The sequence below is a fragment of the Carettochelys insculpta genome, chromosome 3 (assembly GCF_033958435.1).
Source record: "Carettochelys insculpta isolate YL-2023 chromosome 3, ASM3395843v1, whole genome shotgun sequence".
NCBI classification, from domain to species: Eukaryota; Metazoa; Chordata; order Testudines; family Carettochelyidae; genus Carettochelys; species Carettochelys insculpta.
Window position 1 is genome coordinate 34837435 of NC_134139.1, and position 144179 is coordinate 34981613.

General features: G+C 44.0%; 1 protein-coding gene and 1 non-coding gene across 2 annotated transcripts; one reads left to right on the plus strand and one right to left on the minus strand.

Annotated features, from left to right (window-relative positions):
* Window positions 1-7007: 7007 nt before the first annotated feature.
* HAAO (3-hydroxyanthranilate 3,4-dioxygenase) lies at window positions 7008-84676 on the minus strand. Its single transcript, XM_074988533.1, has 10 exons — window positions 84641-84676; window positions 65931-66009; window positions 42701-42784; window positions 41681-41787; window positions 38371-38460; window positions 37368-37411; window positions 13678-13823; window positions 12741-12809; window positions 11482-11564; window positions 7008-8561 (listed from the first exon to the last, which is right to left on the minus strand). The coding sequence occupies exons 2-10, from the start codon at window positions 65985-65987 to the stop codon at window positions 8483-8485; spliced, it is 759 nt and encodes a 252-aa protein (XP_074844634.1). The 5' UTR covers window positions 65988-66009; window positions 84641-84676; the 3' UTR covers window positions 7008-8482.
* Window positions 84677-84817: 141 nt separating this feature from the next.
* Window positions 84818-84911, plus strand: TRNAI-UAU (transfer RNA isoleucine (anticodon UAU)). The gene is made up of 2 exons: window positions 84818-84855; window positions 84876-84911. It is a non-coding gene; the product is annotated as a tRNA-Ile (tRNA).
* The last annotated feature ends 59268 nt before the right edge of the window (window positions 84912-144179 follow it).

Sequence of the window (144179 nt, forward strand, 5' to 3'; positions counted from 1 at the left end):
AAATGCCATCTGTAAAGGAATTTGGACCCTTTGTTGATGCTGCATTTCCTGATTGAGTTTTATTTGCCAGATCACCAGTTCAGTTTCTCAATGCACTTCTGTCTTGGGAATTTTTAGTATAAATAGTGCCAGATCTATTAATTGGAATGGTTTCAGTTTTTTTTTTTCTTTTTGTTGGGGCGGGAGAGAAGAGGGATTCCTCTTATCCTCTTGAAATGGTAGACTGAATCTTCAAGCTTTATATTAACATTGGCCAATTTTTAAATTGAGTCTGGCATTATTGGAGACTTCAAATCTATCCCCAAATTGTGAAATCTGAAGGATGAATATTGTACAAGAGCTCACACTACTGGAGGTGAAATGCACAGGCTTCATGTGCTTCATACTTTATATTGGCATGATAGACTTTCTGTCTTTAAAAAAAACACCTATTTTTAATCCAGCAATCAAACTGAGGCATCTTTTAAATGAATGCATTATTGCTCTTGATGAGAACTGTACAATTATAATCATCCTGTTTTATGCTGATATATTGAGGATATGCTCATTTTTTTCATTGCAACTCCACACCAGGAACTAGCTGCTTTTGAGTAATGGTAATAATACTTTGCATTAATATAGCATCTTTCTATAAGCACAGATCACCAGGTAATTGGGCAGGAACATGGTGAATGGTGCTCCCACACTTTTGACCTCACTTGCACTGTACATGGGAGGTTACACAACATAGAGGACACAATTTTATTCAGAAAGGCACCAGGGCTTATCCTAGTGGAATACCTGCCCTTATAGAATCAGGGCTGTGCTCCTCAGTTGTCACAGAATGGGGAACAGAGTCTGAGTCTTGACTGTGAGACTTTTTCTGCAATGAAAGACAACACTGCTTTGCAAAACCATAGCAAAAATCCTGTGCGATGGTGGGGTACGTGCACTTTTGACTAATTGTGAGCAAACAAGGAGAACATCAACCCTTCAACATCACCTTTTTGAAATCATTTTTGTGTTACTCTATTAGTGTTATAGCTTATTAGTGAATATAGATTACATGGCTTCTGGTCTTCTGCATCATGGTACAGGTAGCATTTTGAAATATGTGGGTTTTTTTACCCAAATTATTAAGTTTAAGTGCAGGAACTATGGAAGGTCATAGGATAGCAGTTAATGTTGACCAATACCAACTCAGAAACCAAACTCTCACAGGGTGTCCTTCTAGGAGTCATAAACCTAGATGAAGGGAGTTATTAGGAAGGAGGGGAGATCAGAAATATATTGGCTTACTTTGTTATTTCAGCATCTGATCCTCCAGGGGTGCTGAGCATTCCTGTCATGTGCTACATGTCCTCAACTCCCAGGGATGATGATAGATATTGAGAGTGCTTAGCACTTTGCAGGCTCAAGCACAATATGATGAATCCCTTTCTAACTTGTATCCTTTTCCAACTTAACTGTTTCAGGTTTCCACCAAAAATCCAATGAAATCAGTGGGAGCCCTGCTATTGATTCTGTGGATTTTGCAATGACTCTTTAGACATGCTGAATGTCTGACTGGATACAACAGTTTGTACCTCCACTAGCTATCTTTTTGTACCCTGCCTTTGCTTGATGTAGACTGTGCAATTTAATCTGCTCTCTAGATACTCCTTATAGGTCAGGTCAGTTCTGTGTTGGCTCTGTTTTACTGAATGTGACCAGCCCCTATTTTGAAGGTTGGACTGTTAAGAAATAGCTCCATCACAGTTGATATCTTCAATTAGAAATAAACCATGATTGACAATCTTAACAACTGGAGCTAATTTGAATTTGTTTCTTTAAATGCAGTCTAGATTGGTAGCCACAAAATAACCTGAAACATCCATGTAGGAAGCAGGGCTGAAAGCAACTTAAATTTCTTACAGGTACTGTAGTATTGAAGCTCCCTTTGTGTGTGTGTGTGGGGGGGGCACTTTGGGATGGATACAACACTACTTCTAAGAAATTTAAATGTGGGGGCTCAGGGCAGGAGATTGGAGGGTTTCAGGGAAGGGGGAGATGATTTGAGGGGTGCAGGAGTAAGGGCAAGGAGTTGTAAGGTGTGGGGGTCTCAAGGCAGGAGCTGGTGAATGTAGGACTTATGGCAGAAGGCTGGGTGTGTGGGGTCTCTGGGCAGGGAGCTGGGGCTCAGGGCAGTGGTTGGGGGTGTCACCAGCATGCTGACCACTCACCTGTCTCTCCCCATGCTCTTGCTCTGTGCACAGGCTTGGGAGCCTGGGATAAGTTGTACTGTGGGGAAGCACAAGAATTTTTTGTCCCTTTTGTGCTGGGTTAGGTCTCTATGCACAAGCTGCACCATGCCTCAGGGTTTAGCTGGCCCTGCCCCCTAATGAAGATATACATGGCCTGTAGGCTGAGAGGTTGCTCTGAGGCCCAGAACCCCTGCGCTGAGCCACAGGTGGGATTCACAGAATCACAGCTTCATAGGGCTGGAAGGGACCTCAGGAGGTCATCTAGTCCAGCCCCCTGCTTCAAGCAGGATCAACCCCCACTAAGTCATACCAGCCAGGACCTTGTCCAGCTGTGACTTAAAAACCTCGAGGGATGGAGAATCCACAACCTCTCTAGGCAATGCACTCCACTGCTTCACCACCTGCCTGGTGAAGTAGTTTTTCCTAATATCCAACCTACACATCTCCCTCTTCAACTTCAGACCATTACTCCTTGTTCTGCCATCTGACACCACTGCAAACAGTTTCTCACTCTCCTCTTTAGAGCTCCTCTTCAATAAGTTGAAGGCTGCTATTAAATCACCCCTCAGTCTTCTCTTCTATAAACTAAACAAGCCCAAATCCCTCAGCCTATCCTCATAGGTCTTGTGCTCCAGCCCCTTAATCATTTTTGTTGCCCTCTGCTGAACCTGCTCCAGCAAATCCACATCTTTTTTATACTGGGGGGCCCAAAACTGTACACAATATTCCAGATGTGGCCTCACCAGTGCCAAATAGAGGGGAATAACTACTTCTCTAAATCTGCTTGAAATGCTCCTCCTAATGCACCCTAGTATGCCATTAGCCTTCTTGGCTACAAGGGCACACTGTTTACTCATATCCAGCCTTTCATCCACCATAACCCCTAGGTCCCTTTCCATTGTACTGCTGCTGAGCCAGTCAGTCCCCAGCCTGTAACAATGCTTGGGATTCTTCCATCCCCGGTGCAGGACTCTACACTTCTCCTTGTTGAACCGCATCAGATTTCTTTTGGCCAGTCCTCCAAATTATCCAGGTCACTCTGGATTCTCTCTCTACCCTCTAACGTATCTACCTCTCCCCCTAGTTTTGTGTCATCTGCAAACTTGCTGAGGGTGTAATTGAGTCCCTCATCCAGGTCACTAATAAACGTGTTGAATAACACTGGCCCCAGAACTGAGCCTTGCAGCACTCCGCTTGAAACCGACCAGCATCCAGGTAGTGAGCCATTGACCACAAGACCACGGGGGGAAGGCCCTGTGCCCTGCTGCCTGGTACACGCACAACTCTGCTTCCCAGCTGTCTTGAGGCCCTCTCTGATCACTGGGGGCGGGGGGGGGGGGCTCTCTATCTGGGATGAGTACTCCCAATAGCTGGGGAGAAGCATGATTCCTTCTGCCCCCATCCCAGGAGGTGTTGTAGAGGGATGTTTTCCCCAGGATTGTGGTCCATCTCCTGGGCTCAGCCGTGTGCAGTCCTGCCCACCACGGGAAGAAATCCTCCCATGGAATCAATGCTCTCCCCTGTGCATGCTGCCCCTGGCAGAGATTACTCAGGGCCAGAGGGGACTGAATGAACTAACCCTCAGCTAAGAGGAGCAGGTCTCAGGCACAGTGCTGAGAGAGTTCATTGAGAGGTTCCTCAGCCCAGCCCAGCTCAGCCTGTGCGTTGGGAGCAGTCTCAGGGCATCACTCTTTGTTAGAGCCCCAGTGAGGAGTCCAGGTGCAGTTCAGCTCTGCAGTTTTGCATTTCTACACAGTGCTTGTTAGTCTGACTGCACCTGTCCCCTGCTGGTCATGGCTGCAGTGCCTTACTCCATCTGGCCAGGCTGGAGCCTCAGTTTCCCTCCCAGCTCAGAGGGGAAGTCCTGTCCCTCACTCCCCAGGCAGCCAGCTGCCACCAGGACTGACATGCGGACATCTGGGTTGGTTCCTTGGGCCTTGTCTGGTGCCCCAATATCTCTGGGCTGCATCAACTTGCTCTTTGGAATGGACCTGCCAGGCTGCCCTTTCTTCCACCCTCTCCCCACCCAGGCTGGCAGCTCCTGTCTCTCCAGCATGGCTCAGGGTCAGTCTGCTCCCCTCTCTCTGGCATGGCTCAGGAGTCAGGGTGCCCTCCCCAGGCTTCAGTGAAGCATGTACACCAGCTGACACCAGCAGGGAGTGGTTTAGGCTCCTGTGGGGGACGGGATCCAGAGCTGAAGGAATGGGCAGCCTGTGCCCAGCGCTACCATGGCAACCTTTCCCCTGGATGGTGGCCGGCAACATCCAGAGACCCACCCCCAGCCAGCCACTCTCTTACCAGTGCACCGCCTCACTTTCACCTTCGGTAGGAAGCATGAGTGCTCGTGGACACACGACATTCTGTAGGAAGCTGTTAAAATTCATAGATAAATACATTTCTCTCTTAATTTGAATGTGAATGGGAAGCTTGTTTTCTATGCATCTGTTCCATAAAGTGAGTGTGGGTGGGGAGCTGAAAGCACAGCACAATGAGAATTTTTAACTATAAAACGGGAGGCAACTTCTTCCATTGTGCAACATTTAGCCCATGTCTACTTTGTCACTTATCTTGGTATAACTTGGGTTGCAAAGGGGTGTGAAATCTTCCCCACCCCCTCCAAGTGACGTAAGTGACAGTGACATAAGCATTGGCGCTATGTCAGTGGGAGATCATCTCCTGCCAACGTGTTCACCCTCACTAGTTGGGGGTGGTTTAATTATGCTGATGGGAGAACACTCTCCTCTTGGCACAGAGCAGCTACCTGAGCAATCTTACAGAGACTCAGCTACATTAGTATAGATGTGCCACTATAGCTGTGTCTACACGTGCACGCTACGTTGAAGTAGCGGCACTAACTTCGAAATAGCGCCCGTCACGGCTACATGCATCGGGCGCTATTTCGAAGTTAACTTCGACATTAGGCGGTGAGACGTCGAAGTCGCTAACCCCATGAGGGGATAGGAATAGCGCCCTACTTCGACATTCAACGTCGAAGTAGGGACCGTGTAGTTGTTGCGCGTCCCGCAACTTCGAAATAGCGGGGTCCGCCATGGCAGCCATCAGCTGAGGGGTTGAGAGACGCTCTCTCCACAGCCCCTGCGGGGCTCTATGGTCACCGTGGGCAGCAGCCCTTAGCCCAGGGCTTCTGGCTGCTGCTGCCGCAGCTGGGGATCCATGCTGCAGGCACAGGGTCTGCAACCAGTTGTCGGCTCTGTGTATCTTGTGTTGTTTAGTGCAACTGTGTCTGGGAGGGGCCCTTTAAGGGAGCGGCTTGCTGTTGAGTCTGCCCTGTGACCCTGTCTGCAGCTGTGCCTGGCACCCTTATTTCGATGTGTGCTACTTTGGCGTGTAGACGTTCCCTCGCAGCGCCTATTTCGATGTGGTGCTGTGCAACGTCGAAGTTGAACATCGACGTTGCGAGCCCTGGAGGACGTGTAGACGTTACTCATCGAAATAGCCTATTTCGATGTTGCTACATCGAAATAAGCTATTTCGATGTAGGCTTCACGTGTAGACGTAGCCTATGAGTATAGACACAGACATCGAAATAAGCTATTTCGATGTAGGCTTCACGTGTAGACGTAGCCTATGAGTATAGACACAGCCTAAGAGTAAAACCTATGTATCATGTGTGAATAAACAGCATTCTGAATGTGTAGTGGGCCACTGTGCTGAGTAGTCTGATTTCCTACCTTCTGGCAGGGCCTGCAACCTGATACTTAAGAACCCTGCAAGGCTAGTCCATTTTTTTTTGTTAAGGTCTAAATTTCTTGGTCAAGGTCTAGTCAGGACTAGTCTAGCCTCTAGACTCCAGAGAAAATATTATTACTGTTGTTGTTAATAATAAATAAAAAGATTTTGGGGTACATTCAAAAGCATCCAGTAATCAGAATTTGGACCCCAGGCTGCCTATTGACTACCTTTGCTTCAGATGAAGCAGTAAGAACCACCCATGCTTGTTGTTCGAGGGAGAGGACAAACGCACATCTCTCCCTGGAGATTTTCTTTCTGTGCCTGTTGCAATAGACTGGAAAGCATTAGTGAGTACCTGTGACTTCCTTACTGTGCTTAATCAAGACTTAATTGGATAACCGGTATAAAGAGCTCAGCTCCAGAGACTTCAATACCTTGTATCAGTAGAGGATCTGGTTTCATTGTTGTGAAGAAGAGCGATATCACTCCCTTACATACTTTTAAATACTATTCTGAAAACAAAATTTAAAACATCTCAATATCTAGAACAGTGCATAAGGGGCTTCATCTTTCTCCCATGCTTGAGCAGGCTCAAGTGTGTTTTATTGATTAAATTACTTTATTTGTTATTAACTACATAAACCCTCATCCTGCCAGGTGCTGAGCAGCCTCTGCTCCTGCTGAATTCAATGCACAACACCTTTCATATGAGACCATAATACTAATTCTGCTTTAAGACAGTGCCAAAATCTCCATTAACTTCAGAGTGAGCAGATGTTGTCTCTGACTCACTGAGATAGTCCTGCAGACACTTAGCCATGTGAATAACTTTAGTCACGTGAGTAATACCAGTGAATTTAATGGCAATATTATGTGGTTAAAATTACCCATGGGTGAGCACAGCAAAAATGGACCCTAATTGTCTAAAGTCAGTTATTTGCACTGGGTCTCCCAGTTTTGAGCGGGAGTTAGGTTTTGCTGTACTTTCTCATGGAAAAGCTTCTACAGTGTGCCCTTCACAGAAGTGAAGGATTAAAGTAATTTCATCTGACATCTTCTCCCTGAAGGAATGAATAATAATGTAAATGCGATATAACAGCTCAATTTAATAAACCCTGTAGGCGGTAGGCAGAAATACTGAAAATCTATAGGCAGGAACAGTCTGTTTTTAATTTAAATTATTAGTATAATTGCAAAAATTCAAGCTACAGTAATTTGAGACTTTCACAAACATATAATTATGAAGATTTAGTAACACCAGTTTTCTAATGTGTTTTTCAGTGTTTCAGTAGTGAAAAGATCCAACATGTAGGCCATGTAAAATCTTTGAGACCCAAGAGTAAACTAGGGAAAACCACTTGCCATGCCTCATGTTTCCGAAGTGAAAACTAAGTGGGAGATAGCTGGCGTATCCCTTTCAGGTTTTTGCAGAAATAGTCGGTCACCTTTAAATGAGGTTTTGGCATTTGGAGCACTACAACCAAGCCTGTATGTGTGCTTTATAGTCACATTTCCAAAATAGCAATACACAATCCTGTTTGCTGTATGAAGTATGACTCGATATGCAGAATTCCCTACCACATTTGCTCCAGTCAAGCTCTATCTGGCAGATCATCTTTATTATCTCTTTTAGTTTACTTGGAAACATGACTGTAAATGGTCAGCTACAGCTGCAATCTCTAAAGGGGAGGTAGGGGCGCAAAAGACCATCTCCTTTTTCTGCCCCAAAAAGGTGAGTGGAGACTTGGTGATGGCCCCATTTCCACTCATTGCAGCTGCATGTTTGGGAGTGTGTATGTAATCACTGCATATCTCTTACATGCACCAGTGAAATCACAAAGTGATTGTAACTTACAGATACAGTCTAGCTCTCTAATGTAGTCACAGTGGGCCACACCTATGGCTCACACTGGGGACCAGTTACTCACATGAGCTGTCCCACTGAAGTCAATAAGCCACTAGAAGAGACTCCTGTTTGGAGTTTCCTATGAATTTACTGTAATTGGGATTCACAGATTCTTCAGCTCCAAGGCCAGAAGGGACTCCTGTGACCATGCAGTCTGAGTTTCTGTGTAACACAGGTCATAGAACTCCACCAAATTCGTAGCACAAATCTTTTAGGAAAAAAACACTCATTCTTGACTGCAAAATTGCCAGTAATAGAGAACACACCACAATCCTTGACACTTGTTCCAATGGTTCAGTATTCTCACTGCTAGAAATAAGTCTTATTTCCAGGCTGAATTGGTCTAGCTTCAGCTTTCAAGATAAGTATATAAGTGTGTCAATTGGCTGCATTGCTTAAATCATTTTCACATTTCTTTTGGAATGATGAATGCTCTAAGTTTTTAACTACACAGCTCATTTGTGTCACTTTATCATGCAGCATACAGTGAGCAAGTTTCATGTTTAATCGAGCCTATTGCATGAAACTAAAATGTCATTGTAAACTTATTATTATTAGACATAACATTTAGTTTCTGAATAGCCCTCTCAGCAACATTTTTAAAATTATCTATGTGAGAGAACGTTTTTGATCACCAATATTTAGTTTATGTCCCCAGAAGTTAGATGTAGGGTCTCTTGCGTACTGGATCTTGAGCAATGTAAAGAGTAAGACATCCTTCTGCTCTCTTCCAGTGGTACCTTCAAAATACAGAGAGAGATCATATAACATAAATATTAGCAGAGTTGTAATACAGGGTGTAAGAACGGGGCCTACTCCTGATCACACTTATCCTGTCCCACCAACTCCAATGGAGTTACTCTTCCCAGGCACTGATACAAGAGAGGTGAGAAACAAGTGCAGGAAGCAAAACACAAACTGAACCAGATGAAATATTCAAGTAGGTAAATTCCTATTTTATTATAGGTGGGCTCAAATCAAAGGACTACATTCTGTTTTGTTACATGGGGGTAGCAGCAGGATATCTCCACGGACCACTGCATCTGCATTTGCAAGATCTGAACCAGGATTTCCTATATCTAAAAGTTCAGGAATGTTTGCATCTGATATTGTGGCTTAGAGTAATTTCTCTGTTATTTAATGTCTATTATTAATATGATCTGCTTGGGTGGACCTTTTCAACGAGGCTTACCTCAACTGGCTTCAGTTGGATTCTGAATGAACCCAGTCTCATTGATCAGATTGTAAGCTTAAGGACTAATTTAACACAAGTGGGTTCAAAAACCCCAGGAGGCTATGGTGGGAGGAGGAGGAGGTGGATGAAAAATCATGTGGTAAAAATCACGTTTACAGAGAATGGTTTGGACACAGCGCTGTATTGTTAGAACAAAATTAAAAGCTGTCACTTTAGATTTTGCTCTAATTTGACAGAATGATGCCAACAAAAGTCATGAAAATCTGCATAATGTAGGGTCAAGGAAGAGTGATTTCAAAGCTAGAATAAGCCCACGTTTGTAAAGAGATATAGAGGATCTAATAACACTTTTATATCTCAAATTTCTGTAAGTCTAAAAAATTATAGTTACCGTTAAAAAACCCCTAAATCTGCATGACACTAAAATAGTTTTTAGGTTGCAATATAAAGACAACAGAACAAGATCATAGAGTACTGGGAAAATATTTAATCAAATACATGGTATATGTCAAAGACTAGCAATATTCTATGTTGTTATAAAACAATGTAGAGGTGGAAGGGGATCCTCTGGCAGAGTATTTAGTTAAATACATAGATATAACATCTTATAGGGTTTGTCTCCACTAGCACCCTCCTTCGAATGAAGGATGGTAATTAGGGTGTTGGGAGTTTACTAATGAAGTGCTGAGGTGCATACGCAGCACTTCATTAAGCAAATTCCGCCCCCAGCGGCAACTTCAAAGTTTTACAAAAGCAACGAGGGGTCCTGTGGCAACTTACAGACTAACAGAAATGTATGAGCATAAGCTTTCGTGGGCAAAGACCCACTTCGTCAGGTGCCACAGGACCCCTCGTTGCTTTTGCAGATCCAGACTAACATGGCTACCCCTCTGATACTATTCAAAGTTTTAAACTTCAAAGCGCCGGCTCGTGTATAGCTGCGGCTCACCTGCCAGTACTTTGAAGTGCTGGGGCAACTTCAAAGTCCCTTTACTCTGCAAAATTTGAGTAAAAGGGACTTCGAAGTGCTGGCTCGTGTCTAGCTGTGGCTCACCCACTGGTACTTCGAAGTGCCGGACCAACTTCAAAAAACCAGCGGGTGAGCCGCAGCTAGACACGAGCCAGCACTTTGAAGTACCAGTGGGTGAGACGCAGCTAGACACGAGCCGGCACTTTGAAGTACCAGTGGGTGAGACGCAGCTAGACACGAGCCGGCACTTTGAAGTACCAGCGGGTGAGCCACAGCTAGACACAAGCCAGCACTACAAAGTACCAGCGGGTGAACCACAGCTGGACACGAGCTGGCACTTCGAAGTTTAAAACTTCGAAGTTGCTGCAGGGGGGAATTTGCTTAATGAAGTGCTGTATATGCAGCGCAGCACTTCATTTGGAAACTCCCAACACCCCACTTACCATCCTTCCTTCGAAGGAGGGTGGTAGTGTACACACAGCCGTAGTATTTTGGGTGGAAGTATCCAGCATGTTAATAAAGTTATAGATTTTTGACTTGTCACATAACACTGAACATGATTTGTGTACGTGTGTTTACATATTCTGCTGTTATACATCATATTGACTCTATATTAAACCCTATTTAACGATTATTAAAACCATTACTAAGCTTACTAGCTAAATGGCCTGACTTTACAGTTCTGTGCACAGTTAGGTGGCTTCATGTCTTCAGACAAGGTTTTTAGTGTTACGGAATGTTAGTGTAGTATATCCAATAGCAGAAATATTTTCTTGGGCTGGTGTTCCTCCACAGGAAGAAAAAAAGCCATCACTATAATTTTCTGATACCCATTGGCTTGGCTTGCATGCATTATTGTTTATTTTTTGAGGATGGTACTTTCTTTGCCAGGGTACTTGTGTCACTTTTCACAAGAATGGGCTGGAAGTGACATTTTTGCAACTAAAACTCTTTTCCATTCTCCACTGGAACCTCACCAACTCTCCTTTGTAGCCATGATCCCATTTCCGCCCCAAATAGTGCACACGGGAGAGAGCTATGTTCCTGAACTGGCATCTAGATAGGAGGTGTTAATACACACCAGTTAGATTGGGTGCCACACTCAGAAAGTCACCTTCACAGTGATATGGGCTCTGACTCCCCACCATTTTACTTGTTCACAGGCCAGGTTCTTTTGTATCCCAGTTCTCTTTTTTCCCCCCAATGTTTTTTCTTTCCCTGATTCAGTGCTCAAGAGGGGATCTAGGCTGATCTGTCAGTACCACCACATTTCCTCCCAAGCACAAGTTCGAGTAATCTTGCCTGAGCAGACACTGTGTTCACCGGGGCCATACACAGATGTGCCAGTTAACACATCCCCTGGTATGTTGTGAATGAGTCTATGTGGTAGACATTCTGTGTAGCTGCCCTTTCAAACAGACATGCTCATTGGTCTCGCGTATATCCCAGCATGGAACTGGGACTTCAGTTGCCAAAACCATTGTTCTGCACTCACTTAGACAGGGCAGGGATGAGCAGGCTGTCACCAGCACCTAGGCTCAGTGTTTTACCATCCATCGTGACAACAGATGTGCCTTCCTGGAAGACAAGAACAAGTTGTTAGCTTTTAATCCTTCATGTGTTGTCACTGGGAGAAAGAAAAAGGTACCACTTAATAAGAAGTAAATCATTGAAGGAAAATGTAAAATTTTCACAGAACTATAGCTTGAAAACTGCTCTGTGTTATGTGGCCTTTGTTAAAACCATAGCTGATCTTCTCTGTCTGACATTTAGTGGTAAGAAAACAACACTTCATAGTCCCTCAGGTTCCCGATAGCATATGAATTGCAGCCAACTGAATGGCCTGTTTGCTGATCATCAGTGCGCCTCCCTGAAAGTCACAGGACTACACTCCTGGAGTATTTCTCAAGCTACTTTCTTTTTAGATTTCTCAAACCCCTTGTGAGATTTGAAAAGCAGTTCACAATTCAGTGCAGCGCTGACAAGAATTATAGCTATGAGCCCATTTACACTGACATGGACTCATCACCTTCTTGTTAGGCCTTGAGACACCCTTGTCCTGCAAGCACTAATGGGTATCTTCTACCACCTGCAGTACTCACAAGTTCCCTTTGAGATGTTTTTGTTTGTTTAGAATGAGCTTTTGACGGTCAATCCCTGAGAATTTAAACAGAACAGGAACTGTTCCCTTCTCTGTTGGGCTGCAATCTTTTATTTTTGAGATCTGTTAGGTTAGTGCCTGGCCCAGTACCCCTGCTCTGAATTAAGGGTTGCTGAGCCATAAAATAGGTGCCTCTATTTCACTTTTCAGTGGACAAATTCTTACACAAACCTTAAGTATCACCTTCAGAGTCCTACCTGAGTCCTCCATGGAAAGGACAACAGTCTCTGTGCATAACTAGTGCAACTGCACTGTAGAGCCAGGGGAAGCACAGCAGAGAAAAGGGTCCTTTTTCTGTGTCTCTGGAGGGATACTGGAAGGAATCTAACCCTTCTCCAGGGTGTGGTGAAAGATACTAGTGACCCCCGACCATTCCGCAAAGGGAGAAGAGGAAGTAGGGTTATTTTACAAGCACTGATGAGTGACTGATGGTTTGCAAATGATTCTATGGCTCCTGGGCAATGGAATCTTGTTAGAGGAGTCACGTTATTTGTTTTTTTTCTTGACTGTGGCTAGGAAGCTCTTTTGCAGAATCATCTGTTCCAGACACAACTACAAACCTACACGTAGTCTGGAAGCACTATGTCACTTACCAGCTGCCATAGCCAGATATCTGCATTTTTCTTGCTTCCTTCACTTATCCCTTGTCCATAAACTACAACCTACAACATAAAAATGGGGAAAAAGGTTGTGAATTTTACCCCAGTGACTGATGTATATGTGAATCTTCCTACAACATGTAACACGTTATTTTTAGGAGAAGTGTTTGTCAAATGTGACATTATTTTACATACACTGTTGGAATGTAAATTACATTTGTTAATCCCTTGAAGATACCTACCAATAAAAGGGGAACTGATCACACCTGCCACTCCTTATGCTCCTGCATATCCTCACTTATCTGTTTCTTTTGCCTCCTCCCTCTCTCAGTTTTGCACTTTTATTCTTGATACCTCCTACGCTTGGAACAAACACCCTCTCTCTGCACCCTGGGGCAAATAGGATTTTTCTCAATGACTTCAAAGCACTGCAGGTAGATTCTTACTCTTTCAGTCTGAAATGATCTCTCTGACAGCACTTCCATGCCTTCTGTCATTGGGACTGTCTTTGGGTGTGATTCGAAGTAATCCAGAGATGCCATGCTCCTTCATACATGTTTGTAAAGTACTGTGTATGGTGCATAGCCCTCAAATGCAAACAATTTTATTTTCAAATGGGACTAGCATAGTTTGAATTGGTGACATGAAAGTCTTTTCCACTGTTGAGCCTTTGACTCAGTCAGTCCCATATCATCCTCTGTTCTACAACTGAAGTGAGAAATCTCATGATTCACAAATCAAAGTTGGCCTTGGGGCCAAGAATATTTGAAATTAAGGAGTTCCTATGGCATTTTGCTATTTACTAATTTTACTTAAAAGAACCCACGGTGTGATTATCAAGACAGATATGTCCAGGAGTAGTTGGGGCTTGACTATCATTTGTAGCTTTGAACAATTTTCCATGTCTCTTGAAGAAACTAAAAGCTCCTACCTCTGTCTCAAAATTGTCTGCAAACATGGTCAAGAATTTCTTCTGATTTATTTCTCCACAGTGATCATTTAGCCAGACTTGGAAGGAAAATGGATCCATGACTTCAGTGGCATTTAGTGGGAAAGGAGTGTCTTTCAGGAGATCATCTGCAAACAAAGCAGAAGGTTAATAATAGTGAAGTTCTCTTCCACTTGGTAGTTGATCTTTGCTAATACAGTAAACCCCCATGATGCATAATTTTGACTTGCATTAACGCAAGTTAAGCACAAGTCAAAATCCCCACTCCAGCCTCTGGAAGCCAGGTGGGGAAAGCTAGGGAGGAGCCACTCCTGGCTCTCTACCATTCTGGGAGCCAGGAAACTGATCAGCGCTGTTGCAGGAGCTGGGAAACTGACCAGTGCATCAGTGCTGGTCAGCTTCCTGGCTCCCACCAGCCAAGGGGAAATCAGAAGCCAGGCTGCTGTCTGGTTCCCAGCTTCCCTCCACTCTGGGAGCCAGGACAGTGACCAATGATGGTACGTTTCCCAGTGGGTGCAGCAGCTGATGCGCTGGTAAGTTTCCCAGCTCCTGCAAGCTGAAGGGAATGGGGAACCAGGTGTCAGCCTGGTTCCTAGCTCTCCTCATGACTTGTGTGAAATTTGAGTTACATGAGGGTGTGTAGGAGTGCAACCCTTGAGCAATTTGGGGGTCTACTGCAGTTCTAGATTTCTAAGCCAGTTGTAAACACAAATGTTGGCTAATCAGGATGGCAGTGGAAAGCAATGTGTGCCGTTATAGAATTTTAATTTTGTTTGATATTATGGGTAATATGCACATTTTTGTGCACTGATGGAACTGCACTTTCTATAATATGGCTGCTGAATTATCTTCCCCATATGCTTAATAACAAGACCAAGCAAAACCAGAGGCACATAGGCCTTATCCAAATCAGAGTTAGTAGCCTTCTTTCAATCTCTTTTTGAAAGTGGTTAGCAAAAACATATATACATGGTTTTACAACTGGGTGCAGAAATTATGTTATATAGATCTAACAGGGTGCAAAGCTTGTTATATAGTGTCTTCTAGCAGGTTACTCATTCCCTTCCCACACCAGTCCCTAAAACTAGTAAAATCATGCTGATAGGCTGATTTTCATCCCTATGACTTCAATGGAGTCACATCTTCTTTACCTGAGGATAAATAAGGCCTGTTTTTCACATATGCTGCAATGGAAAGCTCTTCATTTCCTCTCTGCTATGTGTTTTGTGGTATTAGGAAGTTCTCTTTGATCAGAGTGAAACAAATCAGTTATCCAAGTCTTAAATTTAATAAAGAATCTTTCTCACAGTATTCATGCAGTTGTAGTTGAAATTAATTTCCAGTAAATCTCCTTCATAAATAGCCTATTTTAAAACAGCTAGTGGGCTAAAATCAGCTTCAGTTTTGATAATGAGATTCAAGGTTTGCATCTTGTGTTACTGTTATTTGAAATTAACTTAAATCATTCAAAATTATTGGAGGGTTAGAAAAAATATTGCTGGACAGCAAAACTTAAAAAGCTCTTTTGATTAAGACTTATTTTGCTCAAGATTTATTTTTTAGTAAAAAACATCTTTTTGTGTCTTATGCAGTCCAGTTGCTGAAAAATTTTCTTTTTACAAAAACAAAACAAACAGGAAAAATCCAAGAAATGGGGTGACAATTACTTTCACAACTGTGGTAATTGTATAGCTACTACATTTCCTTCATTGAAACATGTACGGCTCGGGGCAGCTAAAAGACCCCCAGGTACAACCAGCACCTGAAAATCGTGAAGGTTGATAGCTCTGAAAGCTGTGACTGCCCAGGGAGACCCACCTCCCGCCCCTATGTACAGCATGCCTAGGCTTTATTTTGGGCTTGGATACTGATTTAGGCTTCCTCAGAAAGAGGACTCTAAGTAGACAAATGTGCTATGCTGAAACTTGAATGAATCATCAGTAATGGCTCGGGGCAGCTAAAGGACAGCAGAGTTTTGACAGCCACGAAAATCGTGACTGCTCAAAGAGTCCCTTTCAGGAATTTGAATCTGGATTTAGACCTCCTGTGAAAGAAGACCCTTATGTTTAAGCAGACATGGTTGCTACACTGAAACTTGAATGATGCATTGAAACAGTCAGGGGTCAGGGTGGATAAAAGACCCTTGCCTCCAGCCAGCCCTGAAAATCTTTATCGCCAAGGGAGGCATCCTCTGGGCAGCTAAAAGACCCCTGGCTATAGTCAGCCCACAAAAATCATGATCCTCACCACGGGCAAGCTGCCTGGCATCTTGTGCTGCACGTCCTTTTATTGGTTTGGGGTCAAGCCACCTGATTCAGCTAGGCACGAGAATGTTCTAGACTCTGTGGTGCCTCCGGGGGGGGAGGGAAGGGAGGCGATGTGGGGGTCAGGACAACATGTAAATGTCTGAAAAGAAGTTTCTCATTCTACCAGACAAGCACGACCCCCACCCAAAGCCTAGCTGACACGTGGTATAGGGGGCCAATGACTAGCGCCAGGCAGCGCAGAAAAATAGGCAGCTAGCAGGGGTATACACAGAAGCATAGATTCCACACCTGCACTACTATGATTTTTACTACTTAAAAGATTTTTAAGCCTCATGACCCTACAGCCACGGGCTTGCAGGTGCCGAATTGTATCGGTCTTCCTGTTGCCTAACCCCTCCACGTCTGAGAGCAGTGGAGATGGGAGATGCCAGAGTGGAGAACTGTGGGGCATTGTGGGGCACATACCAGACATCTGTGGAAGCTAATGAATTTGAATTAAAGATAAGGTGTATCCTCACTAGCCTTCATTTGGAATTTTAAATTCCAACTGAACACTATACCTGTCAGGTTACTATGATATTATGATATCGATATTTTGTTGATTTTAGTGCTCCATAAATCAAGCTAATGGAATTTACAGTCAGAACAGGCACTTGGAAAAATCGGGCTAACTGACTTAAAATCAAGTTTATCTCATAGAGTAGATGCAGCCCTAGTCTCAGTTATCCTTCAATTGCTTAACGGAAACTGACCTACTCCAAAACCTGCCATTTTCTTTTATAAACTCATTCAGTAAGCCTGATGGCTTTTGGCTGTTCAGTTTGAAAGTACCATCTCCTTTTATTTTACCTGTCTTCATAGTAAATAAATTTGTGTTTGTTCCTTGTCTCATAGTCCCAACAACACATCAAAACTTCAGGAAGTATCAAGAGACATATTTGCCTAGAGATTAGTTAAAATAAGAGAATAAACTATAAATAAACATATTTTGTCCTATGAAAAAAGTTACTAAATGGTTGTTAGGTTGCAAAGAAATGCCTATTTACATTGTCTGCATTCTGATGTGGGCTTTCATCAGTCTCTCCTGTTGAAGATCTTCCCCTGAGTATAAATAATTAAAACCCATTGGAGTAGGGTCATTGGATGCTGAGTCTCCTGCCTCAAGGATGAATACTCTAGCCACCATGCCATAGAGTAATTCTCATGTTTTGGCATTTGCTCTCTGGCTCAAATGACCCCTAAGCAGTTATCCACAATGCAACAACTTCAACAGTGACTGAGGGAACTTCTCTCCACTAGAGTATCCCATCAGAATGCCCTGGAAGGTGGATCACGGTTCAACTTTCCTCCTCATCAGCTGTTATGATGATGATGGCAGTGGACTGAGCCATTGATCGATGGATCTAATTTTACATGACATCACTGGTGAGCAACTAAGCCAATCCTTGACTGGCAAATCTGATCACAGATGTCACACAAAAATCCACCATTTGCAGGTGCTGTCCACTCTTTTTGGATCTTATGCTTTTCTTGTAATTTTTGGATACTTTGATTCTTGAAGTATCTTTTGCTGTCAGAACAATCTGAGCTCCATTTCCTCGTCACCAGGAGATATGCCTACTATTTCAAGTTGGCATACAACATATCTTTATAATACTTATACTGACTGCCAATAAAGCACTTTCCATGCACAAGCTGACTGTAGAAGACCATCTTTTGAATCTATTGTTATCCATCTTTATAATATGACCAATGCAGTAAAACTGTTTAATCATGAGCATTGCTTCCATGCTCATGGTATTACACATCTAAACGGCCTCTGTGTTTGGAATTTTGTCCTGCCAAATCTTCCCAAGGTAGCACATATAGAATTGATCAAGTTTCGAAAGGTGGTGGTGGCTTTGGCTAGTTGGGCAGTCACATCATCATCAATGTTTATATTGGAGGACAGTATGCTTCCAGTGTAGCAAAATTTGTCAACAGCCTTAAGGATAGTGTCAGTAGCAGTGATCACTGGAATACTGGGCTATTTCCAAACAGTCCAAGATATAACCTCTATCTTCTGGTGGGCCACAGTCAGTTCAAATCAGTGAGCAAAGGTAGCAAAATAATCGTAAAGCTTCACTATATCCTTGACTGAATGAGCCAACAATGCACAGTCATTAGCAAACAGGTAGTCACAGATGGTTGTGGTAAATACTTTGGTGCAAGCCTGAAGTTGTCAGAGGTTGAAAATGCTGTCGTCAGTTCAGAATTGTAAGGGACTACCCAATCTACAATCCTTGAAAGCAACTAACAGCATCATTGAAAAAATAGATGCTGAACAGGAGAGCAGCAAGGACACATCCTTAAATTGTACCATTTGATACTTGAGAAGGTACTGATGTCTCTCCATTGTCAAGGATGCAACCCAGCATACCATCATGAAAGGATAGCCAATTTGTCCAAGTACCTTCCAAACAATGTTCCCTCTAATTTGTTCCATCCAGATGTGGAATAAATTTTGTTATATACCCTAAGGCATGTGTGGATATGCAGCACCAGTAGAAACACATTCTGTCAGCTACAGGTGCTCTGCTAATCAGCTAAGCCTCATCTGAATGACTCCTGGGTAGCCAACGAAACTCACACTTTACAGGGAATAATGATTCCAAAACACATTTCTGTTGACTGTGCTGAATGCCTTTGGCATTGAGATCCTGATGCTGCTCTCTACATTTTTCTTGATTCTGCCTGGCTGTGAATATCATATCAACAATACCTCAACTGTCACAAAATCCACACTTGCTTGCGAGAATGATGCCATTTGCGAACACATGTAATGACAGCTAATTGTCGAGGATTTCAGCCAGGATCTTACCCGATGGTCATCACAGCATGCACTGTCATCTTTTCTCTTGTATATGTGTGCAACCCGGGCACCTTTGGAATCCTGTGGGATTTGCTTTTGCAGTGAATAAACACGTGAGACAGCACATCAACTGGTCACCACCAATTTTGTAAATCTTTGATGGGATCACATCACTGCCAAGTGCCTTTCCAGATTTCATCTTCTTGACAGCTCTCTGTACCCCATCAAGACCTGGCAGTATAAGCAGCTGTGAATCATTATCCCACTGAGGAATCTCTTCGAGAACACTGCTGTCAAATTTGATGACTGGTTTAATACATTGCAAGAAAGTTCAGCCCAGCGGTCAAGGATTTTAGCACTGTAATCAGAGTGCTGCCATCAGCAAAGTGCACTGGTGTAAAGCCAGCTATGCATGGTCCATAAACTGCCTTCAGCCCACCATAGAATGCTTTGAAGTTGTGTCTATTGGTTGCATCTTGAAGTTTAACTACTTTACATATCCACCTGTCCCATTTCATTTGACATAATTTGGCATGTGCCTTCTGCTTAGCTCAACTGTATGCTGATTTCCTGGATCTATGTTCTTAATCTTTGAGCCAAGCCAGGTGCGTCACCTGCAGCTCATCAAGAAGAGCTTGGGCATTCTTTGTCCTTCTTGTCAAACCAGTCCTTGTGTTTGCATATTTGCAAACAAAATACTCTGACAGCAGTTTTATAGGTTGTTTCCTTGATGTCAACCCAGTCCTCCTCCACATTGGTTGAATGCTCTGGACCTTCATTGTTGATGACTAAGGAGGCATCAAGAGTGAGTTGAAACAATGCTCATGTTTCAGGCATTTCAAGTTTACCTACATCCACCTTTTTCCTGCATATAGCAGAATGATATTTTGGCTGATAGAGATTCAAGGAAGTGACACTGCGTACCATGTAATGGTCAGACCAAGAACCAGTGCCGAGCACTCCACAGGGTGTCTTTGTTTTGTGATGAAACAGTCAGTCATATGCCCATGCTTACACTGAGGGTATATCCAAATTGCTTTGGGCTTATTTGCCTGTTAGAAGAACGTATGTGCAATGACAAGCCCATGCTGTGAACACGTTTGAAGATGGGTCCCAACTGAGTTCTCACTTCCAATACCTTGATGTTCAATCGTCTTTTGCCATGTCATAGAGTCCTGACCAACTCTAGTATTTAAATCAAGTATAGTTAGCTTGGAATTAAAGGGGCTAAGTTGACTTCATCCCTGGCCCCACGCCACTCCTGGAAACGACTGACACATTGCTGTGGCCCTTACGGTGGATCAGGAGGACAGGAGATCTAATTGCTCTGCCCCCGCCCCCAGCACCAACTCCTTAGCTCTCACTAGCTGGCAGTGGGGAAAGGCAGCCAATGGGAGTTGCGGGGGCAGTGACCACAGGGAATGGGCAGCATGGAATCATGTGGCCACCCCCAGAAGCTACTGGGGCATATCAGTCACTTCTAGGCATGGTGTGGGGCCATGGCAGGCAAGTAGCCTGCCTTAGCTCTGATGCACTGCCATCTGGGGTGGGACAAGGATAGTTGGGATCATGTGATTAGACAATGGCAACCCTATGCAAGGAGAAGAACTCCCACCACCATCTGGTTTGTGTTTACCTACAGAGATCACTGTCTGCAGGAAGCAATGTTGGTGCACTTGCTGGCACTGTTCATGTCTCAGTCTAAGCCTTGCGCTCATGAGAGGAGGGCTGATGGCATGTGGCTGGGATTCAAGCTGGAGAACTAGCGACATTCTGATAGCAGAGCCAACTCCTGCTTGTCTTGGATGCCCCTCAGCCTGGCCTAGGCAATAATATAAATAGCAAGCTCCAACCTCTGTGAACTGGCTGGTACCAGAGATGCATGTTTCACTGAAGGCTGTGACATCGATGTTATAACCTTCAAGCTCTCTACCAATAATTGCTGACCTGCATTCATGTTGGTCATTGCTGTCAAGAAGTGTATGAACATTCTAGGATACAAATCACAGTTTCTGTTTAGTTGTTGAGTTTCTGTTGAGACCACAAAACTGGCTATCCACTTGTTTGCAATTAACCGACAGGAGTCAGCTGGAGCAAGCGGTGTTTAGGGATTGTTTTCTCTCCTTCTCTTCTTTCAAAGATGACAGCATTGTCCATAAATAGAGCTGTTTTGTTACCTGGGCAGGATACAAGATCTGGTGTTGTCCCAGTTCAGCAGACAGATGATCACCACATGCGGGCTGCCTAAGTGCAGGTGTGTAGCTAGATGCTTCCAGTGATATCTTCCAACTGCAACTGTCACATGACCATTGCCGCAGGCTTTTCATCCACAATAGGCAAATCTTTAGCATCCAGAGATGTACCTCCACACGTGAATGGATTTAAGTGAGGCCAGCTTGCGAGTTCCAACCTCCATATCTTTCTCTTCTCATCCTGACCATTGAACACAGGCATAAGACCTGCAGCCTGCACACTAGAGGCAGTGAGCACAGGTTTGGAATCAGAGCTGCCATCTCCTAGACAGATGTGCCTAAAAAGGCCCAGAAAGCTCTGTTTGAAATCAGAGTTTCCCTGTTCCGAGGTGCGGTCGGCCCGGGGCACCTAAGTCCATATTTTTTGGCACAGCCCCTCAGAATCACTCCATGGAGGGGGTTCCTCAATCCACCAACCTGAGAATTTGCCTCAGCTTCATATCATCCCAGCATGAGATTATCAGCTGTAGGGGGAACTTGAACCAGGGGTAAAGTATATCCATCCAATCCACTGGCTGAATGCTCATCTGCTCTTGGTTTGAGAATTGCTCAAGCCTTAGGTGAGGACAGGTGTCCAGATGCCAACAGTGATGCCTAGTGCACACACCCGGCAGCAGGACCCCAAGTACCTAAGAAACTATTGATGGTAAAAGTGTAGGTGCCAAGTAAGTTTAGGTACCTACAGAGTTCAGCAGGAGTTTTGTGAACCACAGTAGAGCCCAGACTTGGGCTTCTAGACCCACATTTTAAGCACCTAAGTTCTTTGTGAATCTAGACTTCCCCTCCTGAAAGTCAAATTATCCCCCATCTCAGACCAGAATTAACTGAAAGAATAGGTTAAGAGCCACTGCAAGGGAGGGTGCAGGGGGCACATAGGCTGCAGCACCACAAACTGAGCCTCTTAGGGCCTAAAACAGCCCCTCCTAACCACAGTCCATTCCCTCCACTTGCCTTGGAACAGGGTGGGGAAGTAATTTTGCTGCAGGTCTATATCAGCCATAATTTATGGCATCCTGTTCACCACCACATTGGAGCCCACCAGTGGGACATGAGCATGAATAAGGTTGGAAATATGGCCTCCAAAATGAAGGAGTAGCAAATGCTGGGCTCTAATTTAGGATATCTCAGCTCCTGGACCCACAGATAGACTCCATTTTTTTGCTTCTTGCTTAGAAACAGAAACCAGATGGTGGTGGGGGTTCTTCTCCTTGCATAGGGTTGCCATTGTCTAATCACATGATCCCAAATATCCTTGTCCGACCCCAGGTGGCAGTGCATCAGAGCTAAGGCAGGCTACTTGCCTGCCATGGCCTCACACTACGCCTAGAAGTGACTGATATGCCCCAGTAGCCTCTGGGGGTGGCCACATGATTCCATGCTGCCCATTCCCTGTGGTCAGTGCCCCCACACCTCCCATTGGCTGCCTTTCCCCACTGCCAGCTAATGAAAGCTGAGGAGTTGGTGCTGGGGGGGTGGGGCAGTGCAAGTAGATCTCCTCCCCCCGATCCATCCTAAGGGCCACAGCAATGTGTCAGTTGCTTCCAGGAGTGGCATGGGGCCAGGCACAGAGTCATCTTAGCCCCATTGCACCACTCATCTTTTAGCAGCCAAAAAAATCTCCCAGATTAGCTGCAGTATCCTCTGGGAGATAGAGACCAATTTGGGGCAGGACAAGGAGGATTCACATCTGATTCGAACCCCAAAAGACCCCAGTTTCTCTTGGTTAAACTATCTCTATATTCAGCTCAAACTCCTGAACTATTGCCACTATTCATCCAGTCCAAGAGCACTGAATTCCCTTTTAAGCCTCTCGCGAGGACCTTTAACTACTGGAAACTCACTGCCAAGTAATGTCCCAAGAGAAGCTGAACTTGCTGATCCATCTCGGTCTTCTCCTCCCTCTTCACCATGGATTGTGAAACCAACGTTCAGGTTTCCCACACGAAAGAGAACAGTATTACTAAGCCACTTGTTGGGCTCCAGAAAGCTTTTTCCAATTAAATAGCACCATATGGTTCTGTGACAGTGGAAATAACTCAGCAATCTAAGTAGTGCTCAATAAAGTAGATTATTACTGTTAACCAAATGAAGCATTTAAAAATCAATTAGAACACTAATTGCACTAAGAACCAAGGTGGAATGCATTTAAATTCTCTCAGCTGTTATGTGTAGATATGACCTATAAAATATTTGGCATACATTCCTCGCCAAAAGTCTCTGTTAAGATGCAGCTGAAATTGAGAATCCGTAACTATAACGTAAGGGTGAAGAACCTTACATGCATTTGGCAGTTACCCCAGAAACAAGCATTATGAATCTAAGAAATTCAAAGTTAAAGGAAATCCAGACCGATTCAGGTATGAAAATGGACACGGAAGGTACTCTGACAATCTCTACTCCAACCTGCAGTGACACCACGCAATGGCTATACAAATAGAATTAATTCTTAATAGGGTTTGTGGTCCTATCTTAAAGTAAACTGATTTGCTGTCATATTTTTTTCTTCCTGCACGCTCACCTCTCTACTGCAGGCTAGGTTGACATGTCTCAGGTTTGTTGTTATTTGCATTCGTAAACTGATGTTTTTCTATGTATTTTTGTGGGGTTATTTTATATATTTATTCTTTGCTTTGCCTGTTGATGGGGCAGGGCAAAAGGGCAGTTGTGCCTGGGCCCCTTTGAAACACCATGTCAGTGCTGCTCCAGCTGTACACAGCTAGCAGGCAGTCAGGTGTATGGGCAGTGCAGTGGTCTGGGTGGTGCTGAGGGCTGACTGACCTTGGCCTTTCCCCTTCCACTCTTGGCCCCACCCCTTCAGGGGTGCAGAGCTGAGTCTGCCTCCTACCTTGCCCCAGGGCCGGCAGTGGCTCTTGGTGTCACTGACCTGGGAATACTTACAACTCAGACTAGGCTTGGGCCTCTGGATTCTGTAACCTGGCAAAACACTTGCCTGGTTATAAGGTTCATTACAAAAAGCTGTCCATGCAGCTGACTCAGAGAATCCAGTTAGGCCAGTCACAATGGGTGCATCTGTTAGAGATTTCAGTGGGTGATGCGTTTGTGTGCACCAGAGCTGAATTTGGTTCTTGTGTTCCTTTAGCTTAAGAACAGAGACTTGCAAATTCAGACAGGTTACACCCAGATGGTCTGCATGGCCAGGTTAGTCAAACTATTCCTCAAAACTAAGTCATGCTTTAAGAGACACTGGGGGAAAAATCGATTTATCCTTCAAACTGCTGGAGTAGTATTGTTTTCACACTCCTTGTATAGTACTTTTATATTGCCCACAAATAACTTTTGTTTCACTCTGTTACAGGTGTTACCAAGGAAGGGAACTCTCAAATATACACACTTTGATAAAATACATAACCCAAAACTTCATAAACTATTAAACCAGCTACATGCACAATCTCCCATAACATTTGGTTAAAAAGGTTTATGAGAGAGAATACTGTTCAGGTGAGTCTATGCTGTTCTTTTAGAAGGCACAGTCTAGCAGGCATAATTTTAAGCCACCTTTGCACTCTTCTGTCTAAGTAAGGGCAAGCTTTGGGCTACAATACTCTCCAGAAACTCAACATATCTGCGTGCTTTGTCTCCCAAAATGATGTCTTCTGGGCCAGGGCTTGAGGGGGAAGGTTAGACAATAGCCTTATGGTTGTCTTGTCTGTGCTTGCATCACAATGATTCTCCTGCAGTTGCAGCAGAGATTGTTATGCCTCTCTGGCTTTTCTACCTAGCAAAAAGGGGCTGGAGAGGTGATGGGGAATCACATGCTTTTACTTTAGACATTGTATCTTTATTAGTTTCTTGTTCTAGTTTGCATTCATTTCCTTCCACCTCTTATTAACAAAGCTGTTTAGATGACAGCTATAATGCCGTAACTTTGCATACATTAAAGTTTAATTGTTTCTGCTAACAATGATTGTTCTAAGATTCTCTGTCCAGAGATATAAGCCAAACTCCCCATGTGCAAGCATATCTCCCATAAGTACTATTATCTCTAAGTAATGTATATAACTTGAGACAGCTAAATTTTAATTGATGCAATCAAATGCTATTCTAGACCGATTATTTTACTGGCATTGTCAGTTAAATAACTAGGGTAATGTTTCCAAAGTGGGCTGACAACTTAAAATAACTGTTCTGATCATCAGAAGTGCTTGAGTGTTCAGTTCCCAAAGCCTAAATTAAAAAAAAAATCCCTTTTCAGAACAGCACTTGAGCATGTGTTTAACTTTAAATCAGTGCAATGGACTTTTAAGCACATTACTGTCCTGACTTGGGGTAGATATAAATAGATGCTTAGTGATTTTCTGTAACCAAGCCTCAGTGAACAGTGAGAGTTGTAGGTGCACAATATCTCTGGAAATCAAACCTCTTCATCATGAGCCTAAATATGGCTTCAGGTGTCTAATTTAAACCAGTCAAGTTGGGAATGCATTGTCTTTCTTATTTGAGACAAACCTCTCTCTTACCCTTCTTCTCTCTTCTTATCTGCTCCCATTTCCTGCGCCACTTCCCTGTGACCTTTGTGCCTTTTCAGCCCCTGTATCAAGGCCTAGAGCCTGGCAGGTACCATGGAGCGCCTCTCTCTCTGTCTCTCTCTCTCTCTTTGCTCCTCTGATCCTGCCCAGCACTGCTTGACCATGGTGCTTCTTCCTGGGAACTGGTCCTTCTCCTTTGCTTATCAGGATACTATTGCCCGCTGCTTTCCTGAGCAGCTCCTTATAGCAAGGCTGCCCAAGCAAGATGCTTTCTGATTAGTTCCTTATAAGCCTCTCTCTGGTTGGCTGGATTTGTACATGCTTCCTCTGGCCTGCCTGGGGCAGCTGCACAAGCATGCAGGGATGTAATCAGGAAGGCCAAAGAACAATTGGAGTAGTAGCTAGCCAGGGATGTGGAGAAAAACAAAAAGGGTTTCTACAGGTATGTCAGCAACAAGAAGAAAGACAAGGAAATTGTAGGAGCCTTCCTGAATGGGGAAGGCAACTTACTGTCTCAATGCCTGACCAAACTGATTGCTTTCTATGATGATATAACTGGCTCTGTGGATATACAGAAAGCAAGGGATGTGAGGTACCTTCACTTATGGCAAAGCTTTTAATAGGGTCTCCTGTAATATTCTTGGAGGAAAGTTAAAGTATGGCCTGGTTGAATGGATTAGGAGGTAGATAGAAAGTTGATTACATCGTCAGACTCAATGAGTTGTTATCAACAGCTCAGTGTCTAGCTGGCAGCTAGTATCAAATAGAGAGCTGCAGGGGTCAGTTCTGGTGCCAGTTTTGTTCCGCATCTTCATTAATGATCTGGATGAGGGGAAGGATTGCACTCTCAGCAACTTTATGGGTGACACTAAGTTGGTGGGAGAGAGAGATATGCTGGAGGATAGGGATAGAATCCAGACTAACCCAGACAAATTGGAGTATTGAGCCAAAAGAAATTTTGATGAAGTTCAACAAGGACAAGTGCAGAGTTCTGCAGTTAGGATGGGAGAATCCCACACACTGCTACAGGCTAGGGACCGACTGGTTAAACATAAAGTATGCAGAAAAGGACTTGGAGATTACATTAGATGGGGGGCTGGATATGAGTCAACAGTGTGTTCTGGTAACCAAGAAGGCTAATGGCATATTCAGAGGGATTACTAGGAGCATTGCCAGCAGATTATTCTCTTTTGTTTAGCACTGGTGAGGCCACATCTGGAGTACCATGTTGAGTTTTGGGCCCTCCACTACAGAAAGGATGTGAACAAATTGAAGTGAGTCCATACGATGGAAAAAAATGATTAGCAGTCTGGGGCACAAGACTTATGAGGAAACTTGGTTCATTTAGTCTGTAGAAGAGAAAAATGAGGTGGGGATTTGATAGCAGCCTTTAATTACCTGAAAGGGGGGTTCCAAAGAGGATGGAGCCAGGCTATTCTAAGCAGTGGCAGATGACAAAACAAGAAGCAGAGGCCTCAAGTGGAGGCAAGATTTAGGTTGGATATTAGGGAAAACTATTTCACCAGGAGGGTGGCAAAGCACTGGAATGGATTGCCTAGAGGGGTGGTCAAATCCCCACCCATGGAGGTTTTTAAAGTGAGGCTTGACAAATCCTGGGCTAGAATGATTTATTTGGGTTTGGTCCTGCTTTGAACAGGTTGGAGATTGGATTAAATGACCACCTGAGGTCTTCTCTTGCCCTAATCTTCTATGATTCTATGTCAAGTACAGCTGCTGAACCATCTGTCTGAAGATCCAACTCTGGCATTTATTTCTTCATATAGTTGTATGTGTTTTTTTTGGCATGGCTAACAATTTATTAGTGTTCATGTAACAATTTCCTTGCATGTTTTTCTCCATGTCTCTAAATCTATGCTGCAAACTAAACAGTGAATTTTTTATTGTCTTTTTTATTCAAACAAAGAGGTGGATGCAAAGAGCCGATAAAAATAATTTTTGCAGCTAAACAAATAAGCCCATGTTTTCTCCCTATAAGGAAGGTATAGCCAGCTAGAAGAGGGAATAAGTGATTGTGGGAACTGCATATGGTTTCTCTTTTACTTACATATCAGAAACAACAAGAAGTCCTGTGGCACCTTATAGACTAACAGATATTTTGGAGCATAAGCTTTCGTGGGTAAAAGACCCACTTTGTCCGATCTGACTAACATGGCTACCCCACTGATATTTGTCACCTGTCAAAAAAATAGTCCTGGTTTTGCTGTGGCTTCTTTTAAGCTCTTCAGCAAAGTGTCTGTGGCACGCTAGAGGGCTATAGAGTGCCAGATATAGGCCTAGCATATGAATGGAGCAGGGACAAACAGGCATGACTCACAATCTGCTTCCTAGGATGGTGTGCCAACACGCTGCTCCTTGACTGGAGAACGAATGCAATAAAGCTGCTATTTAGCTCTTCACTCAAAATGGTACTCCACTGAATTTCTTGATGTATAAATAATTTTAAGAAAACTTACATGTAAGCTTGTTTTGATAGAAATATTTTGCATTTCAATAGCACCTGCCAAGTGATCTACCTATAGCAATGAACTTCACCCTACCAAACACCTGAGGGGTTAGGTAACCATGAATCTTTCTTTACAGATAGAAAACTGAGATACATGAGACCTGATCCAAAGCCACTTGCTGACAGTGCAAAGTCTCTCGCTCATCTCAAAGGCTCAGAGAGATTAAGGCCAACTTTTACATGATTAATCATGGGTGCCACAATTTTGGGTACCCAGTTTGTCACCTAGAATTTTCAAATTGGGCATCCAAAATTGTTGGCCTACTACTGAATCGTTAAATGGCTTGCCCCTGTCATACAGACAGTCAGTGGATGATCCAGCAGGTCACCTGACTCTCAGTGTTATGACTTAACCCCACCTACTCCTTCTATTTAGGTAATTTGCAATATGTATTTTAAACTGTCCTTCTGTTCACTCTTGCAGCCAGAATGCAACCGTCAGACTGACATCTGGCACTCCATTCAAACACCCTGTCTTTTCATGCTCATTTCTTTGTGAAAAGAATTACTTCTGCGACTCAGACATTGCATGTTCAATTTCAGCTCCTTTTAGAAATTCATTTTCAATTTTATTAAAGTTTGAAGTGAATCTCTGGAGCCATTTTTGAGCAATGGGAAAATGAAAGCAAAATACATTCTTGAAATTTAAAATTAGATTTAATTTTGCCTACCAATAACTGAAAAATAACTGAACAACAAACCTCCAAACGTGGCATGAGGTCATACCTCCATGACGAAGAGTCTGTCTGCTTAGAGACAGATTGTACTTTGAACTCAGTTTCTTTCAGAGCTGCTGAGTGTGCATTTTGGGCTATCATTGTCGATGGTCCAGCCTGCCCGCACGGGTGCAGCTGGATGGAGAGGTAGGATAACAGGTTTGGTGTGACCACATCTTTCATGCCATCGGTACAGGGTGACTTGTGCTGTAATGTTCGAGGAGGAATAGTGCACTAGCATAGGATCTGCTTTAATGTCTTCCCACATGGAGAAGTCCTATAGACTTCAGTAGAAAAGTCTCTCCTTTCTGTAGATGCATTGACCCTTCCCACAGAAGTTATTACGTATACATTTATTATTTTTTCAAGTGCCCAGTAGTGTGTTAGTAACAACACAGTCCCTGCCCAGAAAAGCATAGTCTGGATTGCATATGCCACTACTAGCAAGCGACAGATAGACACGGGGAGAGGAAGGACAAGGAGAACAGTAAGATCACATGGTTGCTTCATAAAGCATATTGTAGCCTTTGCAGCCTCCATGACTTTTAGGAAGGACTGGATGTAGCTAGGGCAACTTACCTGGCAAAGGGCTGGGAAAAGAGTTCTAAGCACAAGGGATGGTAAATGGATGTATGGAAGGTCTATGGAGAAAAGACATTAAAGGAGTACTGAGGCTAGTATTTTAGGAGAGTGGAGAGGGTGAGGGAAGATGCACGAGGAGGTCATGTCTGAATAACAGGCAGAGGTCCTCATGGTACTCTGAAATTTTGGTGGCCCCCATTTTACCTCACTCCTGAAAAAGTGATTACTGGTGTGAGTTTAATCAGCCCAACTCGCGTGATGCTCTGCCATGGCCAACTGCAGGCTGGTAGTTGGGCAATATGCAAATATTTGCTGTTCTAAGCAGCAAGTCAGTGTTTAAATATGTGCACAATTCATTTGCTGTTTTGAGCCCATGTTTTAGAGGCTGAGAGAGGATTAACTGATCACTGGGGAGAAGTGAGCAATCTAGCCTGACATGTTTGTGGCCTTTTAACTTTCCTCTCCTTCTCCATTAGAGTAACAGCCAAGCTAGCATGGTCTTAAACTGCTTCAGAGCTGAAAATCAGGACTGAAGAGGGTTTATTTTAGAATGTGGGGAAGGGAAATGGAGGATATTGGAACAAGCCATTTTTCTAATAACTACAATTTACAACACTATAATATAGTTTTTTGCATATATGAGCATACAATTTCCATAAGAAAACTTGTTTTTGTATATTTCAGAAAGCTCAGTTATGATCTTTAATTAACATAGTCTCCTGAATCACAGAAATATAAATGTAATGAACTTCAACAGAGTTACTGTAGATTTATTTGGTGTAATGTAGCAGAATTCTGCCCTCTGGAGTTTGATTTACTTTTAATTGTACAATTTTTATTTAATGGAGCCAATAAACAGTCCGCTAGCCAGGTACCTTCCTTATTTAGCCCTTAGCTTATTTGTTTTATTTTCAGGTAACTGATAGTTACTTTTAAGGTTGTGTGTGCTGAATCTTAACTGCCTCTAAAGGTGATATCTTGGAAATATTCCCTGCTGTAAATCAGGCACTGTCTCTTGCGTAACAACCTGGGCATGTCTACTGAGGACAGTGTTGACTTGTTTGATTGACTTGACTTGTTTGATTTCATGATTTGTGGGGCCAGATTCACTACCAGTCATTTGGGGCTGTCTACAAACACTGCACCAGATTAACAAAAGATATGATGCTAAACTAGTGCAGCTTTGTAACATGGATACTCCTGTTGGTTTAAATCTGGCTTACATTGGTTTAGCTTGCCCCTATAATTTAGATGTCATTTTCGTTAAACCAGTGCAAATTTGTTTGTAGACCAGAACTTGGACTACATTGCATCTTTTATTTTTAACTTGCAGAGTAAAACACACAACAATTCATATATGTTAATACGTTTGTTGTTTTTGCTGTGGTGAGTGATTACCATGAGCAAATACCTGGTTACGTACTGACCAGGCTTTGAAGCCAACACTGCAGTTGTTCCCTACACTGGAATCGGTGGAAGGTGTGTATGTCATGTGACAGCAGAATCAGGCTGTTTGTGCTATCTTTTTCTATATCCATGATGATGTCCTCGTAAAGCTGTTTATAACTGGCAAGGCACTGGCATATAATGACTACAAATAGGTGACTCCATTTGGATAAGATCAACTTGATTGCAAAATCTTTAGTGAAGTTCATTAAACTTTAGGGGGTTTCTCCATTCTCCGGAAATGGAAGCATCTGAATTCTCAGAGGTCATTCTAACAACATTTCCATCCTACCAAGAAACAGGTACCAGGTGTCTTAGGAGAAGGTCAGTTGTCACAAATTTTTGAGCCCAGATTTCAAGTTGGAATCATTTCAGGAGCACTGGCTAAGCTGCCAAACCTTTGGGTGCTTTTGTAAACCAAATCTCTGAAGTTCTTCATGCGAAACCATCACTGGCAATTATTAGTGATGAGCAAACACTAAGGCTGTGTCTACACGGGCACAAATCTTCGAAATAGCCATATTTCGAAGATTACTAATGAGGTGCTGAATTGAATATTCAGCGCCTCATTAGCATTAGGACGCTTCCAGCCGCGGCACTTTGAAAGCACGTGGCTCGGCGAGGCTACACGGGCTCCTTTTTGAAAGGACCCCGCATCTTTCGAAAAGGACCCCCGTGTAGCTGCGCTGAGCCGCGCACTTTCAAAAGCAGCGCTTTCGAAGCTCTGTGGCCGGAAGCGTCCTAATGCTAATGAGGCACTGAATATTCAATTCAGCGCCTCATTAGTAATCTTCGAAATGGCCACTAGCATGGCTATTTCGAAGATTTGTGCCTGTGTAGACACACCCTAAGTGCCAGTAAAGCCTAGTGCACATTAGCATGTCACAAGCTAAAAATTCGATGTGGAAAATTTCCAAGTGCATGTTGATATAGTATTGTTTGAAATGGCACTACGTTACCATGAACTAGGGAACTTTTAGTGCAGGCCAGCAGAGTTCACATCAGCCAGTTAATATGGGATGCTGAGTAGAATTTACATCCCTCTGGTGCAGTCAAATGTACCATGTACACATGCCTTTCATTTGGGTTTTACTCAAATAATCCTCTTAGGCCTTGGATACTTCTGAAGCTTATTGAGCATATCTGAACTTTCTGAGTCTGCAAAACTGATAGCTAGCCATGTCACAAGATCAGGTTTTCTGGCACTTTGGCTTCCAGCTGGAAATTCAAAGTGAACAAACTCTCCTGGTTATTTTGATACTTACAGTGCCACACATCACAACTGTTATAATAAGACAAATGTATTTGCAACCTTTCTTTGAATCTAAATAAAGGGTTTTTAGAAAGCATGTTTAATTCTAGAAATAAGAAGAGAGGTACATAAGGGATGGGTAAGCTGGCTTTTAACACCATATGACAGAACTTTGGGTTAATGTAAAACTAAGGCATAAGTAGTTTTGAGGAAGGAGGCCTGAGGCCAGCGTGCAAAAATTTGTGCATCATTGCAGTTTGTGCAATTGCCCTTGAAAAGGGCTATTTAGGCACACACCTCCATGCATAATTTTGCTCACTCACTGCATACACAAATGTAGGGCATGCTTTTGAAATGTATCCCAAAGGGTTAATTTTACTCTTGCATACACTTAGTAAACCCCAATTTCAATAGGATTGCCCTTTGTTAACCAAGGCTAAAAACTAGCCCAATATACAGGCAGAAGAAACCTAACTTAAATAAAAAAGAGTTATGGAGTGATTGATTCCATCCACAGGTCTCTTTCACTTTCTTTGAAGATTTTTCTCTTGCTTCCTTCACCTTTTCTATTTCTCTGCCTCTCTGCAAAGGTTGTGGAACAGCTGGGACTCATGAGGCTGAAAGTGCCTTGGCTGAAGCCTTACTGCTAGGGGCTTAGATGCAGGCTGTTCACCTTGCTTGAACTTCACCCCTTTGCCCAGGACAAGACCAAGGTTTAGTGGGCAACTTATGTACCTCAGGTTTATGTTAGATTTGCATACAGCACACCTCTTAGACTGATCTTTGAATTGCACCAAAGAGAGTAAGTGATAGATCCCCGAGGGAGTCACAACTCAACGGGGGTATGTTCTCCATTAGCAGAACATGACTTGAAACGTTAGGACTTTTTGTGACAAAATTACTCAGTTGTCAGTAAGGTTTCATGCAGAGTTTAATATACAACTTCCATTGACTTTAATGGGAGCTGGTAGCTAAAACTCCTGCAACTCTAAAAATATTGGCATATGTATGGCTTTTCTGCATAACAGAAGCTGTTTCTGGAAGCTTGTGGTTATTACTGTCAGTGAGAAGTACAGATCAGGAGCACTGAGCAAGCTGAAATTCTGCCCAGAATTTTTCTGATTGCCTTTTACTTGGAGTGAGAGCAAAGCCAAAAAAAAAGTGACTGTATTTGTATTCTGGATTAAGTTGCTAAATCCAAGGGGAAACCAATCAGTGGGACAATGTAAATAGCTCAGAACAAAGGTAATATGCTTTAGCGCTTAATTTTTTCTTTCTTGAAAAGATCTCCTTTGGCTCTAATTAAACTTTCCTATACTTTTAGGCTTTTGGAGGGCTTTGAACAGCAACAGAAGAAAGATGTTCTTTGCTAGATTTATCTAATAATTTCTTGGAGTTCTGCATACAAACCTTCAAGACATATTATGACGTGCAACAGTCTAGCCTGTGGTTTTCACTTTCTGTGAAACTACTGCCAATGTTAATATTTGGTATTCTGTATTTTTTCCTGCTCAGTATAAATTCATCTGTTCCTGAGCTACAGCATCCATGTTCTGATAGGAAGATATTTGCTCTAATACATCTTACTTATGTTTATTGGAAATCATTAAATCAACCAAGGATGGATGGTGTGTGAATTTGGGGTTATTATTTTTATTACAGGACCACCTAGAGGCCCCAATTGAAACTAGGTCCTGTTGCGAGAGGACAAGTATTAGCTGAGAGCCTTTGACTTAAAGGGATTACTGTCAAAACTGACAAACAGGCAGAAAACTGGAGAAAAACAACCCTCATTTTACGCATTGGTAAGTGAGGCACAAAATCACACAGGACACCTGTGACAGAGATGGAACTGAATGCACATCTGCTAAATCCTAATTCAGTGCCTTACACACAAGGCCAGACTACTCAGAGCAGAACTCCACAGACTGTATATGCTGGGGATTGGGAGACACCTCTGTTTGTTTACTCCATGAGGAAAGGAGAAGTGAGTTTTTGGGAGAAACAGTTTGCTTCCCATAAAACCACAGAGTCCTCCTCTTGCCAGGGGTCCATCATAATATAGTAGTGACGCTGAGTCTGGCATGTAGCTCTTGTCCATGGCACATTGCAGGTCAGAGGTCCTTGTATACATATCCATATGCATATACAGGGCCAACCCTACCAAGATGCAAAACATGCAGCTGTGTGGGGCTCCATGAAACTTGGCCCCATCCTTTAGCCACTTCCACCGCCTGGGGCTGAACTCAGCTCAGCCTCCACTTACTAGCTCTTTGCTCTTCCGGTAGAAGGGGTAATGCTGCTCACTCACACCCACACTTTTTGCTTGCTACCTTGCCCATCAGGTCAGTGAGCCTCCCTGCTCTGCTCCTGCCCCCTCCACCCAATCTCACAGCCTACCCCACACAGCTTGTGCCCGTGCAGTCCTGCAGCCCTTTACCCCACTGCAGGGTGGAATGCGGGCTCACAGGCTGCACAGGGCACTAGAATTGGCAGGGATGGCCTGCACATATCGATTGACTACTGAGTTTACTTTCCGGGGATAGACCAGAGATGTGTTCACTATGAGAACCGTCAGTGCAGTGCTTGCTGTAGCTATTACCAGCACAGATAAAGTATGTTACACATGACACCACCTAGTAGCTGACTGGTTTAATACAGCTGAGCATTCCATTACAGCAAGAGTGGGAAACCCTTTTAGGGACAGGGGCCACTGATGGACAGAAAAAATCAGTTTTTGAGGGGGCACATGGAAATGAGAAGGAAAAAACCCTCCTTCACTGACCTGGACCCCAAGTAAGACTGTGAACACAAAAACAATAAATAAATAAATAAAAAACCCACCCCCCACAGATGTGGCCCATAACTGAGAAACAGCAAGGAAAAAAAAAGGCACTCACCTCACTCCTCCCCCTAGTGCTTATGGTTTCCCCTCAGGTCCAGATTAACTCTTCTGGGGGCCCTGGACCAGTAGATTTAATAGAGCTCCCCTAGGCTAGGGAATGGGCCAAAATGGGGTTTCACTGTGCTGAAGGGTGCTGCCAGGGAGTAGGCTGGGGAGGGGTGGAGGTTGTGGGGCTCAATGGGAGATACGGTGCAGGAGCAGGTTGAAGGTTCAGTGTCTGGGCTGAGGGTGGTCTTGCAGAGTTTGGGCAGGAGGTTAGGTGCATGAGGGAGCAGGAGATTTGGGCACTTACTTAGTGCAGCTCCCTGGGAGGAAGCAGAGGTGGCTCTGTGTGGCCATGAACTTGCAGGCATGGCCCCTCACTGCTTCCACTGGCTGTGGTTACTAGCCCATGAAAGTGACAGGAGTGGAGCCTGCAAGCAAGCATAGGGACAGAGCATCCCTGAACTGCTATTTCCCCGGCTGGGGGAGTTAGGAGGAATGGCATCATGCAGTAGGAATGTATATGGCCCGTGACTTGCTTGATTCAGCCAGTGAGGCTCGTGGCTTCCCACTCTGCAGTGGGTTGAGCTAGTGCTCCCTATCCCCTGCATTACAGGGTTAGGTAGAATATTCTTATGCAAAGTTTTCATACTCTCTAAGGCTATGTCTACACTTAAATACCACAGCAGCACAGTTTGGGAGTTAGGTTTCTCTAGGCTGCTGGGGAGCCTCAAAGAGAAGTGATTTGCACTCCAACCAGAGGACTTTCTTAGGAATATATTAATGACTAAGTATACACCCCAGGCAATTGCAATAAGCACTATGGCTTGATCCAAGGCCTAGTTAAGCTAGAGGAATTCAATACAATTTGGATCAGGCCGTGAGTGACCAAAGAGAAAGTGCCCTTTCTCTTAGGGTGTGTCAACACAGCAAAGTTATTTTGCAATAATGGCTGCTATTCCGAAATAATTTGCGAGCATCTACACAGCACAACTACTATTTTGAATTAATTTCAAAATAGCAGATGGCTTATTTTTAATTTGGTAAACCTCATTGTGGCTACGTCTACACTAGCACAAATCTTCAAAATGGCCGTGCAAATGGCCATTTTGAAGATTACCAATGAGGTGCTGAAATGCATATTCAGTGCCACATTAGCATGCTGCTGGCTGCAGCTCTTCAAAATAGCTGCATTTTGCTGGCACACGGCTCGTCCAGACGGGGGCCCTTTTCGAAAGGACCCCACCAACTTTGAAATCCCCTTATTCCTATCTGCTGATAGGAATAAGGGGATTTAGAAGTTCCCAGGGTCCTTTTGAAAAGGGCCCCCATCTGGATGATCCACCTGGGAGCGAAAAGTGGCAATTTTGAAGAGCTGCGGTCAGCGGCATGCTAATGAGGCGCTGAATATGCATTACAGTGCCTCATTAGTAATCTTTGAAATGGCCATTTGCATGTAGACATGGCCTGTATGAGGAATAGCACCTATTTTGAAATAGATATTTCAAAATAGTGACTGTGTAGAAGGGGAAGAGGGACTATTTTGAAATGAGCTATAATGCATTCAAAGACTCCACTTCAAAATAGGCTCTATTGTGTCTAGATGTTCTACTTCAAAATAGCTGAGCTCTATTTCAAAATGTATTTTATGTGTAGATATGCTATTTTGGAATAAGCTATTCCATAAAATCTCTTCCGGAATAGCTTATTCTGAAAGTAACACTGCTGTGTGGACATAGCCTAAGGCCGTGGCTATACTACCACTCCCTTTTGGAGGGAGCATGTAAATTATGGCTATTTGAAAATGCAAATGAGGCTCTGATATGAATAGTCAATGCCTCATTTACATAATGACAGCCACCCGCCTGCCAAAGTGCTGATTTCGAAACAAAAATAGCTATGTAGCTGGGGTTTCTTCAAAAAAAAAAAATTAGAAATCAGGGCACCTTTTTGAAGGAACTCTGGCTACATAGCTATTTTGATTTAGAAATCATCACTTATGATTCAGGGGGGTGGTCGTCATTATGTAAACAAGGCACTGCATATTCATATCAGCACCTCATTTGCATTTTCAATATGCTGCATTACATGCTCCTTCCAAAAGGATTGGGTAGTGTAGATGCCGCCAATGAGTGTGGATGAAATGCACAATCCTGTGTAAAGGACTCATTCTGATGTCCTCACATGAGCAGACTGGGTATTTCTGTGGCTCAGACAAATGCATTTTTCTTGTCTCTGGTGAAGGGAAAGAAGATTGCTATTTTTCCTTCCAAAGTAACTTTCATTCACAGAAGTAGCAATAAAGGAAAAAGATAACTTTATTTAGTAAAACAACTTTAATTCAGTTAAAATCACTGTTAATTAATTAAATGTAAATTAATTTTGTAAGTGGGACAATAATTCATTACCTGGATTTGGTTTTCCTGTGTGATATTGTGGTGAGCTGAAAAACCTGCAATAATAAACATCAAGCATTACTGAAACCTAATGTTCACATTTTGTAGGCTGAGATTATGTAGCTGCACAGCCTATGGAGGTGGGTGGCATCATAAGCAGTCTGCAAAATAGATAGGGTCAGAGTCTCAACTGGTGTAACTAGACACTGCTTAATTGACTTCAAAGTGTTATGCCAGTTTCAGTTATAGAGGATTTGGCCCCACGGCACGTTACAACCCAAAATCATTCATGCACATCTATTCACTAAACATTTTGCTGCCTTCATGTTCTGCAGCTCTAGGTGACTACCTTGCCATCCAGAGCTTGACCTGGTAGTTGCTCTCTCTTCACAAACTAGGAGAATACAGCAACTGCCTTACATCAACGGACAATTTTACACGTCGCCTGGAGACATTTACTTTTCACATGCTTGAGCAAGTTTACCAAAAACACTGATTCTCTCAGAGGAACTGAGCAGACCTTCTGAGTCTTACTTGCAGTTCCAAACAAATAATTTCAGTAAGGAACTGTAGTGGAGTTTTGTGGGGTTTTTTTATTATTATTATTTTTTTTTTATTTTTAAGCCTTCTGTATATATTTTAAAAGTTCAGGCAAACAAAAGCTGTCACACAAGCAGAGGTAGAAAGTCAAAGTAGCCTCGCCCCCAAGCTAGGTCTACATCACTAGAAATATTGAGCACAGCACTCATATAGATTCAGTGTTACAGTGAAATTTATATCTGTTATATTAAACATCTCCTCAGGCTCTGTCTTGGCCCACTGCACTGCACAGGGTGCAATTCTGTAAGGTGTGGCACATACTTAACTCCCATCAGTGGGAGTTGTGCAAGCTCATTACATGGCCACTGGTTGTTTCTGTAAAAGAGTAACTAATGTTACACTGACACTATTCAAAATGCAGCATAAAAAGAAAAGTAAGTACATGACCACATGGAATAAACAAGCACAGACTTACTCTTGGATTATCGGGCTCAGCTGTGTGCCAAGATCCTCACAATGAAACCATCTTTCAAACAGGACGTCGGTTGATTCTCCAACATAATATCTGACAAAGTAATAACATTAGTAAAACATTCCATTGCATAATGATTACTTATTTTTTAAAAATAGTGTCTTAAGGGTTAATGTAGTGAGCTATATTTTCTTATTAAGTACAGTGCATTAGCAGGACAGTGTTTTCTAATAGTTAGCATGGAGAGTTAGGTATCTTCAGTCCTATTTTCAGTACTAACACAGCGTTATTGCACAACCTTGGAAAGTCACACAGAGGAAGCTCCACAAAGGGACTTAAATGTTGCAAAACTGTCATGGTGCCCAACTTCTAGCCAGCTAAAAAAGGAAAAAACACAAAAGGAAAACAGAGATCAACAAAGTAGCATTAGGTGCTGCGTTCCTTCTAACTGTTTCCATCATTGGTGGAATAACTTTGTTATGTGCACTAAGGCATATGCAGTTGTGCACCACCCAATAAAACACATTCTGCCTGCTGCAGAAGGCTGGGGGTGTTCTGTTAACCAGCTGAATCTCTCTTGGGCAGCCGCCCAAGCATTACGCTTACAGGAAAAACTGGTTAAGTGTCTGGTTCCCAAACAGTAAAAGGTGAGAGATAGGCACCTAAGAAAGTAATTCACAAAGAGCTAGCATTGTAGGTAGGGAACTGTCTAAGCCTGCTCCTGGGAGATGCTGAGGAGGCAGGTGTGTGTTAAGCGTTGCCCCTCTCACAGACAGAGGCACCTCCCAGTAGCTTGAACTTAAATTCCAATCTCTGCTTAGTGGGATCCATGTGTAGGACCCCGCTTCCCTGAAGTCAGGCAGCTTAGATGTCTTAGGTGTTTCTTGTGGGAATGAGTTAAGGACCCATATTTGGAGGCCTGTTGTTTGCGGAGAGCTAAGTTAATGCTAACTAGGATCTTCTAGGTCATTATAGGGGCTCTTATGCATACTTGGCTTTATCTAATTCTTGACTCACCCCCCCCCCCACTCTCTGATTTGCTCACCTTGATAATATTTTTCTGATTTGTCAACCTCGATTACTATTTTGGTTCTCTGTGCCTTAAATATGGAGTCTGTTCTGGTATGGCTATGGTCTGAAGAAGTGGGTCTGTTGCAGAAAAGCTCATCACCTAATCAATTATTTTGTTAGTCTTTAAAGTGATACTGGACTGCTTTTTTAGTTTTGATAGGATCTTCTCAGTTCACACCAGCAACATCCATATGGGGAAGTTACGGAGTACCACTTTAGTGCATGCTGCCATTCACACCTTTTTTCACAGCTGGGCCCCTAGGCAAGCGGGGGGGAAGGGGCTGATGGTGCACTCCCAGAAGGGGCAGGGCTAGACCAGCCAGTTCTTTCCACTGCCCGGAGCGTGGCACATTTCCTCCGCAGTGCCTTACGGAGTTTGTGGTGCAGCACTCTAGCAAAGATTTAAATGGCCTGGAGCTCTGAACGCTGCAGCTGCTGCAGTAGCAGCAGCAGCAGCTGGGTGTCCTGTGCCCCTCTGAATCACTGGGCCCTGGAGACACTGCCCTGTTTGCCCCACAGTTGGGGGGCTGATTCGCACCCTTGTAGTCCAAACTGTGAGACAGGGTAGACAAGCCCTTTATTGATTGTGCTGTGTCTAATAATTTTAACAGGGTTTCAGAAGTAGCCTCGTGGCTAAGCTACTTGGAAGTTCTAGCTTAGCTTGACTGTTTTCTTTGACTAAGCATTTTAATGTATATAAAAAAACTTGACAAATTTCAGTGTTACAATTAAACTTAATTCTTGTGTCAAAAGTGCTGCTTGGGAATATCAGAATAATGAAAGTGAGATCCACATTAGACACATCAAATGCTGGACTGTGAGTTCCCAATCCTGATTTCTGTCATTGGCTGGCAGTGAAAATGCCAAGTTTCTTATAATGATGGTTTAGCTGATTATATATTACCTGTATAGGCATTAAACATGCAATCTACGTGATTTGTTAGTTCTTTATTGAAATACGTCCATGAATACAATTTACTCTGCCAGTTGCAAACAAGATGAAAGCTTTTAATTCCTTTCATTTCTCCACAGGTTATGAAAGGAAGACTGTATCAGGCCATGAATCAACATCTCTACATGAGCTTCTTAGAAAGCATATGCCACCTACACATTCACAGACTACACCTGGGATGCAGAAATTTTACCCAGGAAAGGTGATTCTATTTAATATCACTGAACAACTGCAGTTTTAAAGTACAATATAAAAGGTTCCCTCCAGTATCAGTCTATTGTGTCTCCTGTTAAATATATTGTTGGTTTTGGAAAATAAACCAAGTAACATTTTTTCACATAGACTCAGGATCTGGCCTGTTTTGCAAGGAGGATACGGGGCTGTAGCTGAACAGTGTGTCAGGTGTACTGGTTATGCCAGAATCCATTCAGATCCATCCAGGTAACTTTCTGAAAGGTCCTATTGTCGGTTCTTGTTCTTTCTCTAGACTTACCATTTAAACAAGTTTATTCCTCTGGCTCAGCACATCTACTACAGGGATTTCTTTTAGCCACTGTGACATGCTCCAATAGCTGTTCACATGTCACAGCTGTTCAGTGTCATGCTTTCCTGAATGTAGCAAATGAAAAACTGGTAACTCTATTACTGCTATAATTTAACATTTTAGCTGAAAACTCAGCTTGGTCAGTCTTAAATAGATAGTCACAGCAATCTCGTTCTGAATTGGCCCACGCTGCTACTCTGACTTGCACTGTTAAACACTTAACAAATTCAGCAGAGCTAAAGACCAAAGCTTGATCTGGCTGCCAGTGAAGTCAATAGGAGCATGAGCAAGACTGAGAAACAGAGAGCTATTGGTTGAGAGATTTTTGTCTAGTGTTTAGAAGCATAAACCTACTTTCCTAACTCTACCACTGACTGTAAATTCGGACAAGTCTCTTCTGTCTTTTGATTCTTAAATGAAATTAATGACACAATGCGCCAGAGATGTTGCAAACTTGCTTATTTCATGGTTTTAAAGTATTCTGAAATCCTTAGGTGATAGTTCATATGTAAGTGCAAATGTACAACATATTTATCAGACATTTCAATACGGAACATATTAGTTAATCCAGTTATTAAATTTTGTGTGTGTGTGTGTGTGTGTGTGTGTGTGTGTAATAAGTACAGATAATTTTCATTGATAATTTGCCAGGAAGAAGTAAAGTACAACACTGTTGTGGAACAGTAACTCATATTTTGATGTTTAACAGGATAGCTACATGTCCAAAGCAGAAAACTGCACTTCACCTGAGTCCATCTGTTTCCGTGTTTAACCTTTTCCTCTCAAACACAAGTCCCACCGTCTTTGCATATCTTTGAGGAGAATGTGGTATCCTGGCGGGTAAGAGAAGCATCTGCCCAGACAAAGATATCAGAAGAAATAACTATAACAGCATCATGCAGGTTTATTTTCTTTTTTGCTGGCCTTTGTTCATCCTCCCCCTTTTCCTCTACCCCTGTTGATACGATGTTTCTTGGCAACTGTGTTCACCTTGATACCAGCAGCAAAACAGATGCAGTTGCTAGCTTTGTCACGTTAGTGTGCTGTTAATGACAACCTTTCATTCAGCAGCAGGCACTGTCTTCTCGGATATTGAGGGGAACTCCTTCCAGTTGCTGTTAGACAATTAAAACTAAGAATCAACTGGTCACCCTACCTGAGATCTAGAAAGAACTGTCATGTCTGAGCTGTAAAATTAAAGGAAAGTTTGATGATAGCATATTAGGATTGCTAAATTAGTCCCATTACTGTTCCTCCAATATGGCAAATGTTTGTCATTGATTGGAAGGGCATGTGGTTCTCTCCAGACCCAGCCACTAATGGGAAGTGCTTGCTTGGAGAGAAAGAAGACAAAATGTGGTCTGTCACTGTAGTTTGGTCATAAACTTGTTTTCAAGCAGCTTTCTACCTAAATAGGGTAGTGTTTTGGTTAAAACATGAGACTTCATAAATAAGTGAACAATGCTTTGCCCGTGTCCTGAGACAAAATGTTCCTTCCGCCATATGATCTGCAGTGTGGTGTCTGGCTGCCACTTTCTATGCCAGTTGTTGCTGCTTTTCACTGAAACGTTATGTGCAATATATAGTTTGTGCAATGGCTTGGTGCCTTTTAGAATTGCAACTATTATATTGAACTCACAGTATTATGAATCATTACCTGATCATTATTTTGTCTTGCTCTGCCGTGGAAGGTTGCTTTGAAGTAATTGTTATGACAGGCGTTTAACACATATGTGCAGTAATGACAAGAACAAACCCCTGTTTACCTCCCCTTCTCGGATGTGGATATCTCTGTGCTTTCCATTTTCAATTATCTTCAAGCACATGTCTCCTTCCACCTGGTAAAATAACTGTAGTGTAGAAAAAATGACATTAAGGCATGTGAGCTTAATAACAAGGCTCTAGCTGGCAATCTTGTGATCCCTAATTCCCTAAAGATCTCCTCACAAGGGGGCAGTACTAATTCAGGGAGAACAGGAGTACAAACCTAAATGACCAGAGGAGGTAGCAATCAGGGGAATTTTGTGAGAGAGTTTAGAGAGGGAGCATGAGAGTCTGAAACACCTCACAAATATACTGCAAACTTAGACCAATAAACCTCCCTCCCCAACAGAAGAACAAACAAATAATCCTTCCCCGAGCAAGAATATAAACAATGGAGGCAGAATTCCAGCAGCAGGGGGGCTGTCCAGTTTATTACACTGAATGCAGCATGTATCATTGCATGCACTGTGAGCAGGAGTAATATGTGTGCATTTGTTGCTAACAACTGATGCCCCTCATGGACTGAATACAGGCTTTGAATACCAGAGCGGCAGAACTGAAGGAGCTAAAGGAGGCACAGAAGTACATGGACAAGACTATCAGGGACACAATAGGGAGGTCCTACACTGAGTCTTGACTTTCTGTGTGGTGAAGAGGAGGATGAAAGTCTCAGGGAAGGAGACATCAAGCTGGAGATCAGGAAAACAATCCCACAGTTGGGCCCCTACTTCTAGAGGGTGTCATAGTATTCTCTTTTATGGTCCCCAATTATTAGGGAGAGACAGGTAATAGTAATGAAGGATTCAATTGTTAGAAATATAGATCGGTGGATTTACAATAACTGGATGAATTACCTGCCAGGTTTGAAGATGCAGACCTCTAAAGACATCTAGATAGACTTACATGCAGTGCTGGGGAGAAGCTGGCGGTTGTGGTGCATGAAGATATCAGTGATATGAAGAAAGGCAGGAAAGAAATCCTGCAGATCAAATTTTCACTACTAGGCCACAGATTAAAGTTAATTGGAAATCAAAATTCCAATAGTGCACAAAAAATGATGGGGTTTAAATTAGTTGTTACCAACAAGGAAGAGATCTTGGAGTCATTGTGGATGAAAACATCTGCTCAATGTGCTGCAGCAGTCAAAAAAAGCTAGCCATGTTAGGAACCATTAGGAAAAGGATAGATAATAAGAGAGAAAATATCATAATACCACTGCATAAATCTATGATACATCAACACCTTGAAAATGGCCTGGTTTTCTCATTGCCCCATATCAAAAACCATGTATTAGAATAGGAAGAAGTATAGAGAAGGGCAACAAAAATGAGTACTAGTATAGAAAGTTTCCATCTGAGGAGAACTTTAAAAATTGGGACTGTTTATCTCAAAAAGAAGATTAAGTGGCATATCATTGGCTTATATAAAATCAGGAGTAGTGGGGAGATAGTGAAAAGGGAGGTGTTATTACCCCTTCACATAAGTTTCATGGAGTATAAAGCTAGTCTATCAATGGCTGTTAGCTAAGATGGCCAGGGACACATCCTCTGGGTCTCTTTTAATCCACTTGGTGCTCTTGAAAATGTCACTGAGTACCAGTCCGCATCTTCAGGCACCTAAACACCTTTAAAAATCATGCAACTCTTTGATGTAATATGTGCATATCTGGAGATAACCCTTTGCAGATTGTGGCCATATTTGATTTCTCATGCATTTCAGTCTAGGAGTGAGTGACATTCTACTTGTTCTGCTTGAGTATTATTGTATTTGACTTCTCATTCCTCCACATTTCACTTCCTCTGAAAAGCGCTTCTCTTTTAAATTTAAAATCTTTTGCAACTTGTTTGTAATATTAAATGCCAGATTTGCAGATGCCCTCAAGAAAGCCTTCAAATATTCATGGCCACTCTTTCACAACTACTCAGGCCTTCACACTTTTTCGCAGAAGTTTGTTTGAGCTTTCCAAAACAGGAGCAAAGCCCTTGTTCACAACCCCATTTGTACATTAACGCAATTAATCTCTGCGGCTGCTACACCTCTTCCCGCTATGTACGTGAGGATATTGGACACTGAATTCACATAGCTGAAGATCCAACAGACCCAGCCCTCTCCTCCAATCGCCCCTCCACAGTCTGCTCCTCTATGCATGACCATAAGGTAGTATCTGCCTGGAGCTCCTGGAGTCACACCTGTTCTCAAGAAAGTGAAACTATGTATTTTTTCTTCTGCTAGCAGGGCTCTGTGTGACCCAGATTAGGGGACACAATTTCCTTCATTCTGTATAAACCAGACCAAAAATAAAGAAATTTTACTTCTCTCACTGCCAACCAACAGTCCTCTGCCATTGTAACTGTCTCCATGTGGCTTAAATTTGCTTTCAGACTCTCAAACCAGGTATGTTTTGAAATGGATGCAAGTGCTGGTGGTGTTAATTTTACTGATAATACCTGAGGTATGGTTAAGGCCTAGATAAAAATCAAGGCCATTATGAGAAAAACTTTATTTGCAGTGTTTTGGTATTTCAGTTTCTAATCCTAGCAAAACTCCCAAGTGTGAATATTAAAAACCAAACCAAACCAAAAAACCACAACTTTTTTCTTATTCTAGAAAATGGCCTTACATTATTTTATCTGTTCTTGCCAGATTCCAAACCAATTCTCGCATTCCTAGTGAAGATATGTCTCTAAGGTGTCAAAAATTACTTTTATGAATAAGAATTGTCTGCTTCAAAAGGAAGTGGGATGGTAAAGGAAAACTGCTTTTATAATGGTTGCACAGGGAGTCCTAGACTTACGATATAGTTTGTTCCTCAGAATTGCATTATAAGTGGAAACATAAGTCAAAACCACTTTTCCAAGAGGAATCAATGGTATACAGGGAGATTGGTTCCCGATCCAAGGTTTGATACACTATTTTCACAATAACCCAGATTTTTGTACTAAATAACACCTAACTAACATAGGAACATATGTGTATTTATTTGGTAAACAGCATTCAAATAAACCTATACTATCGCACACACTTGGACTTTCCAGAACAAAGCTGGAAGGGGATCCCTTGCAATCGCTTGTCTGATTGGCTTCCATGGCCAGAGTAGCTTATTATTGGGTAGCTTTGCCACTTGTTTTTGATTGTTCCCCAGCCCCAGCTCAGCCATCAGAAGGCTTGAAGTGTGAAATCAGCGATTGGCTGAAGCTCAGCATGTGATCTGTGCCGTTCTCCCATGGCTTTTGCTGGCAAAACAAGAATCATTAAGTGGCATCCAACGTAAGCTGGGCATCATAAGTCCAGGGCATTCCTGTACTGAAAAACATCCCCCCGTTTTTCTTTTCATGGGGCCGGGTATCAGTATTGGACAGGCGTGCCAGAACAGGGAGGCCCAGTGACAGAGGTGAAAGCAAGGCGTGCTCCAGTAAGAGCCAGCTGGGGTGCTCTGCTGTAGGTCTGCACTGCACAGCTTGCAGTGTGCCCTCCCAGCAGGCATCCCAGGGCTCCTGCTTCAGGCTATGGTGTGCGCAGCCAGGTGAGGAGGGCAGGTGTGAAAGATGCTGGCTGGGGCACACTGTAGGGAGGCATACGGCTTCCAGCGGGGCTCCTGGTGAGTGTGTGCCAGTCCTGCTGTCCCTCTTTCGCTGGACGCTGGCATGCACTGCTGCCCAGGAAGAACCAGGGGAAGGAAGTGTGCCCTCACACAGCCAGTCCACAGCTCCCTTGTGGCAGCACAGCAAACAGGAGCAGTGGGGGAGGGACCTGTCCACCAGCCAGGCAAGGTAACCTGGCAGCAATCAAGACTGCCCCAGCTCCACCCCCCCAGTCCCCCTACGCACACATTCCCCAGCCTCTGGCCCTGACTCCTGCACACACATCCCGCCACAACCCTAGTCCCTGCCCTGAGCCTCTCCCCAACACTCCCAGGCCTATGCCCTGACTCCTGAGCCTCCCATTCCCCCATGCTAACTCCTGCTCCCCCACACACCCCAACCCTCTGCCCTCAGCCCCCTCTACTCCATCTTACACTAAAATTTTGTAGAGGTACTGTCCTTTCACAGCTCCCTTCCCCCAGCCCTCACCCGGAGGTCCTCCAAGGGGTGGAGGGGATACAAAAGTACCTGTAAGAAACGTAAGTTACTTTTACCCCTGGACAGGGACCATGTTCACCCCCCACATAGTTTTTACCTGCAGTAACGAGAAGCAGTGGGGGAGGGCGTGGAGAGGAGTAAGTGGCAGGTGCAGTCTCAGGGGCAAAAGGCCACGTGGGAGTGGGCCTTGGGAAGAAGGACAGCATGAGGAAGGGAAAGGTACCACCCACCTGCAAGCTTTTCACAGAATCATTGACTCCTAGGGCTGGAAGGGACCTTAGGAGGTCATCTAGTCCAGTCCCCTGCCCGGAGCAGGATCAACCTCAACTAAATCTTTCAGGGACCTTCTGCCACTCCTGAGCATTATAAATTATAACTAAAGTTCAGGTGTCCTGGGCAGCACATACTGGAGGCTTGAGCTGCCCAAACCTCACACTGTGGGTGGCAGGTTGGTGGTGGATTACCACTGGAGCCCACAGAGATTGTGCTCAGAAACTTTGGCCAGTTTGGGGGCCCCAGAAAAAACTCCTCCTGCTATGATCTGCAGCAGATGGGGCCCAAAAGGAGTAAGTGTGTGGTGGGGGCGGAGGGCAGGGGAGAAGAGGTGGAGAGGGGCTGTGGGCAGAGACTGTGCGGAAGGGGTAGAATGGGATGGGGCCATGAGTGAGGCCACAGGCAGGAGGAGCAGAACAGGGGAATGGCTCCAGATTTGGGGATCTGTCAAGGATTCAGAGCTCCATTGCGGTCCCATCTAGGGCTGACAGCTCAACCTCATCTGGGACCGAGCTCTCAGTCCCATGCCCTATGGCCCCAGCAAAGCTCTCAGCACCGTCCCCCACAGTTGGGAACACAATGGGGCTGAAAGTGGCGAGTAGGAGCATTGCCTTGACCAGAAGAGGCAGGACAGAGGTTAGCCTCCCCAGGGGAAAGCTTCGCTCACTACATAGGTCTGACTTGTTCATCTGTCCACTTTGCTTGTGTTCCATTTACGCCCCCATGCCCTTTACCCCACTCACGCCACAACAGATTTTACTGAGAAGGCTGATGACTCATCCTACAGCACAAAATGACTCAAGTGGAAGGTTGCTCTCCATACATCCCTTCAAACAGACATCTTTTGGGGAGAATTTAAGACTGACAGCGACTATTGCTATAAATTGAAAAGTCGTTTCTGAAATGCTTTCTCTGGTAGCCATATTTTGCAGACAGCTGCTGTTCAGGGTGCTTCTGTAGAACATTACCATGGAAACATAGACTAGGCAGACAGAAAGGGCCAAGGTCTACTAATGCCCAGTCCCGGGAAATCACTCAGGCACAGCCACAGCCGCTCTTCCTAATGGCTGACTCCCAACTTTCAGGCTAATAACAATAATACAACAACAACAATTCACTGTGCCCTGGTTGTAAAATTTCTCCCTAATCACAAAGTTGCTCTGTTTACACCTGTATGGGTGAATTTCATCCCTGTACAGAGGCCTAGGCATCTCTTCAGCTCTATTTTGTGGATTAAAGTAGTGCATAGAGTTTATACTGGCCTTCTGCAAAGGGCTGAATTTCATCTTCTTGTGACTTAGATTAATCATGGAATCTTTCCTGGGTTGAATGTTTTTGATTGCTTGTGACCCTGCTCCAAGTCAATGGAAAAGAGCTCTTTGAATTCAATGGTGCAGGTCCCTAAAGGAATAGAAAAGTGACCTTAACTTTGAATTTACTGTTCTCTTGTTAGAGTTGTTTTGCAGATAGTGGTATGTGGGGGTGGTGTGAGTTTGTTTGTTTGATTATGCTCAAGTTTTTCTGCATCTGTAATATAACACTTTTCACACTGAGTTGGGGTTTATTTTTTAAAATGAGTTTCAGGAAAATAATGCTGTAAGAAAAAATATGAACATTTCATTCACCTATAAATCATTTGATATTTTAAGGAACACATGTGGCAGTAATTATCCAGTTCATTACTCTGCTAATTATATCATCTGAACTTTATCAGAATATCTGTCAGCTGTTTAATGGCTCACAGAGTTACAGCCCATGTTCCTTTCATTTCAACAGTCATAGGAGTATCTAGTAATAAATACAGGACTATTTTCCTTTAATGAAAAAGTTGACCATATGCTGGTAGAAATCTCTCCAGACCATGGAGTAAATCCAACCCTTCCTGCACAGCCACAGAAAACCCTTTTGGCAGTGTAGGCAGTCTCATTCCAGTGAGTGTGGACAGAGTACATGCCTCTTTGTTTTGAGAGACTCTGATGTCCATTCTCCATAGCAAGCTGGAGACAAAGGAAACTAGGCTATTGTATTTACTCCATTAGCTTTTATTTTATTTTCTTTTTTATTAATTGCATTGAGGTCCTCAAACAACAGACATTTATAAACAGATGCCTGAGGTACATCCTTTGCATCAAATGGCAAGACTTGGTCACAAATGAGGAGCTTTGGAACAGAGCCACTTGATGTTCAAATCAAGAGAAGAAAATGAGGATGGCTAGGCTACATTCTCAGAAAACCATCGTCCAGCATAGTCTGTCAAGCTCTCCAATGGAAGCCGCAAGGAAAGTGCAAAAGAGGACAACATGGATAAGATCTACTGAGACTGAAGGACAACAGCTGGGGTACTCCTGGCACCAGCTAGAAGTTTTGTTCTGAGACAGAGTGAAATGGAGGAGGCTTATAGGTGACACGTGCTCCAACCAGAATACAAGGGTTAAAGTCAAGTAAGGCAAGCTACTCAAACTGCGAGGACCCTAGGCAGATCACTGCTCCCAAAAGCCTGTGGTTTAGACAGGCAACACACAGGGCAAGAGAGGAGAAGGAAAACAAGGGTAGATTTGATTTATTTAAAGTATTTTATTTTCTGTACTCTTATTTAATTTGGCTTTTGGTATTCTTCCAAATTTTGCAAATCTTCTTCCTGTATCCTTCTCCCTGTGTTTTTTATTTGAGCTGGGAATAGGTGTCAGGAGATGGATCACCTGATGATTACATCTTTCGTTGATTCCCTCTAGGGTACCTGGCACTTGCCCCTGCTGAAAGACAGGATAGTGGTCTAGAGGGACCTTTCTTCTATCCAGTATAGCCGTTCTCATGATCCCTTTCTTATTTACCTTCTGGAACTTGCCCATTTATGTTATTGAAAAACTTTCCTGCTTTCTTATGAATACTTACCTATTACCTTTCACATCTCCACTGCCCTCCCAGGGTTATAATCAGTTCAGAAGTGTCCCTTTACCTTAACTATATGGCTTACTATTGCAGAAGTGTTGAATGTGTCTATTGGGACCTGCACATGCCAAGCATTTCTGAAATTAATCAATCGATCTTGAGACTTGGCAGTTTGGTTTTGACTTAGTTCCCTTGATCTTTCTGGTCTGTCCAAGAGTTACCTCCTCTCCTTAACTCTGCTTCACCCTCATCCATCGCAGTCCTAAGGTAGGTGATAGCACCCATTACAAAGTTATTAGAGTACAAAGAAGAGCTGTTCAAGCTGAGTCACTGTTGTGACTGTGATGGATGCCTGCCGCTGCTGCAGTCCTTCCTACCTGCAGTCTCTCACCTCATGGATTTATTGGCTCTTCCAAAGACAATAGATGGCATTCCAGTTCCAAAAAGGAGGAAAGTGCTGAGGCATCATATTCCATATTCTTTAACAATGTGCCATAACTGAGATATACTTTAGGCAAGAGGGCTCATGTAAGATACCTTTGGAAAGGTTATGATTTACTGAATGTGATTATCCCATTCATGTGCAAGTATCATATTTGTGTTTGATGTTAGGAATATTGACATGGGTATCTGTATTTCACATTTGCTGTTTTGGGTCACTTCCATTGCTGCTACTTTGAGGACTATGATGGAAAACCAAAATATGGATGATAAGATACTAGAGTCAGGTTACCTTGTCACCTGATGCTCACCTGCACCTTAGACTGATGAACTCTTCCACAGACTGGGGGGAAGGGATGGAATCAGACAAAGTATTCCTGCCTTATGGAAATTCTACATAAGATGGGGGAGGAAAACAATGATGGGCTTCAGTTTGCTTCTCCCCTGGCTCCCCACCGAAAGAGACTCTTGAAAACACTTGGAAACAAAAGGACTTGTACTTGGGTAGAGGAACCACTAAAACCAGCCCAAATCTGGCCTGTGAAGTACTCTAACTAACACAATATCTAAGGTGAGGAATTATTATTAGTAACCAGTTTCTTCAGTGAATTGAGCTTAGTTCACACACTTTGCTTGATTTTCCTAGCAAACCGCTTTGTTCTGTATGCTCGCTCTTTGGCCACTTAAAATATTTGTGTTTATAGTTAATAAGCTCATTTCTGGTTTATAATATAACCCAGTTTATGTACTTTCTAACGGGGAGCAGGATACTCTGCATACCTTCCTCCACATTGAGGGAGGAGGTGAATTTCATATAAGCTGGGGTTTGTATCCTAATGGGGGTCAACACATGGGTGCTGGGGAAATCCCTTTAAGATGAGTCTTCCCAGAGCTTTATCTTCTGACACTGAGTGTAGCCCTGCCTGTGGGCATTGATGGAGGAGGTTTTAATGCCTAGCTCAGTGAGACCACCTAAAGGGGACCCAGGCTGGCAGAACTGGCTGACTTAGCAGTATCTCAGCTCATTAAGTGGTATCTCAGGGGGTCCAAACCATCACAGTGGCCTTGAAGAGAGTCTACCGCTCTTTGCAATACTGCTGCTTTTCTTGTCTGGGCTATGTTTCACCGGAGGAGGCAAGTAAAAAGAACTGGCTTCCTCACTGTCACCTTGGGGCCTAGCTCCAGGAAGAGTGCATTAAAGGAGTGGTCAAGAATGAAAGTTCATTCTTCAGAGGTTCAGAATTCTGCTTCACTGCTTTGCACATGAGAATTAACTGAGTAGGACCTGAGTGCCTCCAGTTCTGCCAGATTAGAAATGGGGCTTCTCAGCACCTTGCAGGATTGGTCCCTGAATTGGCATGCATCATGTGTCTGATAATCAAGAACTAAATGAATTTACAGAGCAAAACTTATTCTGATGTGGCAGTAGAATTTGGGTGCTGTCCAGGTGACTGATATATATGAGCAAAGAATAAAGTGATTTTCTATCCCTTTCCATCCCCAAGATTTTCAAGCATCACATTCCAGTTCTATATGATATGATATAGATATAGATATCTGGAAAAGCAACTGGGTGAAAAGGGGAGAAAAAATATTTTTCTTTGCTCTTGTGCATCAGTCACCTGTGAAACCTAGACACTAGCCAATCCTTATTCCACCAATCTTAGGCAGCAAAACTATTTCAGGAAAACTGCTTCTGATGTGAATGGAGCCTCTTCTCCACTGATTGAAGGAGGAGCATTTTTCCCCTCATTTGAAAACAAACAATCCATTATTTAAAGTACTTCTACAGCTAGACAGATCAGGTGTTAAAATATTATGGACTGCAAAAGGCCTTTTTCCACTTTGCTGACTAAACGGTCTGCCAAACAAACAAAACACACAAAATGCTGTAATAAAAATCTGAAGCCAGGTAACTATTTCTGATGATCATTAACCACAGTTAGTCAAGTTTCATCATGAGCATGGTCTTCACCTCTCACTGACTTCCCCTGAAACAAACCAGTCCCTTCACTTTTCACATGCCACGTCTCATTCTGGGATAGAATTTTTTTCTGGGAACTCTGGGAAATATCACAAAAGGAGGAATTAAAAGATATAGGATGCTAGAATTTTGCTCCCATTCAGGCAGCACAAAGCAGCCAGGATGCTAATAAATCCAGTCCCCAGTGATGCCCCATGTTCAGGGAAGTCCGTTGGATGTGCAGATGTTGTGGTGACAGCTCTATGAAGCCCCCCTCCCAACACTCCTTCGTTGCAGGGACGCTAAGAAAAAGGGATGTGGCCAGATGTCGCTGCACCTGGCTGATCCCTGGCTCCAAGGATTGCCCCTTGCTGGATTGCTGAATGTAAGATCAGGTCTCCACAGGAAGCTTTTGCAGCTATAGCAATGTTGGCTAAAAGTAGGATTGATTGACTGATTGATTTTTGGCTACATTTCTGTGCTGACAAAAGCCCCAGTATAGATGCAGATAGGCTGGAACAACAATGCTTTTGCTGATACAGGGCCTTCCTAAATTAGGAAGCTATAGCTGTATCAGAAAAACTTAAGTGTAGGGCTAAGTCCAAGTGAAAGGAGCCCTAAATCTTGAGTTGTACTCTGCCTGTAGCTCAAATACACATATACACACACAGGCTATGTCTACATGTGCCCCAAACTTCGAAATGGCCATGCAAATGGCCATTTCGAAGTTTACTAATGAAGCGCTGAAATGCATATTCAGCGCTTCATTAGCATGCGGGCGGCAGCCGCGCTTCGAAATTGATGCTCTTTGCCGCCGCGCGGCACGTCCAGACGGGGCTCCTTTTCGAAAGGATGCTGCCTACTTCGAAGTCCCCTTATTCCCATGAGCTCATTGGAATAAGGGGACTTCGAAGTAGGCGGTGTCCTTTCGAAAAGGAGCCCCGTTTGGACGCGCCGCGCGGCGGCAAGGAGCGTCCATTTCGAAGCGCGGCTGCCGCCCGCATGCTAATGAAGCGCTGAATATGCATTTCAGCGCTTCATTAGTAAACTTCGAAATGGCCATTTGCATGGCCATTTCGAAGTTTGGGGCACGTGTAGACACAGCCACAGTGAGCATCTGCCTTTCTCTCACTTAAAAGCTGTGTCTACACGTGCACGCTACTTCGAAGTAGCGGCACTAACTTCGAAATAGCGCCCGTCGCGGCTACACGCGTCGGGCGCTATTTCGAAGTTAACTTCGACGTTAGGCGGCGAGACGTCGAAGTCGCTAACCTCATGAGGGGATTGGAATAGCGCCCTACTTCGATGTTCAATGTCGAAGTAGGGACCGTGTAGACGATCCGCGTCCCGCAACGTCGAAATTGCCGGGTCCTCCATGGCGGCCATCAGCTGGGGGGTTGAGAGATGCTCTCTCTCCAGCCCCTGCGGGGCTCTATGGTCACCGTGGGCAGCAGCCCTTAGCCCAGGGCTTCTGGCTGCTGCTGTGGCAGCTGGGGATCCATGCTGCAGGCACAGGGTCTGCAACCAGTTGTCAGCTCTGTGTATCTTGTGTTGTTTAGTGCAACTCTGTCTGGGAGGGGCCCTTTAAGGGAGCGGCTTGCTGTTGAGTCCGCCCTGTGACCCTGTCTGCAGCTGTGCCTGGCACCCTTATTTCGATGTGTGCTACTTTGGCGTGTAGACGTACCCTCGCAGCACCTATTTCGATGTGGTGCCGTGCAACGTCGAAGTTGAACATCGACGTTGCCAGCCCTGGAGGACGTGTAGACGTTATTCATTGAAATAGCCTATTTTGATGTTGCTACATCGAAATAAGCTATTTCGATGTTGGCTTCACGTGTAGATGTAGCCAAAGTGTGTATGTGTCTATGTCACACACACATTGGTACTCCACAGCTATGTATGTACTGCCCAGAGGACAGAGTGGCACACTCCAGTGGGTTAATATAGGTTGACCATCACCATATTCATTTTCTCAGGGGAGTGTTTGCAGGCAATGCTGTTCATCTATTGTGTTTCCTCCTGCCTGCTTGAGTTTGCACTCTAGGGTTTGAGGTTATATTAACAATATATTAACCTTTGAGAACTCAGCCAAGTGCTAGTTCATCATTTAGCAGCAAGACGTTGCCTGGGAAGTTTTCCACCCTCTGACTCCATCCCTGCAGCCAAGCTTCACAATCATCATTGCTTTGTACGGAAGTAAACTGTTTACAACTTATCCTGTGTATATGTATCAAAACAAACAAGCAGTCATACAGCTCTTTAAAGACTAACAAAATAATTTATTAGGTGATGAGCTTTCGTGGGATGGACCCACTTCTTCAGATTTATAGCCATACCAGAACAGACTCGATATGTAGAGCACAGGGGTCCAAAAATTGTTCGTAAGGTTGTCAAATCAGAAAAATTGTAATCAAGGTTGGCAAATCAGACAGAAGAGCAGAGATGAGGGGATGTGGGGTGGGGAAGTAAGTGTTAGGTCAAACATCAAAGTATGTGAAAGAGTCCTTGTAACAGGTCGGGTAGTTGCCACCCCTGTTCAAACAACGTGTTATGTGTCGAATTTGAATATGAATGTTAGTTCCGAACCTTCTCTCTGTAGATGGTTGTTAAAGTCCCTGTTCCCCAGAACACAAACTCTCAGGTCTTTAACAGAATGGCCCACTCCATCAACGTGCTCGGTGACAGGTTTGTGTATTTGGAGATATTTGATGTCTGCTCTGTGTCCATTCATTTTTTGGTGAAGAGTGTTTGCAGTTTGCCCACGATACAGTAATCCCTCGAGGTATGTGAGGGTTTGCATAGGAGACAACCCTCGCATACCTTGAATTTTGCATAAGTCAGGGAGGGTTTTGGGGGCGTGGGTTGGGGGCCTGGGCGGGAGCTGAGGGGCTTAAGCCTGAGGTGTGTTAGGGCTGCGGGGGAGCTGGGGTGGGAGGGTGGAACTGAGCTGGGGTATGCAGGGGATTGGAGCTGGGCAGCAGGGAGTTGGGGCAGGTGTTGAGCCCCGCTGAGGGTTGTGGGCAAGGCTGCAGGGGTAGTGGGGAGATGGGGTTAGAGCTGGAGCTCCATGTGCCGGGAGCCCCAGGTGCAGGTGGAAGCTGGAGCCCCATGTGCCGGGGGTGTGAGCTGGGGCCACGGAGTTTTGGGGGAGAGTGAATGGTGTGAACTGGGGTGGCGGGGGGCTAGCTGGGGAGGTAGATCCTCATGTGCCTGCAGCAGATGACAGCTGGAGCCTTGAGCATGCCAGGGGTTGGGTGAGATGGGGACTTGGTGGGGACGTGTGAGCTGGATGGAGGGGGGATTGAACGGGGGTGAACCGGAGCGTGGATGGGTTGAGCTGATGGGGGTTAGAGCCCCTGTGCATGCTGGCGGTGAATGAAAGTTGGACCCCTGTGCATGGGGGGTTGAGCTGGGGTTGCGGGACGGAGGGTTTGAGCCGGGTGGGTGGATTGATGAGTTGTGGGGGTGGAGCCCCATGCAGTGCACTGGGGGCTGGGAGCCAGAGCCCCATGTTTGGGTTGAAGCGGAAGTCCTGTGCACGTAGGGGTGAGCTGGGGCTGTAGAGGGATTGAGCTAGGCAGGGAGAGGGTTGAAGGGGGGTGCTCTGAGGTGGGGTGCTTGAGCGGGGGGGTTTTGGAGCCCCACGCACATGAACTGGGGCTGCACGGGGATTGGGTGGGTTGGGGCCCAGGTGCCCAGGGGCTGAAACCAGGTCCGCAGGGATTGGAGGGGAGCCCCAGGAGTGTGGCTGGAGCCCCCTACTGGGGGAGATGAACGCGGACAAGCAGGGGGGTGAGCTGGGGCCACGGGGTGGAGGGTTTGGGGGGATTGAGCCAGCAGGGGGTTTAATGGGGGTGATGCTGTCAAGCAGTGCTGCTCTGGGAAGCAGGAGGAAGGGGGTTTTAGCCTGCCTGGCTTCCCGCATGGGCAGGCAGCTAGGCAGGCTGGAAGCGTTCCCTTTACCCTTCCCAGATTCACGCCTAACAGCTTCACATTGTGCAAAACTTGCATTAAAGCGAGGTTCACACAACATGAATCCGCATAAATCGAGGGATTACTGTATGAATTGGGGGTCAGCTGTGTAAGAGCGGGGTCGCATACTCTGGATTTGTGTACTCTGAGACCTTACCATACATAGTGTGTGGGCATTGCTGCCACATGTTGATGTTAGTTGAGGAACAGGAGAATGTGCCCCTGATTATGTAATTAACTTGGTTGGGTCCAGTGATGATATCTCCAGAATAGGTATGTGGACAAAGCTGGCAATGGGGCTTGTTGCAAGCAAAAGTTCCAAGACTGGTAGTATTGTGGTATAGTCTGTGGTTGCTAGTGATAATCCTCATAAGGTTGGGAGGTTGTCTATAGGAGAGAACAGGCCTGTCACCTCAGGCCTTCTGGAGTGTGGCATCGTGATTTAGGATAGGTTATAGTTCTTTAATGATGCGTTGCAGTGGTTTGAGTTGGGGGCTGTAGGTAATAATGAGTGTTCTGTTGTTGACTTTTTTGGGGCTATCTTGGAGTAGCTGGTTTCTGGGTATTTGCCTGGCCCTGTCAATTTGTTTTTTTAACTTATTCTGGTGGGTAGTTAATGAAGATTTATGAAGGTTTGGCAGAGATCTATGCTGCTTTTTGTGTGCTGAAAAATTTTTTTCTAGAACCTTACTCACACCCCATTTACATTAATTCTTATGGGGAAATTGGATTTGCTCAATATCATTTTGCTTAATGTAGCATTTTTCAGGAACATACCTACAATGTTAAGCTGTGAGTGACTGTATTGAAGATGAGTATGCTATAGTTGTGGGCCCAACTCACACAAGTTAGAGCCAAATTGTTTAAAGTTTGAGTGATAGTTCAGACCCATCTCTGATAAACTGGATGCTCTAACTCCACTATCTATAAATGATTGGAGGGAAAACAATCCAAGATGAGGGATGCTACAGAGTATGGTTGAAGACAATGCTATAAGAAATGGCTTGAAGCTAAGAATATCAGTTCCAAGAATGGGAGCATTCTAACAAACCCTGACATGCTGGCGAATCCCACCAGTAATGTGACCGGCAGGCTGCAAAGCACTGGGCTAGAAAAACACAGATGACCCTTTCTAAAATTATCACCGAACTCTGAACTATGTATGAGAAGCATGTTGTTTCTGTACATGGCAGAATGAACCTAGCAGATTAAACAGCCGTAATAGTACCTTCATTCCCAAGCCAACATGTCTGCTTGGAATTCCCTCCAACCTGGTAAGTATCAATGTCTTTAAGTTTTCAAATCATTGAAACATTAAACTCTTATAAGTAGTGCTGCTTACAGTAAGTTGCCACCACAAATTATCTTTATATATACAATAGTGCTGTTACATTCACATAAAGATGGTGGGCCCAGCTTTTAAATATGAGCTCCTTAACAGGACACACATTTTGGGCCTCAGCTTGTCACTTACTTGTGCAAATGAGTATTCTTCTCCTAAATTCTGAATTGAGCAACTACATACACATTTAGATATCCTATTACATAGCCAAAGTTTGAAAATTGGGCTGCCCATGTGAAGATGTGGTCATATTTATTGTATCCAGGCTGAGATTCCTAACCATTTGATTTCCTGCAATAAAAGTGTAAAAAATGTCTCTTCAGGAAAAGCTAATTTAGTATTAAACAAGTGAAAGAACAATGAAGGGTATGTTCTCACTTGGATCTGGGGGTGTGATTCCCAACTTGAGTTGATATACTTGCTATTGATACTTGATAACAGCTAGCATGCTCTAGCCATGGTAGCACTGGCACTGGCTATAGGAACATGGGATAACTGCTGAGTATAAAGCTACCCTGATCCTGTAGGCACATACTCATGGTGGCTAGCTTGTTCTGCCACTGCCCAGGCTGCTATAACCAGTGCTCCCTGTAAGCTGTGTGCTTGGGAAGCCACCCAGGAGAAATTCAAGTACCTCATGGCTGATTAGCAGAGCACCCTCAGAGTCCCACAGTTGGTAACGTGTGTTTCCATTGGTGGTGTACAACCACATGTGCACCAGTGTGGATAATAAAATTTATTCCACACATGGATGGAAAAACCTTAGAGGGAAGCTTCTTTTGACTACACTGCTAATTTTCATTGGCTAGCTCAATGACAGCTAATATGAGTATAACTGCTCCTGGGAATCTCACACTTGACTTGATTGTAGATGCAGTCAAAAAGCATACTTAAGAGCCTGCTGTTATACAAGAGATGTAATTGCTTTTGTCTGTTGTCACAAAATGTGTACAGTTAAGGAATGAAAAATATCTTTTTATTTGCGAAGGAACTTCAAGTTAATTATCTTATGATTCTTTCCAGGTAACCAGTCACCTAACTTAAAAAGGGCATTCAGTGGAAAGAGATGGGATTCAGCATTAAGATGGGAAAAAACTGAGACAGACAGCAGTCCATGCATGAAAAGGCCAAACTTCTTCCTGCCTTTCTCAGCCTAATTTGTTGTCCTCTTTAATTAATTTCAGCCAGGAAATCATTCCAGTCATTTCTCTCTCAGCAGTTTATGAAAGCCAAGTCCATCATATGTAGCTTGACAGATGGGTAGAAAGAAAGGGAAAGGTGGGTGTAGAGTGACAGCTAGTGTTCAGTTTTGTTTCTTTCTTTTCTGCTTAATCTTTTCTTGGGGCGAAAGACATAATGTCAAGCTTACACAGAGCTCTTCTTTGGGTCTGGGAAACATACGTAGGATAGGTCTACACTACAAAGGTTGCTGACCTATGTTATATTGATGCACAGCCAGCTCAGTGATTAAATATCTTTGGACGTCCCCCATTATACTCCTTGTGCTGGCACTCCACAGCCTGACCTGGAATGTTTGCATTGATTGAACTGTAAGTGTGAGGCACTGTGGGATGGTGGCTGATAGCTAGCTACTGTTAAAGGCAAGCAACGCAATGTCCACCCTGACACTGCATCAAACACCTACATTGACATAAGCACTGTGCATCTTAAAGAATTACAGTAGGGCCTCAAGATTTGCAAACTTAATATTCGTGAATTCAGTTATTCACGAGCGGCCCAGTGGCTGCTTTCTGCAGGGCCCTGGGCAGGACTGCCGGCAGCCACCACTTCCCCAGGGCTCCAAGCAGGACCGCCGGCAGCTTCTGCTTCCCCCGAGGCTCTGGGCAGGGACTGCCAGCAGCCACCACTTCCCCAGGGCTGTGGGCAGGGACCGCCAGCAGCCACTGCTTCCCTAGGGCTCCGGGCAGGGACCGCCAGCAGCCAACGCTTCCCCAGGGCTCTGGGCAGGGACCGCCAGCAGCCACTGCTTCCCTAGGGCTCTGGGCAGGGACCGCCAGCAGCCACCGCTTCCCCAGGGCTCCGGGCAGGGACCGCCAGCAGCCATCGTTTCCCCAGGGCTCCGGGCAGGGACCGCCAGCAGCCACCGCTTCCCCAGGGCTCCGGGCAGGGACCGCCAGCAGCCACCGCTTCCCTAGGGCTCTGGGCAGGCTGTCACATTCACGAAATTCAACATTTGTGAGGGTTCTCAAGACAGAAATCTCGCAAATGTTGAGACCCTACTGGAGTTATTAAGCTGGTGTAAAACATATCTGTGGGCCCTCATGGCATAGGGAGGACAGTCACCAAAGCAGGGGCCAGCCAGAGTCAATGGGCCATGGCATGGCAGGGTTAGCCCCCCACTCTGCCCAGCCCACTGCAATGACACTGTTTACAAACTGGCAGCTGTCAGGCACGCAGTGGCCTGCCTGGCCCTGTGCTGCTGAATGTTCCATCCCTTCAAGGGCAGCCTCATGCCACGCCACACAGAGACCCCAACTTAGCACCCCCCTACCTCCCTATGGCCAGATCCTTACCACGCCCATTATGTCCAGCACCCCACACACACACCCAGTGCTCTCTGCAACACCACCTCTACCCAGAGCTTCCTGCCCACAGCCTCACCACAACTGCCCCAAACTCCCACTCCTTGGTGCCTCAAAACATACATCTTTCCTGCCAATTCATAGCCAAGCACACTTCCCTGCCTCCTGCCTGCACTCACTGGCCCTGCTGGGCAGTGACTGTGTCTGCCAGGTTGATGCAACAGTGCAGCCAGGGCTGGTCCCAGGATGAGGAATAGCTCCAGTCCTTCAGGAGTGGTGCAATCAGCCAGGCCAGGGACTTCTCCAGCCCAGCCCCCGCAGGGCACACTTGACTGGAGGGGCCAAGCCAAGCCCCTCATAACTGTCCCTATCCCCCTGCACACATATATCAGCTTTTGCATCGTCCTGCACCTGGGGAGCCAGAGGAGTCCCACAGGTGGTGGGAAACAGAGACTGGCTGGAGCTGGAAATTCATTGGAGTCCAGCCCCAGGGAAAGAGGGCAAAGAAGGGGAGTGTGCAAAAGGGTGGAGAGGAGCCCTCAGCCAGTTGGTGGGCAGCCTAAGAGGAACAAGTGGTCAGCGGCGGGAGCCAGAGCAGTGTGATGGCACAGTGTAATCAGAGCAGTCTGGGCCCCTTCCAAGCATGGGCCCAGGTTCCTGCAGCCAGCACTGTGCTGTAAACCCAGCACTGGCCCAGCATAGTGGGACAGTTATATCGGTGGCAGTAACATTTTAGTATTGATTCTTAAAGAGTTAGGCTGGCATAAGTTACCTTGCATAGATCTAATTCTGTACAGTAGAACAGGACCCAGAGTGCCACAGAAAGTGTTTGTTTGTCGTCTTCTTCCAATGCGAGTTCATTCAAAAGCATAGTGAGTGTCTGGTTTTAGCCACATAGCTATTATTGGGCTGGTAATGCACTGGATGAATTAGATCTTGAAAGGTGTGCAGTGGTTGGTGTTGACGTTGCGGCAGTGGAGATATGTCTGCAGATTTTCAGTCCGTTATTCTGGCAGGTTCTGGTGCCTCTTTGAGTTGGTGTGTTGCTGGAATGGTGAACAACAGCCAATCGGAGCTGCGAGTGCTGTACCTACAGAGCTGTGTCTACACGTGCACGCTACTTCGAAGTAGCGGCACTAACTTCGAAATAGCGCCCGTAGCGGCTACATGCGCCGGGCACTATTTCGAAGTTAACTTCGACGTTAGGCGGCGAGACGTCGAAGTCGCTAACCTCATGAGGGGATCGGAATAGCGCCCTACTTCGACATTCAACGTCGAAGTAGGGACCGTGTAGACGATCCGTGTCCCGCAACATCGAAATTGCCGGGTCCTCCATGGCGGCCATCAGCTGGGGGGTTGAGAGATGCTCTCTCTCCAGCCCCTGCGGGGCTCTATGGTCACCGTGGGCAGCAGCCCTTAGCCCAGGGCTTCTGGCTGCTGCTGCGGCAGCTGGGGGTCCATGCTGCAGGCACAGGGTCTGCAACCAGTTGTTGGCTCTGTGTATCTTGTGTTGTTTAGTGCAACTGTGTCTGGGAGGGGCCCTTTAAGGGAGCGGCTTGCTGTTGAGTCCGCCCTGTGACCCTGTCTGCAGCTGTGCCTGGCACCCTTATTTCTATGTGTGCTACTTTGGCATGTAGACGTACCCTCGCAGCGCCTATTTTGATGTGGTGCCGCGCAACGTCAAAGTTGAACATCGACGTTGCCAGCCCTGGAGGACGTATAGACGTTATTCATCGAAATAGACTATTTCGATGTTGCTACATCGAAATAAGCTACTTCGATGTTGGCTTCACGTGTAGACGTAGCCCAGATGTGCAGGTAAGCAAAACATCTGGTGGCCTACCAAGACTAACCCTGGCAAAATGTGTCTGTCCACCCTTGTTATAGTCTATAACCACCAATAAAAATTCAAAACAAAAATCATTTAAGTATGAAAAAACAAAATGTTTTAATCAAAGTGCAATGGGAAAGTCTGACATTTTTGGAACTGTTTTCCATTCTTTTCCTGAACAAAATTCTAGTGAAATTGACCCAAGTTCAGGAAGGCTGTAGCTACACACGAACCCACTGTTGAAAGGGGAAAACCGAAAGCCAGGAATCGACATCCAGCATGCGAAAGCATGTGACCACACGGTAAAGGCAGATCACAGGTCCGACCCCCTCCTTTGATGATCTGTCCCGTTTTTTTGAAAGGGAGCACCCACATGTGTCTGAGTGCTCTTTCGAAAGAAGGGAGGTGGAGACACTGTGGATGGGTTCGCATGGCTGCCAAGGCCTCTCAGGGCCTGCAGCTAGCCATCTCCTTAAAGGCCCCCTCAAACTCCCCCGCCCTGCATGAGCTGAGCCCTGCTGAGCTGCCAGCAGTGATGCAGACCCCAGCGCAGCAGCACCATGGCCAACGACACCCTGCTCCTGGCACTGGATGCAGACATCATGGATACCATTGTTCACCTTGTCTGAATGGTCACTGCGGCTGCCTCCCTTCTCCTAGGGAGACAGAACGGCCCCCACAAGGACGTGGACCCTGCCCAGCCTGCACCCCACCCCCTGGCACACCGGCACCCTTGGAGCCACCCCAGTAGTGCAGGCTGGTGGGAGCAACTGGTTCTGGGGCAATGGGACGATACCACACGGCTGCAGAACTTCCGCATGAGCGGGGACACCTTCCAGGAGCTATGCCACTGGCTGGCACCCGTGCTGAGGCACCAGCACACCACCATGCGGCCTGCACTCCCCCTCGAGAAGTGGGCTGGGTGGGATGAACCCAAGACACCAGGGTCTTCCGCAATTCTGGCCTATGCAGGTCGGCACCTCCATTCCCTAGTGGGAGCTGGTGGTTGGGGGCACCACCATGCCACTATGCATAGTCACAGATGTGACACACCCCCAGTGCTGTGGCTGCTGAGGCTCTATACCAGCCACCTCAGCCCCAGCCGCGAGGCCTTCAACACTTGCCCCAACCAGGCCTGGCACGTGGTTGAAGGGGCCTTTGGGCACCTCAAGGGGAGGTGGCAGTGCCTCCTCACCCACCTTGAGGTAGGGGTGCGCAACGTCCCACAGGTGGTGGACACCTGCTGTGCCCTCCATAACATCGTGGAGGGCAAGTGGGAGGCCTATATCCAGGGGTGGGCAGCTGAGGCCACTGCAGGGTTTGAGCAGCCAGACGCTGTCACCAGTCACCAAGCGAACCGTGATGGGGTCTGGATCTGGGAGGCCCTCCGGGTAAGCCTCACCCCTGGGATGCACCGACCCCCCCCCGAGCCCCACCCCTCACTGTCCCCCAACGCATCCACCCCCCACCATATGCACCACCACCACTACCACACCTGTGACTCCCTCTGACAAGACCATGGGACACGGGCATTAGTGTACAATAAATATTTATAAACATGAACCACAACTCAGTGCCTGTGAGAACATTTAACTATTTACAATGGGGGTAGGGGGTTAGCCATGTACGTCACGGGGTGGAGAGGGCCTGAACTGGGAGCGGGGGCTGGGGAGGGCCTGAACTGGGAGGGTCACTTGGGGATGCGGGTTGCAGGCCACTGAGCCTAAAGTCCCGTTGGCCCTGGAATGACCTTCCCCCACAGGGAGCGAGCTCCGCGGCAGGGCTGGGATGAGGCGGGGAGCACCAAAAGGTTGGGACATTGGGGGATGGCAGCGAGGGCATCAGCATGGAATGGGGCAGGGGCCTCTGTAGGGGGTGTGGGGTAGGGCAGGGGCACCAGTGGGAGGGCTCTTGGTGGGACCTCTGTGGAGGGCTTGGGGGGGGGTGGTCAGCTGGCGGGGGGCTGTGCGGAGGGCCAGGAGCTGGGAGACATTGCCCGTGTTCTACTGCAGGGTCCCATGGATGCCCTCCAGGCAAGACAAGAGATGAGCCGGTCCCACGCCTCCCTTCACCTTGCCAAGTTGGCTTCCTGCAGCCGGAGGTGCTGCGCCGTCAGGCCAGCCTGGCGGAGGCTGGCAGGGTTGTCTCCCATGTGCTGCTGCAGTCTCCGGCTGCATGCCCAGTGCGTTGGTGCCACTGGAGCTGCCTGGCCCCATCTGCCACGTCTGGGGGCCTCTTAGGGACCACCGAGGCTGATGGGCTGTGTGAGCCCTTGCTTGCTGCACCTGAAAGGGGAGACGGACAGTGTGTCAGTCCCTGAGCAGGACCCCGTTCCCCTGTACCCCCAGTGACTGTCCCTCCTGCCCCCTATCCCCCGGGGCCCCGCTCCCCCGTTCCTCTGGGGCCCAGCCATGGTGGGCTCGGCATCCATGTGGCATCAGGTGCACATGGGGGTTCCTCCCCAGGTGGGACTGTCCCCAGGTACGGGCCGGCCCGCATACATTGCACTGGGTGTCTGGGTGCCCAGCTCTGTCCACAGGTCTGGGTGTTGGGTGGTGCAGGCAGCTGCTGGGGTGTGCCATGGTCCATGGCCAGCTGGGGTGTCTAGCCCTGGGTCTCAGGGCCCATGTACGACCCACTGTCAGCTGTGTGCCCCTGCCCTGCCAGCCGGGGTGCCAGTCCTGCCATGCACTTACTAGTGGGTCCCACGATGATCTCCAGTGATGGTCAGCTCCCTGTGGCTTGGCTGGATGACTGCAAGGGGATGTTGACAACGAGGTCGCCCTCCTCGCTGGGCCAGTGCAAGGTGGTGTCTGCCCCCTGGCTCGGGCTGGCTGGTCCTGACTCTTCCAGCCCCTCTGGATGGGCTGGTCTGCAGAGGTATCCAGGACCACTGGGGGCAGGGAGCTGCCCCGGGGCCCCAAGATGGAGCAGAGCTCTCGGTAGTAGGGGCAGGTGGTGGGACCTGTCCCTGAGTGCCTGACCTTGTCCCAGACCCAGGCATAGCCCTACCAGAGCTCCTTAACCTTGATCCACGGTTCGCTCCGGGTGGCCACGGCTAGTCAGTCCCTGGGCCAGGCATGTGAAGGCTACGCCATTTTATCGCTTGACCCCCATCTCTCAGAGAATCTCTTCCTCTTTCCATAGACCTAGGAGGTCTCAGAGTTCGGGGTCCATCTAGGAGGGGGCCCTTTTTTTCCTCTCCGGGGTAGGCTCCTGAGAGCCCTGTGAGAGCTCTGAGTGGGGGGCTTGGGAGGTTGCTGGGTACTGGCCATGTGGCCTTTGTAGTTATCAGGGGCAGCTGAGCAGGTGTGCTGTTGGCAGCTCGTGCGCTCACGGCTCACCTCCTCTCAGCTTCCTGCCACGTGGTTTCTGGGTCCGTGTGGCTTTAAGAGCAGCTGGCCGCAGGGGTCGTAAAGCCCCATTCTGCAGGGCAGGGTGTCACTGCATTCCAGCTGGGTGCTGTCGTGGAGGCCTCCTCTTTAGAAAGAGCAGGCCATGGAGCATCTACATGTGCCTTCTTTCAGCGTAGTTTGTCTATGGGGGGCGCTCTTCCCACTAGGGGATTGGGGTCCAGCTTTCGACATCTGGGCCACATTCCTCCAATTTCCAATTGAAAGAGCACATGGCACATGTAGACATTCCCTCTGTTCTTTTGAAGGAGGGCCTGTCGTTTCAAAATAACGTGCATGTGTAGACACACCCCAAGTGTTCCGATTTGGATGCATCTGCTTGTTCTGGCAGAATATGATTTTGCTAATTTTCTCTACCCACCTTGGATCAGTTTAATATAATTAAGCAGGACATTACTAATGTACAGCTGCTGCTTACACAGTAGTTAAATTTCTTAATCCTGGAGATCCATAAAGCAGTAAAACACACATTTTTTTATGTGTTACCTCTTCTCCTTCTTCAATATGATAGTCTCTTCTTTGGTTTGGCCCTCCCACAAACATTACATTCAGCTGCTGGCAGTGCCTGGAAAAAATATTTTAAAGAGATCAGTGAGAATATCAAGAATTTCTGTATTTGCCCTGAAAATTTAATTTTAGAGGTATTAACTAATGTGTTATAGTTAGAGCACTATGGCCAAGTGAATAGGCCCCTGAACAGAATTTCAAGAGAAGTGGGTATTTTACTAATCTTTTAGATCTAAAGGTGAAAAGTCCTATAGGGAGAACTAGGTGCTAGAAGTTTTGCAATAGTCACCTTTACCGTTCTTTAAATAAAAGCCATACAAAATAAATGATAAAAGTACAATACTCAAATCAACTATTTCCACAACAGGAAGTTGTACATGGTATAATACTCAGCTTATGCTAGCACCACAAAGTAAGGATCTGAAATCACAATTATTTGCCTCATTTCCAAGGGCCAGCTGTTTTTATTTTTTACACTGGGGGTGTTGCCTCCTTGGGCAACAAAAAATCATGAAATCTTAAGGAGAATATTCTTGGAAGAAAGCTACACAATGCCTTGCAAAACTGTGAAACACTACCCCTCTAATTCAGGGCACCGATCACAACACTACTCCCTGGCTATCAGTGAGGGTTCTAGGAATGCATTGCCTCTTTGTCATAACTTTGGGAAGGCACTTTCTCCCTAACTGAGCCCATATCTACACAAGGGACTTGACAGTGGTAAAACCCCAGTGTTGCTGTACAATCACTCATGTAGCCACTTTACACTGATGGGAGAGAGCTCTCCCATGAACGTAACTTAAACCACTCCCAACAAGCAGCGGTAGCTGTGTGTCCACAGTGGCACTGTTGACCATGACAATGTAAACTCATGTCGCTCAGAGGTTTTGTCCCCTGTAAGGTATGCACTTGTGCTGCCACTCAGGAGAAATTCAAATGCTGCCCAGCTGATCAGCAGAGCACCAGCAGCTAGGCTTTTTTTGTTTCTTCTAAGGGTGCACATTCACACATGCACATAAATTATTTTGCACCTGGATTAAAAAAAATCTGCATATGGATGGAAAAGATTTGAGGGAACATTGCTCAGAGGGGGGTTTTCACACTCCTAAGTGACACAAAATATACTGATAGAGCGCTAATATACACACAGACTGAGTAAGAGACAGGAAACTGAGTAGGCCAGAGCATCCTGCAGAGCTGACAGCTGTGGTGGAAATGAACTTAGTGCTCTAAAAAAGAATGTGGAGTCCTGTGGCACCTTAAAGACTAACAAATTTATTTGAGCATAAGCTTTTGTGGGCTGAAGTCCACATCGTCATATGTATCTGATGAAGAGGGCTCCAGCCCATGACAGCTTATAACAAAATATTTTTTGAGTCTTTAAAGTGTCTCAAGATTCCTCTTTGTTTTTGCTAAAACAGATTAATACAGTTCCATGTCTGAAATTTAGCTCCCTAAGCATCCAAGATCTCTTTTCCTGGTTCCCTTGTCTGATATATTACTCCTCCTGCTACTGTTTGATAGTAATAATGGGGCCACCCTTTACTCGTGGAGCTGGACTGGTCCCTCACTCACTGCCGGAATAGCTCTGACCTCCAAGTTGAAATGCAAAGTATTGGGGGAAGTAGTGGAAATTTGTTAGCCAAATGATAATTCATGAGATAATCCTGAGATTTTTCTCCAACAGGGGCTAATCCAAAACCCTCTGAAGTCAGCAGAAAACAAGGGCCATAGATTCTAATGTGCTTGGCACACACACTTTCTGTCTTTTAAAAAAAGTCTGTGGCCAGACAGTTTCATCTGCACTTATTAATCTTTGCCAATTCCATGAAATTTCCATAGAGTTTCCTTTTCTCACTGAGACCGTGCAAGGTAAAATAAGATCTTTATTTACTTACATAAGTTTATTGCACACTGGAGGCAAAAACGCAGTTTTGTTTTCTTCAATCCATTTTCTTACATTTACAAGCAGCTCCATGGCTCACCAGCAATGCGATTTTTTTGAAAAAGGTAATGAATTTGCACAGAAGAAAGCAATACACATTCTCAGTGAGTGGTTATGTTATACCCACCACAAAGCTCAGGGGACTGGTTGATATGATAGAGTTCTTCAGGCTATTGTGAAAAAAAGAACTATTTTGTTTGATCAGCCAAAGGTTATTTTCTAAGGCAAACTATTTGCTAACAGCTTAGCTAATAACCAACTCCTACATTTAAAAAAATCTAGATCTTTGCTTAGATCTGTTTAAATATACAACCTGTGTTTTAGCAAGGCTAGTAGAAAGACAATCATTCAATCTGTGTTCATTGTAATGTTGAAGGTACAGGTTAAATGTCAGTAAATAGAATTGTTATGAAAACAATACAGCCACTAGATGTTTATTCAGAATACAGTCTCATGGTAGAAAAGCAGAAGGGTGGCTACCTAGAGATCTATATTTATATATAAATTGATTTTTTTGTAAGAAACAGGTATTCCTGAAGCACTTAAGAGTAGAATAATGAACAGCTTTGCTCATGACATTTAGTTTTATAACTTGTCACAACTACAAATAGCAAATGTACACTAGCTGTAAGAAAGTTTAGTATCGTAAGAAATTCACAGCTCCGGAGGAACTACATAGTTGTTACTAAGTCAATTCAAAATGTAAGGAACTTCCTGCTACTAAAGTAGAGGTCTCTTGAGTTGAAGGAGAAGCTCCTTTAATTATTAATAGTATAGGCCCCTGATGTACTGTAGGTCAGGACTTAATCAGGACTGAATCCATCCAGCAGAAGGCATTCCTACATATTACAGTACTGCCTTTGAAACATAAAACACCAGAAATGGAGATGTACATTTTTAACTCTCAGAGGATGCACAACTAAATAAAACTGGGATAATTTTGGTTTAGTGTCAGTTTTTCAAAATGTGGTGTCCTTTGCTGAATTATCCAAAGTCAGTAATGCAGGTATGTATCTTGGGCACTGGCAATAGCTTGTATATTAAATAGAATTTATATATAATTAGGCTGATTCAGATTTGGTTATATCAGTGTACATCTGTAGTAACTCTGTTGAAGTCAATTGCATCCTGCCCACAAACTGCATTTTGTGCACATAAACAGAGTTCATGTTGAGTACTGCTTGAACCCTCTCGTCCAACACCCTTGGGACCTGACCAATTCTGAATGACAAAATTTGCCAGACCACAGGATGGCAATATTTTCTAGCACATTACCAACACTTTCACTGCTTACTGGGCTTTTAGAAAACTTTGAGGGATAAATTACAGCTAAACAACAGCCCAGAACACTGAGAGCCAGGACTGGTGGTTGGAAACAAACTTTATGGGACCACAGGAAACTTAGCCAGACCCATGGTAAGTGGACATCTGGCTAACTAAAATCATGCTGGATTACAAATGTTGCCGGTTGAGAGTGTTCCGGAGTAGAGGGGTTCAACCTGTACAAGTGGGTTCTGTGTGAATGTGCGCTGCCATTTGTTCATACGCGTCAGTGTGCTGAACTGGGTTTATGTAGAATTTCATGCACACAAATGGAGGCTGGATGGAGGCCTTTGAAAAACGTGACCTTTAAAGAAAACTATGAGAAGTGGGAGCAGTCATACTTGCTAAACAACCTCTCTGAGGCAGGATGCCCTTCCTTGGAGAAGCAGATCTGTGATAGACATCACCAGGTAATGCCTACATCAGACTCCTTTCTGCAGAAAATTCCTGCAGGTGCTAATACTGATGTAAGCTCCACCAATGTCAGTAATAAAGGGGTGGTATTATTTTAACACAGTTGCCTATTGAGCTGGATTAGCTAATGGTGAAAACATGGGAGTCCTGATTTGAATTTCTGCCATCAAGACCACTTCGGCCAGAGCAACCATGACAAATTTGCCAGGGAATTGGATATCATTATCTCAAAATAGAACTCAGGTCAAATTCCAGATCCTGAATTCTTTTCTGCCGCATCCAAGGCGTCTCAGATTCTGCTAGGGGAAGGGAGAAGGAATCTCCCTCCCTTTCTTGCAAGCTCAGCCTACCAGAAGGAAATGGGACTGTATTTAGCTTCCTCTTTCTTTCAGCCATTCAGCAGAGCTCTTACCTTAGCTCATCCGGTGTAAGACAGCCCATAAGAGGGACATGGGTGTGCCTACGGCAGCGTTCCCTCTAATTTCTTCCCCCCAGGTGCAGATAAAAAATTGTTTTGTGCACCATGGCACATGTGGATGTGCACCACCATTAGAAATACTTACTGTCAGCTGTGAGCAGCTGTGGCAGGGTCTGCAAATCCACTGGGAGCCCTTTAAATCTCTCCTGGTGGCCACTCACAGGCACAGTTTACAGGGAACACCACTGCTGTCCAAAAGGCGTTTTGGGGCTGAGGTTGCTATCAAATCCCACCTCACTCTTTTCTTGGGTAGACATAAGCCCAAATCCCTAAGTAGCTCCTCATAAGCCATGTGCTTCAGCCCCCTAAACATTTTTCTTGCCCTCCGCTGGAGTCCCTCCAATGCTTTCATCTCCCTTTTGGAACGGAGACCCAGAATTGGATGCAGTACTCCTGATGTGGCCTTACTGGTGCTGAATAAAGGGGAGTAGTCACTTCCCCTAGATCTGCTGACCATGCTCCTACTAATACACCCCAGTAGGCCATTAGCCTTCTTGGGTTCAAAAACACAGTTGGCTCATATCCAGCTTCTCATCCACTGTAATCCCCAGGTCCTTTTCTGCAGAACTGCTGCTTTGCTAGTTGCCCCCCCAACCTGTAGCAGTACCTAGGATTCTTCCATGCCAAGTGCACAACTCGGCACTTGTCCTTGAACCTCATCAGGTTGATTTTGGCCCAATCGTTCACTTTGTCTAGGTCACTCTGGGCCATATCCCCACCCTCCAGCATAACTACCTTTCCCATCAGCCTAGCGTCACCTGCCGACTTGCTGAGGGCACAGTCTATCTCCTCACCCACACCATCAATAAAGATGTTGAACAGAACCAGCCCCAGAACTGACCCTTGGATGCTCCCTCTGAGCAGCAACTGGTGCAGGGATTCTGAAGGGGCGAGGGGCACCAGTCATGTGCTTCTACCTCACTCCCTCCTGCCCCTGCTCCCCCCACGTCCCTCCCTCTCTCTGCCCCTGCTCCGTCCCTGCTTGCCTCTTCCTGCAGAAGTGACGCACTGCTTCCAGTGAGCACAGGGCTGTTCCCTCCCTCCCCTAGAGTGGTGTGGCCTGAGAGTAGCATGAGCTAGGAAGCTTGCACTTTTCTTAGGCCACACCACCCTGGGGCAGGGGGTAGGGCTGCCCTCTGCACTCAGAGGAACCAACGTGGTGGGGATGGTGAGTGTGAGGGAGGCGCTCACTCTGGGGGTGCATGTCACCCCTGTGTACTCCCATGCATCACCTATGCTCCACTTGATACCAACCGCCAAGCAGGTATTGAGCTGCTAATCGCCACTGATGATCTAGCCAGCTGAACAAATTAGTGTCCATGCCAGCCTGAATTCTGTGTGTGTGTGTGTGTGTGTGTGTAAATATTTCCCCTTCTTTGTAAATTCATTTAGCAGACCGCAGTCTTGCAATGCCCAGCACTAAAAATCCTGAGTCAGGCACGCCCAAAATTATGCTATTGGTTTTAAAACCACAAATGTATGTAAAATCATAGATTTCGTGTTCATTTATCTGCCTTCTACTTATTGTGCCTTTAGGGTGCACTGGGGTCACATTTTGAAACTGTCTCCACAACCAGAAGGGCTAAAATCTTACTTTTTTGGTAAGAACGAAAGCTGAAATCATCCCAGATCACTTAACTCTAGGAGCTTAGGTAAAACAGCACTTACCATAAGACTCATGACAAAATCACTAGCCATACTGATGGCCCGTGTCATCTCCTTGGACTCCATGTTGATTCACTTCTGAATTTGCTCCCTTCTGTTTATAATTCTGCATAATTTGATGGCAGACTGTGGGGTTGTGAGTACTTGTAAAATTCTTATGGGGAATTACAATATGTTCTTAGCAGCTTGTTGGGCAAATAACTGGAGAACTGGTTGTGAATTATTAGGCATTGCTATGGTCTCATTAGTATGTATGCAGCTGTCGTTCTCTGAACATCTGGAGTAGTTTCTGTTCTGTTTTCACTCTCAGTTCCTAGGGGATTTCCTACTGTTTCTTATAAAGAAACATATAGTCAATTTTTACCAATTTAAAAAAAATTTGCATCGATAATAAAAATAACAGTACAATAATTAAGTGGACTTGTCACTCCTTGTCATAGCTTACTCCTTCCAATATTTTATAGGATATGTATTCATATTGAGGCATGGTAACCAATGTTCCCTCTAATTTTTTTGATCCATGGGTAGAATAAATTTTGTTATGTGTACTGAGGCATGTGTGGATGTGCACCACCAATAGAAACACATTGCTGCCCACTCTGCTAATCAGCTGGGCAGCACCTGAATCTCTCCTGGGTGGTTACCTGAATGCTCTGCTTACAGGGAACATTGGTGGAAACATGATTTCTGCTTAAAGCTGAATTTTGCATCCTGACTGAATGCACTTAATGTGGCCATATGGGCTTGAAAATTGTTATGTTGGAGGTAATGTGCATATCTGAGATAATTTGTGTTCCTTAAGATTATGCTGGTGTATATTTAGGGCTACATCTACACGTGCCCCAAACTTCGAAATGGTCACACAAATGGCCATTTCGAAGTTTACTAATGAAGCGCTGAAATGCATATTCAGCGCTTCATTAGCATGCGGGCGGCCGCTGCACTTCGAAATTGACGCGCCTCGTCCCCGCGCGTCTCATCCAGACGGGGCTCCTTTTCGAAAGGACGCCACCTACTTCGGAGTCCCCTTATTCCCATCAGCTCATGGGAATAAGGGGACTTCGAAGTAGGCGGGGTCCTTCTGAAAAGGAGCCCCGTCTGGACGAGACGCGCGGCGGTGAGGTGCGTCAATTTCGAAGTGCCACGGCTGCCCACATGCTAATGAAACGCTGAATATGCATTTCAGCGCTTCATTAGTAAACTTCGAAATGGCCATTTGCGTGGCCATTTCGAAGTTTGGGGCACGTGTAGACACGGCCTAGGTGTGATTTTAAACTAATTTAGTTACACCAGTTAACCCTCTGGGTATGGACACAATACAGTACAGTAAATTCTTTTTTAACTGCTATTTGATTAACCAGCATACTCAAAGAATTGGCATAACTCACAGCCGGGCAGCTCTGGTCCGTGGGCACTGTGTAGGAGAGCAGAAAGAACAGAGGAGCCTGCTAGCTGCACTCACATGCAGCAGGGAGGGATGCAGAGCAGTGCTCAGCACTGATTTTTCCCCACCATCCTGCGCCCCTCCGTGCTGCGTGTGTGTGCAGCTGGCAGGCTCCTCTGGTCTCCCACCCAGAGTGAGTATTTTCTATTATCCAGAATATTGGATTATCTGGCAACCTCCCAGTCCCATGGATGCTGGATATCAAAGAGTCTGCTGTGTAAGAACGTTGTTTTCCAGTTTTTCTTGCCTCACTAAATGAGATCAAAACAAAAAAAAAAAAACACCACCAGAATAAAGGTAAGTCTACACTGCAAAGTTATTTAATAATAAAAGCTGTTACAGTAAAATCCCTATTTACGTGACTTTGACTTGCACATTACTTGGATTAGTGCGAGTCTAAATAGTGAGTGGTGGGGAGCCAGGAACCAAGTGGCTCATGGCTCCCCTCCGCTTGCAGGAGCTGGGAAACCGACCAGCGCAGTAGCAATATCACTGAAGTGCAGCGCTTTTCTTGCCTCCACACCATCCACTGGGCTCCTGTGGCTGGGGTTGCTGGAAGGACAGTGGGGGTTCTGGCTCCCAGCCCAGCTCTGCTGCAGGGCATGAGGATTCTGGCTCCCAGCCCTACAGCAGCCTCCTGGCCCCACACTGCTGTGAAGTTGGCTGGGGCTCTGGCTCCTGGTCCTGTGCTGCTGCCCCAAAGTTGTCGCAGCCAATGTGTGTAGGGGATGTCCCTTCCCACTGGCCCCATCACAGAGCTGCTGCAGCTGGATCAGCTTCATGCTGGACCCAGAAGAATGGGGCACTCGTCCTCTGGCCAGAGCTCTATGCTGGGGCCAGTGGGAAGGGCCAGTGCAGCAGGCCTGGCTTTTAGGTAGGCGACCATGGAGCTCTGTGTGCCATACACCTTTCTCTCTCCCTCAGGAGTCAGATCTGCTGGCTGCTTCTGGATGTGATGCAGTGCCCTAGGACAGGCAGGCTTCAGGCAGCCTGCCTTAGTGCCACTGACCAAGAGCCCCCCAGGTAAGCCTGAGCCCTGAACCCTGTCCAACCCTGAGCCCCTTCAAACTGAAGCCACATCCTGCACCCCAGCCCCATTCCCACCTCACTCCAAAGCCCACACCCCCAGCCCCGAGCTTGTACCCCCTCCTGTATCCCAACCCCCAGCCCTAAGCACCTCCCCAAACCTAAAACACCTTCTTGTATCCCAACCCCCTCATCCTCGGCCCACATCACCTCTGTGTCGTGCTCCACCTCCACATTGGTGCATGTAAAATTCATTCCATTCCAAGGTGAGGAAAATTAAAGGGAACACTGGCTGGGGGCCCCCTGTGGTTGGGCTCTGTGGAGAGAGGGGTTAGGTGTATTGGGTATTCGGGGGCTGCAAGTGGGCTCTGGGATGGAGGGATTGTGGGTGTCCGGGCCCCTGGCTGGGCTCTGGAGTAGGGAAGGGGGCACAGAAACAGGAACTGGGTTGTCATAGGGGTTTCTTCAACTCTCTTCTTGTGGGGCAGTTCTTGTATGAGTCCATATTGTTACACAATTTGCTGACTGGCATTTTGAAATAATAATTGAAACTGGTATGATGGTATTTTAGCAAAATTTGCAGAATTTTAAAATATTGTACCCAGAATTTTCAACTTTTGGTCAGAGAATTCCCTGGTGTAACAAAGAACAGATACTCCAGCTACAGGAGAGTACACCTGTCCTTTTGTGAGAAAGCTACCAGAAGCCTCAACAAACTTACTTCTTTAAATGTTTATAGAAAGCACAGGAAACGGACTTACAAAAGTTTCCACTGACAAGGACTTAAGGCTTCCACTGTACAACAGTGTCTTCTGGAACAGGCAGATTTTTTTCAACCCACAAGTCAAACATTAGAAAATCTGGATATGTTCAATTAAGGTCTCCCCATGTACTTCTGAAATTAATGTTAGCATTACAAGACAAAACAAATCACAAACTTTAAAAAGAAAAACAGGAAATGCACAGTTAAGCTGCTGCTTCACTCTTGGCAGTCACTCAGAAATGAGTAGGACGTCTCCATGTCACCCTCCTATTTGTGAGTTCATTGATGGCTGATCAGCCCAATTCTGGAGCCATAGATCTTATAACAGAAAAAGCAGGTATTAGTAGCTGTTGGAGGGGCTTTTGATTCTCTTCTTTTCTCCCCCTCTCCTCGTCTGCACTGTGGCAGGACCTCTCAAATTGCGCCACCCCCTCATGGATTACCGTTCTCCACTGGGGATGGTCTTGGGCAAGGTTCTCTCAAGTGTCAACACCAATGCTGCACTTTTTCATGTGTGCCTTCTGCACATCCTTATATTGCTTCCACCGGCCCCCAACGCTCCTCTGTCCTTCTTCCAATTCAGAAAGCAGAATCTGTTTTGGGAGGCACCGATCAGACATCCGAACCACATGACCAGTCCAACTTAGTGTTGATGAACAATAATGGCATCAATGCTTGTCATGTTCGACTCTTCCAGGATGCTAGTGTTCATGTGCCTATTCTCCCAAGAGATATTTAGGATTCGCCTGAGGTAGCTTTGATGATATTGTTCAAGTGCCTTCAAATGATGCTTGTATGTTGTCCAGGTTTCAGATGCATAAAATAGTGTTGGAACAACCACTGCATGGTGTACAAGGAGCTTTGTCTTGGGATAGGTGTCCTGGTTCTTGAAGACCCTTTGTCTCAGGTGGGCAAAAGCAGAGTTTACACAGCTCAGATGATGCTGGATTTTCACATCAATGTCAACGTTAGTGGAAAGATGACTTCCAAGGTATGGGGAGTGCTCTACATTTTTCAGCAGTTCTCTATTGACTTCAGTAGAAGTTGCATAAGATTGTCCCATCGGTGGCAGTTTGTCGAGCACCTGGTCTTTTTAGTGTTCAGTGTGAGGTCGAGATTCTCATGTGCTTCAGCAAAGGCACTTAAGATGGTCTGAAGGGCTGAGGGAGAAAAAGCAACAACCATATTGTCATCCACGTACTAGAGCTCCATGACTGAGGTTGTGGAGCTCTTGCTTTTAGCCTTCAGTCTCCTGAGATTGAAAAGCTTCATGTTCGTTCTATAGACTCTTCACACACCTGAAAGCTTGCTATCAATGAGGTGAAGGGTCATGGTGATGAAGATGCAGAACAGTGATGGGGCAATGATGAAGTCTTGCTTGACTCCCGTTTTGACCTCAAAGGGGTTACTTTGCAATACACTGTTGCTCAATACTGTGGCAGTCATGTTGTCGTGAAGTAGCCTTTAAATAACAATTACTTTTTTGTGGCAGATGATCTTTGAGAGTATGGTCTAAAGGGCACTGCGAATGACTGAGTCGAATGCTTTGGTCAATCAATGAAACTCATATTTAAGGCTTAGCTGGGTTCACGACATTGTTCTTGCAGTTGCCAGGCAGTGAAGATCATGTCCACTGTTCCTTGGAATGGTCAGAAACCATACTGGGATTCTGGGAGAGTTTCTTCTCAGAGCGGCAGCAATCAGCTTGCAAGAATTTGAGCTAAGATTTTCCCTGCTGTTACCAGGAGGGAGATGCCATGACATGTCGCCCTCCTTGAAAAGACTGGCGATCAGTGAGTCTCTGAAATCTCGTGGCATCTGCTCCCTGTCCCAGATCTTGAGAATTAGGAGGTACAGTTCTCTGGACTGTCACCTTGTTGTGGTGAGCGGGCTTGTGTGTTCCACTGAACCTGCGAGTGATGCCGCAGGGAGCCTTGTGCTCCCAGCAGGGTCAACCATAGCATCAAGATCAAGGGGGAGGGTCCATACAAAGAATGATCCTAAAAGTCCTCAACAACAGAACAGGTGGAGGATAGCAAAGAACACCTACTGAAAACTGGAACATTATAGTACCTAACCCTTCCCAACAAAAAATGCCACAACAGCAAGCCAGGACTAGACTAGAGTTTGTGGGCCTTCTTTAGTTTGATTGCCAATTAACTTGATAAGCAGTAATACCACAAGTGTAAAAACTAATCTAGGTGCTCCACAAACATTTGGTTCAGGACACAAGGCTGTATCAACCCTACAGACATCTGTCAGACTTTCAGGGATGTGAATATGTTTTAATCCCTGATCAGCACAACCATGTTGGCAAAAGACCCTACTGGAGACACAGTTATACTGGCAAAACTGTGCATTTGCTGGAAAAGTTTGTTTTGGGAAAGGGATGCTGGCGGGGGAGACATGAGGGGAGAGAAGGAATGGTGATTAGGTAAAGTGATAGCATGGAATCGGCTGAAATAAGCCATACTGGCAAATTACAATTTTGCTACTGTAAGCTACATCCACACTAGGAATGCTTTGTTAGTATAGTGCAGTGGTACAGGTATACCAGCAAAGCACTCCTAAATCCAGTGCATGGCCTAGACCCAGTGGTCCCTCTGATTTTTTTTTCATCCATGGACAGAATACATTTTGTTCTGCACACCAAGACACATGCAGATGGGCACCTCCAAGAAACATAAAGTGCCCACTGTGTCTGACTGTGGGAGCTCAGCTGGCCAGCTGGGAGGCAACTGAGTTTCTCCTGGGCAGCTGCCCAGGCACTCAACTTACAGGGAACATTGCCTAGAACTCAGCCTACGATAAGCCAACAGAATTAGTGTCCTGGAATATGTTTTGTTAAACATCACCATCATCATCATCATCATCAATAACCATGGGCTCAGCGCCTGTTGGTGTCTGATGCCTCTCACACTATTTCCTTCCATCCTTCCCTGTCCAGCGCAGAGTAGCTCAGTTTCTGTAGACTAGTTCTGCACGAATCTACTATATCATCTATCCATTCTCTGTGGGGTCTGCCGCTCCTATTCGAACCGTCCATTATGGCAGATACCAGGGTCTTGATTTTTCGTTTGTCGTTCATTCTGCAAATATGCCCAAATAGTTGTAGCTTCCGTTTTATAACCTTCTGCAGCAGGTTCTCTTTCGGCTGTATCTTTCTATATAAATCCTCATTGGTGGCCTTCTGCATCCATCCTATTCTCAGAATCTTTCTATAACAACTCCTTTTGAACACCAATATTCTTCTTTTCGAATCTTTTGTTATCACCCAAGTCTCACATCCTTACAACATGCAGCTGAATACACACGTTTTCAAGACGCTTAGCTTCGTTCTTAAGCTAATTGCTTTGCTTTTCCAGATCTTATCCATGGCCTTCAAACTTGCTCCGCATTGTCACTGATATCCTTTAATGACTGTATCAGTCTGCTATCCACCCCGTATGACTCCAACACCCCCCAACATGGCAACCCACAAGCATTTTACTCAGCCTGAAGTTAAACACCAGTGTTTTGGAACACACATCTCTGGACTGTTTAGACTAGCATTTACAATTATATTAACTAACTTAGGTTAATTTGTAATCAGTTATCATAGGTTAAAACAGAACCACAAATTTTAATCTAGATAGGCCTGCTGTAGCCTGTAATCAGCCTTCAGATAAGAAGTACTATAATTGCAGCTGGTTGATAAAGATTACTCTGAACGCATGAAGCTACCTCTATGCTTTTTTTCCAGTTGCTCAATAACAATTAAAGAAGCTAAGAATGTATTAGGGGATTTCTGACAATTACTTTTCTGCGGTTCAGGCAAATATTCCCCAATCCCAAAAGAATGATACAATAATAAAAGCACTTTTAATGAAATTAGTCAGTCAGCAGTGGCTACTTAGAAAAGCAGTGCTTATCCTCAAGAGGCCTTACATTTGCCAGGAAAATCATCTGTACTCCAAAGATGAATGGAAAAACTGGCCACTTATAATCAGCAAATGAAAATGACTGTCTTTACAACATAAATATTACTAATTTAATTATGTGGGCTTCTTTTTCTAAATTTGAAATATAACAATGATCACTTTATCACTATCTGAGATGTATGCATGTGGGAAGCACTGAAATCATCCAGGCCTATTTGTGCATTTATTAGTTGGGCACATACAATTATTTTATGGCTGCTACATAGCACCTCGCACCAAAAGATCCTGTTATTATGCTTAGACATAATTCAGCATATCCTCACTTTATCTAGAGTACAAAGAGTCTTCAGCACAAGGTGTTCAGAGTACTGTACATACAAAACCAGATTAAATTAACTGTTTGCGATAATACATTCCTTTTTTGGCTTCTCATTCTGTAAAACCCAATAGTGACAGCATAGGGGCACTGGTATAAAATGGTGAGTAATTTTGTAAATTGAGCCACTTATAATTGGCCAAACAGGGAGAAGTAAAAACAATATATGGTGATATGTGGCTTTATTTACTTGTTTGGAAACATGGGTATTTAAAAACAACACACACAACTTCTGCATAACCATTTCTTGTTACAGATCGATAACATCATACTAACAAATATGGACTTATTGAGAGGTCAATTCCTCAGCAGCCACGAATAATGTCAGTTCCATTATCTTTACATGGCAGGCACAGGATAAGTTTAATTGGTATTAGCGGATATTTGCATGTTAGTGATGCTCCATCGTTATTATAAGAAGACAAATATGAATAGCTCACTTTTTTATCAGCTATTAAACATTCCAGCTTATTGCTTTGTTAGAACTGAGACGGTTCTATTGGCTTTGCCAGTTATATTATTAGAAAGTGCCTTCCTCATTACTGTTGTTGGTTGGAGGGAAGAAATTAAGTTTTGACATGTTGCACCAGCCACTATCACCACCACTAAAAAACAAGCAGGCAGAGCTCCATTTGCCCAGGAATCAATGAAATATTTACACCTTCGCAAGTGGCAGACATCAATTTAAGATAAATTGAAAATGGAGATCCCCATCTACTTGGGCATACTGACGCAGAGTGACATTTTCATGTGACTTTCTCCAAATAGTTGCCTTCTCTGCAACTTCCGATGGATTAGAGAGCTGAGGCGTTTTGAGATCTATTTTCATGCGAGCAAGATGGTTCCAATTTGCACAGAATACATCTGTTTTGCTGCCATTAATGTCATGAGCATTACTAAAGATACTCAGTGAATTCTATTGACAACAGAGATAACAAGCAATTACTAAAACTGACCACTTGCGGGTGGTAGATGGGAAGAAGATACAGAACTTTTTGGCAAAGTTCTTAGGCTTGTTCTGCCCTACAGAATGATATTAGTATAATTACATTGCACGTGGATGTGAAAATTTCCATACCCCTAAGTGATGCTATTATATCAACCTAACCCCTACCTCTCCCCACACCCCACGAAGATAGTGCTATGTTGATTGGAGGTTTTTACTAAGGTGAATAAACTGAGCCAATATGAGAAGCTCTCCTGCACAGCTATACCACTGCTGCATTTTAAGTGTAGATCTGCCCTTAGTCTCAGCCAACAGGAGATGTTCTGAAGGAAATACTGTTATATATCTTATGATTTTATCCTGATACCCGTCACTGCCATATCTGAGTGCCTGTCCCATAAAATCACTAGCAGCAGTCAAGCACCTAATGGATTTCATGATCTTTCTGTCCCTTCTTGAGGTAAAAATTCTGCTTGGGGTATTTTGTTTGTTTTTGTTGGTTAACAGTAGCTAGAGTTTAGCCCCATGGGATTTAAATTATTTTCATGTGTTCTGCAGGCCTGCAAATGGGGGGAGAAGGGCTGAGGGGAAAGGGACAGTTGCCTTGGGATCCAGCATTTCAAAGGGGCCTGAAGCTCCGTCTGCTGCTGACGTAGCATTGGTAGCAACCGGAGCTCTGGGCCCCATTGAAATGCAGTGGCTGTGATGGCTTGCTACTCCATGAACAGCTGTGAGGGAGTATGGGGGAGCCTCCAGGGCTGACTGCCCTAAGCCCAGGCCGTTCTCCCCTTGGCCCTGCCCCTTCCGGGATAGAGCCGGCCCCCCCCTCCCACTTTGCACCCCCCCCCCAGTCCATGGTGGCTGTTGGCTCTGCTGCCTGCAGGCATAATTTAAAAGCGCTATGTCTCACTAGAGTTAAGAAAAGCAGTGTAGCCCAAAAGTTTGCCTCCAATTACAGATATTACCTAACCAACCTCGTCTTTTATTCTGGGACCAACATGGCTACAGCAACACTGAAAACAGCAATAAGTTTATTATTGATATGAATTTGAGCAGGATTAGTCTTTTAAAGATTTTTTTTTTATTTTATATAATGCCACTAACTTCTGAGAGTCTGTCTTGGAAAGTCTTTGATTTTTTAAATTTTCTTCAGCAAAGGGAAGTGTCTCACTATTTTTAGTTACACAAAGGTTTATGGGTGACAGAAAAGGACTATGAAATGGTAAGGAGCATAAATGGTCATTAAGAACTACAGGTTCCTCTGTAGTCCAGCACTGGAGCCAAACAAGAGGATTTGCTGGACTATGGGAAGTCAATATTGTCTTGCAGCATTACCAGCACTTCCACTGCTTACTGGGCTCTTAGGTGCCATTTAGGGGTAAATGACAGCTAAATAACATCGCTGTAAACAAACTTTCTGGGACTGTGGGAAACTTGGCCACACCCATGAGAAGTGGTTGTCTGGCTAACTAAAATCAGGCTGGATTATGGATGTTGGCGACAAGAGTGTTCCGGACTAGAGAGGTTCAACCTGTAAGAAGTTTTATCTTGCTCTTCCTCTGCCTTTTCTCACCTCATAAAGAGAAACAAATTAAAGCTGCCTTTGGGGAGTTGGAAGGTTCACTGGGTGGTAAGAGATTTCTTCATAAACCTAACCCTATTTTGCAGAGAACCCAAGAATCCAATGGACAAGATGACTGTATTACTTTCTCACCCTGGCTACGTCTACACGTGAAGCCAACATCGAAATAGCTTATTTCGATGTAGCAACATTGAAATAGGCTATTTCGATGAATAACGTCTACACGTCCTCCAGGGCTGGCAACGTCGATGTTCAACTTCGACGTTGCGCGGCACCACATCGAAATAGGCGCTGCGAGGGTACGTCTACACGCCAAAGTAGCACACATCGAAATAAGGGTGCCAGGCACAGCTGCAGACAGGGTCACAGGGCGGACTCAACAGCAAGCCACTCCCTTAAAGGGCTCCTCCCAGACACAGTTGCACTAAACAACACAAGATCCACAGAGCCGACAACTGGTTGCAGACCCTGTGCCTGCAGCATGGATCCCCAGCTGTTGCAGCAGCAGCCAGAAGCCCTGGGCTAAGGGCTGCTGCCCACGGTGACCATAGAGCCCCGCAGGGGCTGGAGAGAGAGCATCTCTCAACCCCACAGCTGATGGCCGCCATGGAGGACCCGCCAATTTCGACGTTGCGGGATGCGGATCGTCTACACGGTCCCTACTTCGACGTTGAACGTCGAAGTAGGGCGCTATTCCGATCCCCTCATGGGGTTAGCGACTTCGACGTCTCGCCGCCTAACGTCAAAGTTAACTTCGAAATAGCGCCCGACGCATGTAGCCGCGACGGGCGCTATTTCGAAGTTAGTGCCCCTACTTCGAAGTAGCGTGCACGTGTAGACACAGCTCCTGTGTGACTTTGTCTACGCATTCTTTTCTCACACCATTGCTATTGCATCAGTGTAGCTTTGGAAATTCTAACAATGGTGTAGACGAGCCAGTTTCTGAGCAGGTTTGGATGATATGACACAATAATCAAAATGCCAAAGGCCACTTCATACCAGTGATGGAGCAATGATGGGAGAATTCCCTCAAATCCTTGGTGTAGATGAATCTGTGAGCTATGGACAAATTCATACTGCTGCTGTATCTGTAATCTTAGGAATTTCAATAGCACCGAATTTACTAAAAATAAATGTTAACTTCCTCTCTGAGTTTCTCAAGAGTACAAGAGTCTTTTAATTTTCAGTGTACTACATGCTTTCAGGGCTGAAAAAGGCAGCGGGAAGCAACATGTGATTATATAAAGAACCACTGTTTTAGCTTTAAGATGTGTTTTGTTTTTGTTTAATAAGTTTGCTCTGAACTGTGTTGTTAACTTAGTCTGTTTCATCAGTTGTTTTGTTATGAAAAACTAAATTCAGAAGTAAGGAAAATAATGTCCAAATACATAAGCCACTTCACCGCAACCCAAAATTGGGCCAATAATTCTTAAATCAGCAATGAAATATTTTATTTGCATATGTAGCAAAGAAATTCTCTGGTCAGAGCCCACTTCTTCTTTATTCAAGTAAATGGGAGCAGGAGCACTTGCTTAGTCCCTTATGATGTTACAAAAGTTTGCAAAGAGAAACTGAAGTTAAAAACCCAGCCAACAGCTCCCTGCGAAATATCCTCACATCACAAATCTACAACCAATCATCCCAGGCAAACACCTAGGCTTGGGAACGGGACGGGCCCAGGAATGGGTCTTAGAAGTAAAGCTAAAGCAGAGGTGTGCAAAGTGGGGGGCAGACTCGTGGCAGAAATTTTGTAAGGTGGGGCAGCGCAGCATGACCTGCTGGGTCTCAGGCTCATTCATCTAATTAAAATGTTCACATATGCCCCCGTTTTATGCCTGTGCATGCACCTTTACATGCCAAATAATGGAGTTTTGCTATTCTACACACTTATTGTCTTACCCTGCTCAGAGGGTTTCTTAGCATGAGCATAACTGAAATCTCCGTAGGTTTGGATCGCACTGGACAGGTTGGGGCCCTGCTAATTGCAGGGATGAAAAGCAGCGCCCCATGTAAAAAGTCGTCTCACCCCTGAACTGAGGCACAGTGGCCACCCGCCCCATGCCCCGGCTGTGGGGTTGCTTAGGTAAGGAATGGGCTGGGGCACAAGGGACAGACCCCCCGTATGACAAGTGGCTCAGCCGGACCTGGGGGCATTTCGCCCCTGCTCTGAGGGGCGGGCGAGGGGAGTGGGAGAAACGCCACCTAAAGCCCGGCGCGCAAGCGCAGCAGCGTCCCCGCGCGGTCCCCGGCGGAGAGCAACGGGGTCGAGCTTCGGGGCCGGCTCCTTGCCCCGGGGGGTCGGGGCTGGCCCAGCGGCCCGCTCCTAGCGCTAGGCCCCCGCACCGCGCTACTCCCGGGGCCGACGCCCGCTGGGCAGGGGGGGCAGCCGGGCACCTTCCCCATTTGCACAGCCGGGTCTGCGCGGCACCGCTCCGTCTTTCGATTCCCCGCTCGCACCGTCCCCCTTACACTCCCCTGCTGTGCTACGCCGCCCCCCTCCACTCCCCCGTGCACCGCCCCCCGGCCGGGCTCCACGCTGCACCGCCCCCCTTACACTCCCCTGGTGCACCGCCCTAGGGCCGGGCTCCACGCTGCACCGCCCCCCGGCCGGGCTCCACGCTGCACCGCCCCCCTTACACTCCCCTGGTGCACCGCCCTAGGGCCGGGCTCCACGCTGCACCGCCCCCCTTACACTCCCCTGGTGCACCGCCCTAGGGCCGGGCTCCACGCTGCACCGCCCCCCTTACACTTTCCTGGTGCACCGCCCTCAGCCGGGCACCGGGCCGGGAGAGGGAGCAGCCACCTACCCGCAGCGTTGGGCTGCGCCGCCAGGTCCGGCTGTACTCCCCCGAGGCCGGGCCGCCTCTAACCACCCCCACACCGCCCCCAGCGGTGTGAGCGAGGAGCTGGAAATTGTTGCTGCGCGGTGGTTCCCGCCCCCGGGAGTACCATTGATAAAGCGTTCGGGAAGGCATGGTGTCAGGGCTCCAGTGGCGCAATCGGTTAGCGCGCGGTACTTATACAGCAGTACGCAGCAGAGCAATGCCGAGGTTGTGAGTTCGAGCCTCACCTGGAGCACAAGTTCTTTTGGGACGTGCGCTGCGTGTTTTTCGTGTTTGGTGCTAAAACTGCTTGCAGGTTTCGACCACTGCTTGCCTTAGGAATGAATGGTGAGACAGGCCATGGCTAAATTGTGCAGCCATTTTATGTGTGTGTATGTGGTAACATTGCATAATAGCACTAATCTATGCACTGCGATACAAAAAACAAATATAAACACACAGCTTGATTGAATTGCATTTATCTCGCTTTCTAGATACAAGTGTGTATATCTATAAAGACGTATGGCCTCTCGAGGTCCCTTCCAGTCCTACTCTTCTATGATTCTATGAGTATGTGAATTCATATATACGTGCCAGTGATTTTCTTGTGTGTGTATATTCCACCAATGCTTCTGCCTTTATTGATGTGTATTAGCTTTCTTAACCACTTGCTGCCACACATCCAAGCTAGTTTAAGGCTGATGTAATTCATACATCTTTCTGGGATCAGTTGCATATCTGATCTTTCTGGGCAACCACCATTTTAAAAATTCATATGTTTAGAGGTATATATACGTATATATATATTATCATCTATGTAAAATATGGATTATTCTTTAATTTATTGTAAGTAGCAGTAAGTTCATGCAAACTAGGTCTCTGAGACTGCAAACTGATAAATTGTCTTTTCCCTCATTTTGAATTAGTTGTGTATTGTTCAGCCTGACAATACAGTAAGTCGTTTTTAAGACTGGAATCAATCATATTGTTATTCTCTGTAACTGTGGATAATTGCATTTAGTGCCATCTTTTCTTTTTCTATGCACTTGTCCAGTGCCACAATAGCTGAGGCAACAGTTTAAACCCAACTTTAAAAACACATTGAGAACATAAATATCATTCTTAAATATAATTGCTTGCCTTAAAGTCAATGGCAAATCCCTGTTGGCACCATTCGGAGCAAGATCAAGATTCTCAGTTTTCTGAAATACGCAGTTTGGGATTTAAGTTGCTTTACAATATCCTTTTATGAAACAATCTTACATTTCCCCTTTTCCATGTTACCAGATGGTGCCTATTTGGAGCTGGATATCCCCAGAGTTTGAAAGTTTCATATATGTAGAATTTTGGTCTGGTCTATTAGAGACCGGGGAACAGCTATGAATAAAACTTAAGGGCCCAGTCCTGCAAACAATTATGCAGGTGTTAATATTGTATGTCTACTTCTGGTAGGGAAGTTAAGAACATGTATATGTATTTGCAGGGTAGGGGGTCTTATAGTGGAAATAAGGCAAAATCATGGCAATTGTCGGTGATTTACAGTGGCGATATAGTAAGTCATTCGTCCACACGTAAGAAATGTATATTCAAAAAGTAAAGTGAATGAAATTACTACAGAGTGACTATATTCTGCTGTGAGCAGAACTGTTTCAAACCCTACCATTGCTTTTTAATCTTGTGTAGACATTTGCACCTATTCAGAGTGGCAGGCAGTTTACTTTCACTTTGCACAGCTGTAAATAACTAGAGGCGGTGGGAGGTAGTGAAAAAAAAGCCTATGGTTCAGATGGGATTCAAAAATATAAATAGCAGAGAAGCAGTCTGGCACTAGAGCGGTATGAGTTTTGTTTCTGTTTTCTTTTCCCTCCACTGTGTGATTGTTTGGTTAGGTAGCCCTGCAGGTCTCTGTATTAATGTCTCTCAATGACTGTAGGAGTTTGGAACCTGTAAAACATGGACTGCTCTATTCCCAAGTCTATATGTAGACTAGACGGATTTGTCAGCAGAAGTTTTTGTGGGAAGATATCTTTTGACAAAACCTATGTCTACAGATTGTGGCCAGACCACAGGGTGGATCGAAAAAGCGATCCGCTCTGTTTGACAGAAAGTGGCTGGACAGCCTGGCTGCTCTACAGGTAAAACAGCCAACCGGAAGCACAACAGGCAGGGTTGCCTGGTATCCTGGAAGTCCTTTTTGTCTACAGAAGGCCCCTGCAGAATGTCTGGATGTGCTTTTTGTCGGCAGATCTCTGTTGAAAGAGATGTTCTTCTTTGTGGCGAGCGGGTACACCTGTTGACAAAAGTGCTGCATTGTGTCAACTGACTGTCGACAGAATGCCCGTGGGAGTCTGAACGCTCCATGGGTTTTGTCGACAAAAACGTCCATTTTGCTGACAAAACCCTCTAGTCTAGACAAAGCCTGGGAGAGGAGGAACAATATGGTTGAAGTTAAAGGTGAAAGTTAGGCTATCTCTTATCTGTGGCAACTATAGTGACCCAGCTCTGGTTATGCCAACAAAACTTCATACTGTAGATGTAGCTCAGTCTTGGTCTACACTAGGGCTGTGGCCACACTTGGCCAAAACTTCAAAATGGCCATGCCAATGGCCATTTCGAAGATTGCTAATGAGGTGCTGAATTGAATATTCAGCACCTCATTAGCATTAGGACGCTTCTGGGCACAGTGCTTCGAAAGCGCCGCTTACGAATGCGTGCAGCTCGGTGCAGCTATATGGGGGTTTTTTTCAAAAGGACCCCGCACATTTCAAAATCCCCTTATTCCTCTCAGCATAAAACAAAGGAAGGAAATGGACTTTCTGAATCGTTACTGGAAACATGCTGCTGGTATGAGCAACTGCATGGGACTCTGGGGAGTGACCCATCTCCTGTCCCCAAAGAGTCTGTGGATACCACTGACGAGATTCCTCAGGAAGCCTTTAGCAACAGCAAGGAGGACACGGTGGAGGAGGATGACAATGGTCAGCAGGCGAATGGAGCAGCTGATTTTGCCAGCAGACAGAAACTTTTTGTAATGCTGGATCTCATCCCCTGCTTCCACGGTGATTTGCAGCCAGAACCTGATGGTGGGGAGGGCGCCTCTGGTGAGTTCCCATTTTAATCATGCTGCAAGTGGGTTAAGGCAATAGGGTGCGATCTGTGGCTAGAGCTGTTCCTATGCAGCCTGGGGCCCCAGGGACAACTTGTTAATGTGTCTGGGGATCAGAGCTCTCAGACAGGTACTCTTTAATTCTTCTCATGAGGTTTCTGGGGAGCTCTGCCTTATTTTGACCTCCTTGATAAGACACCTTTCCACTCAAAGTCACCAGTAAGTAATCTGGTGTCATGGCACCACAGAGCAGTGCAGCGTTATGACCAGCCTTGTGCTCACATTGACTCAGCATCTGTTACTTATCAATGTTTGTTACTCTAAGGAGACTAATATTTCTTTTTGCAACCTAGGGGAAGCAGGGGAAAGAGCATTAAACTACTATATGATATTAGAAGCTGCTCCGCTGTGCCTGGCTTGACATAGTCATGGGTGTGATGATTTAGTTGGGTTGATTCTGCTTTGGGTTGGGGGCTGGATGAGATGACCTCTTGACATCCCTTCCAGCCCTGGAATTCTATGATTAGGTGATGAGCTTTCATGGGACAGAAGAAGAGGTGGGTCTGTCCCAGAAAAGCTCATCATATAATTATTTTGTTAATCTTTAAGTGCTTCAGGACTGCTTTTTTGTTTTACAGCAAATGCTGTAGAAGTTTACAGTGTACAATGCTGCTGATCTTGGTAAATAAAGTATTCTGCATACATTTTTGGTTGTTTCTTAATATCTTTTGTTTAAGTGTTATGCATTGCTAAGTATACCTATCACCCAGAATGGTTGAATATCTGTCAACCTCCTACTCCCAGGGCTGCCGGATATGAAAGAGTTTATTGTGTCCCTCTGTGTAAAGACATGCTGTAGCTGGAATCTGTAGGAGGAATATTGACAGTACACATTACTATGGTGGGTGCACCATTCTCGGGAGAGGCGTGGAACATGCTTTACGCTTTATCTGGCCAATTTCAAGAGACTGTGAACAAAACAAAGTTCTAGTCTATTCTAATAATCATTTCTGTGGACACACACAGATAACCTCCATTTGTCAATGTTATTTGTTTTGGTAAAGTAGAGCTCAGCTCTGAAGGGTGTGTGTGTGATGATTTGATCTAAATGATACCGTTATCCCCAAAATAGTGCCAAGTTTTGCACATGTATTGTCATATTGTTCTAAGGAAGCTTGAATATGAATTCTTATATGTTTTAATGTAACATGCAAAACATGAGTAGCCACCTATCTGGTAATACTCTCTAAATGGATTAATAGGGTCTCAACTTTCCCTAGCTGAAAGAAAGAGGAAACCACAAATGTCACTCCATTTTCTATGAAAATATTTGATGGAGGAAGAGCACTGTTGCTGTGAACGGATACTGGCCATGATCGAAATATTCTGGACTCTTCTTTCACTCCCACTTTACAAATACTTTGATTATCTTTTATAAAGACGTACTAAATCTTGTATACTGACCTTTAACCCAAGAAAATAGCTGGGAAAAGAACTGGTTTTAAGTTGCAAATAATTTTAAACAATTTATGATGGGAGTAAACATACTGAAAACGAGAACTCTTGCTCCTTAAATTACTTGGGCATACTTGAAAAATCTTACCCCTTGTTTTTTTCAGTGTTCACTTACATTTGTAACTCTTTCTAAACTAAACTGGAATCTGTTATTTTGTGGATTTTGAGAACTTCATTATTAAGCATTCATAGGCTGGAAACTGCTGTTCTGTTACAGGTGTGGGAAATATTCTAGCACCGTAATCAAAAGAGAAAAACAATACAGCAGGAATGTGCTTGACAGATTAATGCATAGGGAGTGTAAGCCTGGAATGGATTCTATTTTTATGACCTTGAGAAAACTTCTTTGTGGCTCTGTTTTCTCATCTGTAAAATGAGGATCGAATAAGTGTGACAGTGTCAGGCCAGAGGCAGCTGTAGAAAAAAAACAGAAACAGCCCCTGCTGATCAGGTATCATCATAGGCGGAGTGGGGGCAGTGAGGAAGAGGCCTTAATTAAGGGCCTGCTCTCCCCACTAGAGGTTAACATAGGCCTTTTAAAAAGCCACCCCCAACCTTCATCCTTTAGGGGCAGTGGGGGGGGGGGAAATGGAAGAGGAGGTTGCAGAGCTGTGTGGACAAGGGGAACACCAAGAGTACCAGAGACAGCAGGGAAGGTGAGGAGCTCTTGCAGGGAGTGTTCAGGTTCCCTGCTCCTGGTAAACCCCAGGGCTCAGCTGAAGACTGAGAGGGACTGGTCACTCAGCCTGGTCAGACCAGAGGACTCCTACCTGCTGCCCTTTTGGCCAAGGGACCAAAGCTTTAACTTTGGTTAGGGCAAGCAGGCTCCGTACTGTGGACTGAGCAGAAGTCTTGGGCCCAGGAATGACACTGATCCTGGCTTATGGGCAAAATTCTTACATCCAGGCAGTCTGACATCATCTTGAGTATTTTGAGGATCACTTCAGTAGTATCTGCATTGTAAGGCTCAAGATCCCCGGTCATAACCCAAGGCCCCATTGTGCTTTGTGTTGTACAGTAAAAAAAATTGCTGACAGTCTAAACTCCAGCTTCCAAAGCACTCTAGCATCTTTTGCTGAAAGGTACCATATAAGGGGGAAGGCGTTTAAAAAGCAATTTTAACCGTATCTGGCAGTGGAGCTCCATATAGAAATATAACTAATTTAAACAAAAAACTCTGGCCAAAACATTCACGGTTAAGTTCCTGAAATGTTAGGTGTCTAAGGCCAGGACTACGTTACAAACTTACATGGTTATGGCGACATCCCAGTCCTGAGCGACTGTTACGATGGTGCCTCTGGTGCCAGCAGATCTGTGTTGTCAACAGAGGACGATATTTGCAGCTCCTGTTTCAGTAAACACCCTGACTTTCAGTGACTAGGTAAGCCACTTAGCCAAACAGTATCATGTAGCTAGCCAAATGTTGCATAGAACTCTGACTGTTGACTGGTGGTCAAAAGTAAAGCTGGGTAGGTTGGACTAGTCCAAAGTATTTTATCACTCATAATAGAGGCAAGGACCTCTATACAATCACTTCTCTGAGATCCGGACCTTGTGCTGTACCCTTATTGAGTACTGGAGCAGTAGCTGGAGATTATTTCCCACAAGTTAATTCCTGTACTTGTGTCAAGTTTTGGAGAAGGAAATTCAATTTGCTTTAAATTGAAATATGTTAACAGCTGCTATTGCTTTGACTTACTTCATTTACTCAGCACAATGGTACTGGGGTATCTTTCTCTGACAGTTTTATTTGGTGGAGGGGGGCTTTGCTCTTAGATGCCCGAAAAGTGACCTTTTAAGATGAACATGTGATAGGGTTAGGCCAGAGGACTAGCTCAGAAGGGGAGAGAGAGGCAGCACCTGGCTAATGAATGGAGGGATACCTCAGGGCAAGGAGGAGCAGCTGAGGAGGGGTTGCTATCAATCAATTGAGTCTGCTACAGGACTATGTAACGGCCTCCACTGCAGGGAGAAGGACAGGAGAGCAGAAGAGGAAATTGGAATGGTGAGACCAGAGAACCTGAGAGTGAGTTAGAGAGCAAAGAACTGAGAAAGAACACCAGCGTGGCCAGAGACAGCAGGGGAGGTAAATTGTGCCTGCAAGGAGCGTTTGGACTCCCCTCCCCACTGGGGGTGGGGTGGTTCTACCTCTGCCCCCTTCAGCCTAGGGGCAAAGTGCGGCTAGAGCATGCAGAACCAGAGCTACCTGCGGGACTGAGCAGAACAAGGGGCTGGGGCCCAGGAGTGAGGCTGACCCTGCCACAGAGTGGTTAAAGAACTCTAACAAACAAAAAACCACCCCAACTTCTGCTGTGGTGAAGACTGGAGTTGTTGTCAAAGCTGACCTGCTATAAGGCTTTGAGTGCTGAGGAGAGGTGGACTGAGTCAGCTGTGATGACAGTAGGGCTGCTCGAAGTCCTCAAAATGTGGTTGAGACTCCACAAATCCAGAAACTAAATATAAACGTTATGACTTATTTAACTTCTGGGTTTGGAGCCTTTAATGGCATTCTTTCAAGCTTTGATCTGCAACCCGGGTGGCAAGAAACTTACATAGTTAAATTTGATAATCTGTATGAAATCATTCCATGACACTTCCAGACTGATACAGCGAGTGTCAGAGGAATTGAGAACACCTTGCAAGTGTGTCATCCTGACCACTTCAAAATGCAGGTTTCTGGTGTAGCTAGCTTTTCCTATTGCACCGAGTCTCTTCCTGTTGGCTGCTCTTAAGAGGTTCTCGACCTCTTTACTGAGTTTTATGACATCATATTAGTATCTAAAATAGCCATCTCCTCATACTGTCAATAAGGTTGAATCCACAGAGGCTGAAGCCAAGCTGCCCTTAGGCAAGATACTGGTCCTTTGGGCAAAGGAAGGAATAGATTAAGGTGCTGAAAATTGGGCTGCAGAGGTGGAGGGTGGCATATGCAGAGGAATCTACAAAATTAGAAGGCTACTGGAGATAGGATGTAGACGTAGTATTGAGGAAGAAGGGTTCAGGGCAATGTTACAGCAGACAGAATGCAAATGGAGGGAAATGTGGAGGATGAAGGGGGAAAATTAGGGGGTTGGCCTTACTGGGCTCCTGTCCAAGTGCTCAGACATGAGTTGAGTTCTAAACATATTTATTTTTCTTAAGTGATTGCTCACATGCATTCCAGTATGTGTGTGACGCATGCAGCACGCATGGTCGCCAGAAGATTTTCCGTAACAGTACATGTTGGGTTGTCTGTGTAGCGCCCTAGAGTAGTGCCTTCATACCATGGTATATAATCTCCCACTGCCCCAACACCTGCTCAGTCCCTTCTTTCTGCTAGTGATGGTCATGGGAACTGCAGACCTCTTGCTTCACAAGTCATTTGCTTTAGTGCATATAATTGTTCTTCCCTAGTTTAGTAGTTGTAGTAGAATAGTTCCTAAGTTCTCTGGGGAGTATCCCCTGACCTTCTCGAACCTTCCCCACTCTCAGGGCATAGTGCAGAAAGCATATGCCCAGAGGTGACCTGTGTGCTGCTTGCATTAAGTGCCTCATTAGCATCTGCTGAAGTGTCTCATTAGGATCCCCCTTTTGAAAGGCGGGGGCTAGTGTAGACCTAGCCCTAGAGTTGGACCATCGAGTCTGGTCTTGTGTGAGATGTTAGAAGAGAACTTGGATCTTCCCTCCACACCTGATTCATTGGAGGAGGTTCAGGTTCTCACTGAAATGATGGAACCAGCTCTGCACTGTCAGCATCGCTGCCCCCAGGCCTTGCAACATTGCCTACAAAACCAACCTCAGCAAGGCATGCCTTGCCATTGGCTCTACTGCCTGCAGCACCATCCATGGCCCTGCCCATGTCTCTTCTGACCACTCCAGCATCCAGACTGGCTTCAGCACCATGGCAAGGCTGCCACAATGATCCATTGTGGTCATTCCGGGCCCCACTTTTTGTTTTGCAATTAGCAGGGCTCCCTCCCCCACAACCTGTTTAATGTAATCCAAACTGAGGGAAATTTTGGTTATGTTCATATGAAAGAATCCCTTTCAGTATGTGTAAGAAAAAGCCTGTAGAATGTAAAATCTTTATTAATCGGTTTACAAACGTGACTACACATACGTAAAACAGTGATGTCAACAATTTTAATGACATGAATGAGCTTGAGACACAGCAGCTATTTGTGCTGTGCCACCTTTGGGGGCCTGCACTCCACTTTGCACACTCCTGCCCTAGAAGAACTTTTGTTCAATCTAGTAAACACATGCACATGAGGGCTGTTCACCCTGTGCAGAGACTTAGGCATTCACCCAGCCAAGACTTAGGTATCACTAGAGTTCTTCTCCCCTGCCCCCCAACACACCTTTTTTTTTAATCAAGTGAGACCACCTGCTTTACAGTTTTAAGATGGGTTTAATCCATGAATGACTTGTCTAAGTAGTCCCAGTGAAGTAGAAGGCATGGGATGGAAAAAAAGAGCAGAAAAGGGAGGGAAGTTTCCTTACTCAAGTGTCATCAGAACCAGCATTCATGATCTTGTTTCTAGTCAGTCTCTCATTTCTCATCCTTTTTTTGTGCCAGCTGGAAATGGTTAGGTTGCAAACACCTTGGAAAGTGCTTAGATTTAAACAGGTTTTTGCAATCTTTTCATGTAACTACTCCTAGCAATATTACGTATTGTAAAAATTAACAAAACACCCTATAAATTTGGGATTAAGTAGCTGTCTGTTACCCTTTGGATGATCTGAAGCCAAAGTATCTGGTATCACTAATCTTACACTCTGTGTAGAGACCTCCGTGCAGAATACTGGGCCATATCCACCTTTCTGAATAGACCTCATCAGCTCTGGCCCTCCCTCTTACTGGGACCCCACTCTTTAAATACCCCTCTGAAACTACGCCCTCCCACTCATGCATCTGATGAAGCTGGTCTTTGCCCACTAAAGCTTATGCTCCAAAATATCTGTTAGTCTATAAAGTGCCACAAGACTTCTTGTTCTCGAAGCTACAGACCAGCACAGCTACCTCTCTGATACTGTGTACATACTGGCTTATGTTATGAGGCATTATTTCCAATCAGGCTGTGCTTTCTATAGTCTTCCAGCAGATGGAGCTATGATCACACACATAAACGTGAAGTGAAGTGGCCTGGGTAAGGTGAGGGTATAGTGAGTCTGTATAGTTCCAGACTTCCTAAAGATAATAGTCACTTGGCAAACACTTACTTTGTTTTTTCCCCATGCCAGAAAACAATAGGCATGCATTCCAGTGTCTAGATAGAAGTCCAAGTTAATAACTGGAGGGATAGCTGGGAGCCTGGGTTTCTCCTGCTCGCCTCTCAAGTTACAGGTGCCACTTAAAGTGAGTGCTATGGATGGAATTTGAGTGAAAACATTAAATGAGTTCATAGCAGTTTGTGACTTCCATGCTGGTGCACTGTTGCAAACAGCCATACAGACTGCATTGAGTCCACAGATCAGGTACAGAACAGGTGGCGTTAGCTGAACCATCCCTAAACTGCTGTCAAAGGGCCAAACTGCTCTTCACACTATTGCTTAGGTCTGTATCCTGGTTATACTAGGAGAGCCTCTTTTGGGAAGGAAGAGAAAAAGCTCCTTGCAGAGACCAGGAGCAGTGTGTGGTGAGGAGGGATGGAGATGGAAGAAAACTTCTGCAGTCTCTTCTTGCTGGTAGTGCCCCTGCATAACTATACCATTATCTATGGGGGCGGGGGATTTGAAGGTAGTGGGAGGAGAGTGACTGAGGCAAAAGGACAAACGTGCGTGTGATGGGGACCACTGGGATGTAAACTGAAGTGCTTAGAAATCACTGTGCCTCCCTTCTCTGCCAGCCTGCGCCCCCCTCCACCCCCCGCCCTGTTGCCTGTTCTTGCTGAGTCAGGCCCTCTAGTCTCCACCAGCAAAACCAACAGTCAAGGCTACATCAAACAGGTGTGGCAGATACAGGCACTGAGAGTGGGTCTGTGAGGACTCAGCTTAAAAGATTTACTTCAGCACTCAGATGATAACCTCCCTTGGGTACAAACTGAAAGTTATATGAAGTTCTGCTTTCTTGGTGTGAATGAAGGTATACACAGCCTTTCCCCACCCCCCGTTAGAAACTGAATATTATCAACATAATCCTATTCAGTAAAACATGACCTTTCCAATGGTATGTTATGTGAACCCTGTTATATAAAGCATATCTCAGTTTTGACCTATTCATATAATAAGCACATTTTCATACAGCATAAAGCATATGTCACAGAATGGTGAGGAGGCAGAGGTCATTTCACTGAGGGCTAGAAAATGGGAAAGAGAATGATAGGAGACTGAATGATGGTAGAGATAAGAAACTCACTGAAAAGGTGTTAAGAGAACAAGAGAGCAGAAAATGGAGTGAAAGGCGAGCTGAAGGTACAAATACAGGAAAGCATAGCAGCTTGAAAAAGACAACTTCACAGAAAAATGCAATGGGTTGGACTATGGGATGTGAGCATATATTTTTGGCCAATGCAATGCTAAGAGCCAACTGTGCTCGCCTGCAGAAACTTGTGATGGTGACTTCAGAATACAGACGGTTATCAGCCTGTGTAGACTTCGCCACTGAGGGACAGGAGTAGCAACAGCAATCTAGACTGAAGTACAAATTCCACCCCTCCACTTCTGCTACTCCTACAGAGGAGATTGTGAGGGGCTTTCCCTCTTCCTTCTACCTTGTGTCGTCACCTATTTCTGTCCAGCAGTGAGAGGGCGGCTTCATTTCTGCTCATTTCTGCTGGTGCTGAGCACACCATTCTAGGAGAAAAAGAGAAGCATATGGAGTATTGACCATCCATTCTTTCCTGCTTTTTTTTCTTTTTTTCCCTGTCCCTCGTGATGCTTTTTTTTCTTTTTTTTTTCTGTCCCTCATGGTGCTTCTGAGGTGCCAAGAAGGAGGAGAAAGAAAAAATGTTCTCCTTAACTCCTGATGATAGGACAATGCAGCAAGTGAGGTTAAGGTTGGACATTTAGGAAAATTTCCTGACAGTGGTTAAGCAATGGAATAAATTGCCTGGGGAGGTTTTGGAATGTCCATAATTGGAGATTTTTAAGAGCAGGTTACACAAACACCTGTCAGGGATGGCCTACATGGTACCTGGACCTGCCATGAGTGCAGAATACAGTCTGGGTTATCAGCCTGTGTAGAAGTGACCTCTCAAGGTTCCTATGATTCTAAAGGAAGACTTGCTGCAGCCTAGATACTGCAATGAAGATCAATGAGATGAGAGAGGCAGGGGTTAGCCACAGGATCTGTAATAAAGATCCTTATGGGGATGTTAGTTTGTGGGACAAAGTTGAATCAGTCCTGCACCTTGTAGGTGAGAGGCTTTATTCATGAGCTAAGCAATTTAATATCTTAATCAGCACCACTCATATAGTCTAACTTCAAAACTGGCCTACAGAAACAAAACTAAAAATGTTCTGCAAATTCTTATCCAGTGGGAGTCTTTTATGTAGCTAGAAGTGAGTTGCCTGCCATTCAATATATAACTTGCTGAACTTTTTTAGAAGGGGTCAGTTAGCAAAAATGGAATGTCAAAAAGCTGAAGCAGGATATGAACCCTGGTAATTGCACAGCACAGAAGTGAAATCCAATTCTGTATCCACTTAAGCATTATCAGGAGAAACAGTGGGCTTAAGTCTCTCCCTCTTCTATCTGCATAATCTGTAGTAGCTGACTGCAGTTATGCTGGTTTTATGCCAGTACAAGTGAAAAAATAATTCCATTCATTGAATGGAAAAATGGGAGACCTAGGACCAAATTCTGCTTATTACTTTGGAGTAAACTGAAGTTAATTAAACAGAGGTACTGCCTACATTAAGGAAGTGCTCATAGGTAGAATTGTATTCAGTAAATTGGTGGCAAAGTTGGGAATCAAGTCTAGTCAAGCTAAATTAAATTCATAGCAGTGTGTAACACTGATGTAATTACATTGGATGAGCCCTTCTTTATGCAAGTGCAGAGCGTCTGTACTGATGCATTGGTACTGGTGCAGCCTCCTAATATTACATGGCTATGAATTTCTTTAATGTAGACAGGGGCTGAGACTAAAACTTGATAACAAAAGTCCAGGAGCCAGCTCTGTCTGACTGGCCCTAAGTGACACAATCAAACTTTCAACACGTGCACTGGTTCTCAATATGCGGCTGTCATCTTTTACACCTTCTGAGACCTACACCTCAACTGAAGTTGGTGGTGAAAATGGACTTGCTCAGGACCTCAGAAAAATCATGATTGAGACCAGGGGCCAGATTTTTTTTTCCAAATATGTTTAGATATCCAGAGGGATTTTTTTTGAAGCATCCTAACTCAGTTAGGTGCCCAGGAGGATTGACACGGCTGTCTAGCCATATCATTAGGTGCCTAAATAACTCAAAATATCTGGTCCCTGGTTCTTAAAATCTTTTGCATGTTGTGAGCTCTCCCAAGACAAAGGCCGTGTCTACACTAGCCAAAAACTTCGAAATAGCCATGCAAATGGCCATTTTGAAGTTTACTAATGAAGCGCTGAAATACATATTCAGCGCCTCATTAGCATGGGGGCAGCTGCAGCACTTCGAAATTGACATGGTTTGCCGCCGCGCGGGTTGTCCAGATGGAGCTCCTTTTCGAAAGGACCCCGACTACTTTGAAGTCCCCTTATTCCCATCTGCTCAGAGGAATAAGGGGACTTCGAAGTAGGTGGGGTCCTTTTGAAAAGGAGCCCCATCTGGACGAGCCGCGTCAATTTCGAAGTGCTGCGGCCGCCCGTATGCTAATGAGGCGCTGAATATGTATTTCAGCACTTCATTAGTAAACTTCTAAATGGCCATTTGCATGGCCATTTCGAAGTTTTTGGCTAGTGTAGACATAGCCAAAAACATTTATAAAGCTACTCCCAGTGAGTGACAGGTGAATTTGATTTGGTAGCACTGATTTATGCTGCTATTTAATCTGTAGTCTAATCAATTCTGAAACATCTTGGCTCTTTATCCATTAAAATGGTGTTGTGTTAGTTACAGCAAACGCATCTGATTAAATGTTATGGAAGGTGAAATAACTAGATGTGTCTGATCGAGACTTGTACCTGTTGAAGTCAATTATTTTTGCAAATGATTTTAATAGGATTTGGACTGAGTTTATTAACATGGTTTGTGATAGAGAATAAAAGTTGCTTCAGTGCCTACTGTTTTGCAAATCCCACAAAGTATCTAAATACTTGTGGAAAACCTGGCCCTTTCTAAGAATTGGGAGGTGGAAAGAGATGTTTGCTTCATTACTTACAGGCTACATCAGTCCACCCCCTCATGACATTCAGCTGTGAAGCTGACAGAGGGAATTTATCACTGATATACACAAGTGCAGTTCCTTTAAAGTCACTGGTAGAATTTGGCCCCAAAGTGGTAGGAAGCTTCCAACCAATGGATAGAAAACCAGGAGCCTCATAGGGTAAAAGTGGACTTTTAAGTATGATCTACCACAATATTCAGCAGTAAGTACTTGATTGTTGGCAAGAGTCACCAGAAATTATTGGTTGAAAACAGAAGCCCAAATAAGAGTAAATAATACAGGCCAATTTAGGAGGCCTCTTCTTCCATGTATTGAAACAATTATATCGTGTAGTTCTGCTCCTTCTTGTTCTTTGACCTCTCAAAATTCAAACTTATTTTCTGCAACTGAAACTGGAGTTATCATCCTAGGTCAGCATTGAGGACCCAGAGCTATATTTAGTGCCTCCAAATACATATTCACCCTGAGGACAAATCCTACACAGTGCACAGATGACTCTTCTCTTTGGCAGGTATCTGTGTTGGGGACCTTGTGCAGTGCCACAGTGGGGTTGGGATACATAGAGTAGACCTCCAACTTATGTGGAGATTGCATTCTTGTGCAACCCTGCATAAGTCAAATTTTGCGTAAGTTAGGGGAGCCAGGAATCTGACTGGCATAGCAGCACTGGTCAGTTTCCTATTTCCTGTGAGTGGCAGGTAGCTGACAGCCTGGCTCTGGGCTGCCCACTTTTCACAGGAGAGGGGAAACTGACCAGTGCTGCTATGTTGGTCAGTTTCCCCACTCCTGTCAGTGGCAGCAGCCAAGAGTCAGGCTGCCACCCCGACAGGAGCCAGGAAACAGACCAGTGCAGCAGAGCTGGTCAGTTTTCTCACTCCTCTGAGTGGCAGGAAGCTGGTGCCTGGTTCCAGGCTGCCCACCATCGTGGGAGCCAGAAAACGAACCAGCGCTGCTGTGCTGGTCAGTTTCCTGGTTCCTGAGTGGCAGGCAGCCCGGAGCAGGGTGCCTGCTCCCCACCACTCAGTCACAATGACCCAAGATATGCGCAACATGAGTGTGCAAATCTTGGGGTTCTACTGTACAGACCAGTGGGAATCCTACTCTAGTAGATGACCTAATATGATCTTTCTATTTTTAACTTCTATTTCCTTAAATGTTTTGCTTTGTAGAATACATTCCAATGACTGGCAGTAAGACTGGATGCATCATACTTTTTTTTATGTTGAAACATCTAGTGTCCCTTCACACTCTTCTGCTTTCAGTGTGCCAACAAGTCATTTTGATCTTGGTTGATAATGCCAAGGAGAAGTGGTTGCACAGCTTCCTAATGGGGATACCTAGTTACTGATTCTAAATACCTTGAAGTAATTAAACTAAAATAAATGTTTTGGAGGTTTTTTTGGGGAGGAGGGTGGTATCGGTATTCAGGCTTGACTGAACTTGACTAAACTTGTACTTAACTGAAAAGTGGAGTGTCTGCTAACTCCAAAGGGGTACATTCATTTATTCATGGTGAGTAATAGGTTTTTAGAAATTAATATAACTATTCAAGGACTAAGGTATCAATAAGTACAAGTGAAGCTAGCAGAATCTGGACTATTACTGCACAATGGTAACCTCCAAAGTTGGCCTGGGTCTTCACTCAGCAGCCACGTTTTACTTAATTTTAGGTTAGTAGCCCAAATAAAAATGTTCAAATATACATTTTAAAAATATAAATATGGTGTACAGCCAGTTTCCATCTGTGTGAGCACCAGAAGGAAAAGTGAGGGCATGGGACATCTATGGTGCACAGTATCTGGAGAGTAAATTTACAAAGAGTAACTTTATTATTTACTTTCTAGGAAAACAATCGGGGTATAGGATCCCATCACACTGTGTTGCCTACAGTGTAGTTTCCTTCTGTAATGTAGCACTTAAAGCCATTGTTACTTGATGTCTCAAACAACTTAGGATGTGAGCTTCCAATAGAGCATCTTAAAACCTGCTTGCTTTCTCTTAAAGGTAACGTGTGTGAAGGGGGTTGAGTGGGTGGGGAGGAATTTTTACAAAATAGTTCAAAGGTTTACATGGAAAGTAACATAGACCAAGACTTTCCAATAACATTGTGGTTTGGATGAGGCGGAAACAAAACATTAGTAACATCTGACTTATTGTACTTACTGAAAAGTCTTATGAAACCAAATCAAGAATTAGCTGAAATTATTCATTCTTTAAGTTTTGAAAAAGAACATCTTATTATCTAAAGAAATGTCACTTGGCTGCAAGCTGGGGATCATGTCGAATTCAGTTCCCTATCTACATGTTGGTCAATAAATTCTGTTGTATGCTTGATAATGGTGTTTTAAATGGCATTAATTTGTGGTGATGTAAATAGCAAAAACACCACTGATGTCAATAAAGTAGCCCCCACTCAAACAAGCAGAAAATTTGGCTTTATGCTGATGTGCTTTAAGTGGTTTGAGGATACCCACCTTTAATTACATTGCCTGCAGCTGAGCTTGTGCAGGACATTTGTCTTACAAGTGACAGGTAAAAGTTGCACTTGTCTTTGTGTAGTCCAATTTAGTCTTTCAATGATTCTGAATTCCAAAAATGGAAAACTATATGAGTGTTTCTCAGGCCAGTTTTCACATCCTTTTGCAGCTGAAGTGAAGAACATGCTTCTGCAAACTAAGCAACTGCATAAAGCACTATTGTCCACAGTCAACATGAATGGATTTTGCACTTGTTGCTTTATTGATAAACTTTAGCTTCCTCCTACACAATCTTAATGAACACTGAGTTGTATTTACATAAAAGTTTCATTCTAGTACAAAATATTTGCTTTATATAGTCATAGATGGTGATAATTGAATACATGTTTTTAACTAGGGCTGCCAAATGATTAAAAAACTAATCACCATTTTTATCACAGCTAATATTAGAATGCTATTTAATATAAATATTTTGGATGCTTTCAACATTTTCCAAATGTATTTCCCAGAGTACAAAGCATACAGTGCTCACTTTGTTTGATATTTGAACTGTAAACAGTATTTTTTAGTTCATTTCGTACAAATACCATACTGCAGTCCCTGTGAAAGTGCAATTTGCAACTTACAAATATAGAATTATTTGTTTCTGAGTGCAGTTCTGTAAAAACTCTAAAACTTTAGAGTATACGAGTCCACACAGTCCTAAGACAGACCCGTTTGTTTACATTTATGGGAGACGATGCTGCCTGCTTAACAAATACGATGCCATTCTCACTTTTTATAGTGAAAGTGAGAACAAGCATTTCCATGATACTTTTTATACTTGGTGTTGAAATTATTTTATGTGCCACATATACTGTATATTCATGCCCCTCTTCATGCTTTGGCTATCATTCCAAAGGATCCTGAGGACGTGCTTCCATGCATGTTTAACAAAACTGCATTAAATTTATGCCTTAACTAATTGGGGGTTGGGGGTGGTGGGAACTGTATGTCTCTTACTTCATGGTTTTACCTGCATTATGCTATGTATTTCATGATATTAAAGCCATGATAAACTCTATTAATATTTTAATTTTTTTTAGTTAATTGCTTGAATTAATGGTGATTAATCATCAGCCCTATTTTAACAATGTATGCTAAGACTTTTTTTTCTAAAACAATGGCAATTAAAGCCTAATGTGTTTACCAAGACCTTGATTGGTAGATTGAAAATAGATATAAAGTGTTTTTTTTAGGAATCATATGTATACAATATATGTATACACACACTTTAAAAATAAACCTGCTCCAGTGAGCTGTTGTGTTATACCTGATATTAGGTACATGTTTATCAGACTTTCTGAACTAGGTGGCATCCATGCAAATCATGCAACATGAATCCAGAATAATTCATCTGGAGTTGATCTGGATTAACAATGGCATAAATGGTATTTAATCTGGTCCTAGAATAGTGAGTAAAAGGTTTCCCCTAAAACGCCTGTCTTCAGAAACAAGAAGTGATATGGCTATGTTAAAGTGTCTCTGAGTATTCCTAATTTGGTATACCAGTATAGAGAAGGGACCAGATTTTCCACTATCTTCTTCAGGCACTTGCACCTATGCAAAATAGCTGTAAACTGCTACTCTTTCAGTAGCATTTTATACTTACCCAGTGCTTGCACCTTCGTGAAGTGCAGGGCGCTGGAGAACAGGGTCCATGAGATACTTGGCTCTTCCGCAGCTAGTAAAGCAACAGTGCTTTTGTATAGCGCCCCACTTATGATGTTGTTGACTCTCCTCTTTATAAGGATCCAGTGCTGTTGTATGCTCTTGTTTTATCTTGACCATATGTCAGCTTCCTAACTTTTATGAAGCTGTCATGTCCTTTCTACTGGTATGAACTTTTGATGTTCTCGTGGTTGTTTGCCATTACAGATGAATTACACAGCATTGGCACATCACTTTCTTTATAGTCCAGGAATTGCTTTATTGACTGTTGAAGAGGAGAATTCCATACAGGGGAACAATATATATTATTACTGCTCTTACACACAACATCTTGTGGTCAAATCTGAGGGAGAAGGAGGCTATAATGTCCCCAACAACAGGAATCTCTAACATTTGATAGAATTCCAAGTCAAAATTTAGAATCTAGATCCAGAATTTGCAGGGTTGGAAACAAAATGGAAGCCGATTTCTCTATTAACAGAATTGCCTAAAATGGCATGCCGCATGTTGTGAAGTAGGTGATTACTAGATTTAATCTGGGAAAAGAGCAAAGGTAAGAACAGCAGGCAGAGGTGACCTGTGCCTGTTGGGCAGAAGGGTGAGGACAGAGTGAAGGAATGGGTGGTAGGTGAGGTAGGCATTGCCTTCCCAAAACTGCTTCCACTCCCTGGCCAACATTAAGTGAATGTGTTTTAAACAGTAGAGTAATTTTGACTTAAAGATTTGAATAAATCTGTACATAATCACAAGCCAGATTCCCTGCTAATGAGGTGGTGGCTGGGAGAGAGCAAGCGCTCCTCCACTGACTCATTTGTATTAGGATGCATTTATCTGTTCTGTTGAAAGCATGCACCAGTGAACATGGATAGCATCCCAAGCACAGGGCCTTCCTGCAGATACTTTTTGAGATCTCTATTCATCTGCAAGAATCTGTGGGTTTTGGTGGAAAAATCACCACTCACTACCTACTCCGTTATGGTGAAACATCACAGATCAGGATCCTGGCCCCCACTCCATCTCTGTAGGTATTCCTGGCAGAAGGAAAATTTTGAGTCACTCTTTTCTGAGAATACTTTATAGAATTATCTATACTCCTGTCTAAAGATTAATGCAAAATCCTAGCTATCACTGACTTGAATATTAATGTGTCAGAAGAACTATTGTATGTGATTGTGGTTTATTCTTTACATAAGGACATGATTCCAAAAATATCATCCCTTTTAAAATGGACTTACTCTGACATTAAAATTGAAGCCAGTAACTTATACAGCTAACCAGAGGCTTGTTAACAGCAAAACTCCAGTAGATGGCAGCATTATACTTTCTATCTTGTAATTGGGAAATCTGCAGTGGCTAGTTCCTTTTTAATTTTTTTTGTTATTCTTATGGTGGTAGAAGGCTGCTGATGAGAAGTAAACCAAAATATAAGCTTTTAAGACCTGTATTTGAAATATGTTAGGAGATTATTATGTATTATTTCAAACTTGTGGCTTTCTTATGGAAAATACCACACTTTCCTAAAGAAGACTATATTACACTCAAAACAGTGGGACATAATTTAAATTCCAGGATTTGTTTAACTCTGAGTAATTCCTTGGAGGCAGAGAGGAAGGCTGTCTGCTTTAGAAATACTCATCTTACTACTTCTTTTAAGAGGCATCTTATAAGTAAATATCCCAGTGTTCAAAATACCATGTCTGTAGAGCGACGTGTCTGTAGAGTGATATGTTACTTCTTGCATGTGGTGTCCTCTACAATGTTTTCTCAAGCCTTCCACACTCTCAGACAATGGGATTATGAGCTGCTTTATTTAAGGTCAAAGGGTGCCATATGCTCAAATACAATATACAGTAGGGACACGAACGTCTTGTTTTGAGTTTTAGCAGAATGATTATGAAAAATACCTCCATGTATTTATACACGTTATATAATATTTCTTCTAACTGTATATATGTAGCAATTAATATCAGAAGCCTGTTCGGGAGATTAGTAATGGGTTAGAGGTCTCATTTCCAAGTTACTAGCTTAAATTTAGTTGTATGGTTATAGCTTTCTGTTATGTCTGACTTCAGTGGCCTATGAAATGAGTTGCTAGCGTCAGACCAAGTGTTAGTGACCAGATGCCTCCAAGCCCCATCAGAATTGGCAGGAAGCTCTCAGCACAGAGGCCAAGTTTTCTCATAAAGATACTTTCAAACTTCAATGGCTTTTAGTTTATATTAAGAAAATAAAAGTAGAATCACCACACTCCTTTGTAAATAGTATGTATTGAACAAGGTAGCTGCTGGACCGGCAAACAGGATAATCTTTAGATACTAAAAACATGGTGCATACTGACAGGTCTAGCTAAATGCTCAGGATGGAATGGGCATGCACAGCCATTTTTAGCAGTGACATAAGCAATGTTTTGATTTAATGGTGTTACAGGCACCGAGCACTAACATGTGCCTACAGTAGAGGAGTAGGGCAATAGTGAATCAAGCCAAATGGCTTCCTAAATAGACTCTCAAAAGCAATGTGAAAATACAGCCTGATTCTTCCTGCTTACAGTGCTGTAAATTAGAGGTGCAATGAAGTGCAGTTGGCAAAATTACGCTGGTTTAAAACTGGCACAACTGAGAACAGAAAGTTCATAGTTCCCTAGTGCAGAGTCTTGCCATGCAGGTTTTTTAATGAGTGTGTTTAGGCAGGACATTTCTCTCTCCCCACTCTTCCCCCTCACAGCCCCACTTTCTGGTTCTTGGGGGGGAAGTTGGGGGAGAGTGACAGAAAGTGGGAAGGAAAAGTGGGGAGTAAGTCTGTAAATAAAATCAAATTCTAGGTACCATTTGGGTTATGCTTTGGGACACATCCTGCTCATGGTTGCACAGCTAGAGTCTATCTATGTCCCCTTTTCATCTTGAGAGACAGTGGTTAGCAGTGGTGGTGAGGATCTATGGGCAGTGTTTGAGTCAACTAACCAGGTTCGACCCTGATTAGCTTCCGGGTGGTATGGCCGTAGACAAAAAAGCCATTAATTCTGCCTTTTTGTCCATAAAACAAAGAAAAGAATTTAGCTCTGTGCTTCTAGCAGTCTTTTAATAATAATGCCATCTCTTTCCTCTGTAAATGAGGGGATCAACTGCTAAAGCTGTGATGAGGTGTGTTCACTGAAGACCCCTGGGGATGTTTCTCGGTACTGATTATGTCAGTGACGCCCACCACCTTGCTTTGTGGGGCTACCCACCACACTATCCTGCTTGGCCAGGTCCTTTGGTCTCCCCCAGCCAAGGCTCAGAACTGGGGTTACCACTCTCCAGCAGAACAGTGCAAACACTGATTTACTTTAGCTCTGGGAGGACCCAGTGCCAGGGCACAGCACCTGAGAAGTCAACCCTCAAAAAAGGCTCAAAGGCTCAAATAAATTTATAAGCTGTCTTTATCAATGAAAGGGAGGTATGCACAGTAATAGTCCCTCCCCAACCAGGTAGTAACAATTTACACTGGGCTAGATTATAAACAAATACTACTGTTTTGCTTAATAAAAACTCTTAAGTGGTTATAAACAAAACCAGACAGATCAAAGTGAATTATCGAATTAAAATAAAAGAAAATGCATAGCTAGTTCTGTTCCATTAAGAATCTAGTTACATATGAGTTCTTGCCCTAAGCAGTTGTTCTTATGTCAGGTGAAGGATTCAAGTCATGAATGATCTTATCCTGAGCTGGGTCTCCAGTTTACTGTAAAGTTCTTTCCCTCTCAGGCTGTTTCAGGCAATTTCCAAGACAGGCTGAAGGCAAAGACCTGAAAGATTCTCATTGCTTAAATAGACATTCCACCTGGGACTGCATCTACACTAGCAAGTTCTTTCAAAAGATTTTTCGAAAGAAGGGGGCTCTTTCAACAGATCCCATGGAGCATCTACACACACAAAGTGTTCTTTTGAAAGTAAATCGGAAGAATGTGGCACTCCTTTTGAAATTGGGCTTCCTTTCCCATTTCAGGAAGAGTGCCTTCTTTCAAAGGAAAAAGTGTGTAGATGCTCCACATGGCCCTTCTTTCAAATGAGCAGTCCTCATTTTCAATCCCTGGCCAGGTTCTTTCAAAAGAGCAGCGGCTGTGTGGATGCTCTCATTCGAAAGAGCAGATCATTCTTTTGATACACTTTTTTGTGTGTGAACACACTCTTTCGAAAGAAGCTCTTTCAGAAGAGATCTTCTGGAAGGCTTCTTTCAAAAGATCTTGGTAGTGTAGATGTGGCTTGGGTGAGAACCCTTTGTTTGTCACCTTCCCACTCATAGAAAAACACTGGATTCCAAAAGGGCGTGGCTTTCAGTATCAGATAGTGTGGTCACATGACTTTTAAGGTCAATCACTTGCCAGACTGACAGGAACAACAAAGCCATTTACAAGCCATCAAGTAGGTTGCCCAGTCATTAGGGTTGGGATAGCAGTGACGGCCCTTGTTAGCACTGTAAAAGCTACAAACACAATGCATTCTGTAGTTCACATAGGCTGTGTCTACACGTGCCCCAAACTTCGAAATGGCCATGCAAATGGCCATTTCGAAGTTTACTAATGAAGCACTGACATGCATATTCAGCGCTTCATTAGCATGTGGGCGGCAGCGGCGCTTCGAAATTGACGAGCCTTGCCGCCGTGCGGCGCGTCCAGACGGGGCTCCTTTTCGAAAGCACGCCACCTACTTCGAAGTCCCCTTATTCCCGTGAGCTCATGGGAATAAGGGGATTTCGAAGAAGGTGGTGTCCTTTCGAAAAGGAGCCCCGTCTGGATGCGCCGCGCGGCGGCAAGGCTCGTCAATTTCGAAGCGCCGCTGCTGCCCGCATGCTAATGAAGCGCTGAATATGCATGTCAGCGCTTCATTAGTAAACTTCGAAATGGCCATTTGCATGGCCATTTCGAAGTTTGGGGCACGTGTAGACGTAGCCATACAATGATAGTATATGCACAAAAATATCGTATATGGTTTCAGCAGATTATAATAGCTCAGTGATCTGAGCATTGGCCTGCTAAACCCAGCATTGTGAGCTCTAATCCTTGAGGAGGCCATCTAGGGATTGGGGCAAATAGATGCCCATGATGTTGCTTGGCCCTGCCAAGAGGGCTGGGGACTGTACTAGATGACCTCCCAAGGTCCCTTCTAGCTCTAGGAGATGTATCTCCAATTTAAAAAAAAAATCCCGACTGATAGGTTAGAAGAGGTGTTTTATCCAAAGTATCTCTTCATTATGCTTGTTCATATTCATAACTCATTTCCATCAAGACCCAGAAGACATTACCTTTCTCCCCTTTAGATTACTGCCAGGGGTTGGACAATGGCCAGTACAGAAGCAGTATGTTTAGAAATGTGCTTGGGCTTTAGTTCCACAGCCACCCGGTGACAGCAAACCTTGTGTTGTCATTCACAGCAATTCTCTCAAAGTTCTAGGTTCCTGTCCCCTGATTGCCTGAAAACACGTTGGGATTGTAGCAGGACCCTGAGAAAGCAGATAGCAAAGCCTGATATTGTGTGGGTGTCTTGGCATTTAGCCACCAATGTCATGAGATGGTGTGGCTCAGTTTCCCTTTCCACAAAGCTGTGAGGGCTTGTTAAACCTTTGCTGCTACACCCAACTCTAAGCCTGTGTATAGATAATAGCTTAGAAGCTGCATGTTCCTAGGACTCCTTTGCTTCTGTTCCTAGAATGTACAAAAGCTTTTTCCAAAAATCATGGATGTTACACGCATTCAATAGGTTTATCATCAGTATGAATTCTTTGCTGATGGTCCATAGGTGTTGCAGGAAAAGACATAAGGTTATCAGCATACCAGTTGTCCTCATACCGCACCCTCTGTTCAACCCCACTCCCCTTGTGCAGTATTTCTCATCCCCTTCAAGTCCTTTGCACACCAAAGTATGTATTCAGCTACAGGTTTTTGTTTCATTAGCAAAGAATTTCAATTCAAGTACTCCTTTGAGGGGGCATTTCTCACTCCGCCTTGTGGTAGTCTTTCAGCATACCCGCATGCACTCACAAGCCCAGTGGGATTCCTATCTTCCTGTCCCACAAAGATGGCGTTAGCTTTGTTGGTGGCTGCCAACTCAGAACCAGACCCTAGTGTGTTTTGACTCAGTGGGATTTCATTCATTTCCCCCAGGCTCTGCTCCCAAGAGGCTAATAGCAGAGCCACCCCTCGTGGTAGTCCAGACTCGCCACTCTCCTTTTGAAACCTGAATGACAGGCAGGTAGCTTGGGTTTACAGATACAAATCCAGTACTCAGCTTCCAGTGCCCTCCTACAAAAAGCAGACCAACCTTTGCTTCCCCTTCTCTGGGCCATTTGTCACCTGTCCAGCTTCAGGCACACAGCTCCCAGCCATGACAGACCCTACCATGGAAAGCCCTGCATTCTTTCCTCTTTTTTTTTCATTGGGAAGACTCTCAGCCAGCAGGATCCTGGGTCCCTTAGCTCCCATGGCACCTTTTTGGACCCCAGCCTCTGCCAGAAGACTTCTCTCCAAGACACACCCCTCTGTGCATCCCTGGGCAGGACATGCTCCAGGATGTTCTTTTGCCTCTGCAGGGCACCTCACAGCTTGGACAGACTCCATGGTGCAAGACAATAACTTAGGGTCAGGGCTGGCTTCCTCTGCTCCTTCTGCAATCTTGTAAAATGCCTAGTTCAGCTGGAGAAGAATCAAGAGCTACTATCTTGTTCTCTCCAGAACACCTGTGGCATGTTCTGCCCCTCTGGGATTTCAGCACAAGGCTCCTTCTTGCTGCTAACAATCCCTGGGATATTGACAGTCATGTCAAAACACTCATTTCCAAAGTGAATGTACAAAATTCTCTGGTTCAGCAGCAACAGTTAACTCAGCTAGTTTTCAACAAAACAAAACAGCAGAAATGTAGCACTATAAAGACTAACAAAAATTTATTCGGTGATGAGCTTTCATTTTCATTTTGTCTGAGTCCCGACCCTGGACAAGGGTGTAAGGATTTATGGCCACCAACCAATTTCTATTCAGCCAAATCCTCAAGGAGGATATCTTGCTCCCTAAGTGAATCCCTCTGGATTACAGAAATTTCTGCCCCAGTATTCCTCTATGCAAGGGTGATCTGTCCTTTATTTTGTCAGATTTAATGTGCCTACCCTCGGCTTTGAATTAGCCAACTTTACAAACCCTGTGTGAAAAGTAGCCACTCTGGGATGCAGCACCACCAGCGAGTTGCTGCTTATTTACCCTCAACAATGGGTATTTGTTCCTTAAGTGATAAGTGAAATTACAGTGATAACATCTCAGGCTCTTTAGTCAGCACAGGAGAATGGGGACGAGCAACAAGGGAGTAAACTTGGGAAGGAAGTCCAGTTGCCCAGTCACTCTCCTTCACAGGGAAAAAATGAGGTCCTTGCTTCCCTCTGCCCATGGACTTAAACCCCTCTGCTTGAGGTTTTCCCTTTCCAGGTACTTGTGACCACGCAAACTGGTTGGCAAACTAAGCAAGAATTTCCACACTTTCGACTGTTTTATCCCACAAACACTGCTTTACATCATCATTAATATATCCAGGACCTGTTCCTCATCAATCAGATCACACATGCCTTCAAAGCTTGTGATCTCTCTCCCTCTCACCCGCTTGTCTAGCAGATGTCTGATTTGGTTAACATAAGCCACATTATTAACCCTCACCCCTCCTCTGCTTCCCCACTCCCTGTTAGGGTTCCAAATTTCACCCTGTAAGTTTCAGGTATAGTCTGAAACTGTCTTAAAACCAAATCTTTGAATTTACTGTAGTCTAGTGGTTCCCAAACTTTTTGGCATTACACCCCCTTTTTGTTTTTTGAGAGACCCTCATGACCCTCCCCCACCTCTTCTTTACAATCATCCAACCACCTTTTAACAAAAGTTCAGTTTGTACCCCTACACATCAAAAGGGAAAAAATTGCATTTTGTGGTGTAACATTTGAAATTTAAAACCATTTTACAGCAGCGGCCTCTAATCTTTTTACACCCAAGATCACTTTTAAATGTAAGGCAAGCCCCAAGACCCCACCCCTTTCTTGAAGCCCCGTGCTCTTCGTTCCCCTCCTCTCCATCATTTGCTGTCCCCACCCCTTACTCACTCTCACTGGGTTGAGACAGGAGGTACGGGCTCTGGGGTGGGAATGAGTGATTTGGGTGTGAGAAGGGGTGAAAGGTCCAAGCTCTGGGAGGGAATTTGGGTGCAGGAAGAGGTGGAGAAGGGGCTGCTGGCTCAGGGAGGGGACCCCAGGCTGTTGGGGTCAGGTGGCATGTTGGGGTGCTAAGCAAACCACAGGCTTGTGGATGTGAGGGTTCAGGTTGGGGTCTCCTTCCTACCTCAAAGGGCCCTTAACCCCAGTGTTTTTATCCAGGTCACATTTAGTGGTGATATGTAGTGTTCTTTAAATTGATCATGGTGGTGTTTGATAAGTTCATGTGGTTGCTGATGTGCTGTCTACAATGGGGACAAACAGCAAACCTGCAGAGGACCTCACCAAAGCCTGTGCACCTGGGCTGAAAAAAATCAGTTTCTGTTGCTTGGAGAAATTTCAGGGTTTTTGTTTGTTTGTTTGTTTGTTTTTTTTAAAGAATCTTGCATTCGGAAAAGTCTGTCTGGATTCTTCTTGTCTTCACACCAAACTACATCGGCTTGATCTGTTGCAGAATCTCCTAGGACTTATAGTTTGATTGTCTTAAGCTGGCATCCTCTATGGGTTAGGCACTTGGGCAGGACTTCCTCTCATACAGTACTCTGTGGTAAAGGGGTCCCCATCATGCATCCCAGTAATCTTACAATGCAAGGGTGCCAATTCAGATTTGGGGGGAACAACTTTAAAGGTGATTCCAGAGGCTACTTAGGCACTTGAAAACGGTAGATAACTTAGTAATAAGCCGATAGGAGACATGCACGCAATTCCTCTATAAAGGAAGAAAATTAAATAGTAGACCAACACAGTTGAGGGGAATAAGGGGATTTCGAAACGTGTGGGGTCCTTTCAAAAAGGACCCCCGTGTAGCCGTGGCCGGAAGTGTCCTAATGCTAATGAGGCGCTGAATATTTAATTCAGTGCCTCATTAGTAATCTTCGAAATGGCATTTGCATGGCCATTTCGAAGTTTTGGTCAAGTGTGGCCACAGCCGTGGTGTTGGATCTGTGCCCACCCTGGGTAATAGTCATTGAAGGACCTATCCTTCAAGAACTTATCTAGTTCTTACTGTAACCCTCTTATAGTTTTGGCCTTCAGAACATCCAATGGCAAAGAGTACCACAGGTTGACTGTGAAGAAATACCTTCATTTGTTTGAATTTTAAATCTGCTGCCTATTAGTTTCATTGGGTGGCCCCTACATTTTGTATTATATGAAAGAGTAACTTGTCCATATTCAATTCTCCCACACCACTTGTGATTTTATAGACCTCTGTCATATTGCCCCAACCCAGACATATCGTTACCAAGCTGAGAAGTCCTGATTTTATTAATCGCTCCCCAGAGAGAAGCTGTTCCATAGTCCTAATAATTTCTGTTGCCCATCTTGGTACCTTTTTCAGTTTCACTATATCGTTTTGAGATGAGACAACCACATCTGCACACAATATTCAATATGTGGGTGTACCCTGGATTTATATAGAGGCAATATATTTCCTGTCTTCTGCATCCCTTTCTTAACGGGTCCCAATATCATTTGCATTTTTATGATACAGATGCTTTCAGAGAGTGCTCTGCTTCAAATGCCCAATTTTTGAAAGTGCTGGCCAGTCTGTAAAGGTCTGATACTCAGCAGTGCTGAGCATATGCCATTCTCACTCTATTGACAACAGACTATTCATACCAAGTCTATGTGGCCTACCATAGCTTTAACTGAATAGAGGATGAAACAATTTTCCTCCTCAGAGTTCATGATAAAGAACGCTTCCTTTAAAGCTATTGAACATGGTCACTGTTTTAGATCCTGCTATTATTTTGTCTTCAGGAAGAATTAGGAATGAAATTCTTCTAAGTATGAAATGATTTTTAATTTACATATTCAAGTAACATGGGTGAGCTAGTGTCTTTTTATTGGACCAGCTTCAGGTGAATACTTGTGTCTCATCAACAGGGTCTGCATGAATAAAAATATTACCTTATCCACCTTGTAGCTGTGTTGGTCCCAGGATATTAGACAACAACACTGGATAGTTTAAATAGGCAATCTGTGGATACCCCACAGCTCTGGACAGGAGCAGGTTTTTATGCCTTCCGTAGAATTTTAGAAGGAATATCCCACTAGAATTCCTTATCAAAGTAAAAAGACTTTTTTTTTTGTCCAAGTCTCCTTCAGACTCACTCTTTACGGAACTGGTAATTTCTGCACTGCTACTGTCTGGAATGTTTTTCAAAGGATTGGAGTTACGTTAGCTTTCCAAAGCCAGGCTGTCAGATGCCCTTTTCAAAATACAAACATCTTTGGGTACTCTAGAACAAATGTAGTCTGAAGGGTCCAAAGAAATGATTGCTGAACCCACAGGCTTTCAGATACAAGAAGATTCTTGAAGATGTTTATTGGCAGGCTTTTAAAGTCCCTATTACTGCTAGAAACCATGAGCATAGCTGGTAGTTTTGCAGAACCTTTGGAGATGAAAAATATCCTGGAGCAGTCATGTGATTACAGATTTTATTTACTCTCCCTCAAGGAAAGGTATAAAATACACTAAAACCTATGGTACTAAATGCATACTTTTTTAGATTAAACTAAAATTTGACTTGTATTCCACTCTTGTCATATTTCTTTCTGATTTGGACAAATAGTGTGCGGGGGGGATATCTCTTAGTGCTCATTTTTCTAATGCCAAGTCATTGCTCGGTTCTTTGCCAACCTGCTACAGGCCAATCATCTGTGTGCCAGTCCATGAGTCAAACAAAAAAAGAGTGCTTGATTATATAATCTTCTGTTCCAGTGGGAATGGGGGTGCTACCACCAACTTCATTTTCCTCTTCCTGTGCTGCCTTTTGGCTTTTCACTCAGTTTCCCTATTCTGCTTCAGTTGGTACACCATGCTGCCTGCAGAGCGCAGAGGGTTGAGAAAGTAGAGGCAGTACAGAAACGAAGGCCAGCATCTGACCAACCTTCACCAGTGTTGTCAAACTGTGGGAGTGCAGTGTGTATGTGTGTGTGTAGGGGGGGAAGACAGAGGGAATCTGGTCAGGTGAGGGTGGTTGGAAGAAACAGGTTTGAGTGTAAATATACGTTTGCTTTATGGAGTGCCATGATGGGCGTGATGGTTGCCCAGTCACCAAGAATGGTGTTCTGTGAAATGTTCTCGAGGGGATGTTTGTTTGTTTGTTTAGCTTGGCATATAAAATGGACAGATGTCTTTAATTTTGCTTCATCCAGAAGTTTATTTTAATAGGCCCTAAGAGCCTGTGAGGTCGGTGAGCTATAGATACTTAAGCCATCTCTGTGCTGGTCCAAGATTGAAGAAGCCTAGAACAGCTTGCAGACCTAAGCTGTGTCAGCCTCCCCAAGTGCTCTGTGGGTGGCAATTCTTCTGGAAATTTCTAGAGTGCTATAGTCCTGTCCCAGATGACCTACGTGCCCAGGTTTGAAATGTGGCCCTGCCAAGGCAACCTTATGGTTCTATCCCCAGCCCCTATGGACAGAGAATCTTATCTTGGCTGGAACCTCTTTTAAAGATTCCTTGATGATGCACTAATCACTGCATCAAGTGTGGAGACATGGGGGCAGGAGTGAAAATATCACCCTGTGAGTTTCACTATGATAACCCTGGGACTGTCCCTCAAAAAACCCCATGACAGAATAAGTCTAGTGTGTATGCCACACACATACATACAACGTTCCACTAAATGTGGCTTTGAGCATCTTTGGTGTTGTCAAAATGGAGCTTTTATTATGCACATGAAGGTCTTCACCAGAATTTCCAGATCTGAAGAAGTGGGTCTGTTCCATGAAAGCTTACCACCTAATAACTTATTTTGTTAAAGTGCTACAGGACCATTTTTTTTGTTTCAGTAAGATCAAGTTTATTGTTGCTTGTGTTATGGTACAGATTGAACCTCTCATCTGACATTCTCTTGTCTGGCAACATCCGTAATCTGGTATGATTTTAGTTAGCTGGGTGGCCATGTATCATGATTGTTGCCAAGTTTCCCATGGTCCAATAAAGTTTGTTTTCAGCCACCAGTTCTGGCTATCAGTGTTCTTTGCTGTTATTTAGCTGTAACTGGCCCCTAAATGTCTTCTAAGAGCCCAGTAAGCAGTGGAAATGTAGGTAATACTGCTAAACAATATTGACTTCTCATGGTCTGGCAAATTCTCTCATCCAGTCCTGGTCTGGTCCCGAGGGTTCTGCATTAGGGAGGTTCAACCTGTGGCATCAAAAAGGCCCTGATAAACATCCTATTTTGCACACACAAGAGGGTCACTGTTACGAAAAGCTCAGAAGTCTAATAGACGAATCAAAGAGTATGAGGGAAAAGGAGCAGGACAACATGTGATGGATGGGGACAATCATCACAGGGAGAACAACTGACTTCTCTTAGAGTAGAGAAGCTTAGCTGAACCTAGACTTGTAGGTGCCTACATTAGTGTCTTAACCAATATCCATTCTTTGTATACAGGTCTGTATATTGTCTTTTGGCTTTGTCTCTTTTGTCACTCCAGTTTGGGAGCACTTTACCACTTTGATTATATTTTTTACTCTTAGCATCACTGTGAGGAACAGGAGCAGTATCCCCATTTTGCAGATGGAGAACTGAAGGACACACAGCTGATTTGTGTTAGCTGAAGTAGAGCCAGGAATAGTCATTGGGTCTCCCAAATGTCATTCAGTCCCATAATCACAAGACCATCCTGACACAAAACATATTTCTCTTGCAACATGTTTGATACTGACTCCTTACATATTTCTACAGCACCACAGGACTGATCAGCTTTCTGTTTGCTCTGCCCTGTGGGCTCTTGAAGGCGGGGAAGACTTGTGTTACATTTGCTTGGTATTATATAAATCTCATTAAGGCTACGTCTACACTTACAAAAAAATTTGAAATGGCCATGCTAATGGACAAATAGAAGAATACTAATGAGGTGCTGAAATAAATCAAGGATTTCGATGTTGGCGGGGTCCTTTCAAAACGGACCCCGGTGTAGATGATCCAGGGGCGAATGAAACGCGACACTTTTGAAGTGCCGTGGCTGACGGCATGCTAGCGAGGTGCTGAATATTCATTTCAGTGCCTCATTAGTATTCTTCGATTTGGCCATTAACATGGCCATTTCAAATTTTTTTGTAAGTGTAGACATAGGCTAAATGAGGCAAATCAAAACAACAACCAACTTTGTCTGGATTTTTCTTGTAGAGAGGACTATGAAGCAACAATTTAGTTGTAAAAATTTGTGTTGCTAAACAATCTGCACAGGCAACTAGTTTTATTACTCCATCTTTTTTTTTAATACAGGGCCAGGTACATAATAAAATATTTAGCTCTACCTTAATACAATACATCACAGTATTTGCTCACATACAGTCACTTTAGGAGTCATAAATATTGTCCTGTTGCAACTCTTTCATTTGTATTAAGCTATACTTACAAACTAAGGTCTTCAAAATTTGCAAAGGGCATGAAAATATTGAAAGCAATAAATTACTGCCAATTGTGTTAGTCCTGGAGTGACGGACAGTTTTTAAAGGTCATTGAAGTTGCATTTAGATATCTATTCATGGTTTGCATTGTCTTCTGAAGTATTCCATTTACTTACCTGAAAGCATCACTGTTACAAAAGTTTCGCCTATGAACTCTAAACTGAAGCATTGTTTTACTATTTGGATGATACAGCAGCATGAGGATTTAGAAAGAGAATATACTTGAGCAAATTAACTGGAAAGAATCTGTCTACCTTGTATCAACAGTAAGGAGAAACTTTCCTTATCGAGAGAAACTAATTAATCTACACAGTTTTGCTCTGTAGTATATATGGGGCACTGATCCTGTACTGGGATCTGCAAAATGCATCCCTGAGCTGAAGCCAATAGGGTTCCAGGTGGGCAAAGCAATGGGTAGTAGCGCAGTTCTCTATGCAGGTCTGGGGCCTAAAATCTTGTCTCCATGAGGAAGTCATCTTAGGGTAGGGTGTGAATTTATATTCCCTATACCAATGTAACTATACCAATATACTTATATTGGTATAACTCCCGGTATGGGAGCACTTATTCTTTGCTGTATTTTGTACTGGCAAAACTTCCATATGTGGAGGAGCCTTAAGCCCTTTCTATCTAATAGACAGCTGAAACTGTACTGACAAGGAGTGGATGGGCACAGCGCAGGCCTTAGGGGCAGTCAGTCCATCTCAGACACCTCCAGCCCTGTGCCACCCACAAGGACAGTTTTGGTAGAGAAGCCAAGGAGTAGGTATGCAACTCTTCTAGATGGAAAGAGCCCTCCACCTCCATAAAGTGCTTAAAATGTGGAGAGGGAAATACTTGTGCATAAAGCTGTTTAGCTTTTTGAAACACCACATCACCTCCTTGCAACTGGAAGTGGTGTAGCATGGACACATCTACTCAGAGGCCTGAGATCCCTGAGCAGTGACAGGGCTGCTCCTCTGATCTCAAGCTATAGGCAAGGCTCTCTGCTCTTTCTGTCCTCCCTCCCACAGCTAATGGCAGGAACACAATCCATTCTTTCAATCTGCAATTGACTGGTATACCACAATTTACAGCCATCATTGTGGTTGGAGAAAAGCTGTACAATATGTTTCTCTGCTCTGAGTGTCCATGTTATTTATGCTTGTGGGTTATGGAGTGGAAGAGGTGGGGGAAAGGGATGCTGCACTCTAGTTCCCATTCTACTTTGTGTGCCTACCCCATTAGCCCCAAGACATAAGCAATTTTGTTCTGCCCTTTGCAGAAGGGAGCACGTATATTGTGCAACATGAAAGTTACAGGAATTTTGCAGTACTATGCATTGAGACTGCCCTAAATCTTTTGGCTTAACCAAATGGTTTTGCTTCACTTTTTTCAAGTAAGTCTGACTAGTTTTACCTACATCATTGTCTCCCTTTCAGGGTACCCTGTGCTACCACCTTAATGGAACAAGGCAAATTGCTTTACTGTTTATAAGGCAGGAGAATGATGACACAGTCTAGAGTCTGGCACAGCATGGATAGACACTGTGAGTTTTCCCACATATGCCATTTATCTCCCAAGACACCTGCTCTGACTTTTTAAAACTGAGCACTTTGTTAGCAATGTTTGAGAGTCAGCATGTCAGCCAGTTTGGAAAAGACTGCAATATTGTTACATGCAGAGACTTACACTGGAAGCACCTTTGTTAATTCAGAGGTTCTGCTTGGTTTGAACTGATGGTTTTTGCATTGATTCAATGAGCAAGCTAGAGTCCAAGATTCTGGTCACCCTCCAATCCTGTAGAGCTCAATGAGGGTTGAAGCTGATTAGCAAGAAGCGGCCAACCTTGTCCCATAGTAAAACCAAAACAACTGCTTATCTAAATATTTAATCATCTCTAACTGTGAACCGTGTGATCTTTAATACAACGTGGCTTACTCTTGTTGGCAGTAATGAAATCTAAATATTAAAAAGTTAATATAGCTGCAGTAATGAATGGGTCAAATGACTGGAAATTCAGTGATGGGTTGTTTTCCCCAAATCATGTGGGAGCTACTAGCTCTTACACCATACTATCTCTCTACTATCTTCTGGGTTTTTTTCAAGTAGAAATTACTGCAAATAGTTGACTGCTACCTTCTGTGGCAAAACATGGGAAAGATATTCTAAGAGGATCAGCAGAAGCCAGAGCTGGCAATCACATAGAATGCTTGTAGTAGGTAATATTTATGTGACATCACAAATGTTTAAACATCATTGCCAACTTATTACTTAACCTTTCAGTCATGAGAAAATTAAAGCTGTTTGGTCAGTGTTCTGGAATATACAGCCTATCCAAAACTTATTTATTTTTACAGGATCAGTCTGCCTTTCAGCTGTGTGTTCCTCCCCAGACCTTCAATTTGGAATACAAAATGTTCTGTGGTGGGTTGTTTCTAATTTCTTAAACTTGCTTTTCCATCCAGGATCCTCTGTCAGTGGTGCTGCATAGTCTGCTCTACAGCTTGTAGCTGGAGCCAAACTTTCATTTGAGTCTAATTATTTCTATGGTCTCTGTTCATCTGAAATTTTCCATGGAAGCCTAAGAAAGATTACAGCAGTGGTTTCCGTAATCCTAGGAAGTCATGGCTGGGTCATATAACCATGTACTTTTGCTGAGAGTAAGCTCCTCTCATGGGGAAACTAATAGGAATGTAGGGTTCATTAATACTCCTAAATGTCTTGGGGAAACAAGGATCTAATTTTATAAAGTTGTTCATACTGCTATGCTGCAAATGGGAAGGGCTGCTAGGGCAGATGTGTATGACTGTCATGATTACTAACAAAAAGGGATTCTGGGCCCTAATTCTACAAACTGATTAACAAACTGAACTTCTGGCATAATGATGTTTGATTGGGGTTACATTCAGGTTGCCTATCAAAATTGCTTCTTTAGAAAGGCAGCCTGAGGAATTGTTTGCCATGCTCTTGTAGCTGTGTTGATTCTAGCATATGAGACACAAAGACTACAGCTACACTAGAGAGTTTTGTCGACAAAACTGGCGGAGCGTCCACACACAAAATGCATTTTGTCGACAAAAGCCAGCACTTTCCCTGACAACCTTCTGCCTTTCCCAGATGAGGAAGAGTGCCTTTGTCGTCAGATTCTGTTGACAAAAAAGTTGTGTGGGCACTCTGGGGGTCCTTCTGTTGACAGATAGGATTTCTGGTTCAACAGGCAGCCCTGTTTGCTGAGCTTCTGGTCTGCCATTCTGCTGAGAGAGGGCCAGGCAGTTCAGCCACTCTCGGCTGACAGAGTAGATTGCTCTTTTGATCCGCTTTAGTGTATGGCCGCAGTCTATCAACAGATGTTTTGTTGGAAAATCTCTCCCCACAGGAACGTCTGTTTACAGATGCTTCTAGTGTAACCCTAGCAAAGGCGAGTAAAGTAATCCATCTTACTGGGCCAACTTCTGTTCAAGCTTCATGGCTCTCTTCCCCAGGGTTGTCTATACTGGTGTTGCTGTGATGCTGTAGTGAAGATGCTACTACACTGATAGGAAAGCTTCTCTTGTCAGTGTGGTTAATTCACCTCCGTGGTAGCATTAGGTCACTCAGGTGTGGCTTCTTCACATCCCGAAGTGATGTGGTTACACCCATACAAGTTTGTAACATAGATCTGGGCTTAGTCTCATTGCAGTGTTATACCCTCTCTGCTGCCTCGTAACCTTCGTTTGCCCTGTGATTGCTGAAATGTTGTGTCCACTTCACTTTAAGTGGTCTCCTATATATTAGCACCTTCTGCACAACAAATTGTCCTGCTTTGTGTTTGGCTGTGATGCTTAGTTACTGTCTGTAGATGTCTTCCTTATACAAAAGACCTTTGAAAAAAATACTTAAGACCTTTGCAGTCACTCGACAAATGGGAAGGTCTGAGAGGCAGTAGGGGTATAACAAATGGTTATAGTGAGCCATAAAACCAGAGTGTCCAAGTCCATGTTTCCTAGTATCCATCAGTTATAAATTTAAGTTCCCAGATTCATCTTTTGAATCTTGAATCATCTCATCTTGAAGGATTTCAGGTTTGCTTTGAGGATGGGGACTGAGAGGCCAGATAGGGAGTAAACGCTTTGTAAAAAAGGTGTAGAGCCACAAGTGAAGGGCAGTCTTGGCCTCATCATTTTTTCTGAGTTCATTCAGAAGCGTACTGCTTTGTCCATTACACTTGCCCATGTAGTTATTTAGGCCATTTAATGCAGCAGATGAGGGCTGTCATAGACTTGTGTGGGAGACACATCCATCTTGAAAGGTGCATTTTGGAAGAGTGGCATCGATTGATGCAGAAGCAATATGTCTGCAGATCCTCCATCTGCTCTGGCAGAGTCTACTGTCACCTAGACCTGATATGCCCTAGACTGGGGGGAGCAGGAGTTGTTTCAAAGGCCAGAAGAGTGGGTTCATTATGCCTGTTTTATGCCCATTTTGTAAAATACAGGTACTGCAAAATATGCTGCCTAATCACTGAGTTCCATCCCTAATTTTATTTCTTTCTCGAAAGACTCCTTTATAATTCATGAAAAAAGCTGTGAAATAGCCAAGGATTGTACATGATCCTAGCAAAGCCACAGAACATTATGACAGTTAACATTTTGCATGAGGAAATGAAGAGTATTTCCATGCTACAGCAAAAACAAGCTAAACTTGGGGATATATTTTCCCATAGCAGTGTGGAAAAGCAGTTTATCCAATGACTTTTAGCCAGGGTCAGTAACACCTTGGCTGTTTGTGAAACAATAAATCCCATTAGTCTCCCATTTTGATATACACATTTATCAAAAGACATACACCCTGAATCAATGCGCTCATATCAGTGCCAAAGTTTTTCAACCACACAGGCAGCCTTAAAGATTGCTCTTTGAGGATCAAAACTCCAAACATAGTCTGGAAGCAAAGAATAGAGCCATGAGACAGTTACATTATCTCTTCTTGCATCACTTTTCCATTTACTCAAATGACAGGGGAAAAGGGTTGTACAGACAACCAAAATCCAGAATCTGTGCATAATATGCTAGCTTCATAGCTTTCCCATTTACAGAGAGAAGTACTGGCTTTTTCTGTACCTGCAACACATTCAAAGTATGGATGTTCTGGTCCGGCACTGTACTTTAAGGGATCTGGTATTCTATCTTAAGAGAAAATGCCCTTTACTGTGGTCTAGATCTTGCAAATTCCCCTTCTGAAGTTGCCAAAGGAGCCCATCTTGTGTTTTATAACAGCAGGTTTATGAAGAAGTTCCAAGTGAACCACAAAAACAAAAGCACCCTGGCAGTAAACACCTGCCACTGACTGGTGTGGTTTATTTAGTCTTGCCTTGGCACAGGGACATGGACTAAAGGACCTCTTACTGCCTTTTTATCCCTTCACTTCTATGATTCTGTTTTGGGTTGGTAGGCACTCATTCTATCTTAAACTAGCTTAATAGAAGCTATGAACGCTAAGTTTTAGGCTGAGGTGATCAAATTTTGAAGATGTTCAGTCTGAATCAAAAGGATAACTTATTTTTCATGTAGGTGAATGTTGCCAGCTGGGGGAGAGAGCAATCATTTTCAATTAACTGTCAGGTTGACTGAATCTGAGGGATACGCAATTTTTGAATAAATCCTAGGGGACTTGTGAGCATCAGATAAACATATCACCTAAGGGTACATAACTTTCAGATGGCTGTGCAATGTATAACAACTTTTCCACTATGTGGGAGAGGGAATATGCACACAACATGTTTTCATAAGAGACTTTCTTGACAAAACCATAGCAGTTCTGTGTAATTGAATTAAACCATTGAAGAAAAGACAACCAAAACCCGATCTAAAGAAAAGATCAAGGGAGGAAGAGAAGGAAGAAAAAGATATAATCAATTCCATTTTTGTAATGGATTTTAGTAACAGTAAGTGTGGACAAACTTTCAAAAGATAACCTCCTTTGTATTCATAAACTCATGAGCTTGCATAAGCACAGGCCTTTAAGGGATTTATAGCTGTAATATTTCATCCCATGATTGTGGGTTTTGCCATTAAATGTGTCACTCTAAGTTTGATATGTTAATATGTCATAGTTTAAGTTGCTTTACAGCCATAAATTTTGCAATTAATTCCTGAAAATCTTGATAAACTGAATTATCAAGTTATGAATAAATGTACTGCTGTCTAAATGAAAACTAGCTCAACTTGTGCTGCATAGCTTGCAAATAAACTGCACATGGGTTCTTTCTATAAACCATAGCCATAGATTATTTGGTAAATTTTAGTGACACTTTAGGTTGCCTTTATTCTTGTCCATTCTGAAGTATACTACTTCTAGCTTCTTTAAGATTATTGCCTTGTTTAGTCACTGTATGACAAACCAAAGAAATGGGGTGAAATCCATGTTCGTATTAGCACCAGTTCTGTGTTCAGTAGAGCATCTTGCTATCAGAATTAGCGCCCAATCCAGTTTCTACTGAAATTCAAATTATAAAGATGCTATTGGAACAATCATGCTTTTATACGAATCAATGGCAAGGGTCCTGTTGATTTCCAATGAGAACAATATTGGGACCTGTGACTTTGGGTACTCCTTCAAATTGTAAAACCAGCACAAATAACTGATATAAATAAAATATTACTCCCTTGGTTTAGTGAAGACTCCACATACTCTTCAGGTCACCATTCTGACACATGCACCTCTGTCCGCGCCTCAGCCATCTGCGCCTCTCCCTTCAAAGACGAAGGGTAAACTGTGAACATATGCCTAGCCCTAGGCATACTGCTCAGCAAACTAATCTGAATTTAACCCATTTAAAGGTGTCTGTAATGCTGAATGTAAGCACATCACTCCCTGGATGGGCAATCACAAACTTTGATATGATTTTTATACCAAATACTGTGATAATCCAGATTCAGAGATCCCAGGAGAGAAAAGGGGTCTAAATCCCAGAAGAATAAGCAATCGAATCAATTAGCTGTGGGTAAATATGTGAGTCTTTAATGGGACCTTTAGTTCTGGGGAAATTCTGGAATCGTTGCATTTGGAGCCACAATAAAACCACAGAATTCCCCCACCCCTAAGCCTTGTACTATTCTGAATTTGAAGGTCTTTAGGAGACACACACAGGTTTTAGATAAGAATGTATGCACATTATTTTTGTGGAACATAGTAGTTTTAACTCTTATGTTAATACAGCATCACAACACAGGTTGAATAATTAAACAGTGAGAGGTGCTGCCAAGGTTAGATTATACAAAGCTATCTGCAGGCATCTAATGCTGTACAGTCAAGGGATTATTTTTCTTGTGTGTATGTATACATGATTACATGAAAAAAAGCCAAATCCATATGACAGGAACTTAGATAAAAATGGTCCAGTTCTTCAGAGGTGCTGTGCAGCTACAGTTCTGACTGATCTCTATAGTTGGTTTTAGCTCCTGAGCACCTTAAAAGTTGGACCACTTATTTCAGTGTCTAAACATACGGTTTGGTGACTAACGTTAAGCAACCAGCTCTGCAAGTGGAGACTTTAGCTGTAAGACCAGAATGTTCCAGGGACTTTCTCATAAAGCATGTGGAATTCCTTTTAAAAAAAAGTTAAATCACATAGAATCATAGACTTTGGGTCCAGAAGGAACCATCACGATCACTTAGTCTGACCTCCTGCACATGGCAGGCCATGGAACCTCACTCACTCCTAAAATAAATCCGGAACCTCTGGCCGAGTTCCTGAAGTCCTCAACTCATGATTTAAAGACTTCAAGTTACAGAGAATCAACTATCTATGCTAATTTAAAGCTACAAGTGACATGGGCCCCATGCTGGAGCAGGAGGCAAAAACCTCCCAGAGTTTCTGTTAATCTGACTTGAGGGGTGAGGGTGGGAACTGCTTCCTGATTCCAAATAAGGTGATCCAAATAAGACTGAGCATCTGGGCAAGACCCACCACCAAGACGCATGGGAAAGAATAAACTAAGTCATAGCCCTCCCTATCTTGTGTCCTATCACTCACCGTTGGTAGAGTGACCACAATGCCCTGTGGAAAATATGGGACACTGACCTCTGGGGGCTGCTGCCCCATGATGAGGCACTGGGGATGGGGGGATCCATAGCCTCCCAATGAGGGGAAGTGGAGGGTGGGGCTCAATAACCTCCTGGCTGGGGGTTTGTATGCTGAGAATAGGGGCTCCACAGCCTCCCAGCAGGGGTGGCCAGGGACTGTGGCAGCTGCCACATGGAAGGCGTCCCTGGCAGCTGGGGCTGCTACACCCAGGAATGGGGTAGCTGCTCCACAGAGGAGCTTTCCTTCAGCAGGAGCTGCCTCTCTGAGGTGCAGGATGCTGGGGAACAAGGCAGCCACTCTGTGGAGGGGCTGCTGCCCCAATACACTGGGTGCTAGGGAACAGGAGACCTGCAAAATACGGGACAATTTGCCCATATACTTAAAGTTGGGATGTCTGTGAGGCAGCCTAAATAAAGGAGTGTCCTGTTAAAAATGGGATGGAGGGTCACCCTAGTCACTGGGAATATTTGCAGCTAAGAGATGCAGAGCAGCTCAGTCTCCTCATACCATCTCTTCCATAAATATATCCAGCTCAGTCTTGGGGCCAGTTAGGATTTTACCCTTACTGTTCCCTTTGGAAGACTGTTGCAGAGCTGCATTTCTCTGATGTTTAACTTGGTTTAACTTCAAGCCTGAACATGGATATCAACTGGCCGTCAACATTTGTTCTTGTGTCTACAATGGCATTTAGCTTAAATCACTCCCTTCCTGGTCTAGTATATATTCCTCTGATCTGACTTTATAATTAAAATACACTGTGTGCTATCAACAACCTGGATGTGTTGTATCAGAGTATGGCTATACTCACATGCTGGTTGTGACATTGTGTGAGATTTCATATAATTTTTTTGTAATCATAAATATGCATATAATTAAGTACTGATTAGGAGTAAGTGTGGCATACAAGTAGAAGAAGTGGTATGACAGCACATGGTATGAATTCTGATCTACTGATTTATGCCTCTTAAGGCAAAATTTCCTTGCCTGTAAATGAGTATGAATTAATTCAAACTGTGGAGCACTTCCACTGACTGTTTTTCCTCTCTCATGGAAGTAGAGAAGATCCACATTTGCATCACATCCCATAAAGATTCCTTCTCCTCCTCCTCTCCACCCCACCCCCAACCAGTCTTCACTTGCTTGGGGATGTGAGGAAGTGCACATTTTCAAGGGTGCATCATAAAGCTGAGAACGTTGGACTTTTTCCTCTGATTCCCAAGTGTCAGAGCATCAGCATAGCCGCTCTGCAGCCACTAAAGGCAAAGCTACGAATTTACCAACCATTCATCCTGAGCCTGCTTCCTAAAAGCCCTTGACCAGTGGCACAAAGGTACTTCAGTGCAGCAGGGATTCACATGTAACTGGGTTACACTCATGGTCTAGAACAGTGGTACTCAGAGCTCAGTACTTTGGGAGCCCAATTAGAGATCGACATTACCAAAAAAGCTGCTGTAGTGTCATTTATTATTTTTCTCACAGCAAAATGAACACTTGATTAGTAACATAGGAAAAGCATCCTGACTGGTTGCTGCACATAATATTAAAACACAGCATTATCAAAGAGTCACAGGAGATGCATTAAAAAGCAATTTGCATTTGCAAGTCTCATTCTGAGTAGCACTGTTCTAGAAACGCACTCACTGGCTATTCTTTTTAAAACCTTTGTTAGTCCTCTGAAAGAATTGGCTTTAATTCCTTTGTCTCATAAACCCTGGACTCAAAAGGTAATCACCCTATTGGCCAAAGATACTTCGGAAGGGCCCCTTTTGGAGCCTATTAATATTTCCTTCATTGTCTGGAGTAATTGGTTTTTGCAACACTTGGCATGTGATCTAAGTGCATGCAGCTAGGAGACCCAGGCAGCAGTCTGTTACCTAGCCTGTGAGGCCACGAGACTGGCTATTCAAAACAAAAAAACAGGGCTGCCAAAATAATTGCTGGGACCCGACCAAGGCGTGGAGAACTGAGCACTGGGCCCTGAGAAGAGGCCTGGCCTCAACAGAAGGGGCAGGGCTGGTGGCTAGCCACCCTCTGCCAGCCCTTTATCACTGCCTAGTGTGTGCTGCCTGGGGCTCCAGCAGTGATTTAAAGGGACTGGGGCTCTGGTTACTGCTGCTGCTGCTCTAGTAGTGGTGGCAGCAGCTGGGAATCCCAGGGCCTGGGACAGCTGCCCATCCTGCCACGCCATCACTGGCCCTGACCAAAACTACTTAGATGTGTTTAATTTAGTGAGTACTGATAATATTGGACTGCGGGATTCTCATGATTGCATTGTTGCAAGTTGTATTGGTGAGACTGTTTGCATACTTTGGCACACTGGCCCGAATTCTGAAATTCATCTGGGAAATTTCTCTCGCTGATTTCAGTGGTATTTTCTCCTTAGCAAGGTGTGATGGATTTGGTTTGTTACTTTGCAAATAACTGACATCAGCTGTAATGACAAATCAGACTTTTGGTCAAAGAAAGATAATATGTGCAGCAGCCCTTCATATACACTACAAAAACCATAAGGTGACTGTCTAGTACCACAAAGACAAAGTGAGGGATTGTGTATTAGGCCTGCTGATAGGTGCAAAGAGGGCAGTTGCTCCAGAGCTTGGCATTTCAAAGGGGCCTGGAGCTCTGGATGCTGCCATTGCTACTTTAGCAGTGGTGGGGGCGGCCGGAGGTCCAGGCCCATTTCAAATGCTGCAGCTGTGCTGCTCCAGCTGCTTGCAGCTGTGGGCATGTGTGTGTGTGCGTGGGTTCCCAGTCCTGTGGTCCCGAAGCACTGAGAGCTGACTGCCTTCGGCCCCACCCCTTCTGCCCTTCCAGGATACAGAGCTGCGCTCCTCCCACCTTGCCTGGGGTCCAGTGGCAGCTGTTGGTGCCGTTGGTGCTTTTTCTCCAGTCAGAGATTCATTATAAAAATGTGGCTCACATTTGAGGATGAAGGATTTAGAGTCAAATCTGTATTGCAGCTGTCACATGAAAATACAGATGTTTTAAAAACACAAAAAAACTCTTCCACTCTATTTTTTGGCAACTATTTCATTTTTCCCTTGGAAAAATCCAAAGAGAAATAAAATGTCACCTTTGATCATTTACAATGCAGCAGTCAGCTCGTTTTTCTACTTACTGTGCCTGGGGCAGTGTCAGATTGTGACATACAATGGTTTGGTGTGTAGAATGGTGGCATCTCAGACCAGTAGTAACCTAGAACTAATGCACTCCACTCCCAGAACCCGCATCTCCAGTATGTGTGTGTTTTTTTCCCCCTGCCATACATGCTCATTACTTCCACTGCTGATGGTGCAGATGGAGAACAGATTTATTTTCCCTCAAATCCATTATCAATAGTAAAGATATTTGACCACATCTAATCTGGCTGAATGTCTTCATGGCAGTCACTAAAATTCTCACTCATACCCCACCAGTCCTTTGACTTTTCTGATTCCAGCCCTTGGATGTTTCTTTTTTCCTCCTCTAAAACTTGAGTGAGCAGTGTGGAGAAGAGCTTCCCAGGACATTCCAGAAATGCACTAACATGTTTAATAATCTTGTTGCTATTTGTTTAAGCTGATGCCTGGTCACCTCACTAACATGCAAACGGTCCCCAACTTACGAACACATGGATTTATGACCATTTGTATTTACGAACAACCTCCAGCTCACCCCCACGCCACATGCCCCAGATCACCTTCCCCAGTGGGGTGCTCCAGCTGCACACCTGGGGCTCCCCTCCAACCCCCATGCCCCAAGCCCTCCCCACACCTGGGCCCCAACCCCCCCTCCCCGTGTGGCCCCATATCACCCACCCCCAGCAGCTGGCTCAGCATGTGCTGGCTCCAACCTGCGCCCCACTCAAGCACTCCCCCAGTACACCCCTATTCAACCCCTCCCCCACCTGGATCAACCCTCCCCCGTGGCCCCAGATCACCCCCCATGCATGGGGCTCCGACTTCAACCTATGCCTTGGGCTCTGGCTCCCAGCCCCTGGCAGGCTCTAACCCCCTTTCACTCAACCACCCCACCCCGGTGCACCCCTCATTCAACCCCTCTGCCTGGCTCAACCCCCCACACCATGGCCCCAGCTCACCCCCTCCCATGCTTGGGGCACCAGCTGTCAGCCTCCTCCAGAGTGCACAGGGGCTCTATCCCCCTGCCAGTTCAATCCTCCCCTGCCCAGGTTCACCCCTGTTCAATCCCCCCTCTGCCTGGCTCAACCCCTCCAGCTTATCCCAGAGGCATGCACTGGGCTGTCTGCATGTGGGGCTCCAGCTGTCAGAAGCTGCATGCACTTGAGGCGCCACCCATCCAGCTACCCGCCCTGCCCCGGTTCACCCCGTTCAATCCCCCCAAACTCCCACAGCCCCAGCTCACACACTCTGGCATCTAGGGCTCCAGCTTCAACCTGTGCACAGGGCTCCCAACCCCCAGCACACCAGCTCCAACCCCCCTACCCACCACCCCCGCAGCCCAGGCTCCAACGCTCTGGCCAGGCTCAACCCCCATTTCAACCCCCTGCTGCCTGGGTCCAACCTCCTGCAAGCCCCAGCTCATCTGCACCCTCCTGCCATCCCTGCCACCCTAACCCACCCCAGGCTTAACCCCCCTGCTCCCCCTAGGCCCCCAACCCAAGCCCTCCCCAACTTACGCAAAATTCAATGTACACAAGGGTTGTGTGGACTGGAACCCTCACATACCTGGAGGGATTACAGTATATGGGTATTTCTGACTTACGACCAACTCGAGTTACGACAAGGTGTTCGGAACGTAACCTGTTTGTAAGTCAGGGACTATCTGTACTGGATTTTCTGATTCCAAAAGAATCCATTTAGGAATCTGGAAATAATCAGACCCTCAAATCTAAAGTCCCTGATTAGCCAGGCCAACAATTCATAATGACTGCAATTTCATAGGTACAATCAGGATAGCCCCTTCCCCCCGCCCCCAGAATATGCAATGATTACAGAGAGCCTTCAGTTACCGGAGACAGCTTTCCTGTGAATGGGTGTCACCGCAATGGTGAAATGCATAATGGGGGATACAGGTCATTAGACTGGGAAGACACGGGAGGGAAGTATTAAAGTATCTAAAAGTGTGTGTGTGAGAGAGAGATTGTGAATACCTTCAAAATAGATAGGTAACAGAAATGGTGTTTCTCTTCTTTCCGTCAGTCCTGGAGGCTTGAATCCTCAAGAAATCTCTCTATCTCCTGTTCATTGCTACAATTTTTTGTGAATCTTCTGCAAACTTTTGTTGGGAGAAAAAAGCTCATTGTCATGCTTACGAATGTTGTGGACAGTCACGACCACCTTGTCTTCATTTGTTTATCTGTGAAAATATAAAACTATTCAGCATATATTTCTTTATTGTCCTCTGGCAGCTTAGTTCAATTGCTCTATGCTAACTGTAAATATAGACTGCTGTTTTGTGACATAAGGCTTGTTCTAAATCTGGCAATCTTTCTCCTGACTTCACTGAGTTTTGGAGGAGGCTTTCCTAGGTTCTTGCTGACTCTTTCCCACCTCTTCAAAAGTAATAGCAAAGTACTATGTTTCAGAACTTGGACTGGCCTTTTGATGAGAGAAAGGGACAGTTACTTTTGTTCCTTCATGGATGACAGGATGATATAGCAGACAGCATGCTTATAAAATCTGTGGATGACATCAAACAGGGAGGGGTGGCAAGCAATTTGGATGACAGCGTTAGAATTCAAATGTCCTTGACACATTGGAGAACCGCTCAGGTATAGTTGCTTTCTCTCTACCTCACTGATTTCTCACTTTCCCGGCTACGTCTACGCTACCGAATTTGTCTGTTTTTTTTTTTTTTGAAAAAGTCAGGGTTCTTCCAAAAAATCCTGTGGAGCATCTACATGCAAAACATGTTTTTTAATTGGAAGAATATGGCACTCTTTCCAGTGGCTGCCTTCCTCTGCCACACGAGGAAGAGCACCTTTCTTCCAAAAGATTCTTTTGGAAAAAAACTTTTCGAAAGGGCAGTCCTTGGTTACGTCTACACGTGCCCCAAGCTTTGAAATGGCCACGCAAATGGCCATTTCGAAGTTTACTAATGAAGCGCTGAAATGCATATTCAGCGCTTCATTAGCATGCGGGCGGCCGCGGCACTTCGAAATTGACGCGCCTCGCCGCCGCACGGCTCCTCCAGACGGGGCTCCTTTTCGAAAGCTCATGGGAATAAGGGGACTTCGAAGTAGGCGGGGTCCTTTCGAAAAGGAGCCCCGTCTGGACGAGCCGCGCAGCGGCGAGGTGCGTCAATTTCGAAGTGCCGCTGCCGCCCGCATGCTAATGAAGCACTGAATATGCATTTCAGCGCTTCATTAGTAAACTCTGAAATGGCCATTTTGAAGCTTGGGGCACGTGTAGACACGGCCCTCATGGCACTGGATTTTTTGATCCCTGGTCTGTTCTTTCAAAAGGGTGGGAGCTGTGTGGCTGCTCTCTGTTGAAAGAGCAGATTGATTTATTCTTCAGTCTTGTGTGGATGCGCTCTTTAAAAAGAAGATTTTTCAGAAGAGATCTTTTGGAAGAACTTTTTTTGAAGGAGCACTGTAGTTTAGATATAGCCCCTATTAGTTTGCCAGGCTTGGGCCTGACAGAGGGGTAGAGTCTACCATTCTACTGATGTGTTACTATGCAAGCAGTCCTTCCATTTTCAGTTAGACAGGGTGTGGCAAAAAAGGTAATTCTCCATTTGAGTATGTTTGGCAGAACAGGATACCAAGAATGGCTTGCACAGTTGGGTCCTTGGTATATTTCTGGAAAATTGGTAGACCAAAGAAATCCTGACCAAACTGTCCATAGGAATTGCATGATTACACCAGAGCCACACAGTGAACTTTTCTAGATAGGCTCTCTGACTGCACCCAGCACCATACGTTTCAAAGATGTTGGACGACACCTCACAATGGGCAGATGTGGGATAATCTGCCCCTTGCTTATGGGGTCCACTTGTGGGTGCCACATTTCAGGAAACATGTTGACAAACTGGAGAAAGTCTAGAAAAGAGCAACAAACATTATTAAGGTGTAGACAGCATGACGTAGGAGGGAATATCGGAAAAAATGGGATTGTTTATTCTGTTAAGAGACAGGGTGCAACAAAACAATTTTCAAGTACTTAGAGGAGGAAGGAGAAAAATAGTTCTTGTTAACGTCTGAGGATAGGGCAACAAGGAATGGGTTTAAATTGCCATGAGGGAGGTTTAGGTTGGACATATGGAAAAGTGTCCTAACTGTTAGGGTAGTAAAGCACTGAAAGAAAATTGCCTGGGGTGGTTGTGGCATCTCCATCATTAGAGAATTTTAAAAGCAGGTTAGACAAAACACCTGTCCTAGATAATATTTAGTCCTCTCATGAGTGCAGGAGACTAGACTAGGTAATCTCTCAAGGTTTCTTCCAGTCCTGTTTATTCTGTGATTCTCCAGCTACACAGAAAGAAATATCCCCTGGCTTACACTCTTAAGTTTAACGTCCCTTCCCAAATCTGGGAACACTATTTTGTAACTCTGAGTAGTCTTGTTAAACATCCATTAGAGCTCACTGGGTGAATAACTTTTTTTTTTCCCAAAAAATCTTTTTGTATGTTTTGTTTCAACATTTGAAACATTTCACCTCTTAATTCACAATTTAGTTTATAGGTTTTCTTTTATTATGGGATGAATCCACTCAAAACAAACAAAATAATTCAGTGTTGGGTCAAACAATGTTGGTTTGTTTGTTTGTTTGTTTTATCTGAAAACACTTGAGGGGTTTTGTTTGTTTGTTTGTTTTTCATTTTTGCTCCCGAAAAGAAATCAATTATTTGCTAAGCTCTACGTCCAGGATCTCTTTAGATCTTGCTAGGTTCTTTATTCTCCACATTCATGGCAACAGCTTCCAAACTTTATTGGCTCACACAACACTTTCTTAAACTGTTATGAGTTTAATGTTCTGTGAGATCAATTTGTGTGGGAACCCCTGTGCTATAGTTTCATAAAATAATCTCACATTGTATGGGAAAGAAAAAGTATTTCCTCTATTTAAATTTAAATCTGGCATCTTTTAATCTTCAAATGAGATGACCAGAGCAGCTCAAGATATATGTCAATGGTGCAGCCTCACATGGAATAATGGCGTAATACAGCACCTCACTTATGCACCTTAACACCTTTTGTCTCTTGACTGCAGCTGAGGTAATCATCTTGCTCTCCCCAATGGTCCCCAAGCCCTTTCCTGATCTCATAATTAAGTTAAACTCCAGGAGGTGACTGAGTCTTAAGTTCTCCCTCTGGTTTACCTTGCTTATTTATGTCAACACTAAATTGTGTTTATCCTTGAGTTGCCCATTCCTCTAGTTTAGTTCAGTTCCTCTAAAGTTCCTCAGTTATCGCTGGACTTGATTGATCTAAGTAGTCATTTTATCTGCAGGTTTCACCACCCCATTGCTCATTATCCTTTCCTGATATAAATAAACAGAAAAGCAGTACTGGAACTAATACTGATCCTTGAGGCAACCCTCTGTGAACACTACACTTCAGCCAGTCTTATTGGTAACCCAGAGCTTTGGGAAATAGAGAAACCAAGTATGTGTTTTTACTTTATTTTAGAAGCAAAACCAAAGGTCTATTTTGGGCATATTAGGAGGCAATCTCAAAAATAAAGACCAGTATTAATTCTTATTTTTAGTTTTATAAACATAAATCTGTGTATTTTATTTTAAAATAAGTTACCTGGGGAGTCACCAAACTAGGGTTATTTTAGACTAAAGGCAAAGAACAGGTCCCAAGTTCTTCGAGCTGAGATCACATGGCTGAGCAGTGTTCTTGCAAATTAAATGAGTAATACAGAAGTACGTGAGTCATGAAAAGCTTATCAACTTTTGGGTTTTATTAAGGCTGTTTTTTTTACTTCTTCCAAAATCTGTGTTCTTAATCTGCTTTTGAAAGATGCTGTTGCTTTGCACTGCTATTTGACGTTATTTGCCATTCCTTGTAGCACTAGTAGTTATTACAATTCTTCCACCCATGGAAGTCAACTATACTTTTTAAATAAGGTTTTACCACTTCTTGGCCGTGTCTACACTAGCCCCAGATGGGAATAAGGGGACTTCAAAGTAGGCATGGTCCTTTCGAAAAGGAGCCCCATTGGGATGAGCAGCGCGGCGGCGAGGCGTGTCAATTTCAAAGTGCTGTGGCCGCCCGCATGCTAGTGAAGCGCTGAATATGTATTTCAGCTCTTCATTAGTAAACTTCGAAATGGCCATTTGCATGGCCATTTCGAAGTTTGGCACTAGTGTAGACACGGCCCTTGTGTAATAAGATATTGCTTGCCATTGCCATGCTCACAAGAACAGCCAAGCACTAAGAAAAGTATTTTAAGTAGTGTCTTAAATATTTCATTTTTAGCTTTTATTTTAGTACTAAAGCAAGTCTTCAAAGCTGAAATCAACTTCAAAGATAGCTGTGAGGGCATAATTGGAATAGAAGCAGATATTTGGGGTTCTCCTGCATGCTGTGCTTAGTAACATGTAAAAAATACAATAATTCTCAGGTTTTATGCTAAAAAAGTTAATGGCAGCTGGCCCTAATTTTCTACTTCTGTAATGCCAGATTAAATTATTGGGTTTTGGAGCACTTTAAAATTGGGGTAATAGACTAGAGACCCAGGCCCAGTCCATTTTGAACATTCAGAGAAAAATAAACAGAATTTATATGGGAACCAACTTTACCCCACCCCCACATTGTAGAGAAACTCATAACATCTATGTTCTCTGGATAGAATGTTACAAGACTGAGAAAATGTTCCCTCCCCCATAACACTTAAATGCATTTGGCAAAAATGCTGATGTGCTGTACTTGTGGCAAATGGGGAATAGAGGATACACATTTCTGAACTTGAATCCATTTAATTCTACTTCATATATCCCTCCCACTATTAGAAGTGAAAAAAATCCATTGGGGATTGTAACCAACCCCCAGAAAATAGTAGTTATAAGTAGCAGGCAAAACAGTGAGAAAAACAGGCCAGAAATTTATGATTTTAAAATAAGAGAAATCTAGATCCCTCCAGTACAGAGCTGGGTGAATGGAAAACAGAACACTCCTGGTTTAAGAAAATCACATTTACCTGCCTCTCTTCCCTGTGGACTTATATGCTTCACCTGGCAGGATTTCAGGAAGATAGCTTGTTAAGGTATTAATGTATAGCCAGAGGTTACCTGGTGAGAAGGATACTGGGTTCCTTTCCCTGGCCTTACTGTTTGTACAAGTTCTCTTGCAGCATGAAAATAAGTTCCTAAAAAGCCTCACAAGTTCTGTTGTAACAGAAAAAGTCCTTGTTTCCTCCATTCTTCTGAGGGCTGTCAGCATGATGGGATAATCCACAATGTGGAGATGTGATTTCTAAGTGCACTAGCATGTCAGTCATTAATGAGTTCATGTAGACCATGCTGGTGTGTGCTAAATGTTCCCTAGTATTCATTAACCTAGTATTGTTTCAAACAGCACTTGATTAAAGCACAGCTTTCAGAATTGCCACAGACCAATTAATGCTCAGCTTGTTGGTGTGTTTTTAAAATTTCATCCCCCCAGACTGCATCACCCCCAACTATATAGATGTTCCCCAAGGTAAAGCACATTACGGAAAGATATGAAAAAACAAAGCTTTTGGAAAATTAGACCTTCAGAATTTTCCCAAAACTATTTCTAAATCCCAACCTTTGTGATCAAAATGCTTAGAGAAGGATATCTTAGTAGGTGGAGATAGAGTGCAAAATATCCACACCATCTAGCATCCTATGCCCTTACATTTGACCCATTTCTACTGTAGAACACTGTTAATGAGTTTCTCATCCTTGATATACTCTTGAAGGTCATACAGTATTTATGTGAATGGCTTATGTATATTTGCCTTGGTTGTTCCTCCTGAAAGTGAACCTTACTCTTTCCCATTACAGACTGGGATGTTCCTTCTCATCTATCCTCAGAATGTAACAGAGATAGCCATGCTAGTCTATATACTATCAAAACAAAGAAGCAGTCCAGTAGCACTTTAAAGACTAACAAAATAATTTATTAGGTGATGAGCTTTCGTCGGACAGACCCACTTCTTTATCTTTAGAAATGTCTTCCTGCCAATAATCCTCATCTTGTTCTCCAGGCCTTTCTTTGCCTGAACTGTTGCCCTGTCTTTCCTTCTTTCTGTTAAATAATGTAGTGTTAAGACTAGGAACATACCTTTAAGAATGTGAGATTTTACGGAATGTTGTCAACAACATTACATGTTTCTACATGTTGAACTGAAGGCCTATTTTAATAGTAATAGAGGAACCCAAAGTTTGGATTGTCCTCATTAAAGTGCCCAAAAATTCCACCTCCATACTAATTCACTCTAAGTACTCAAACAGTTCTCACTTTTAGTGGAGTGGAAGCCATTATCAGCTTGTTTAAATAAACATTTAATTTTTCTTTCTGACTCTAAATGTTGGCTGGTGTAGGCTGGCTGAGGTCCTTTCACTTGAATGAAGCTGTTTGATATTGAGAATATGACCCAAGTAAGTTAGCAGTCCCCATGTCTGTCTGTCTTATTGGATATCCAGACTTCTGTCAAGTATCAGAGGCGTAGCCATGTTAGTGTGTATCTGCAAAAACAGTAAGAAGTCCTGTGGCACCTTATAGGCTAACAGATTTTTTTTGCAGCATAAACTGTCATGGGCAGAGACCCACTTCATCTGTCAGGAGTTAAACACATACTATTTAAACAATATTGTGATAGTGAGCATCTGTCACAAGGACAAATAGACATTGACTACTTTAACGATTCAGCACTAATATTTGAAGAAAAACTGTTACAATATGAATATAATCAGCCTTTGAAATAAGAATAGATGAAATTCTATATTAAGTCAAGTCAGTGTCCTCAGCATATGGAGCAAATACTAGCAGTAAACTGATACGAGGAATTCCTATTGTAAACTAACAGCAATTTGAGCAATATTAAATGATGATACATGCCCAAGTTTTTAAGTCCTTTTTAGTAATTGAACACTTTGTACCCCATCCAACTTCATTGTCTTAAGTTGCTTGACAAGGCAAGTTGTCAGTACAAAACAAAAAAGATAGAACCCAAACTTTATTGTTTTAAATGGTCTGCACTCAGAAGCATTACATTTGAAAGCTTTGGAAACCAAAGTCCTTTGTTGACCTACAAAACAAATAGGAAAAAGCCTAGAACAATTGAGAAAATCCAACCAGCAATACCCAGATATCTTTTCCAGTAACATTATTCAATAAAATATATCAAGATAGACACCCATCTGAAATAATTTTACTGATGTTCTTTGTTTTTGTTTCTTTAGGACTCACAGGTTATCACCAATAGATACCAGCTTTCTGGACCAATTCACATTTTATGACTTGTTTAGTTTCTTAATTGAATTGGTCAGTCATATTTAACAACAGATGTTGCACTGCGTCAAGAGCATATCTGTGTTCCTGTTTTGCTGCTGTTCCCTGCAGGGTCCCTGGGGTGGTGTATTTTAGTCTCTCCATTATTTATTGTGTTGTTGTTGCCATCTTGGATAAGTTATTCCAAACCGTGAAGTCAGTTTTCATTGCTGTGCGGATAGTACAGCCTAATACCTATGTAGCTGAATTCCTAGCTGCTGAATATAAACATTAAAAGTAACAAAAATGTGTGTGAGTAGCTTTGGGGAGAGCTATCTGAAATTAAATTTATTTTGGTTTGTTGGTTATGTTCATAAAAATCTCATGTGTTAGCTTCAGCTGGTCACCTTGTGGGAGTCAGGAAGAGGTTTTCACCTTCCCATGTTATGTATTGTGGTCATGGTTGTCTCCCCTGCCCCAGTAGAAGTAGCTGATGATGGGACACTGAACAAGGTCAGTTTTTCTCTGAGGTGATATTGATATATAGAGCTCTCTCTGGTGCTTTGCTGTCATAGATTTTTGATCAGTTGAGCTCTGAGTCTGTGGGATTAGAAAGGAATTTTCACTCAGACCAGACTGCAACAACCTAGGCAATTTTGGCCTTCCTCAGCACCATGGGGTGCAGGTCACTTGCTCTGGCACAGTCTATTCTCCAGAGGTTTAAAATCCTGTGGTTAAATTCCAGCTCTGGGGCTTGATGTGGCTGTGTCTGGGTCGTGTTGATGGCCTGTGAGACACATGAGCTCAGACTGGATGATCTGGTGGTCCTCTCTGGCCTTAAACTCTGACTTAGATTTTTCTTGATCTTTCTTCTGTAACTGCCCAAAAGAGCACCAGCTATTGTGGCAGACCCTATGGCATACAGTAGAAAGTGGACTGAGGCCATCAGCCAAATTAAGTGCTCTGTCTTTCAAGGTGCCGAGTGCCTCAGGCAAAAGAGAATTAAGCAGCAACTCAAGGGATCTGGGCCTGAACTATTTAAAAAGGCAAGGTTTTCAGGAATGCTCTGTAGCGGCCTAATCCTGTTCTCACTGAAACCAAAGTAAAACTCCCACTAATTTTTAAGGGAAAGCAGATTGAAGCCAACACAGAGTGTGGGGAAGTTGAAACTGAGATTAAAAAAAAAATCCGTGACTTTCAATTATTTTACTTAATGTTTCAATTAACACACCCATTCCACAATAAAAGAGCATCTATCCTTTGCTTTAGACACTGACAATTTTTCAGAATACAACTAAACCAACAGATCACTCTGGGCACCTCCATTAGGTCAATAGCTGGCATATATCCTAATCTAGTCACTAAAGATGCTCTAGTTAAGCTCTGTGGTCTTCCAGAGTCCTCCCTGGTCTTATATTTGTGTACATAGATATACTCAACCACACTTGGATTATGGAATTTTAGATTTGTGATTTATATTCTATCACCTTTCCTCCTAATTTTTCAGCTCTCTCTAGTGGCTAGGTAGATTTGCTATTTATTTTCAACAATTGGTTGCAGTAGAAAGAAATCAAGTTTGTTAGGAGAAAGCACGCCATAGCTCAAAGCTAGCCTTGAAATATTGTCAGGTTAGCTACCTTTTAATCTTGGTCTGAAGAAGTGGGTCTGTCCCACGAAAGCTCACCTAATAAATTATTTTGCTAGTCTTTAAAGTGCTACTTGACTGCTTTTTGTTTTGATACCTTTTAATCTGTTTCAAACTATTGGGAAAACAGACCTAGGATTAGACTGGGGCTGAAAAGGCAAACAGATAATGAAAGCGAGCAAGTCTTACTTCCCACGTGCTTTGCACCCCAGTTGGGTGTGGTACAATTAGACTGCCATATGGTACAGAATCTGAATCTTGTTTAGTACATGTCAGTGAAGTATATTTTTTGCTAAATTATTGGTTTAACGCGAGTCTGCATTTGATACTCTGATTCCAGCAGAGTATGGCACCTGAACGTATGGTTATGGTTAGGAAGTAACAGAAAATATTCCCTTGTACATTTCTGCTCTTTAGTCTGTAAATGGAAGATACTAATAAGAACTAATGCCACAGGTTTTGAAGAACTGTAGGAGTGCTAGTAATGGCCTGCTGTGTTTGGCAAGAGGGGAGGGATCATGCAATCCAAAATCTGAGGGCTTTGCTTTCTTGTACTGTCAGCCTGGCACCTTTCACCAGCCAAAGAATTTACTTTAAGGCTATGTCAACAGTTTGGAAAAACATCGAAATGGCCATGCTAATGGCCAAATTGAAGAATGCTAATAAGGTGCTGAAATGAATATTCAGTGCCCCTTTAGCATGCTGCCGGCTGCAGCACTTCGAAAGTGCTACGTTTTGCTCGGGTGCGGTTTGTCTACACGGGGGACCTTTTTGAAAGGACCCTACAAACATTGAACTTCAGCTGATAGGAATAAGGGGATTTCGATGTTTGCATGGTCCTTTTGAAAAGGACTGCCGTGTGAATGAGCTGCGTGCCAGTAGCATTCATTTCAGCGCCTCATTAGTATTCTTCGATTTGGCCATTAGCATGGCCATTTCGGAGTTTTTCCTAAGTTCACACGTAGCCTAAATGTCTGAAAAGAGACAAAAAGCCCAAGCAATTAGCTAAACATACACTTACTTTTGCTGACCAAAGCCGATGGCCAATATGGCTATAGAAGAGCTAGCCATACTCTCATCTGTCTGGTGTACTATCAAGTTGCATAGGGATATGTTCACATAGCAAAAGAAACCCCTTGACAGCAAGTTACTGATGTGTCCTTGCCCCATGGTACTAAAAACAGATATGCAGATGTTTGAGCTTGATCTGGAACTTCAACCGCTGAAACCACTCCCTGCCCTTTGGCTTCAGAGCCTGAGTTCCAGCACAAGCACAGTATCTACCTCGCTATTTTTAGTGCAATAATGCACACCTGAGTCTGCATACCTGGCCTCTGAGACTTGTTTCCACCAGTCTTTTTTTTTTTCCTGTGTAGATGTATTCTAAGTTAGTGTTTCTTAATGCAGGGTATGTGTATCCCTGAGGGTATGCAGAAGTTTTAGAAGTACATCAACTTCGTCTAATTTTACAACAGAGTACACCAAAAACTCAGTAGTAGCTAACATTTCACACAGAGGCAATGAGAAAGTGAGCAATTTTTTAGCAACTGCAGGCTGTGATGCTTCTATGTTTTTGTTTGATTTTGAAAGCTCTAAAGAAAGGTGATATTTTTGGGTACGCAAGGCAAATCAGACTCCTGAAATGGATACTGTAGACTAGAAAGGCTGAGAGCCACCTTCTTCAGTGACAGAGCAGATGGAAGTTGCTATTGACATTAATAATACCTTTTTATGTGTTTTGTAATAACTATCTTATCTTCAAAAATGGATTACAGTACTAATTTGTTCCACTCTTTTGACATCTGGACCTGTGACCTCTGATCTCTTCAGGTTGCTTTTATGATCCACTCATTCTTCTGGATTGGCAATCATTATAAATCTTGCTTTGTTTTGTTGAAGCAGACAAGACACCACAATAGGGTTATAATCAGGAACAGAACCTAGGTTCCTGATGCATGACCTTGGTAATCACTTTGGCCAACTCCTCAAAGGTATTTAGGCACACAATCCCATTTAAATGTGGTGTGTTAAGCACCTAAGTACCTTTTGAGAATTTGTGCAGTGAATTAGAGGACCAATGGACCTCAGGGTCAAAGTGCTAATATCATGCAAAAATAAAGAGCATCTCAGAGCTTTGGGGCATGGAGCTAAATAATAAATTCTAATTCATGGTCATGAAACAACTGTTGTATAAAGTTAGCACAATCCAAGCTGGCAGTCTCCATCTCTAGTTGGTGTACCCTGATCCAGCTGTTTAAAAATATTATGACTATTTGGGAACTATTGTTGGCCTTTGCTAGGATAAACAGGTCAAGCCTTCTTTTGAAAAGAACCAGCAAGCTGAAACTGGTGTAGGTACAGAAAGAAAGGTGTGATCTGGGGAATAGAAAGTGGTGTGAATTTTCAGGCAAGTACATAAATTAAAATCCTCTCTCGAGAGTGAAGTGTGTCTCTCATACAAGATCATTATAACAATTACAGATTATGATGCCATTTTATTTTTAATGGTGTAAATAGGAACCCTTCCCCTAATGACTCTTGGCTCTTAAGACATAACTAACAAAACAAAATTCCCTCCCACCAATCTGCTTCATTAACTTTTATTCTGAGAACTTTAAAAAATGAAAATATCCAGAAATATTTACACTGATTTAAGGGTCAGATCTAGTGTCTGTTGAAATCAATGGAAAGACTGTTGACTACAGTGGGCTTCTTAGGAAGATAGGATTTGCTGAGGCCTGTGCAGTTTTAACAGTCGCCCATTAACTATGTCTATCTTTAAAATTAGTCTATTTCTGCCTGGAAAAAGAACTCAATCTACATATCTGTCCCTCAACTGAAATAGTTTCATTTCCTTAATTTGGAAATGGACAAACAAACTTTACTTTACTATTTTTTTTGTCAGAAGATATTGGCTATCTGACGAGATTTGTTCGGGTTATTTAATCCAGATGTATGCTCATCAAGTAACTTAAAAGTTCTGTTAAGACAAAAATATGTATGGCAGAAGCACTATAAGTAGCAAGATCACTTTTGAAAGGACATTGGAAAAAGACACAACTTTTAAAGTCACATGGATTGATTCAGATGCCATCCAAAGTCATTTTAAGCAGATGTGGGAACATGCTTTCTTAGATTTCATGTAATTCTATTTGTAAACATGCTATATTTGTATAAAGCAGATTGTTTAAAGGCCCTTTAGAGTAAATAAAAGCTTAAAGGAAACCATTATTCTTGAGTTAAGAACCCAGAAAGACTGCTAAGAGATCAAACATGGAATGTGGGGGGGAAAAGAACCAGTAATAGGGTAAATAAACTAGATGTAAAATACTGTGCCTTCAAAAAGATGTTGCAACTACTTCCACAAAGTTCGAAGCAAACTTCTTTGTAAGACAGAATCAAATTGTCAGTCTTGTTCTGGGGCTGGAAAAAACATATGAATTCCAAATATTTTAGTTTTAAAATTGCTCTTTTTGGAAATCGGCTCTTCTGGGACCGTGAGCTTACTAAACTTACACTGTAAAGACCTCTTACTTCCGAGAAATCCCATGTACTTCTTAATAGTATCATGTTACATCTGGACATGTCCCTATCCCTCAGTTTCTCTAGAATGGGGTAGGTATGGGGGAGCAGTAATCTGTGCACTCAAGTCCTGAGGCCCTCTTTGGTCCCTGTGCCTGACATGCTATGCTTAGAGGCTGCAAGGTGGGATGAAATAAGATCTGTGTGCCATCTAAAAGTTCCTTAGAACTGAGCCTGTCTCCTCTGGTGGTTTAGAGCCGCATTGTGGAACAGTGACAGGCAACAGGCTCTCTCAGGACTATTAATCATGGTGCCAGTCTGCTTTACTCTTTAGGAGCTGAATTAGTTTTGCGTCCGTTGCATTTTGGCATGACAACTGTCCACAGCACTCTATCTGAAAGAGCTTTCATATTCCTATTAAATGTGAGCACGGACAGGGAATGGGGCACAGGCCTATCAGCTGAGCCCTGGGATGGCTTCCCTGGAGAGAGTCAGGTGCTGCCCAACTGATCAGTAGAGCACCCACAGGCAGTAGCATGTGTTTCTACTGGTGGTGTACAGTCACACATGCCGTGGTGCACATAACATTTATTACACCCACAGATGAAAAAATTAGAGGGAACATTGGACACGGGCAATTGGCTTTGATCCTCGGATTCTGTTGCCTGGCCCTGGCAGCTGGCAATGAACCTCAGCCCCTCTAAGTCACCTCAGTGAAGGATAAGGAGAGGGGAAGTCTGTTCTGTCCCCTCTTCCTGTGAGCACACCTCCCCCACCATGCCAAACAGGAGCAGGGAGCAGGAAAAGAGGAGAGGGGTGGTTGCCCCAGTAGCTCCAACAACTGTACACCACCTATGCCCAGAATCACTGAGTGGCACAAAATAAGGGGAGCTGTCTGGCCCGTTGAGTTGCAAATGCATGTGTGTTCAGGATCCCCTTGTTACCTTGAGTGAGGGTGCACAGGAAAAGAGGGATCATTATCTTAGCACACAAGGCCTTACATGTATCCCAATAAGTACCTATGGAGAACAAGATTAATCAACTTGGACTTGATCAGAGTCCATATTATGCACATACAGATTTGCATGCTTTATAGTGCAGTCATAGTTGTGTAAGGTGAGACTTGTCCATGGAGCAGAAGGCTGGCACAAAGACCTTCACCTCACATAAACACTGGGTTCTGCTAGGTGTGTGTATGTTGGTTGTGCAGAACAGAAATCCATAGTGGGCACAGTCTGGGCAGAGCGTGAGAGGGTCATCAATTCAGGCCTTTTCCCTGTGAAATTCTTAAGGAGTAAAACTGCTCATGCAGCCCCTTTGCCATCACCTGTGTGCTGCTCCTGTGTGTAAAACTACTTGGGTATCTAAGTGCTTTCAGAACTGGGCCCTAACAAATATTATTCCTGACCAGATTTATGCAATTTGTGTTCTTTCTTATAGCTGATGTATAGAACCACATCATGGACACTGCCCAGACAGGGTGGAATGGGCAAGCCCAGCCTTGATAAGTCTCACGCTTCATATTACACAATAGAACACTTAATTGAATGACTGCACATAAACAGTCTCATTTTTCACAAAGTCATTAATTTTCCTATCATCTTCTAAAATTTCCTAAATACTCAGTTTTCCTTACAGAGCTATTATTTTTTTTAAACGGCCAATTTCCAAGTTTTTGTGGTAGTGAGTATCATGCTGCATATTTATTTCTCTAGTGCCCCATTAAATTTTAGTGTAGGATTGTTCTAAATAATATTGTACAGTATTTTGTTTTGCTGAAAAATAAGGGCTCATAGGAAAATCTTAGTAATGACTCATCTAATTGTTTTGTTCTGCTCAAGTCTCCAATTCTGCTTTTACAGAATGAAAACGATATCTGCCTATTATGGCAACAGTCTTGAAAGGATCATTAAACTTGTGTTTACAAATCAGAATGGCCCAATGTCACCAGATTTTTTGAAAACTAGTTTCCAGATGTCAGAAACACTGTTCACATGCTAGCTTTTGTACGAACAAGTGAAGTCAGACTGCTTGCTGCTCCATCAGTGACCTCAACTGTCACAGAAAAAGGTTAATAAAATACAAGGGTTTTCTTTGAATCTTGCTTCTACCAACCTCTAACATTGTGTTTGAAATGATTAGACAACTGTCGTCAATGCTAAAACATTCACATTTCTGAATAGTTGCTCTCAAATCCATAT

Bases quoted from the DNA above. Each gene is read 5' to 3' on its own strand.
- HAAO (XM_074988533.1), bottom strand. From the start codon at position 65,987: ATGTTTGTGGGAGGGCCAAACCAAAGAAGAGACTATCATATTGAAGAA. The intron at 12,810-13,677 runs GTAGGAGCTTTT...TTTATGTTGTAG, and splicing joins CAGACAATTTTGAGACAGAG to GTTGTAGTTTATGGACAAGG. The intron at 11,565-12,740 runs GTAAGTGACATA...CTTGTCTTCCAG, and splicing joins ATATCTGGCTATGGCAGCTG to GAAGGCACATCTGTTGTCAC.